Source organism: Cervus elaphus, chromosome 8 (genome assembly GCF_910594005.1).
Source record: "Cervus elaphus chromosome 8, mCerEla1.1, whole genome shotgun sequence".
In the NCBI taxonomy this organism is placed as follows: Eukaryota; Metazoa; Chordata; class Mammalia; order Artiodactyla; family Cervidae; genus Cervus; species Cervus elaphus.
The window spans coordinates 27608536-27733852 of NC_057822.1; the positions used below are offsets into that span (position 1 = coordinate 27608536).

Below are 125317 nucleotides of genomic sequence, written 5' to 3' on the forward strand. Positions count from 1 at the left end.
CAGCACTGTTTACAATAACCAAGACATGGAAGCAACCTAAATGTCCATTGACAGAGGAACGGATAGAGAAGAGGTGGTACATATATACAATGGACTATTAGTCATAAAAAAGAATGAAATAATGCCATTTGCAGCAACATGGATAGACCTAGAGGTTGTCATACTGAGTGAAGTAAGTCAGACAGAGAAGGAGAAATATCCTATGACCTCTCTTATGTGTGGAATCTAAAAAAAAAAAAAAGATACAAATGAACTTACTTAGAAAAAGACTCACAGACTTGGAAGACAAACATGGTTGCCAGGGGGAAGGGTTGGGGTGGAGGGATAGTTAGGGAGTTTGGGGTGGACATATACACACCGCTATATTTAAAATGAATAACCAGCAAGGATCTACTGTATAATACATGGAACTCTGCTTAATGTTATGTGGCACCTGAACAGGAGGGGAGTTTGGGGGAGAATGGATACATGTGTATGTATCGCTGAGTCCTTTCTCTGTTCACCTGAAACTGTCACAACGTTGTTAATTGGCTATACCTTAATACAAAATTTAAAGAATAAAATAATTTGTATCCAGATCATGTCATCTGTCAATAAAGATAGTTTTAATTTTTTCTTTAAAAAAAATAATATCAAAACTCTTTCAGAGCATAACAAAAGAGAGAATGCTTTCTGATTGATTTTATGTGGTCTGCCAAACACTTAGAAGAAAATCTTTGTGAGTTTGGGGTAGGCAAACGTTTTCAAGAACAAAAAAAAGCTTTAGCCATAAAAGATAAACTTAATAAATTGGATTTCCTCAAAATTAAACATTTTGCTCTTCAAAAAAAAGCACTATTAAAAAATTAAAATGAAATGCTCAGAGTTGTAGAAAATATTCACGAAACATTAATCTGTTGAAGGAGTTGTATCTGGAAGTATTGGGGCTCCCCAGTTGGCTCTCTGATAAAGAATATGCCTGCCAGTGCAGGATGATGCAGGAGACATGGGTTCGATCCCTGGGTTGGGAAGATGTCCCTGGAGAAAGAAATGGCAACACACTCCAATATTCTTGCCTGAAAAATTCCATGGACAGAGGAGCCTAGTGGGCTCACAGTCCATGGGGTTGCAGAGTTAGATGTGACTGAGCACACATGCATCTGAAAGTATTAGAGAATTGTGTTAATTAGGGAATAGTAAATATTTTTAGACATTGTGTTGATTTCCAAATGCTGGTGTAACAAATCACAGCAAATCAAACTTAGTGCCCCAAAACAATTTTGTTATCTTATAGGTCTGGAAGTCAGAAGTCTAAAATTAAAATGTCTGGACTTCCTGGTGGTCCAGTTGTTAAGATTCTGCCTGCCAATTCAGGGGACACCAGTTTGATCCTTGGTCTGGGAAGATTCCACATGCCACGGGGCAATGAAGCCCATGTGCCACAACTACTGAAGTCCATATGCCTAGAGCCAATGCTCCACAACAAGAGAGGCTACCATTATGAGAAAACTGAGCACTGCAACGAGACAGTAACCCCCACTCTCTGCAGCTAGGGAAAGTCCACGAGAAGTAATCAAGACCCAGCAGAGCCAAAAATAAGTAAAATATAAAATAAATGTCAGCGGATCTCTGCTCCTTCTGGAGGTTTAAAGGGAGAAAACACAATCTTACCTTTTCAGCTTCCAGAGGCTGTTTGCGTTCCTTGGCTTGTGGCCCCTTTCTTGAATCACTCCAACCTCTAGCTCCCAATGTTATATCCTCCATTACTGACTCTAACCCTCCTGCTTCTCTCTGCGAAGACCTTTGCGATGATGTTGCACACACTCAGAAAATCCAGGATATTCTCCCCATTTGAAGTGAACCATCTTCTAATGCTAATCACACCTGCAAAGTCCCGCTTTCTACGTAAAGAAACATGTTCACCGTTTTAGGGATTCAGACGTGGACATCTTTGGGGTTCATTATTCAGCCTATCATAGGTATCATAATGGTATTGTGGTTACATAGAAAAATATCATTAATTCTAAAAGATGTATATTAAATTATTTAGGAGTGAAATGTCATGGTGTCTGTAAATTACTCTTAAATACTTCAGCAAGGAAAAGAAGCAACTGTGACAAAATCTTAATAACTGTTAAGTCTGGGTGATAAGAATATTCATGTTTTAAGTTTATTCATTTGAGTCTTCTCATGCTTAATATTTGAAAACTTTCATAATAAAATTTTAAACTTAATGAAAAAGATATTCAAATGTCTAGAGCTTAGGAAGCTCACATATTAGCCTGTAACTAAGAAAGTGTGGAAGCTATGGATCAGTTAGTTACCTCAGTAGTTAGTTATTGCAATAGCTCTGTTAAAATGGGTACAGTGGTTTGAGCCAGGATGATGGCAGTGGATGTGGAGAAGATAGTTGTGCGTATGTTTAGCAGGTTAAACCCATGATGGTTGGAGTTTTTTTTTCTTTTTTTTTTTTTTGAGGCAACGAAGAGACTTTAATCACGGAACCAGCTGACTGAGAAGATGGCAGGCTAGTGCCTCACAATTACCAAAATTACCATCTTGTTGAGGTCTGGATGCCAGGTTCTTTGTGTGTGTGTGTGTGTGTGTGTGTGTGTGTGTGTAATAAAGTTTTATTAAAGTATAAAGGAGATAGAGAAAGCTTCTGACATAGGCATCAGAAGGGGGCAAAAGAGTACCCTGGTTGGAGATTTTAAGGTAGGTAAGGGTGAAGTAAGTATCAGGAAAATCAAAATAGACTAGTTTCATTGAATGCCAGCTATCCAGTTGCTGTACATATTTAATCCTCACAACAAACCTATGAGGCAGGTACATTTCACACCTGCATTTTACACGCAAGCCCTCTCTCCAACCTTGGGATTGGAAGTAGAGGCAGTAGTCCTTGGGATCTGTTTTTATTAAGAGAGGAGTGGGCTCCCAGGAGTAGGTTTGGGTCGCTGTGGGGCCCGTAGGAGAAGTAGGGGCTGGATAGGAGTAGGCAGCGGCAGGGCCCGCCAGCGATTGGCCCAGCTGCCAAGGGAGGGTTGTGTAGATTCAGTCTGGCTAGCCAGCGGGTGGGAATCAACAGCCCTGCGCAGTCCCTCTGGCAGCTGTCTGCCATCTCTTCGACTTAGGTGGTGAACCAGCGCAGCGAGCCCTGGAGGATGCAGCGCCCGCTGTGGTCCGGGAGCTTCCGGGGGCTCTGGCTGTTCGTCTGCTTCCTGCTGCTCAACAGCCGCCTGGGGGGCTGCAGCGACGTTGGTGGTCACGGTCAGGAGGAAACCTGGCGGGGGGTGCGGGCAGGGCCAGAGAGCGGTTCTGAGAGAAGTGGGTCTGGGGACCTCAAGGTTAGGAACTTCGGAGGAAAACAATGTGTTTGGGGAGTAAGAAAAGAAAAGTGCGCAGAAGGACGCGCAGGCTTGGAGTGGGTCTCGGTGTATGGGATATGGACCTAAGAGAAGCTGACTCAGGGAAAGATTGGGGATTAAGAAGAAGGACGGAAAAACACAGGGGCACAGGGAAGTAAAACTGGCCTGTGCGGCCACAAGAGAAGCAAGACTTGCCGAGGAGCGGAGGAAGAGATTCCTATGGCTCAGGCATAGTCAAGGGCCGGGATCTCTGGACAGCAGGAGCAGGGACCGCGGGTATCCGGACCAGGGAGAAGACTGGGCCGAGGGATGAGCCAAGGCTTCTTTGTAAGCCCCTGGAGCCTGGTGTTTGCGATCCAGTTTCCGGGAAGAATGGGAGGGTTAGACTGGGGCAAAAGAGGATGAGGCAGAAAAGGTCCATCTTCCTCCCCCTTCACTGCGCCATCCGGGTAGACCATCGCTGACTCACATTTAGCAGCCAGAGACCGACTGCGCAGACTCGAGGATTCCAGCACCCGGAGCTTCGGGCAGACGCCGCAAACTCCTAGGCTGGCGCCAGCTCTCCTCGCCCGATTCTTGGGTTTAGAGGCCGGTGCAGAGGACTCGGGAAAACCTGTAGGAGGAGGCCAGGGGAGTGGGGGTGGGGAGAGGGTAGGACCCGCAAGCTTCTTAGGGATGCCTACCTCCCTTTACAGTTCAGAGCCTCCTCCATGCCAGGCTTTGGCCACCGCTCAGCACCGCGGACAGAGCCAGGTGCCCCTGTAGGTCTGACTGAGGGTGTCCGGGTCACCATTTTTCCTGCCGGTTCTGGGAAAGCAGCCCCAGAGAACGATCTCTCCTTCCAGAAGCTATTTTCCTTCTCAGTATGACGTTTTCCTCCTTCCCAGGGCCAGGGAAATGATAATAGTATCCATTTAAATGGGGAAGAGAATTTCTTTTCCATAATGAATCGCGGTAATTCCACCATCGGAAACAAACAACCCCCCCCCCCCCAAAGAAACAAAGAAACAAGCAAACAAGAACAAGAACAACAACAACAAAAAAAACAGGCTCCAACCCTACTCCATCTACTTGGAATGAAAAAAGTGTGTATAGCATTAGGGATTATGCTCCCCTCACATTCTCTTATGCCCAGTTGGGCAAATTTTAGCTTTCAGGACAAGGGTTTAGATGCTCAAAACCTATGCATACCAATACTTTCTTCCTCTAAAGATTTCAGGACTCCTCTCCAATCCTCATGTGTGTGTGCTCATGCGTGCTCACATACTCAGTTCTGTCCAACTCTTTGCGACCTCATGGATTATAGCCCACCAGGCTCCTCTGTCCATGGAATTATGCAGGCAAGAATACAGGAGTGGGTTGCTATCTCCTCCTCCAGGGGGTCTTCCTGACCCAGGGATGGAACAATTCTTTACCACTGAGTCATCCTCCAGTCCCCTTCGATCCCCTCCAGGCTTTAAAGCCTTCCCTGAATGCAATTCCCCTGCTTTCCTTGCCCTACCTATTCACCTGATTATCCATTTCTATGTGTGTGGCTTTCTGAGTGTCTGCTTACCTCACCCTCCATGGACTGCTCTTTGCCTGTAAACTTGGCTCTTATTTGGTACCAAAAGTGAATGAAGTGCAGAGGTTAACAAACAGGGAAGGTTGTGATGGGTGGAGGGAAAAATAAAAAGAAGGAGGACCTGGAAGGAGGAGGGAGTCAGGTGAAGAGGACAGGGACCATTGAACCTGAATCACAGGGGTGATAATGGAAGGAAGCTGCTTTTCTTCAACTGGAATTTGGAAGGCTTCTGTCAAGCCCGTCTCACACCACTTTTTTGCCCTCAGATGGTCAGAGCCAAGTAGGAGTGGGGCAGCTCTGGCCCCTCCCAAGATTTACCACCCCGGTCTTCAAGCACTTGCAAGTTTTACTCCAGCAGATTGTGCCGCATGGTGAGTAAGAGCTGGAGAAGAAAGGCTGGGGCTTGTCATATACGGGGGTATAGTGAGGGGCTTTTGATCAGAGAACCAGCTTTCTTCCCCTAATGTCTCTACTTGACTCTTTCTGTCATGTTCATTTCATGGAGAATGGGGAGAGACCAGAATGGGAATGGACCTGGAAGGGCAGGCTGTTTGCCCTCAAACACCCTGGAAGGGCCCAACAGAGGTTTCTAGAAGAAGCGCCTGGAAGAGGACAGCATCTAACTCCTTCGGACTAGCCCCAACCCCAAGCACTAGCAGATTTTTTCCAGAACCAGGAATCTTTAAGTTCTCAGCCAGGAAAACACACACACGCACACACTTGAGCCTCTGAGTAGGAAGCATAACAAATTGTATGACAAATACAAAAGAGGGAGGAAGGGAGTGGGGAGTCCTTTGAAGACAGATGGTTGACCCTTTCTTAGAGGAGAGTTTCATGAATGAGGGAAGAGTCAGATAGGAAATCTGGCCAGAATTCATATTACTACTCCCACTACTGATGCCTAGCATGTGTTTAATGCCTTAGCATGTTCTAAAAGTGCATCCTCAGACCAGTAGTATGAGCATCACCAGGAAACTTGTTAAAAATGCTAATTCATGACCTTCACCCCAGACCTCCTGAATCAGGAACTCTAAGATGGAAGAACAGCAATCTGTGTTTTAACAAGCCTTGCAGAAGATTCCGATGTACCCTGAAGTTTGGGAATCACTCACTGACTTAGAGTTTTCACAGTACTCTTCACATCTGTAATCTCATTCAATCCTCACAATAGTATCAAGTGAGTCAGCGAAAAGAGTACAGTCCCAATCCTAGCAGAATATTTATTACATGCCAGGCACTGTGCTAAGCAACTTTTATGTGACATCTCATTTAATTCTCTCCACAAATTGTGATCCTTTGTCTTACTTTGAGGGAAAGGGGGAGTGTTTACTTTACCCTGATCCCTGGAGTGGGCCAGTCAGAGCATCCCAGGTATTAATTCGCCACATCCTTTCACCCTGCAGGTTTGTTCTGGAAGGATGATATGACCCAGGATGTGATGACCCAGAAGATGGGTCACACCAGCAAACTCCATCCTGAGGATCCATGTGTGAGGAGTGGGCCAGCAGCCTTCCCCACCAAAACCACGGGGGTGAGGTGTGTGAAGCTTATGGTCAGCCCATGCTGTCCAGTGGAGAGATGGAGCAGGGAGGGAATGGGTGTTCACACTGCAGGAAAGAGCTGCCAGGAGCACTCTGTGAATGATTCAGAGGTCCTGTCTGGGATCTGCAGGAGAAAATTCCATGAGCCATTAGTGACACCTGCAAAGGCAGAGGAGAGGGGTTCTAGCAAGCCTAGGTCCCATTTGTCATCCTCATCTCTTCTAGGGGCAAGCAAGAGGAGAAACTTCGACTCCTGTTCCCCAAGGTGAGACTCATGTGTCTTCTTAAGACTTCTAAAGCCCTGACTTTGAGTCCTATCTCTTTTTCTCTGCGGCCCTGACACCCTTTTCTGCCTCCTTCTTGACTCCTGGCTTCCCTCCTCACAGAGCCCAGTGGTCAAGGTGAACAAAGATCAATGCTTCACCTCCAAAGTGGTTTCAAAGGCTCTGAAACGTGAGGTGGCCAACCCAGTCAAGGTGAGGGGCTCTTGCTTTTTCAGGGGAGGGTGGAATTGCCAAGGACATGTTTAAAGGAGGGAGACAAGTGCAAAAGAGAGAATGGGTATTGGGCTGTGAACAGAGAAGCTGAAGAAAAGATCTCTCCCAATTGAAGGGTACCCCCACTTTCCTGCCTTTCTCAGACTACTTGTGAGCATCCATGTAAGAGACTGGGGCATGATTCAAGTTCCAGGCATCTCTAAGGATGTGATGATCTATACAATCATGCTTCGGCATTGAGTTTACAGTAGACATGGGAAACTGCAGAGTTTTCAATATTGAGTAAAAGGTCCTCCTTTTCTCCACATACTCCCTGGTATACAGGAAGTGATAGCAAAGCTTCTTTGGATGAACAGGAGAGAGAGTCCAGAAGCCTTCAGCAATTCCTGACTTTGCTCTACTTTGTACCCTGGGCAAGTCACCTGGGCAAGGCTCTGGGTTACCTCCTTAGGAGACTTGAACTCTTCAGAATCCAGGTTGAAAACACCTGTCTAGCCCTCCCATCTATCTTTACGTTTGAGACTTTGGGGCCTAGGCTGGCCCAGTGACTTACTCAGGGCTGCATAGGAGGTTATTGGCAGACCCAAGACTGGACCCAGGTCTCCTGATTCTTAATCCTTTCCATTGCACAACTCTTATCCTTCCTTCTGCTCAGACACTGCAGTGGGCATGGGTCTGCCCTAGACATCAGACTTCTCCACGTTGACAAAAGTCTTTTTTTTTTTTTTTTTTTTGGACTAAGACCTAAATTACAAGTAGGTGGTAACCAACAGAAGATATGAAGGAAGGGCCTCCCAGGAGGAGAACAAACAATGAAAATGTCTGGAGACAAGGATACCATGGCATGTCTGATGGGAAAGTCAGTGGTAGAAGATTAGGTTAGAGAAATAGGTCCAGGGTTGACCACACAGTGGCTCGTAGATCTTGGTGAAAGTTTGGGTTTGATTCCAAGTATAGTGGCAAGTTGACTGGGAGATTCTGAGGAGGGGGATATTATGATGTGGTCTGATATTAAGAAGCCACTCCAGTGATATCGGGGATGGATTATAAGGAGAGTGACAGTGAACACTGAGAGGCCTGCAAGGAGCTGATCAACCCGGTCTAGGGGAGACGAGGATGCTGGCTATGGAGCTGGCTCTCCAGAGGCAGTCTGCACCTCTGGGGGCTTTTAGCCCCTCATGCTCTCCTAGGAAACCACTTCCCACTCATAGGATGGCAGCTGGGCTTCCAAAGCCTGGATTGGTTGGTGGGTCCACACAGCCAGAGCTGAGTGACAGATCCACCTTGAAGAACAAGTTGTTGGAGAGCTTTTGTGAAAGCAAATAAGGCACTGCCATTTTTCTCTAGCCCAAGCCCAAGGGAAAATCACGGGACAAGAGCTCTATGAATTCTGTGTGGGAGTAAAGGTGACAGGCCCTCAATCAATGGGCTGAGTCACTGCGGGCTGACTCAAATCAGGCTGTTATAGAGGCATCTGGAGGAGGAGTAGGTGAGAGAAGGGCCACCTCCCCACGTACTGATTCCGATCCTTTGTTTCTGGTTTCAGGGCTTCTTTGAGTCACCCCCAACTGTGGGCCACAACCTTGTCGCCGACTGAGACCTCATGTGAAGCCTCTTTGCCCCAGTGCCCTCCCCATTGCCCTTCAGAGGGGCAGTTCCAGGATGATCAAAACCTGGATCAATAAAGTGACTTTAATGTGAACCCTCTGTGACTTTCCTTGAGGCAGGATGGGTCAGGTTTGGATGTGAGAGGTGGGACCAGAACAGTGACTGGGGTGAGGAGAGCACAGCTCCCCAGTGCTGCTGGAGAGTGCTTCTGTCTTGTTTTCCTTCCAGCGACCATTCCTCAAGTGAGGACAGTCAGGGTGGGACCACAGCTGGAATGGCAGCCTTCTTTACACATATCCAGCCAGGCTCTCTGGTCCAGTTGCCCACCCTTCCGTGTCGTTGGAAAAGACCCTGATGCTAGGAAAGATTGAAGGCAGGAGGAGAAGGGGACGACAGAGGTTGAGACGGTTGGATGGCATCACCAACCAGGACGGGCCTGGACTCTGCTGTTTTATGAGGGTCTCTACCTCCAGTATTATAGCCCCTGCCAGGGCTGCCCTACTCTTCATGCTCTGAAAAATCAACACACAGGTGCTACAATCAAAGTGTACACACGTTAAATGATATTTTGCTGACTCTTTCCAGTTTCTCCTGGTAGCTTGTTGTTCTTCAGTTGCTCAGTCATGTCTGACTCTTTTCAACCCTGTGGACTGCAGCACCCCAGTCTTCCCTGCCCATCACCAACTCCCAGAGCTTGCTCAAACTCATGTCTATTGAGTTGGTGATGCCATCCAACCATCTCAACCTCTGTCAGCTCCTTCTCCTCCTGCCTTCAATCTTTCCCAGCATCAGGGTCTTTTCCAATGAGTCGGCTCTTTACATCAGGTAGTCAAAGTTTTGGAGCTTCAGCCTCAACATCAGTCCCTCCAAGGAATATTCAGGATTGATTTCCTTTAGGATTGACTGGTTGGATCTCCTTGCAGTCCAAGGGAGTCTCAAGAGTCTTCTCCAACACCACAGTTCAAAAGTATCAGTTCTTCAGTGCTCAGCTTTCTTTATGGTCCAACTTTCACATCCATACATGACTACTGGAAAAACCATAGCTTTGACTAGACGGACCTTTGTCTGCAAAGTAATGGTAGCTTAAAAATCTTACAGGGGAGTGAGTGATCTGATCATTCATAGTCAGCCCAGTCAAACACCAGAATGTCCTATTTGCAAAGCTTTATACTTTCAAGGTACTCTCAAACTCATTTGACATTCCCAGATGTAAGCACGTGGGCAGATAACAAGATTTTGTTTCTCTGAAGAACTGGAATTTGGCCACACATCTCACCCAATTAAGCAACCCAGAGAAGTTAAGTGACTAGTTCTTGATGGCACAGAGTCGTGGTCATGCTGCTATTTTTTCCCTCTCCGCCTCTATTTGGTGTGTTCAGGAAATGTTTCTAAACCCAACACTAGACCAGTCACATTCATTTGTACCTAATTCTCATTAAACTGGGCAACTCCTGCCATTCACCTATATATCCCCCTTATTCATTCCCTTTTTCTTTCTAAGAAGGAAAATGGGGAGAAAAAGATGGGTATTTTTTTTTTAAAGGAAGGTAAGTTTAGTTCTTATTTCAGAGGAGCAGGTTATATGATTTGGATGATATAATTTGATAGAAAATGGGAAGCCATTGAAAGTCTGTTGAGCAAAGGACTGACACCATGCAAGCTGAGCTTAAGAAGAACAATCTCACGTTTCTGTGTAAGGATGGACTAGAGACTGGGAAAAGGGTGGAAACTGCTGAAATAGTGTGGCATGCCACACAAGGACCTGAACTTGAGTCAAAAAGGACATGTCAGAGAGAGATTTTGAAGGATAGATTAATAAGCCTTGACAACTCTTATGGGTTGAATCCTGTCCTCTCTAAAATTCATATGCTGAAGTCTTAATCTCCCGTACCTCAAAACATGACATTATTTGGAAATAAGAATGTTATAGATGTAAGTAATTTAAAATGAGATCATTAGGGTGGCCCCTAGTCCAGGATGATTAGCTTCCTTATAAAAAGAGGAAATCGGAGACAGACATGCATAGAGGGGAGATAACAAGAAGAGATACAGGGAGAAGATGGCCACCAACAAGCCAAAGAGAGGGGCCCTGAATAGATCCTTATGGCCCAAGAAGGAACCAAATCTTGTAACATGTTGAATCTAGACTTCTAGCCTCCAGAATTGTGAGACAATAAATTTCTATCATTTAAGTCCCCAGTTTGTGGTACTTTGTTTCACCAGCCATAGGAAACTAATTCCAATAACTTTTGTTTTTGTTAAAGATGTTCTGTCTCAGTGAATAATGGACATCTGGATGGTTGGTCAGGGAAGAAAAATGGATGTTCTTTTAAAGCTTAAAGCTAAATGCCTACTCAAGGACATAAAAAAGGCAATTCTCTCCTAAGTCATTACTTATCACCTGCATGCCTGATTATTTTCATCAACATATAAGTATACTACAATATCTCCTTTGTTCAGTTCAGTTTAGTTGCTCAGTGGTGTCCAACTCTTTGCGACCCCATGGACTGCAGCACACCAGGCTTTCCTGTCCTTCACAAACTCCTAGAGCTTGCTCAAACTCATGTCCATCGATTTGGTGATGCCACCCAATCATCTCATCCTCTGTCATCCCCTTCTCCTCCTGCCTTCAATGTTTCCCAGCATCAGAGTCTTTTCCAATATTTCGGTTCTTCACATCAGGTGGCCAAAATATTACAGCTTTAGCATCAGTCCTCCCGATGAATATTCACAACTGATTTCCTTTAGGATTGATTAGTTTGATCTCCTTGCAGTCCAAGGGGCTCTCAAGAGTCTTCTCCAACTCCACAGTTCAAAAGCATCAGTTCTTCAGTGCTCAGCTTTCTTTAGAGTCCAACCCTCACATCCATACATGACTACTGGAAAAACCATAACTTTGACTAGATGGACCTTGGTTGGCAAAATAATGTCTCTGCTTTTTTTTTTTTTGTCTCTGTTTTTTTAATATGCTGTCTAGATTGGTCATAGCTTTTCTTCCAAGGAGCAAGTGTCTTTTAATTTCATGGCTGCAGTCACTATCTGCAATGATTTTGGAGCCCAAGAAGATAAAGTCTGTCACTGTTTCCTTGTATCCCCATCTATTTGCCATGAAGTGATGAGACCAGATGCTGTGATCTTAGTTTTTTGAATGTTGAGATTTAAGCCAGCTTTTACACTGTCTTCTTTCACTTTTATCAAGAGGCTCTTTAGTTCCTCTTCACTTTCTGCCATAAGGATGGTGTCAGCTGCATATCTGAGGTTATTGATATTTTTCCCCACAATCTTGATTCCAGCTTGTGCTTCATCCAGTCTGGCATTTTGCATGATGTACTTGGCATATAAATTAAATAAGCAAGGTGACAATATACAACCTTGATGAACTCCTTTCCCAATTTGGAGCCAGTCCATTGTTCCATGTCTGGTTCTAACTGTTGCTTCTTGATCTGCATACAGATTTATCAGAAGGCAGGTAAGGTGGTCTGGTATTCTTATCTCTTTAAGAATATTCCATAGTTTGTTGTGATCCACACAGTCAAAGACTTTAGCATAGTCAGTGGAGCAGAAGTAGATATTTTTCTGGAATTCTCTTGCTTTTTCTATGATCCAACAGATGTTGGCAATATCTCCTAAATTTAATTTTTTTTCTCAATTTCTGCTTCTCCTGGTAATAGTTCACTAGGTAATTCACACTATCCGACCTGCTGACAATTTGTCTTAATCTGGTTCCTCCTCAAATCAAAGCCTGAAGTAAGGGCTTACCTGGGGATCATGTAAATTAGGATTAGATTTCAAGATGAAGACTGAGAGAATGCTAAGGTTGAAATGTGGGGACTCTCTTAGGCATCAAGTACAGTGCACCTCAGAACTGTCCTCTGAGATAGAGAAAAGGAGAGTATTCTATAGGCCCAACCTCCATTAGACCAAACGTTGCACTGTAAGATGCTAAACTCCTCATACATTCAGGTTTTTCTTGCATGAGACTGTCTAAGCAGATTCCCATGGATACTTAAAGCTGTGGTAACAGAGAGGACCCAGGCCAAAAACAAAAGATCTGCACTGTTTTTGCCAGTGGGTCAAGTGGTATCAGCTTACATCTGTATGTAGGTGGTGACTGCAGTGATGGCTAAAGTTAAAAGGTAACCCAGGAGGACGCCAAATGGAGCAATAAGTGGTGTCTGATATACCTTAAAAGTTGGCTGGAAAAATATCCAAGATCTTCTTAAAAGCATTAAGAAACTAGCAAGAGACTGAAAAGTGATAAACTCAGGTCAAGATCCAGGAAAGGAACAGAATCCAGAGGTGGTAAACCCAGTGTTCACAGTTGCTTTGGCCTGGGGGAATTCTGCATTTTAAGAAGCAGACAAAAAGCTGATTTAGATAGCCCATGGAGCTAGAGAAGCAGGTATTAGTGTCCAAGCCCTTGAAAGGAAGAACTGTTCTCTGTTTTGATCTGGGACCAAGAAGCAAACTTTAGGAATAAGGGGAAAATGAAGTCAATCGACCCTTACTCAGACTGCAGCACGTATTAAGGTTAAGGTTATACCAGATCAGTAGTGCTTTTAGGCACCTGTAGAAGTAAATTAAAATCCTCTAAGACTTTAAGTTATTTCTACAAATAATTTTTCAAATACCATACTCAGTACGATAGATAGGGCTTCCCTGGTGGCTCAGTGCTAAAGAATCCACCTGCAATGCAAGAGGTCTGAGTTCATCCCTGGGTTGGGAAGATCCCCTGGAGGAGGGCATGACAACAGACTCCAGTGTTCTTACCTGGAAAATCCCAAGGACAGAGGAACCTGGCGGGCTACAATCCATGGGGTCACAAAGAGTTGGACACATGAAATGACTTAGCATGGCCCAACACAACAGATAAGAGAAATAGACCCACTGCGATCCAATGATTCCAAAGCAAAGCAACTGTGCTTTACCAAGTTTAAGCATATAAATGCCAAATTGTAATTTTTGACAAGGATCTAGAAATCACAGAAAGTAAGATTGGAAGTTTTTGTTTTTTTTTAAATCAAACATGTCAAAATACATGAGGCAAAAACTGATATAACTGAAAGGAGAAATAGAAAAATTAACTTTTATAATTGAAGACCTCAACACTCCTCTGTCAGAAATTGATAGATCAAGCAAGCAGAAGATCAGTAAGGATATAGATGACCTGAACAGAACAGTTATTTGATTTGATCTTATCAAGATTTTGGCAAAGGAAATGGCAATCCACTCCAGTATTCTTGCCTGGGAAATTCCATGTCCATGGGGTCAAAAAGAGTTGGACATCGCTGAGTGACTATCACTTTCACTCTAACATTTAGAATATACCATCCAACAGCAGCAGAATACGCATTTTTCTCAAGCTCATGTGGACTGTTCACCAATACAGACCACCATGAAACACACCTTAACAAATTTATAAGACTAGAAATCATAAGATACATTCTTCAACCACAATGGACTTAAACTAGAAATCAGTAACAGGAAGATAGCTAGAAAATCCCCCAAAATCTGGAAAACACCTTTCTAGGCAATCCATGGGCCAAAGAAGAAATCTCAAGAAAAATTTTAAAATGTTTTGAAATAAACAAAAAGGAAAATGCAATTTGTCACAATTTGTGGCATGAAGTGAAAGCAGTACTTAGAAGGAAATTTATAGCATTGCATGCATACATTAGAAAATAAGAATGATCTAAAATCAATAAATCAAGTTCACACTTTAAGAAACCAGGGAAAGAAGAGCAATTGAAGTTTAAAGCAAGCAGAAGAAAACACATAACAGAAATGAGAGCAGAAATCAAAAAAATTGAAAACAAGAAAATAATAAACAGAAATCAATAAAACTCAAAATTGGTTCTTTGAAAACAAAGAGAATCAAATAAAAATTCTAAAACTTAAAAATGTGAGAACACAAATTTTAAATTAATTGAATAGATAAAATAACAGATTAGAGACAGCTGAAACAGAACTGGTGTACCAGAAGATAGGTCACAAGAAACTTGGTCCTTCCCTCCAAAAACTACAAAGAGGCAAAGGGTGGAAAATGCAGAAAGAAAGGGTAAGAAACCAAGAGAATTCAGTGAAGAGGTCCACTGTTCATTTACTTGAAATCCCAGAAACAGAAGAGAGAGAATAGGACATAAGCAATATTTTAAAAGATTATGGCTGAAAAATTTCCAGAACTGTTAAAAGATGTCAACCCACTGATTGAAGATTGCCAACAAATCTCAAGCAAACTATTTAAAAAACTAAAACTAAAGCAAAAAATATGATGAAACTGCAGGAAAGCAAAGGAAAAGGAAAAAAATTTTTAAAGCAGCTGTGAATTTGGTGGAGGAGAGGATTACTTTCAAAAGAGCAACATTTAGTCTGATAATTGACTCTAAGACAGCAGCAATAAAAGCCAGAAGACAGAGAAATAATATCTTAAGTGTGTTGAAAGAAAATAACAGTCATCCTAGAATTCTATAACTAGCAAAATTATCCTTCAAAAGGAAAGAGTTCCACTTCTGTCTGGGTTGCAGGAAACTTGAAAGATAAAGACTCTCATTCTAACAACAAGATGATAGCTGGTTTAACCACAGAATCATTTTTTTTTTTTTTTTTGAGCACATCACAGGAAATGTCTGGTGTACGCAATAAGACTTCTAGGGTGCTGGAAATGTTCAGTTTCTTGACCTGGATTACATGGGTGTTCACTTCATAATGATTTATTGAGCTGTTCCTTTTTGCTTTATGCATTTTTCTGTTTTTTTATGTTTCACAATTTACAAAGTTTTAAAAAAGGAAATAAATGGAGTGAAGTGATAAAGATGGCAGGGGCAATTGTGGATGGTGTAGAGAAGACTCTCCTGAGTATATTTTATTATGTGAGTTTGATCTTTAAGCAATGCAAATATTTTACATATTCAAAAAATAAAAGTATGTAAAAATAAAAAGCAAATCCTAATACTGAAAACAAACAAACCAAATTATATATCAGATTGGTAAAAAAAAATGACTAAACAAACAAAAGAATTATTTCAAATGACTTTAAAACACAGTATTTTGATGGCATAACCCTAGAGGTTATAAGGACAAAATAAACTACCTGAAGTCTTAGGTATATTCACTGTTTTATTAAGAGAATAATATTTATATTCTTTGCAAATTATTGTGTGCATATTGTAGGATCAAACATATAAATGATTGTGTTAGTGTTATTAGAAACCAAATTTTTCAGTATAATAAAGAGATACAGATATAAAATTAAGAGTTCAGTAAAAATCACAGCTAAATTTTAACTGGAAATATTAGTGTGTGAGAGGTGTGTGTGTATGTGTGAGTGTATCTTTATGTCTTAAGTCTATGCAATGAAATGGCCTAGAAGCAACATCAATCATCTCAGCAGTCATTATGACCCCTAGGACCCAGATTGTGGTCCCTAAAATCAGTTTTTACTAAAAGCTACAGAGTCTCTGGAGGAATGGCTGCTTCCATGTCTAGGGCAAGGAATAAAAAAGACTAACACATCTTGGAATAATACAAAGCAAGGAAAGAAGCTTTAAGTGATTAATAGGATGTTTCAAAAGGAAACAAGAGCCAGTTTAAAAAGGCTTTCACTTACTTACTTCAGGACAACTTTTATATTACTGTGATTGACTGATACACATTGAATATATAAAAATCCATATTTCCATAGTAATGCTCAAACAAGAAAAGTGATAAATATGTTTAGAAACTTATTTGCCACCCTTGACAGTAACTGTTATACCAACTCATTACTCTGCAAATGAATAGTTAAAGAGAAGAAACTACCTTCTGAATTCTTCTTTATGAAATAAGGTCAGCTAAAGGAAATACGATCAGTTAAAAGAATGATAGAAAATCACCATTTTAGTCAAGGATCATCAATGAATGGCAAAACCATTAGGTGGAAAGTCAATGGGGGACTAGATATTCTCACAGTGCCAAAATATCTTTCGATGGATTGCATCCATACTGGTCACAGGAGGAAAATGTAACTTTACCATAGAGATCTGGCTGTCTCTACCTTAAAACAGTGATCAGTTTTAGCATCACTAATAGTGAGACAGCCAGACACTATGCACTTCCTGAAATAATGCAATTGGAATCATATAGCACCACCTGTGAATTTTTTGTTTAAAAATATTTTTACCTGATCCAATCAAGGCTTAACTCCTATTTTTCAAGAAATACAAGGGATGCACAGTATATATACAGGGGAAATACAGGGAAACATATCATGAGGAAGCAGTCAGACAAATCCAGAAGGTGAGGAGTTAGAAAACCTGACCTGATCTCTTCCACAAGAAACTGTCAAAAATGGGGGGAAGGGGGTGGCGAGGAAAGCACTGTTTATGCTAATTTAAAGAGAATTAAGAAATATAACCAAATGCAATGGTGGTCTTTGATTGACTGCTATTTTGAACAAAACAGCGGAAAAAAGGGCATTTTTGGAAACAGTTTGAGACATTTGAATATGAACTGAGTATGAAATGCTATTCAGAGATTATTGTCAATTTTGTTAGGTCATAATAGCAATTTGATGGTATAGGAAAATATCCTTATTTCTTGGAGATGCATGTTGAAACATTTAGAAGGGAACTTGGGCTTCCCTGGTAGCTCAGCTGGTAAAGAATTCACCTGCAATGCAGGAGACTCCAGTTTGATTCCTGGGTTAGGAAGATCCCCTGGAAGAAAGATAGGCTACCCACTCCAGTATTGTTGGGCTTCCCTGGTGGGTCAGGTGGTAAAGAATCCGCATGCAAAGTGGGAGACCTGGGTTCAATCCCTGGGTCAAGAAGATCCCCTGGAGGAGGGCATGAAAACCCACTCCAGTATTTTTGCCTGGAGAATCCCATGGTAAGAAGAGCCTGGCAGGCTACAGTCAATGAGGTCACAAAGAGTCCGACACAACTGCTAGGTGATGAGTATATGAGTATTTTCTATGCACCACTATCTTTTTTATCTTTTTATTTATTTTTTTGTAATTTGGAAAAGTTTTACTGAAAAGCAAGAGAGTAAAGTGATCAATTTTGAACTTTAGAAAGCTCACTCCCAAGCTTATTGGGTGGCAAGAATGGAAGCAAAAGTCTTGTTAGATGATTACTGCAATAGTCATGAAAGAGCACAATGGTTGGGGTAGGACCGTGAGCATGAAGAGAAGTGGGCTGATGGGAGATATATTTTTCAGGCAGAAACCACAAGGTTTTGATAGACCAGCCATGGAAGGGGGTGAAAGAAAGGTGAGTCAAGGCTAACAAAAAAAGCCAGTACCTACCCAGTGTTTAGTACAATGACTGTTTTAAGTGAGCCACATGAGTGTAATTCTCTCCGTCTTCACAGCCCCCTGGTACTGCTGGCACCTTCATTTCACAGATCAGGAAACTTGGGAGCAGAGAGGTTAAACGTCTTGCCCAAACGTATACCCCTAGTAGGTGGCATTTCTAAAATTGGAGTCCAAGCACATATGTGTAAGCATTCCTGCTCTTAAGGATGACAGTCAGTCAGTCAGTTCAGTCACTCAGTCGTGTCCCACTCTTTGCGACCCCATGGACTGCAGCACGCCAGGCTTCCCTGTCCATCACCAACTCCCGGAGCATACTCAAACTCATGTCCATCACGTCGGTGATGCCATCCAACCATCTCATCCTCTGTCATCCCCTTCTCTTCCCACCTTCAATCTTTCCCAGCATCAGGGTCTTTTCTGGTGAGTCAGTTCTTCTAATCAGGTGGCCAAAGTACTGGAGTTTCAGCTTCAGCATCAGTCCTTCCAATGAATATTCACAACTGATTTCCTTTAAGATTGACTGGTTGGATCTCCTTGCAGTCCAAGGGACTTTCAAGAGTCTTATCCAACACCACAGTTGAAAAGCATCAATTCTTCGGTGCTCAGCTTTCTTTATAGTCCAACTCTCACATCCATACATGACTACTGGAAAAACCATGGCTTTGACTAGACGGACCTTTGTTGGTCAAGTAATGTCTCTGCCTTTTAATATGCTGTCTAGGTTGGTCATAGCTTTTCTTCCAAGGAGCAAGTGTCTTAATTTCATGGCTGCAGTCACCACCATCTGCAGTGATTTTGGAGCCCCCCAAAATAAAGTCTCTTGCTGTTTCCATTTCCCCCCATCCGTTTGCCATGAAGTCATGGGAGAGGAACTGTTCATTGAGATGCGAAAGAGGACACATTCTGTTCATTTTTATGCTCCACATCTTAAGGTTTATACTACCCGACTCACTCATCCTTCCTGGCCCCCACCCAACGGGAACCCTTCTCGCCAACCCTGAGACTGGGTGATAGAGGCGGTGGCCCTTGGGGAGAAGAATATGTCAAGTTGAGGCCAAGTGAGAATTCTAGAGAGGAACCTACTGTTGGGTGTAGGAGGGCTGGGGTGAGTAGGAGCCCCACGAAGACTGAGCTTTTACGCCACGAATGACGCAAATCGACGCCAGAGCCGGGGGTGGGGATGTCGTCACCAGCCGCCTGGGGTTGGCAGAGTTGCGGCGAGAGGGGCGTGTAGACCCCGCCTCGGTGGGTGGGGAGTGGCAGGCCCCGCCTCGGCCCCGCTGGCAGGCTCTGGCCGGCGTAGCTGCGGCTCTGGCTGCTGGGCTGGAGAGCCGAGCCGGGAAGGATGCGGCTCCCAGGGCGGCCTGGGGGTCCCGGGGGATCGGGGGGTCTCCGGGTGCTCCTCTGTCTGCTGTTGCTGGGCAGCCGCCCGGGAGGCTGCAACGCCATTAGTGCCCACGGTCAGGAGGAAACGGGGGGTGGGGGAGGGTGCCGAGAGCAGAACTCGGTGGGGTGTGCTGGGGGTGTGGAGGGGAGGGAGTGGGAAGTATCACGAAGGTGGGAACCTCGGCTGGAAGGTGTGTGTGGAGTGGGGTCGGGGGATGCCCGGTGAGCGGAGAGAGAAGAGAGGGCATCTGCGAGGAAAGGGGCGTAGGCCTGGAGGTGGGGCTGGGAACCCGGGGGCGGGACCTAAGAGAAGAGGGCTCAGGGCAAGTTTAGGGAGAAGGAATGGGGGTGCGTGTGGGCAGAGGGACCTAGAGACGGGACGCAAGAGAAGGAAGTGTCCCCGAGGCGCCAAAAAGTGGCGGCGCTGAGGGGTGGAGGAGGCGAGGGAAAGAGAGAGAACCGCGATTTCCAGGCAGTAGAAGTCGGGCCCACGAGCTCCGGGGCCAGATTTCCTGGCCAAGCGAAGGGCCAGGGTTTCTCTTCTTTAATGGAGAGGCCAATCGCTGTAATCTGATCTCCGATACGAAGCGGACGGCGGGGGAAGGGGGCCAAAGAGGGTGAAGAGGGAGGGGTCGTCTCCCGCCCCCTCCCCACAGCCAGGCCTGGTGCTGACTCACATCTGAGCGGACGGAGACAGTCAGCGCTGACTCATGGGCAGGGGGAGGGTGGGGGCCGGGGGCGCGTGGGGGAAGGGGCGCAAGCTCGCAGTCTGACGCCCTCCTTCCCCATCCGGCTTGGAGGCCAGGGCAAGGTACTTCCTGTGGCGCTGCGGGTTGGTTAGGGTGGAAGATGAAGGCTGGAATGGCGGAGAGGTCAGGTCCTTTGAAGGCTCCTCACCCTGTCGCCCTTCCCTCCCCCATAACTGCTTCCAGGCAAACCCTCAGAGGCGCAGGGCTCTGAGCTTCAGCACCGCGAACAGCGCCAACAGGGCTAGGGACACGGACTGTAGGGACAGTGTGGAGCCATCCCACCCTTTCCCATGCTAAGCAGAAGTATGCTGGGGTTCCCATCTCTTCTGAGTCCCAGGCCATCATAAGATACTTTTGGAGATATGGGAAGGAAAGTCTCTTTTCCCTCTGAATTTGGACATAAACTACCCCGCAGTAATTCTATCAGAGTAGAAATCTATGATTCTCCACCATCACCACCCCCATGCACCTGAAAGGCTTCTTTTCCCCATTACTCAGTTAAACAAACTGAGGCTTTTAGGGAAAGAATCCAAACTTGCAGATCTTTGAAACCCAAAGCCAGATCCTCCTCTTAAGAAGAGGAGGCCTCTGCCCTCCTCTCCTCCCAGCTTAAAGCCTTCCTTAGAATGAAAGACTGGATCCCACCTGCTTCCCCCTTCCCTAGCCTGTTCATCCATCTGACCACTATGTGCATGGGGGAGTCTGAGCCTCTCTGCTCACCTGTTCTTTACAGGCTGTCTGTTTGATCGCAGACTCTGCTCTCACCTTGAAGTCTGTATTCAGGGTGAGTGAAACCAAACATAGGATTTACAAGTGGGCGGGGGGGGGGGGGAGGGTACACAATGAGAAAGTAGTGTGAGTGTGGGCGGGTGCCTGGAAGTCAGAAGGGGAAATGCACTTGGAGAGAAGAAGGGGGGATGGCCTGGAGGAGCAAAGCTCTCTGAAGCCAAGAGAGGAGATAGAGACAGAGCTGTCTATTTGCAACCTGGACTTTGGAAGGCCTTTTGCCCAAACCCCCTGCTGACACCACTTTTTTGCTCTTAGATGGCTTGTTTGGACAGTGCCAGGTGGGAGTGGGGCAGGCCCGGCCCCTTTTGCAAGTCACATCCCCAGTTCTTCAGCGCTTACAAGGCGTGCTCCGGCAGCTCATGTCCCAAGGTGAGGTCTAGATGCATTGGAGGAGAGAGGCTGTAACTTGGTTGGATGAGATGGGGAAGGGAGGGACCACCTGACTCCAGGTTTTCTCTCATGGAACATTCCTATCACACTCACTGTGCAGCCTCACCTTCCCAGACCTTCCTGGAGACAGGAGTGGGGGTGGAACTCTAGAGATAGGCTGTTCACACTTAGACTCTCTGGAGGAATCCAGAGGAGGCTTCTAGAAGAAGCCACTGGAAGAGGCCAGCATTCATCTCTCTGAGATCAGCCCACTCTCTGGAACTGACTGAGTACTCCAGAGCTGTGAATCCTGGGGTCTTCAGCCAGGAGAACACCCCACTCACTCCATTCATTCAACCATACTTATTGGGTACTTCTATGTGGCAAACATAGTTTTAGGTGCTTGAGATTTATTAAGGGGTGAAATGAAGATCTCTGCCTACTGGAGTTTATATTCAGGAGATGAAGGGAGGGACTACATTATATAAATTAGAAAACATTAGTATGTTAGAAGGGGATAAGAGCCATGGAAAAAAACAATTACAGCAGGATAAAGGGATCAGAAATGGTGAGGTAGGAGGCCATAGTATTAAAATGAGTGGTCAAGATAGATCTTATTGAGGCTATGAAATTTGAATAAATACATCAGGGAAGTGGGGATGTTTTCCAGAAGGTTATCTTAGGAAACAGTGTTTTGGTTGGCCAATGATCTAGAACAAAAGCCCTAAGATAGGAGCATGAGTTTGAGGAACACCATGGAAAACATCTCTACAGAAGGCTGTAGAGGAGTGATGGAGATGCAGAGCAGAAGATGCAGTCAGGTAGGTAATGATATTCTAAGATTTTATAGGAGAATGTGTGGACATTGACTGTACTCTGAGTAAAAGAGGAAAGTATCACAAGGTTTCAGCATAGGGGTGCCTGATATCACTTCTACTTTAAAAGGATCTCTCTTGCTGCTGTGTTGAGAATAGAATGTAGGGAATCAATGGTACACACCAAAACACTAAACATTAAAATATTAACTATGCAGAAGTATCAACTTGGGGAAGGGGGGGAGCTCAGTTTTGATTATACTGAGTTCAAGATATCCACTCAATTAGAATGGAAAGTTGAGTATATAATATTGGGTTTTGAAAGAGAGAGAGAAGTCTGAAGCAGAGATATAAATTTGGAATTCTTTGGCATACAGAGGTAATTAAACCTATGAGGTGGATGAAATAGTCAAAGGATTGAGTCAATATGAAGAAAAGCCCTAAAGAATTCTATTAAGAGGACCAGGAGAAGGAGTGGAATCAACAAGGGAGGCTGAGAAGGGGGAGCCAATGGGGTAGAAGGAGAAACAAGAGTGTTTGGTGTCCTAGAAGCTAAGTGAGAGTGTATCAAGGGGGAAGGAGTGATCAACAGTGTCAAATGATGGTGGTAGCTTAAGTAAGATGAGATTTGAGAACTAACCTTAGATTTAGATATGCAGAAGCCACTGGTGATCTTGATGATAGCAGTTTTAGTAGAATAGTTGTGGGGGTGGGGGGAGGATCCTGAATAGAGGGGGTATGAGGGAATGGGAGGAAAGGAAGTGGATACAGCCAGCAGAAATAACACTTTCAGAGTCTTGCTACAAATAAATGGGGTGACAGTTGGAGGGGAATGTGGGATTCAAGCAGTATTTTTATTATAAGATGGGAGAAATTGCATTGTGTTTGTATGTGAATGGGAATAATTCAGTAGACAACAGGTGAAAATGATGATATAGGAGAAAGGGGAGAATTGTGGGGAAGATGTTCTTGAATAGGTAGCAGGGGATGAAATCTAGTGCCCAAGTGGAGGATTGGCCTTTTATAGAAACACAGATAGTTCATCTAATGTTAATAGGGAAAAAGGTGGTATAGATCCCATGATATGAGTTAAGAGCAGTATGAGTATTAATCCAGAAGCAAGGAAAAAGGAATGGGAGTAGGTGGGACTATAAAGTGGGAGGTTTTCCTTTTAGAATAGATGACTGACTTTTCCTGCAAGCAGCGTTCATGGAGGGAAATGGTCAAATAGGAGATCTGCCCTCAGGATAAGATGATGTTGATGAAGGCTTAAAACAGGTGTATAATGCTTTGGAAGTTTCCAAGCATTTTCAAGTCCCTAATTGCATTTAATCTTTACTACAGACCCATAAAGTATATGTTATTCCCACTTAAACCACCACCACCACCACAAATAAAGAAAACTAAGGTTCAGGATCAATAAAAATAAGATTAATAATAATATTGATGATGATGATGATGATGATAACATTTATTGAATACTCATGATGTGTCAGGTACTATTCTAACCATTTTATATTGTATTTTAATTATCACAACAATTTTAGGAGGTATAACCCCCCATTTTCCAGATGAGAGCACTAAGGCTCAGAGAGGCTCAGCTAAGAACATACAGTTAGTAAGTGGCAGAGGATTTAAACCCAGTCTCACCAGAGGCAGTCTCACTTCTAGATCTGCACCTGGGGGCGGGATTGGGGGGGATGCGGAAAGGACAGCTCAGATCACACACCAGGTCTCTGGACCCCCTCCACTGCCCCTTGGCTCTGCCCAGTTCAGTACACTGCAGGGTAGAGGGTACAGTTTTGATCTGCACTGGCCCCTGTTACTAAGCCCTCAAACTGTTCTAAGCCTGAGGGACAATCTCCATCTCACTCTTTTCTCTCCCTGGAAGGACTATCCTGGCATGATGACCTTACCCAGTATGTGATTTCCCAGGAGATGGAGCGTATCCCCAGGCTTCGCCCCCCAGAGCCTCATCCAAGGGACAGGTAGGCATCATTTGTCATCAGCTCTAGCGTGGCAAGGCTGGTGCATCTGTGGTCCTCCTGAGGGAGAGAGGAAAGTATGTACAGAGAGCAGCAGGCTGAGGCTCTGGAGTGGTCATTTGATATGCTCACATGCCCAACATGAGCTGAGCTCATCCCTGGGCATCTAGCAAAACAAGGGGATTCAAAATTGGGTTTTGGTTTTTTTTTGCTGGATAAAGTATTTTCTTAAAATTTTTATCATAGCATAGTTGATTCACAATGTTAAAGACTGTTTTGAAACATTTGGACATTTGGCATTTTAAAAGAAGCATCAAAGCAGTCATCATGGAACAGATTAGAATTTTGTCAGACTGAGACTGTTTAATGTTCAGTTTTATTATTACGTGGTAGGAGGTACCATCTTCTTATTGTGGCTAGGGGCTCTGAAGGCATCAATCAGGCCCTGTAAAGCAAAGGAAAGTAAATGAGGGGTTGGGGCTCAGAGGATGATACCAGGTGAAGAAGGCAGAGTGGGGTAGGGGGGGACACGGCATTGAATGTTTGGATGTGTACTTGGGGACATGCACACAGGGGAAACGGAGCAAGTTTCAGCCACAGTTCATCTAGAGCAGGTCCCAGCTCCCTTCCCCTGCTCCCCACTGTCCCCTTTTCTGTCCTTAGCCTCATGCTTCATCAGCTCTGCTGCTGTGTTTCAGGGACCCAGGCACGCTTACCAGGGAGGTGATGACCTCTACCCAGGCGTAGACCTCTGGCCCTTCTCCATGCTATTCTCTCCTCTACTGAGGCTACCTCATCTCTTGAGAGATCAGGTTTACTTTAGGCTAAGCCTGCCTGGCCCCCAGCATCTCTGCCTCCTAGATTCTGTACACTCTTGCCCCACACAGCCAACACGCACACGCATACACACACACACACTTTGCTTTCCTCCTCAGATCTGGCTTGGTGCCCAGGAGACCTGGTCCCGCTGGGGAGCTGCTTTTACAGGGCATCCCCACTGGCTCCGCCCCAGCTCCGCAGCACCGGCTTCCTCGACCTTCCGCAGGCGGGGGTGGAGCTGGGGCGGGCTCCCCCCTGTCCCCTTTGCAGGCTGAGCTGCTGCCCCCTCTCTTGGAGCATCTGCTGCTGCCCGCACAGCCCCCGCATCCTGCCCTGAGTTATGAACCTGCCCTGCTGCAGCCCTACCTGTTCCATCAGGTGAGCCCTAGACACCGCCCCCTCCCAACCCCAATCCCCATGCTGACATCTGCTCTTATCCCAATCTCTGGTTTCCCACAGTTTGGCTCCCGCGACGGCTCCCGGGGCTCAGAGAGCTCCCCAGGAATGGTCAATGTGGACCCCCTGCCCAAGGCTGAAGCCCCTGCCTTCCTCAGCCGAACTGCCTCCAAGGCCATGTTTGGGGCTCACCCTGGCCACTCCTATGGGGACCCCCCAGGGCCTCCACCTGCTCAGCTTTTCCAGGAGTCAGAGCTGTTCTACCTGGCCCAGGAGTCACAAGTGCCCAGCAGGGCCAGGGCACCAAGGCTGCCAGAGCCAGGGGGCAGCAGCCGGGCAGGGGACTCCTCGGAGGGCTATGAGGAGGAAGGACTAGAGGGTCATGGGGAGAAGCCTCCCACCCCAGCAGAGCAGCCAGGTAACTGCGGCCTCAGCATCCACTCCATGCCTATGGGGCTGCTTCCTAGGAGGGGAGTGTTGAGGGGGGGGTCTGTCCTGACTATGCATGCACTTGTTAATTTGTCCTTAAAGTCATCTGTACACTCAACTAATGCCTACTGACTACCTGCTCTCTGCCAGGCATAAGTAGGCACTGGGGATACAGTAGCGGGTGGAGCTGACATGCCTTCTCCAGCTAGGGAATCAAGGAGTCCCTACTGGGCCTGAAGTTTGGTCTTGGCACCCGAAGGGCTTTCCCCCAAAGTGTGGACATGGATGGGAAGGGGAAGGCATCAGTGTCCTGGAGTTTGAGAAGTTGCTAAATGTGGGGGTCCCCACCCACCTGCAAACTCATCCCATAAGTTCATCCCGGCACCAGTCCCGAGCCCTGTGTCTGGCTCCCAGCAGATGTGACTCTGCAGAGAGTGGCCGCTGTGCTGGCGGGCTACGGCGTGGAGCTGCATCAGCTGACCCCGGAGCAGCTCTCTACCCTCTCAACCCTGCTGCAGCTGCTGCCCAAGGGTGCCGGACGAAATCCGGGTGAGTGTCAGGGCAGAGAGACTGCCGGCCCCACAGAGGCCTCTTGCCCCACTTCTCAAGGCCACAAGAAACAGTCTAGAGGGGAAGGGCCAAGCTTAGGGGAGAGAGTTGGTTTGAGACCCGGAGTCATTGACAGCCACGGTCAGGAAGCAAGGGGTGAGGTGGTGAGCTGAGGAGTTAAAGCAGGAAAGGACTGGGAGATGGAAGTAATGGGAAAAGAAGCCAATGAGAGTGTGAGCTGGGGATCTGGAGGCACCGGGAAGGCTAGGCAGAAGATGCTGAGGACCTAAGGCAGGCATGGCCATTGCCAAGAAGCCAATGATTGACAGGTAAGAGAGGACTGCGCAAAGAGTAGCTTTGAGGGATGTGGCCAAAAACAGGGAGGAGTTGATCAAGCAATGGTTGCTCAGAAGGTAAAGAGTCTGCCTGCAATGTGGGAGACCCGGGTTCCATCCCTGGGTTGGGAAGATCCCCTGGAGAAGGAAATGGCAACCCCCACTCCAAAATTCTTGCCTGGAAAATCCCGCGGGTGGAGGAGCCTGGTGGGCTACGGTCTGTGGGGGTCACAAAGAATCGAATACAACTGAAGCGACTAAGCATGCATGCATGAAGCAGAAGGGACTTACCAGGTGGCGCTAGTGGTAAAGAACCTGCCTGCCAATGCAGGAGACATGAGACGTGGGTTTGATCTCTGGGTTGGGAAGATCTCCTAGAGGAGGGCACGGCATCCCGCTCCAGAATCCCATGGCTAGAGGATCCTGGCAGGATACAGTTCATTGGGTCACAAAGAGGTGAATACAACTGAAGTAATTGAGCCCATGATGCAGAAGTCCAGAAGCATGGGGCTTCCCAGGTGGTACCATGGTAAAGAATCCACCTGCCAATGCAGGAGAAACAAGAGAAGTGGGTTCAATCCCTGGGTCAGGAAGATATCCTGGAGAAGGGCATGGAAACCCAGTCCAGTATTCTTGCTTGGAGAATCCCATGGACAGAGGAGCCTGGTAGGCTACAGTCCCTGTGGTCACAAGGAGTCAGACACGACTGAGGGACTAACATACCCAGAGGCATACGGCCATGCTTAGGATGAACCCAACAACAGCCTTGGTTACTAACTGCGGGGAGAGCCCATGGCAGATGTCACAGACTCCGAGCTACCAGCCTTTTCTCCTACCTGCATTGTGTGGACCTTGGCCTTGGCCCTTTGCCCAGAGTCTTCTTTTTCCTGTCTCTACAGGAGGGGTTGTAAACGTTGGAGCTGACATCAAGAAAGTGAGTTTGCAACACCTCCCTGACCCATAAGGCAGCAAACGCCCTTAGCTGAAATCTAAATCTCAGGTTCAGGACCCAGAATCTGTATTCTCTGACCCTTCAACAGAGGTCCAGAGGCTGCAAGACATTGTTTAAAGTCTCACCTCAGGCTGAAGGCAGAGCTGGGACTGGAAGCAAGAATTCTTGATTCACTGCTTTTTTCACTGGTGTCAGACCACGCTGAAATAAGATCCTTAGGCGAAGGGAGGGACGGGGGCAGGCAGGCTCCTGACCGCCCTATAGCTTGAGGCACTCTGTCTGTTTCAGACGTTGGATTTCTAAGATTGTGTGGCTAAACAAAGTCGAAAAAGCACTGCCTGCCTGTTCATCTCCTCCTATAACTCTAGCTTTCCTCACTCTGGAGTTTTTCCCCAGTCCAGCCCCATCCTGTCGATTATTCCTTATCATGAATAGTCACTCATTCAGCCCTTTATTCATTCATTCATTCATCCACTTGGTTCACTTTCCTGGATGCCCTCTCGGTATCCAATGCTGACCTGGGCCTGGGGATAGAAAGAGAAACAAGTCATAAGCACCCCTATGGGAGCTCAGGATCCAGATTGTAGACCCCCTCTCCCTAATCCTTTCACTGTTAGAGACCCTACCTCTATCCTCTCTTCTAAACAGACAATGGAGAAGCAGGTTCAGGGCGTAGACCCAGCGGAGCCTCCGCCCCCGACGCCTTCCCTGCCTGGATCCCCCACTGGCAGTTCCACCTCCCACAAAGCCCAGAAGGAGCTGAGCGCCGGATCCTCTGAGTCCACCAAAGCTGCTGGCCCCCCCGCCACGCCAGTCCTGGTAGAGAAGAAAAGCCCACTGGGCCAGAGCCAGCCCACCGCGGCGGGGCAGCCCTCCGCTCGGCCATCAGCAGAGGAATACGGCTACATTGTCACCGACCAGAAGTAAGGGCTCCTACGTGGGGCAGCCTCTTGGTCCCTTGGGGGTTGGGCTGGCCTGCCTGGCCAGAAGCAAAGAGCAGAAGTGCAGATGTGAAGTAGATGGGGCAGGGGGTACTGCTCTGCACCCCTGGATGTCTCGGCACCCTTGGAGGGTGTTTCAAGAAAGTGGCCAAGAGGGTCCCCACTTTCCTTCCTCTACCGGCTCCACAACTCCAGGCCCCTGAGTCTGGCTGCAGGAGTGAGGCTGCTGGAGATCCTGGCTGAGCACGCGCACATGTCGTCGGGCAGCTTCATCAACATCAGGTGGGGCTCTATCTGGCTGGGGCAGCAGGTAGCTTGAAGAGGGTGAGGCCTGGGGGGCTCAGGGGAGGAGGGAAAGACAAACTCCGGGTAAGAGGCAGAGGTTAGGTCACAGATGTTTCCAGCTGCATTGAAGGTACAGCCACACTTGGCCTTGCTGCTGGCCTGTCCAGTATCTTCCCTCCTGAAACACCCCTGTATGGCAAGGGTTTCAGCCCCATCCTCTAATAGGGAGAGGGCCAGAGAGGATCTCTCATTTTGAATCTGGGGTCTGTGATGGGTGAGGCAGTAATATACCTCCTATTCGGCAGTGTCGTAGGACCAGCCCTCACCTTCCGCATCCGGCACAATGAACAGAACCTGTCTTTGGCCGATGTGACCCAGCAAGCCGGTAAATACTTCTTGGCCCCAGCCTTGGTTGTATAGACCCAGGCCGGTGGCTGATGCTCTCCTTGAAATATTCCCAGACTCGGGAATATTCCCAGACCCAGACCATATGGGCCCGGCCTGCCACGGGGCATTGCATGGCATGGGGTGGAGACCGTATGGGGGCTGGAGAAGATCTGACCTCCGTCCTCTCTGCAGAGTTGGTGAAGTCTGAACTGGAAGCACAGACAGGGCTCCAGATCTTGCAGACAGGAGTGGGACAGGTATGAGATAACCGAAGAATCAGTCACAGTCCCCTTTGGCTGATGCTGCCCACCAGAAATGAAGGCAGTCTTGGCAGAACAAGAGCTGAAATACTCCACCTTTGCTGAAGCAGCCCTCCTCCATGCAGTTTTCTTTCTGACCAGCAGATGGCCCCAGTGGCTCCAGCTCCCCGCAGGATCAGCCTTCTGTAGGCAGCCAGCTCACCTGGAAGAACAACCTGAGATGGCCCTAGCCGTCCATAGATGTGCTAGAGCAAAGTCTCAAATTTCAAGGGAAAACATTACACAGAAAGGACTTTGAACTCAAAATATGCTTCTGTTACGCATCCAACACTGATGCCTCATGTTCTACTATTTGACTTCCTGGGTCTCTATACTTCTCTACATCCATTTTTAAATGCAAAAACTCCTAGGGAGAGTCACCCCCTAAGTCTCTGGCAGTACAATGTGGTTGAGTTGGTCCCATGGGGATTGAGAAAGAAGGATCTTGGGTCTATATGAGTCCCTCTGCCTGTACCACCATGCCACTGCCTCTCAGCTTTTCCCCAGGAGACATCCTAGCAGGGAGTGGGGTGTGGGACAGGGGTGAGGAGCAGCTCCTAAGTCTCCCCCCACCACCACTGCCCCCCTTGATTCTAACCTTGTTCCCACAGAGGGAGGAGGCAGCCGCCGTCCTTCCCCGACCGGCCCACAGCGCTTCTCCCATGCGGTCCGTGCTCCTTACTCTGGTGGCCCTGGCGGGGGTGGCTGGGCTGCTCGTGGCCCTGGCAGTGGCTCTGTGTGTGCGGCAGCATGGGCGACAGCGGGACAAGGAGCGCCTGGCCGCCCTGGGGCCCGAGGGGGCCCATGGTGACACCACCTTTGAGTACCAGGTGTGCATCCCCAGAAGCTCGTTGATGCAAGGGGATGGAAGGGGCTCAGGAGTCTGGGTCTCCTGTAAGATGAGGGCAGGGAGTTGGATATCCAGGCAGGGGCTGGAGAAGCCCCAGCAGGGGTGTCGTGGGGGCATTTTGAATGGATGGGAATTGAGAACAGGTGGTTCCTGAAGTTCTCCCCAATACCACCATTCAGGGGGTTCTGGATTCTGCTCTGTAATATCTGAGGTTGTCATGGGCCACACCCAAGCAGAACAGCCCTGGCAAGGATGAGACCCAGGGCAGAAGACCCCACCCCAGAGGAGACAGGTTTCATTCAAAAGCAATCCAGGACCATCCTAAGGACTCTGTTGAACTGAGTCCAGGACTCTGCTGAAAAGGCTTCAGGAGAACATGGATCCCACCCTGTCCTTCTGCAGGATCTATGCCGCCAGCACATGGCCACAAAGTCCCTGTTCAACCGCGCGGAGGGTCCGCCCGAGCCTTCTCGGGTGAGCAGCGTGTCCTCACAGTTCAGCGATGCCGCCCAGGCCAGCCCCAGCTCCCACAGCAGCACCCCGTCCTGGTGTGAGGAGCCCGCCCAAGCCAACATGGACATCTCCACAGGACACATGATTCTGGTCAGGATGGGGCGTGGGCCCAGAGGCGGGGAGGGGACCGGGTGGTGGGAGGGGCAGGGCTGGCAGCGGGGGCCGGCGCCAGGCTGTGGTGTCCCTGCAGGCCTACATGGAGGACCACCTCCGGAACAGGGACCGCCTGGCCAAGGAGTGGCAGGCCCTGTGTGCCTACCAGGCGGAGCCCAACACCTGTGCCACCGCCCAGGGCGAGGGCAACATCAAAAAGAACCGCCACCCTGACTTCCTACCCTGTGAGTGAGTCCTGCTGGCCCAGCTTTCCGTCTGCTGGGAGTCTGGAGGGCTTGGGGTAGGGGCTGGGCTCCTGGTTCAGGCTGAGTGGCAGAAGTGCCAGGACCCCAGTGACCAGAGGGGTTTCTGGGGTGGGGTGTGGGGTCTGTGCAGATGACCATGCTCGCATCAAGCTGAAGGTGGAGAGCAGCCCTTCTCGGAGCGATTACATCAATGCCAGCCCCATTGTGAGTGGCTCCCATCTCCTCCCCCATTTTCATCCTGCCCCCACAGACTCCATTTCCCGCTCCCCAGTGCCCTGGAATTGTGGGCCTGATATCCGGCATGGAAACGGGAGTTCTGAGGCTCCCCCAGACCCTGGCCTGTTCTCTTTGACCAGACCTCTCCATAATGGCATTTCCTATTCTGGTTCACACCATGATGTATTTTCCCTGCCCCCAGATTGAGCACGACCCTCGGATGCCAGCCTACATAGCCACACAGGGCCCGCTGTCGCATACCATTGCAGACTTCTGGCAGGTGGGCTTTTGGAGGGAGGGTGTCTCCAGGGACCGGGGGCCCTTGTGGGCAGCCAGGGCCAACCAGGTCCCAGGGAGGTTAGAATGGAGCTTACCTGGGTGCTGGACATCATCTGTCCCTAGATGGTGTGGGAGAGCGGCTGCACTGTCATCGTCATGCTGACCCCGCTGGTGGAGGATGGTGTCAAGCAGTGTGATCGCTACTGGCCGGACGAGGGTTCCTCCCTCTACCACGTATATGAGGTCAGCAGAACCCCACGGCCAGGAGACAATGGGGGTGGGGAAAGTGGACGGTGCACCATTCATACACGTGCAACTATATGTGTATATGAACATCCAGGTACTACACATATTCACACATGCTGTGCTGTGCTGTGCTTACTCACTCAGTTGTGTCCAACTCTTTGAGACCCCATGGACTGTAGCCCGCCAGGCTCCTCTGTCCATGGGATCCTCCAGGCAAGAATACTGGAGTGAGTTGCCATGCCCTTCTCCAGGGGATCTTCCCAACCCAGGAATTGAACCCAGGTCTCCCACATTGCAGGTGGATTCTTTACCGTCTGAGCCACCAGGAAAGCATTCACATACATATACATATGCATATACATGTGTGTATGTTTGTGTCCAGTCTAGGGCTGAAAAGCACTTGTAGGGACCTATGATGAAAGGTACAGATATAAAACTGTAAAACCACCGAAACTAAGGTAAAAAGCTAGGAGCCAGGAGTACAGTTTTGAGACAGGGAAGATAAGTATACTCAAAGACCAAGACTTAGTCCTACTTTTATTGAGTCTAGTTTAGATCTGAGTTTCCTGGAGGCCAAAGCAAAGAAGGAAATGCTGCCAATCACATATGTTGCTTATGAAAAATAGAAAAAAACTGGGGTGTCTGGGAAGAGACAAAGTAGAGGAAGGAGAAACATTCCTGACCAATGGGAAGTGACCCCCCCTCCCATAAAACAAGAGATGTTATTTGCACAACAGAAGCTTCTTATCTCTAAATGAGCTCTTGGATAACAAATTTTCAGCATTAGATGAGCACGCAATACTTTTTCTTTTTCTTTTAAGTTTCAAAAATTGGTCCTGCTTGGGGTTAAAGAAAAAAAAATCAAATGAAAATACAGAATTTTATCAAGGTTTATGGTGTGTGTGTAGCACAGACACTTTGCTAGTCTCTGCGCAAAAGAGGAAGGAGAAACTGATTTCAGGAAGCACACAGGACCTCCTGGAGGGTCCAGTGGTTAAGAATCTGAGCTGCCACTGCAGGGAGTGTGGGTTCGAACCCTAGTCGGGGAGCTAAGAGCCCGCTATGCGGCCAAAAAGACTAGTTGTGTCTAGATGGAAAAGCCACCAGTTGTCCTGAGCAGACCATAAGTGATACAGACGGCTAGGGTTCTTGGGGATAGTTGGGTGAGCTTCCCAACTGGCCTGGGAGGCCGGGAGGATTTGGAGAGGCCCTGCCACGCTCAGGCCTGCGCCCCCACCCTCGCAGGTGAACCTGGTGTCGGAGCACATTTGGTGTGAGGACTTCCTGGTGCGGAGCTTCTACCTGAAGAACGTGCAGACCCAGGAGACGCGCACGCTCACGCAGTTCCACTTCCTCAGCTGGCCGGCAGAGGGCACCCCGGCCTCCACCCGGCCCCTCCTGGACTTCCGCAGGTGAGCGAGCGCCCCTGGGCGGTGGGGCAGCCCGAGGAAGGCTCCGGGAAGCCCGGGAGAGAGCAACCCAGGAGCAAGGGGGCCGGGAGCCGGGCTCTGGCGTCTCCCCGCAGCCCATCAGCTCCTCCTGGGGCCCCAGGTCAGGAGAGGCAGGCCCTCTCGCCCGACCTGGAGCCTCAGCTTCTGGTCCGCTGGTGCCCCCTTATAGACACCCCCAAACCAGGACTGACTCTGACCTCCTGGCGTCCCCTTCCGGACACCCCCCTCCCCCCAAAACCAGGACTGACGTTCTGTCTCGCTGTGCCCATCCGTCCACTGCTGTGGTCCAGCTCCTGACTGCTCGCTCTCTCTGCTGGCTGGCTGCCTCTTCCCTCTCTCTTGCCCTCTTTTTCTATCTCCCATTCTTTCTCCATAACCTTCTTCTCCCCACCCCCTATACCATGAAAGGCTCATCTTATTTCTAACCCCCTCCTCTCCCCTCTCCTTCTCCTTGATCCTTGCTGTCTATTTCCTCCTGTCCTGCGTTTCCTGGTGTCCTCTACGTCTGCTGTCCCCTTGCTTTCTCTCACTCCCCCCTGCCTCCCCTCTTCTTTACCCTGTGTCTCTTTGCCTCTGTTTTTATTTCTTTCCCTCTTTCCCTCCCTTCCTTCCCGCTTTTTCTCCCCCACCCTCCCTCTCGCCCTCAGCTCTCTCTCCATCATTCTGTCTCACAGTCTGTCTCACTCCCCCACTCCAGCCACATTTCCCCGCTCTGTACCTCTCCCTGTTCCATCTCTTAGCTGTTTCCTCCACCTCCCTCCCATCTCTGCCTATTTACTCTGTCTCTCTCTGTCTCTGTCTCCCCCCTCCTCTCTTTCTCTACATGTCTCTGTCTCTGTTGCTCTGTCTGTCTCCCCTCTCTGTCTCCTCCCTCTTCTCTCTCTCTCTCTCACGGCTGCCAGCGTCATTTTTGTGATCTGCAGCTAGTATTCTCACTCCAGTTGCATAGTCACAAAAGTGATCACTGGCAGGTGTGGCCGCTGCACGGATGGGACATGAGGACCTGTGGCCCAGGGACCAGCCGGAAGGGCGCTGGGAGAGCTGGGGGGCTGCGGAGACTCAGGGAAGGGACAAATACTATCAATGGGGGGGGGGTGTGGGGAATCTCTAGACTCCTGGGGACTCACAGAACCAGGTGGGGGCTGGGACAGGAAACCGACAGGGGGACTTGCCCTCTTCAGATGCTGAAACCATGTCCAGGCCTCCAGAGCACCCTGCCTTCCCTCCACAGATAGGTGGTGAGAAGCCTGCTGCCGTGGCAGGGACCTCACCCACACTGCAGCTTCCTCCTGCTTCTCTGCCCCTTGCCAGGCCGGTCTGAGGTCTCTAGGTGCTGGGCAGAAAGCAGAGGAGCAGAACTGGGGTGGGAACCTGGGGGTAGTTTCTGAGCCTCAGACAATGGTTTCTAACTGGGGTCCATGCAAGCTGAAGTACAGGCTTCTCGAAGGCACCATCAAGGGTATCAGGGGTATTTTTTGTTTTCCATATTTAAAAATATTTATAAAATGAGTGCATGGACCTATTTTAAGGCTGCACAGGTAAGTGAAAAGGTTATATTTCTTTGCTTCAGGCTGGAATTATGTAAACTCAATTGGCATTAGACACCCAGAACAAATTAATTGCTGCTTAATAAATACTGTTTTGGTGAAGGTCCATCAGAGGGAAGGCAAAATAAATTTTTAATCTTAGAAAATGACTCTGATCAAGTTCCTTGACCTGCATCTGTTTCTTACCTGTGAAATGAGATTGATGACCCATACCTTAAGGGATTGTTACAAAAGCCAACAGCATGAAATCTATAAAATCTACTTTAAGTGCCAGGCACATAGCAAAGGTAAAAGTGAAAGTCGCTCAGTCGTGTCCAACTCTTTGTGACCCCCTGGACTATGCAGTCCATAGAATTCTCCAGGCCAGAATACTGGAGTGGGTAGCCTTTCCCTTCTCCAAGGGATCTTCCCATCTCAGGGATAGAATCCAGGTCTCCTGCATTGCAGGTGGATTCTTTACCAGCTGAGCTACCCGGGAAGCCTCAACACATAGCAAAGGCTCTGTTAATTCTAAGTACTATTTGTTGTCATTATTTTTAACTGACTGGGGGCCACCGTGACAACTTCTGTTCAACCCCAGCCCTGATCTACCAGCCGATATGCTGAGGAATCATGTGGACTCCTAGAAAACCATTCAAAGTCACCTGGCCCCAGCAAGCCTGGGGGTACCAGACTAGGGAACCACTAAGTTCCAAGCTCCTCTGAAATGCTCTAATAACCCCTCAGAAGGTTCTCCCTCGCCCTTGTCCTTTGGGAGTATCAGGAGTCTGCAAGTGACTCTCAAATCAGGAATGTCGTAAGGAACAAGAGCAGGTTAGACTGGGCCACGAAAGAGGGAGAGCCCACCTGCTCCTTGCTGAGCTGCTGTCCAAGAAGCAGAGTCTGAGGTCCAGGTGGACCCACAGTCTGAATATGACCCAGTCACAGAGCACCTGTGCTGGGGTAAGACTTATCCAGGGAGACAGTGGGCAGCAGCATTTTCAGAGCTGAGGGGTTGTCATCCCCTTGATAGCAGAACTCTGCACCCAGGGCTACAACCAGATCTCACTGCTGGTGAGGACCACAAGGAGCCTGGGTGGGGAGGGGAACACCCAGGGGCAGAGCAATGGTGTGCTCTGACACCCTTGAAGTCACCAGAACACCTATCCTCCCTGAACTTCAGGCAGGGGAGACTGTTAATATTATGGCGTATTATCTTTAATAGTGCCAACATTTAATGAGCACCTACTGTGTGCTGGATTTAGCACTTAGTCCTTTACATGGATTATCTCATAATGCACATAATAAGAACTCTAAGAAGGAGGTTACTATTACTATCATCCCCATTTTACAGGTAAGAAAACTGAGGCTTGAAAGGTTTTTATTGGTTGATCTGATTTATCAGGTTTTATCTGATAAATCAGAACAACTGATTTATCAGTTGTTCCAGGTGTAGAGCCTAGGCCCGTAGTGACAAGGCAAGCCCAGTCCCCCCACACCATCTCTGGTTCTTGGCCTCCAGCCCCGATTCCTCCGTCCAGCCCTCTTCCCTCCTCGGCCCTGAGCAGGTGGGGAGAAAAGGAAGACAGGCCCACAGGTGTGTTTCTCAGTTCCCCTTTCCCTCTGCGGGTGCCCCCTGGCCTCATGACCATTTCTTGTTGCAGGAAGGTGAACAAGTGCTACCGGGGCCGCTCCTGCCCCATCATTGTGCACTGCAGGTGCGTACAGGGTTGGAGGGGGGTGGGGGGGATGGATGGGGGCAGGCCAGGCCCAAGCCAGAGGGCCCTGAAGGGGGCACATTCCTGGTTCCCGCCCCCTCTCTGGTCCTGCTCTCTGTGAGCATCTCCCAAGCACGCTGCTTGCCTATCCCCTTGATACCAGCAAACAACAGCCCATGGGCCAAATTCAGCACACCATCTATTTTCTTAATGGCCCATGAGCTAAGAATGACGTTCCCATTTTTAAATAGTTGAAGGAAAAAAAAAAAGAACACATGACAGAGGCTATATGTGGCCCACAAAGTTGGAAATATTTACCATCTTGCCATTTACATAAGACGTTGGCTGAAGGAAAGCCTGGCCAGTGACTGGAAATGGCTATTGCCATTCCCTCTCACTGCCTCCACCTCGGGGTGGAGCCAGGGCTCTCCTTTTCAGTTGACTCACTGCCCAAGAGACACCCCAGGAGTCACAGGCTCCCCACTCAAGGCCCAATTCCCAGGACCCAGGAGCTATGACCCCATCCCTCATCCTTGGCTCACTCATGCCCTCCAACCCCGCAGCTAACCCTCACGGCTCCACCCCAAGCCTCCATGTCCCCGCCCCTCCCCCTTCCTGCTGGGTCCCCAGCTCAGCCTGTCACCATCTCCTCCTGCAGCGACGGTGCCGGGAGGACGGGCACCTACATCCTCATCGACATGGTCCTGAACCGCATGGCCAAAGGTGAGGCCCCCTCCCGGCCACGGCCCCAGCCCAGCCCCAGATTAGAGTCTCCCCAGCCCCTGGGGTCACAGGAGTTCGTGGAGGGCAGGTCGCCACACCCCCAGGCTTTATCCAGTCCTCTGAGCCTCCCATCCCAAGATGCCCCAGGTTTTCTGGGACCTACCCTCCTCTGGACACCCTCTGAGCATCTCTGTGTCCCCACACCCCTCCCCGCCAGGAGTGAAGGAGATTGACATCGCTGCCACCCTGGAGCATGTCCGTGACCAGCGGCCTGGCCTTGTTCGCTCGAAGGTGACTGTTTCACTCTACACCCACCCTAGCCACGACCTTTCCCCAGGGAAAGTGGCAGCGGCCTGCCTCTCCTGCCTGCCTCCAAATCTCCCCCAGGAGGGCTCCCTTCTTCTCCCCCAAGTGGCCGCCCCAAAGCCGCCCCCATCCCAGGGCAGGAGCAGAGGCCGGGCCTCCCCATGACCCTCCTCCCTCTGCCCTTCCCCAGGACCAGTTTGAGTTTGCCCTGACAGCTGTGGCGGAGGAGGTAAATGCCATCCTCAAGGCCTTGCCCCAGTGAGACCCCTGGGGCCCCTCGGCGGGCAGCCCGGCCTCCACTCCCTCCTTGCCTGTGTGAGCATCTATCTGCGCACTCGCTCTCACCACCACACCCGCCACCTCGGCCCCTCCTGGGCGTGTGCAGCCCTTCCAAGAGGAGTGTGTAAGGAAGGGGAAGCCAGAGGGGGCATACAGGAACCCCGGGTGTCCCCTGGGGGAGCTGGCAGCCGGTCAGGAGAGGAAAGTCATGGGTACCAAATTCTACCCACAGTCTCCTCCTGTCCAAGTTCCCTGACCCCCATTTCCCGCCACTCTGGATGCTCCTAATATGTCTGTGTGGACACCCTCCGCCCTCCAGTGGGGCTAGAATGGGACAGAGGGGCCACCATGCCCAGACTGTCCTGCTCTCCTAGCCCCTGCTGCCCGCTGTCCTGCCTCCACAACTCACACTGTGGCCCTTGCCCCTCCTGCCCCCTCCCCTCACCCTTCCGCCACGTGCCACTCAACTCGCTCCCCCGGCACAAGAGAACATTTCTGGAAAAATCTACTTTTGTATCAAAAATGTGAATAAAGTTAGTGTGTCGTGTGTGCAGCTGCAACCAGACCTCCTACGCGTTTCTCTGCTCTGCTTCCAGGCTTCAGCCCCAGCCTCAGCCTGGAGCGGGCCCCGCTGCTTTCTCAGATGTGGACAATTATGGGAGAGCCGAGCTGTGGGGTCAGGCTCTCCAAGGCGTCCATGGGAGCAAATGACAATCGGGCAGTGGTTTTTCATGCTGCACTTCCTATGAGTCTGATAGTCTCCAAGGTGCTTGACAACCATTAACTGGTTTAATCTTCAGGACTCGCTTCCAGTTATTAGCCCCATTTTACAGACAGAGAGACTGCACAGAACTTGCCTGAGGTACCACAACTAGTTAAGTGGTGGAGTTGGGATTCCAACACAGACATGCTTGGCCTCTTTGCTGCATCTCCTCTTAGTTCTCGGGCAGCAGCTTCGCACCCTTCAGCCTCAAGAATAATATACGTCACGCAGGATGGAAGTTAGGACTAAACGAGGTGATACAGGCCAAGTGCTCGCCACACCTTCAGCAGAAGTAGCTAAACTCTGGTAATGACTCACAGACCAGGCCTGTGAGACGTCACAACATTCATTCACCTGGGGGCAAAGGGCACTTTCTCCCCACTCCCCCAGAATGCCCCCACCCTGTGTGGCCTCAGAGGAGACTCCATCCACACGTCATGTGGCGTCCTGGGACAACAGTGGTACACATAGAAATGAGGCAGAAAGAGCCTTGAGCCTGGAGCTACTCAGGAATTAATTAGGGTCACCTTGCGAAACTCCAATACTTTGGCCACCTGATGCGAAGAATTGACTCATTGGAAAAGACCCTGATGCTGGGAGGGATTGGGGGCGGGAGGAGAAGGGGACGACAGAGGATGAGATGGCTGGATGGCATCACTGACTCAATGGACATGAGTTTGAGTAAACTCCGGGAGTTTGTGATGGACAGGGAGGCCTGGCGTGCTGCGATTCATGGGGTCACGAAGAATCGGACACGACTGAGCGACTGAACTGAACTGCCAAGGCTCAGAAAGTGAAACTGTTGGTCACTCAGTCCTTTCCGACTCTTTGTGACCCCATGGACTGTAGCCCACCAGGCTCCTCTGTTAATGGAATTTTCCAGCCAAGAATACTGGAATGGGTTGCCATTTCCTTCTCCAGGGGATCTTCCTGACCCAGGGATCAAACCCGTGTCTCCTGTATTGCAGGCAAGATTCTTTACCATCTGAGCCTCCAGGGAAGCCCAAGGCTCAGGCCCCCACATAAAAGATGGGTGAGTACCACCTGTCCTGCTCAGAGAGCGAAAGGACAGTGAGTGGACCTCTAGCCCCCCACCCCTCACCTGTGCTCTGCTGCTGCTCAACACCACTGTTGGTCATCTCAAAGGCTGGAAGTGGGCAGAAACTTCCAACGGATTCTCTCTCAAGACGGAGGCTTGCAATTCCTTTCAGGGCATGCTGCTTCCTTGTTTTGAGGAAAAATACAAATAGGTCCTTTGGCCATTGAAGATGAAGCCCAGTGCTTACCCCCGAATGGAAGAGAGAGTCGGAGGCGAGCAACACTGACCTGCACGAGGATGAAAAAGTGCTTGTCCTGTGGCTGGGAGGGCATCTCTGCAGGTCTGGAGAGACAGGATGGGGGAGGTACCTAGTTTTCACCTCCCTGGGCCCTGGACCCTGTGTGGGGCAGACTTATGCCACTCCATGTGAGAGAGGCAGGCTTCTGCCACTGGATGCTAGCCATAAGCTAAGAGGACCTGTGGAGGGGGTGCTGAGTCTCTGGGCCTCGGGAGGAGGTTTTTAGAGGTGTTTCACCACGTGTTCCTGGCTTTCTGTTGGCCTCAGCTTTCAGTCCAGTCAGATCTGGTCCTAGCTGTGCTTGCAGACCCTGCAGTAGTTGGGTGGTGGGGTCCTGCATTCGGAGAACAATAGCTGCCTGTGAAAGCCCGCTGTGGGGCCCCCAGAGGTGAGGCATGTGCGCACGGCCTGGGATTCCACACCATATTAGGGGAGGGCCGCCTGGTCAAAGAAGGGGCTTCTGCTGTCAGCTGGGAAGGCGTGTGACCTCTGGATGCCTGAGAAATAAAGGGAGGTGTGTCACCCGCTGGCCCCACAGGGTTGGCCAGTGGGAAGGAAGCACAGAGGACACAGCACACCACCAAGCTCTCGAAACTCAGCTTTATTGACTTCCAGTGTTTCCCTCTTGGTCTGAGCTCAGCCCAGCTGGCTTTGATAGGTCACTGGGACTCAACGGCGCAGGGGCTGGCAACACCCCGGCTCCACCACTTCCCTCCCCGGCCACTGGGCTCCCCAGGGAGGGAGGAGGAGAGGCAGCTTCTGTGGTGTTGGAGAGAAGGAATGGGCAGCAGGGTCAGAGGCCAAAGGAGCCACACAAGCAGCAGCATGCCTGGAGCACCCATCACACGCTGATTCCAGTCACACACACACCCACACACACACCCCTGAGCACTAGAGTGGCCTTCCACCTTCCAAGCTCTCACCAACCCACGCCCATCAGCCCTCTTGAGACCACACCCTGCTCAGCCAATCTGCCCTGGATCATTCTCAGACCCTAGGACTGCCCACAGGAAAAGAACCTCTCCCAGATGCCTCAGGGCCTTGATTTGTACACTCTAACCCCAGCGCTAGCAAGAGGTATCAGAGGAAATGAAGCTCAGACCATTCCCCCTTCATCCACATTCTTGCCACCCCTGCCAGGGACAAATCAAATGACAAGATGTCCCCATCTCACGAGTTAACAGGCCGACCAGAGCTGGAACTACATATCCCAAGATGCACAGCTCCGTTAACTGCGCACCACTTCCCCCAAGCATGATCTAACAGAAAGGCGAGGTGCGTTGCATTCTGGGACTTGTAGTCCCCAGGAAACAACACCAAACACCCTGGGAAGCCTTTACAGGCTAAGCCTACCTCCCACCCGGCCCCCGCCCACCGCCCAGGCCCGGCTCTATGCTCAGCACAGGTGAGGGAGAGGGATGGAGGGTCCCCTCCCAGTGCACAGGGTTGGGCGCTGTCCTGTTGGAACTGTGCAGCAACTCTGGGTCCCGGACATCCAGCTCAGAACACATCTGGGGAGAGAGCGGGGGTGGGGTGACAGGAGAGAGGATCAGCCGCAAGCCGTGGAGGGCAGAGCTAAGCATGCAGCCCTGGGCTAGCCCTGTGGCCTCTCCCTGAGCCCTGATGCATGGTGCGGGAGGACGGGGTGTGGTCCCTCCTAGGCCTCCCTCCTGGGGCACCCTGGCCCTATCCCCCCTCTCCAGGGTTAGCCGGCCTCACCTCTGGCTAGTCCGGAGGCTGGGGGCAGGCTGAGGCAGCAAGAGGAAGGGAGGAGGAGTAGGCTCCGGTTCTGAATCTGGACGGGCCGAGAGGCTCCCGCCCCACCCAGCTAGCCTCCCCGGAAGACCTTATGGCCCTACGGGCCACAGCATCTTCCTCGCCACAAAGAGGCCTTCTGGGGAAAAGGAAGAAGGGAGTCCCAGCCAGGCAGCAGGCAGTGAAAGCAAGCGATGTAGCCCGCGGGGAATTGCAGAGAGAAGAATGCGAGGGAGGAGCAGCAGCACCAGGAGGGAAGCAACAGAGACGTCAGAGCTCAACACTGCGCGGAAACCGGGGTGGGGGTGTCTGCAGCCGACCAGGAGAGCTGTGGCTGCCCACTCTGGCTCAGAGAACCTCAGGCCAAGTCCTCCTTCCTTGACATCATTCAGCAACACAGGTGGCAGAAGGCCTGGGCGTGAAAGGCCGGACCCAAGCCACTAATGCCCCTTAGAAACTCCCCGTCTAATTAGAATTAAGTTCATCCTGGCTCCTCAGGCCCTCCCGCTGCCCTGAGGTCCCCCACCCTGGACTTCACCAGGGACCTATCAGCCGTGGGCTGAGCACAGCAAATCCACGCTGGAGGGAGGGGTGGACCTGGGAGGGAGCGCCGAGGTGGAGAGGGGCTCCTGCACCTCAGGCCATGCCCTTCTCTGACCAGGACTCCCGGTCCCCCTGAATCGGGTGGGCTGGGCCTGATGATCAGAGGATGAGGCAGCGAGCGGCCTTCTCCTCCGGAGAGGGGCTGGGTTTGGCTGTGTCACCCCTTGCACCCTCATGGGGCTCCCGCACTCCCGGATCGTGGTTCTGGGCCTTGGGCTGCCCCTGCCGTCGTCGCTGTGCCCCCCGCCCACCTGCCGGTTTCTTCCCAGCTGCCTCCATCTCTGACAGGCTGTAAGCCATGGCAAGCTGCAGGTCCTCGTCCTCCTCAGAGAGGCTGCCGTCGGGGGGTCGTGACACAGGGGTCTGCCGGACCTGCGTGGCCCCTGACCTGGAGGTGACAGACTGCTGCTGCTCACGGCGGCTCAGCTCCAAGCCCAGGGCCAGGTCGTCCGGGATACCTACAGGGGTCACGGCCACCATGAGGCCCTTTGATCCAGGCCTCGGGAAGTCTGCCAGGGAGACTCATGCATTCTGGCCACTCTCAGCCCCTCCTTTGGAAGTGGGGGTGCATGCATTTTGAAACCTAGCATGATGATGAGCATGGCCAGTTTTTCAGCTTCAGCAGATACAAGCTGTCTCTTTGGGCAAATTACTCAACCTCCCTAAGCCTCCCTTTCCTCATCCATAAAATGGGAATGACAAAGAGTGCCTACACTGTCAAATGGTTCCAGTGATTAAATAAGACAGCTTGCCAAGTGCCCTTATTAGCACACAGAGCTCCCAGAGTCAGCGGGCACCAAAGGGTGACCATCCTGTACCGCATGGCATTGTGGGAAGAAGAGGTCAGCCCCAGGAACCCTGCATCCTGTAGTTTCATTCCTGTCTTCACCCTTCACTAAGTAGGTCAAAGCCTCGGGCCTGGGGCTACCCGGGAGTTAGGACCATTTAGCTATGCTGAGGCTCCGTCTCTGCAAATGAAAAGTAGGGCAAGTGCAAACTGCCCTGCTTTCCCATGGTTCTTGTAAGAATATTGGGGATATGGTGGTGTGTGTGCAAGGGCTTTAAAAATAGTCACATGCTCTGCAAACTCCAGGCATCCCAACTCATGACAATGGTGACTAGCGGGCCCTCTGAGAGCCCACCATTCTGTGTCCCGGCCCCCTCCCCTTCCCCCGGATCACCATCTCCAATCCTGCCAGTCTGGCCTCCCTGGCCCAGGGGAGTTCAGAGAGGAGCAGGTTGGGGAGGGGGCTCTGGGGCCTCGGGCTTCCTGCCAGGGATCGGTGGCTGGGCCGTTCCTCACCATTGATTGTGACGGACTTCAGCTGTCCATCCTCCTCCACTTCTACCCGCTCCTGCCCGTTCTCCATGATCCTGTGGGAGACAGCACAGTTTACTGGGCGGGCAGGCCTGAATCCTGCGGGAGTCCGTCTGGGCTCCAGGCTGCATTGGACAGGACGGACTGGGCTCTGCCCTCAGGGAGCTGCCTCTCGAGTTGTCTGCAGCACCCCCACCGCCGCTTCACCCCCCAGCCCCGGCATGGTCCCAGAAGAAGCCCTCACCTGCGTGTGGTGATGCGGCGTCCTTGGACAAAGGTGGTGGATGTAGAGATGGAACGAAAAGCACCAGCCCCAGGACTGAAGGAGAAAGACGAGGAGGAGAAATCTGGCATCGGGACAAGGGGGTGGGGGAGGAGGGGGCATTAGACAGGCTGCACCCGGCAGGCAGGCTGTGCTCACAAAGGGCCGGGAACCTCTGTGAGGCAGGGCTCTGGAGACATGAGAGAGAAGGCGTGGGAGAACAACGAGCTGAGGTGAGGGGCTCCAGGACTCCAAACGCTTGCAGGCATGGGAAAGAATGGCACTTACCAGAGTGCCCAGGGAAGGAGGAAGAGAAGGTGAAGAAAGGGCCCGAGTGTCGGGAACCCCGGTTCTGAAGCTCTGAGAAGGGGCCCAGGTCATCTGCAATGAGTAAGCAGATGAACCATCATCTGGTGAAAAGATCCCCCCCTGCCCCCCAGAATGTGTGAACCCTGCTTTTTTTTTAAGATTTTATTTGTTTGTCTACACTGGGTGTAAGTTATGGCATGTGGGATCTAGTTCCCTGACCAGGGATTGAACCCTAGTCCCCTGCATTGGGACCATGGAGTCTTAGCCACTGGACCACCAAAGGAGACCCTGAACCCTGCTTAATCTTACATCTTGAAATACAAGCTGCTAAGCAACTGGGTACATTTTAGCTTGGACTGATGTATAAATCAAATTCCTCTTTAGTATTATACATGAAAAAGTTCCCTGGTCAATTGTGGCCACTGTAAATAAAGGAAGGGGCCGGGGAGGTGGGGAGCAAAGGAACATCTCCTTCAGTTTTAGGCATAAGCCTGGTGTGATGTCAGGCAGACACAAGTCTCTGCTCTGCCATCTGCTGTGTGACTCTAAGCAAGTTACTGGAATGTGCCTCAGTTCTCTCATCTCTAAGTGTGGATAAAGTTATCTATCTCCCAGGGGTCATTTAACCATTCAAATAGGTGGCGTCTGCTGTTGTCTGTAATGGCATTATCACTGTCCCATGATGTTCTGAGTCTTGCTTGCATGACTGTCACTGTGGAGGTTTAACAATGAATTACTGTTGTTATCATTTACGTAAGGCGAGTCTCTGAAGTGTCACTATAGGGTCACGCGGGTTCTGGCATGTGTGAGGTTTTGTCCAAGCGCTCACTTGGATCCACCCCCACAAAGTCTTCTGTCTGTGGAATTCTGTTTCCCTCTCAGCCTCCTGCCTAAGGCCTCCCGGCTGATGGAGGGTGGGCCTGGAGGGAGGAGTCCAGCTCGTCAGACGCCCACCAAGTCCACTCACCAAAGAGCTCTGCAAAAGGGTCTCCGCTCCCGAAGAACTCCCGGAAGACCTCCTCTGGGCTGCGGAAGGTGAAGGTGAAACCAGGCCCGCCACTACCAGCTTCTGCACGAGACGGGCCAGTTCCTAGAAGAAAGGCAGGATGGGGAGAGGGCTTAGGGCAGGCACCCTGCCCTGAGTGAGGAGACCCCACCCGAGGCTTGGAGACTGCAGGAGCCGGGAGTGAGAGCAAGAATCCACTGCAGGAGACTGGCCTCCCTGCTCCTCCCTGACCCACTTCTGTCCCGGGGTGTCCCCGCTCCACCTACCTGCCCCAGTCAGCCCTTCCCGGCCATAGAGGTCGTAGATCTCACGCTTATGCTCTGAAAAGAGAGACTGGATCATTTCTCCCTCCCTCTGGGATGACGACCCCCCCCCAACTTCCAGGCTAGGCCCCTCTGAAAACTGTCCAGAGACTGACACTTGGGGGGCAGGAGGGTGAACAGGGGACATGAACACGGTCATGGTTTTAGCAGCAGCTCAGCCCTTCACACAGGGGATCCTTCCCATCTGTAAAATGGACACAATAATAGCACCGACCTCATAGCTGCAAGGATTAAATGAGATAATCCACCTAAACTACCTAGCACAGTCCCTGATACTCAGTGCTTCATAAATGTTAACTAATGATTAATTACTGTGTTATCATTAATCAGGGCTTTAACTTAAATGTCACAGAGAGACCTTCCGTGACTACCTAACAAAAGTTGGTGCCTGTGATTCCCTGTTTCCTATCACATCACCCTATTATTCCTTTAGAATAACCTTGTCTCTGCATTTACTTGGTTAATGTCCATCTTTCCTGACCAGACTGTGATAAACCCATCAGGACAAGGACATAGCCTGTTTGTCCTTCATTGTTCCTCTGCCCAACAAGAGTCTGGTACCTTAAGCATTCAGTGACTATTTTTTGAATTAATGAATGAAAGACCTGGAGTCATATTCCTTGAGCAAGTTACCTCACTTCTCTCAGCCTCAGTTTTCTTGCCTGACAAATGGGATGATAAATCCTGTCTTGAAGAATGGCTATGAAGACTCATGGAGATTACACGCCCTAAGGCCCGGTTCAGAGGAGGCTCAGCACACCTTGGTTCCCTGCCTTGCTTCCTTCCCCTTGTTAGGACCAACTACCAGACCCTGGGGAACAGACACTGAGACGGAATCTGGGGAAGAATAAAAGGGTGCTTGGCACACAGTAGGTGCTCCTTTGAATTGAAACAAAGAATTCCAGAGTCCCTGTGAGAGAGGAGCACTTAATTGCCAGGTTGAAAGAGGCATGGAGGCGACGAGGGTGGTGGCAGCGTGGCTTTGGGAAGCAATGTGATGGGCATGAAGTGGGAGTGACAGGTGCTGGCCTGCCCTGACCCCTGACCCTGGCCCTTACTGTCGGACAGCACTTCATACGCCTCGGCCACCTCCTTGAATTTCTTCTCAGCAAACTCTTTATTATCTGGGTTCTTGTCTGGGTGCCACTGTAATGCCTTCTTCCTATACCTGCAGGAAGTGGGTTCAGAGGGGAGGGTCAGGGGACAAAGGCAGGCACTTCCCACCAGGGAACACAATGACCCATTTCCTGTTAGCCCACCATAGCCCGTCCACCACTCAGATCCGGGTCAGTCCCAGCTGCTAGGGCTGCCTCTGCAGCAGTGTTTTAATGGAGTCCCTCTCTCTCCCCTCCGCAGCCAGTGCTAGGACTACATACTTGTATCAGCAGATGATAACCGGAGGGTGAGAAAGTCCCAGCCCTAACCCCTCCCAGGGGCTAGCTTGGTCGGGTTGCAAAGGACAGTAGGTACATGTGTCCATGGAGGGTACAGGGGCCGCTGGTCCCTCCTGGTCTCAATGCTTGAGCATGTCTGCACTGCATGTTCAGAAAGCCCACACTTAAGAGGCTGGGGGATGCGGTAGGAGTGAAGACTGAGGGAAAGGATGGGAGGGTGCACTGGAAAAAGAGCCCACACTGCAGCTCGTAAACAGAACTCGCTACACATTTCCCCCACTCATCCAGGGGTTTCCTTCCTCCCTACAGGGGGTCACTCTCTGAGGAAGCCTCCCACCCCACCCCAGTCCTTTCTAAGGACCTGGGTCTCCCCGCACTGCCTCTGAAGGGCCCCAGGGTGGTGGTGGTGGGGTGGGGTGGGGTGAGTGGCTTTCTGATGCACGGCGGAGGCACTTACGCCTTTTTGATGTCATCAGCGGACGCACTTCGCGGTACGTCTAGGATCTCGTAGTAGGATGCCATGGCAACTCGTTAGTCGTCAGGCGGGCCTCCTTGGGGGCTGCGGGGTAGAGAAGGTAGAGTCAGACCCGAAAGAACCGAGAGCCAGCCCCTCCCTGGGGCTGGAGACCCCCGCAGGGGGCAGCAGAGCCCGCTGGCTCTCCTCGCGGCCGGTGACTAGACTCCCTCCGGCAGCCTTATCGGCCCTGGCAGGCGGGTGCCACCGGCTATCTCGGGACTCAGAGCCGTGGCGCCCTATCGCAGCCCGCAAACGCCAAGGGCCCCCCAGCCTGGCCGGGGCCCCCCGCCCGCACCTCCTCCGCCGGGAGTCCCTGGCCTCCTGCAGCGCCCCGCCCCTGCCCCCCTCCGGGAACCGTCTGGCACCGGCTGCCGGGCTCGCGGCTGCTGCGTAGGACGCGGCCGGCCCAGCTGTGCGCGCAAGCGTGCGTCAGCGGCACGGAAACTACTAGAGACCCAGAGGAGGCCGGCTCGGCCTGTCACCTGGGGGGTGGACTGGGGGGCGTGCTGCTGCAGGGGCTGCCGGGAGATGGAGGCGGAGCCGGCTATTTTGGGCTTGCACCAGGACAACGTCATCCCCAGATGGGACCTGGGAGACAGCGGCAGGTTCCATTCAGGCGTGACGCATTCGCCAACAAAAAGCCGCCCAGCCTCTGGCCCTTCTGTGGCCTTCCTACAGACAGGCTCGATGACCCGGGGAAAATCGCCATCTCAAGGGCTCACAAACTTCCCTCGGGGCCTAAATCCTCCCCTTTCTTCAGATCCCTGCTCCAGCCCCATCGTCAAAAGAGGCCGCCCGATTTCCCTGAGTAGGTCAGATCTGCCTCTCATAGCTGTTCTTGGCATCTTTCCTTACACTGGTCAGAGATACAGATTAGCATTTATTTGTTTACTTGACTGACATTCACCTCCCCCACTAGGATGTCAATTTCGGAGGGCAGAGATTATGTCCTTTTTTTTTTTTTTTTTTCCTCTCACTAGAGTATTAAGGACAGTTAGTGGGATTCAAAAATAATCCATTGGATGATTAAATAATGAACAGATGGGAACATGTTGTTAATTTTGACACTGGGGGCGGGGCGGAGAAGAAAGGAAATTCCCTAGATTCGAAGTTTTTCTTTCCAAACTGATCCTGAGTAGACCTCTTCCACTTTAAAGTGATTTCTAGCCCATGGCCTCATGGGAAATTGAGAGAACCTTCTAGAACTGGCTTCTGCTTGCTCTCCAGGCCAATCCACAAACATTAATTGAGCATCGTATATATTGTAGAACTGCCAGGATGTAAAAAGAAGACTGTGGTCCAGTCCCTAACTTCACAGAACTCCAACCTAAGATACCAGCCCAGCAGTATAGACCACTGGGAAACCCCAAGGCTTTGGAAACAGACAGACCTGGGTTTACAACCTGGTGCTACAGTGTGACAGGAAAACCTCTAAGGACTTGTTTTTTTTCTCCCTAAATACAGGTAATGCCTAGGGCTCTTTCAAAGTAACATGAGGTATAGTGAATAGGCGGTGCAAGTGGGAAAGAATCCGCCTTCAAATGCAGGAGACACAAGAGATGCAGGTTCGATCCCTGGGTTGGGAAGATCCTCTGGAGTAGGAAATGGCAACCCACTCCAGTATTCGTGCCTGGAAAATTCCATAGACAGAGGAGCTGGCAGGTTACAGTCCATGGGGTCGCAAAGAGTCAGACACAACTAAGCACACAGCACAGGCTCTTTAGTACAAAAACTCTGGCATCATGACAGGCTGAACAATAATGGTTATGTGAATCCAGTATTTTAGGCTGGGTGACCCAGAAATGCTTTCATCAAAGAGAAGGGCTTGAGCCAGACATGAAAGCAGAGCCTGGAGTGCATTTGTCCAGTTTTCCTGGCTGCTCACAGTCTCTGAGCCTCCTACCTACCTACACCTGGCGAATTCCCACTGTGTCGGCTTTGATGGGAAGCAGGCCACTACCTGCCACAAAACCCGACCCTTGCTCTCCCAGACTCCCTGGCTCCAAGGGTGCAGGCAAAAGCCAGACACTCTGCCAGTCGGGAGGGCCAGCTGGGACTCGAATCTGGAACAAGTCACAGAGAAGCAGGGGCAGTTGAGAATTCATTTCTCCAGCGGTAGCAGCAGAGCCAGCAGTGGCCTCTAGTGTCTGGAGGAGGGAATGTCAACCTCAATGCCTGGGTGGGAGGAGGCCTCTCTGCAGTGCATGGAGGGGACAGAGGTCTTTTAGGCAGCCTGTCCCGTGCCCTGACCTTGACTGTGGGAAGGACTGTCCAGCTTCCCTTGATGCCTACCTGTTTGCAGAGTCTTGTTTGACAGCCCTTGTATCGATTCTGTATGCTACCCAGTATCTCTCCAGTTATGTGTATGTGCGTGTGTGTGTGTGTGTGTGTGTGTGTGTGTGTTGGGTGGGGGTGGGATTGGGGGGATGATTTCCTGTTGTTGTTTTTTTTTATTTTTTCCAGAGTTTCTGCTGTTTCCAGTCTTGACTGACCTTGCTGTAAGAGGAATGAATCGATTAGTTTCAATCAGTTCAGTCACTCAGTCGTGTCTGACTCTTTGCGACCCCATGGACTGCAGCATGCCAGGCTTTCCTGTCCATCACCAACTCCTGGAGCTTGCTCAAACTCAAGTCCATGGAGTCGGTGATGCCATCCAACCATCTCATCCTCTGTCCTCCCCTTCTCGTCCTGCCTTCAATCTTTCCCAGCATCAGGGTCTTTTCCAATGAGTCAGTTCTTCGAATCAGGTGGCCGAAGTATTAGAGTGTCAGCTTCAGCATCAGTCCTTCCAGTGAATATTCAGGACTGATTTCCTTTAGGATTAACTGGTTTGATCTCCTTGCAGTCCAACAGACTCTCAAGAGTCTTCTCCACAGTTCAAAAGCATCAGTTCTTCGGTGCTCAGCTTTCTTTATAGTCCAACTTCGACTAGACAGACCTTTGTTGGCAAAGTAATGTCTCTGCTTTTTAACATGCTGTCTAGGTTTGTCATAGCTTTTCTTGGTTAGTTTAGGTCACTCCAAAGTCTTTCAAATCTCTTTCTTTTTACTTCTCTTATCTCAACAGACTTTTGTCTAGCACTTACCATGTGTGTGGTTTTATGTTAAGACTAGGAATATAAAGAGATTTAAGTTTCAGTCCCTGTACCGAGGAAGATGAAAACCTTGTTGGGGCACAGACAAATGACAGCTGAGGGAAATTATGTGGAACGCATTAGCAAGCAAAGGGTTAATTTCCTTTGTTCACAAAGGATTCCAACAAACTTATGAGCAAAGACAAGCAATGTAATTTTTAAATGGGCAAAGGGCACAGAAAAGACAGTTCACAGAAGAGAAACTAGTGGCTTTTAAATATGAAAAACTTCAATCTCATTCATAGTAAGAGAATTATAAAGGAAAGCTGCAAGAAAATACTTTCACTTCTCAGATGATTGATGCAGATCAAAAAGTGTATGTTATATGGGCAAGGCTGTGAGCCTTTGGTAGTGGGAGGGATAATTTGGATATAACTTTTATTTATTTATTTATTTTTCATTTAATCCTTTTGTTTTATTCAAATGCCAAAAAAGTTTCAAGATACAAATCGTAGTTGTGTTTAATTTAAAAACATCAACTATGCTTTGTTAACAACTTTCAAAACCAAACAGAAGTTGCTATGACTGAAACATCTCCCAGTCATTTCTGGAGGACTACCTATAATACATTTAGTAGCTACTCCAATTTCCACTCTACAAAGAGGAAAACGATGAGCCTCTTTGAGCGGAGATGAGCGATGAGCTAAAGATTCGCGCGCCCGCCGCACCTCAAGTACAAGCTCCGCAGCCAGACATCTCCGGGGGCCTAGGCCGGGGCTTCGCCCCCAGCTGCCCTCTGGATCTCAGCGGCCAACTCTTACTCGCAAAGTTTGCTACCTTAGCTTCGGAATCGCTTGCCCGCTCTAGGCCCAATGCAGCGTTGACCCGCTTGGCACCAGGACCTCCACTCTCTTCGTGCCCCACTGCCATCTACTCAATAGACACCTAACCCCTTCCCCCGACCCTCCCCTCCTCTTTCCCCCGCTCCCTCTACCCCGCCCCTGGATATAACTTTTATTTTTTTAATTTTGTTTTTTCAGACAAGAACGTCCTAAATTGTTTATTAGATAAGAACTTTACAAACATTAGATATATTAGCGGTAGCGGTGGAGCTGGAGAGTATTGCGCCTTCTCCAAGCCGCACGACGAGAGCCATCTATAGTGTGGTGGAACTTGTGGCCCTTGCCCAGGCCGCGGCTCCTTCTGCCTGCAGACGTCAGCCCCCCGCATCTCCCTGTGCTTGTGGACTGGTTTGGTGATCCACTGGGTGTCAGGGTTTCTTCTGATAGCTTTATGGAATGGATCAATGAGGATAACCTCAAAGAATTTGTATGTAGAATCTTCACCAACCCAGTAGGAATTCAGGACCCTCAGGGCCCCACAGTGGCGGCCAGCGCGGTCCTCCGCAACCGACTGCAGGCTTCGAGCAAACTTGAGCTGGTTGACACCATGGTGGACAGGCTTGCCGTAGGTGGCACCCTTAGGAACGGGGCGTTTGCGGCCCCCGCGGCGCACACGGATCCCTTATATTACATAGCTTTGCTTGGCCTTGTAGCCCAGCCTGCGCGCCTTGTCGGGCCTGGTGGGGCACGGGGCGCGGTGCAGCGCCGAGAGCTGGCGGTAGCGCCAGCAGCGCACCCGCAGGAGGAAGCGCATCACGTCCGACTGCTTCTTCCTCCACAGCTCCTGCATGTACTGGTGGGCGCCCATGTCGGCTCAGCCCGCGCCGCGCAGGAGCCAGGAGAAACTCCCAGGACGCAGGGCCCCCGAGCCTGGATGGCCGATGTGAAGGGAGATCGGTGGCGGATGAAGCGGTGAATATCCTGACACTGCCTGGATATAAGTTTTAAAGAGAGCAATATGAGGTATATATCAACATTAAAGGTGTGTGCCCTTTGACCCAGTAATGCCAATTATAGTAATCTGTAGTTGTACATATATGCAAAGAAGTATGTGCAAGTGTTGCAGCATTCTTTTCAATAGCAAAGAATTAGAAATAACCTAAATACTACATCATTAATAGCAGACTGGTTAAATAAGCAATGATACAGTGCACTATGGAGTACTATATTGTCACCAAAAAGAATGAGGCATATCTATATGTAATGCTATGTTATTAAGTGAAAAAACAACATGTAGAGCAAAGTATATTTAAATGTGTGCACACATTAGTATACATTAGTGTGCACACCTCAGCAGTCTGGAAGGAAATACTATAATAACAAAAACCACGAACAATGATGGCTGCCAAGAGGGGAATAAATGAAGGGGACTTATTTTTGCTATTTGTAAATCTCTTTGGTACCTTTTGAATTCTGAAGTGTGTGTACATAATAACTGGTCAAATACACATGTAATCTTTTAAAATCTAGTTAGGGAAATGGGATATCAGAAAGAAGCTGAGTGCTACGCTACAAGGCGGTCCAGGCCAAGTATCGAATGAGTGATAGAGATGGAAGAGAGAGACTCTAGAGGAAGGAGAGGTCTCAGAGCTGGACAGGTTCTGGGTGACTGTGACCTAAACTGGAAGGAATGGGAACAGTGAGGCAAGCAGGGGGCGGGAGGCTAGAAGGGAATGCAGCTTTGGAGGTAGGCATGTTCCTGACACATCAGAGGCGAGGGAGGAAATGTGTTGGGTGGAATCCAAAGTTGGGGCTCTGGCTCTTGTGTCTGCACGCAGGAGGTAATTGTACCCTGGCTTTAGAAGCCTCCGGGATGAAAGCATTCCCCAACACTGAGGAAGTCCTCAGGAGCCGGGCTGGATGGGCGCTTCCAGCTACCCCATGGAGATCTGGGTTGCCACCTCCCACACCCACACCCAGTCCAACCTAGGCCTGCCAGGGCTTGCCCACAGAATTACTAACTGGGAGGCCTCACCGGATCCGAAAGGAGGTGGTCCTCCAACTGCCCAGAGTGGGCTAGCTGGTACAACCATCAGGAGGGGAGCCTGGCCACCTCTGTGGATGCCCAGCCATGTTGGCAGGTGAAGACCTCACCTTTCTCAGGGCCTTCCCTCACCTATTGGAGGTCAGTTGTGGGGAACGTTTGAAGCTTGGCCCCAGAGACAAAGGCCTTGGCCCTTGTTCAGCCCCAGCAGCTGGGTCCCTGCACCGGCCCCCCCTACGCCCTCTCCCACAGTGCCTGGGCAGGGGTGTGTCAAGCGTCACCCTCTCCCTGCCTTTGAGGCAACTTAGTCACCGTCTGGGCACCGGGGACCCGGCAGGTCTAGACGAGGTGACGTCTGGAGGGGTACCCCAATCTACTGCAGGCTGGAGGAGAGAACACCGAGGAAGAGAAGGCAGCAGTTTGGGCCAGACTGACCCGGGTTTCAATCCCCACTCCACTTCCTCACTGAGTAGCCTTGTGCAAGTCACGTGACTTCTCCAAGCCTCTGTCACCACATCTATAAAAGAGGCATTCATTAAACAGATTTGAGAATCTAATATGTGTCAGGCAGCATTCTGGATGCTGAAGGAAGAATAGGCCTTGTTCCCAGGGACCTTCCAGTCCAGTGGGTAAATTACATTTACCTCAGGATTAAAGAAGGGAGTATGGGCGTTCCCTGGTGATCCCATGGTTAGAATTCCATGCTTCTACTGCAGGGGCACAGGTTTGATCCCTGGTCAGGGAACTAAGACCCCGTAAGCCTTGAGGGGCGGCCAATAAAAATTTATTAATTAAAAAAACAAGAGGGTAGTATGAATGTAGGGCTTAGTATATAGTAGGTGCTTAATAAACAACAGCAATTTTTCTGGGGTTTTAAAAGCTCCTCAAATAATCCCTCTTCCTTCCCCAAGTTTGAATCCAGTTGATAGAAAGACACAGGATAGAGACTTGAAATTCAGCCCTTTTAGAGGAGAAAAAAAATCAATAAAAACAGGTTGGAGGATATAGCTGAGCTAGCTATTCAGCCAAAATGGGTTTCAGAATAATTAAATGATTCTCCGAAGCCCGTCGCACAAGTATACACACAGTTGCAGGCCTCTGTCTTCCCAGGACAGAGCTTACCTGTCAGCTGAAATCCTCAGAGCGGCACTGAGAATCCTTTCTGTCTCTGAGCAAATCATTGCAAAATAGAGGGAGGAAGCTGTCGGCCTGGGTGTGCCTGTTTTCTCCTCTGAACTTCTCACCATCATGGTGCCGCCGCTCCATCCTCTAATTACAAAATAATTATCAAGACAAGAGACAAGAGTGACAGGGACAGGTGAGGGGAACCATATAGGGAAGGGGAGGAGTCACTCCCTTTCCAGTTTTACCTGAGTGGCCTCCTGGGCTAGGCCCAGATGCAAGTGTGTGGAGGTACGTGTTTTATTCACCTCGTTCTGAGAATCACCCACCTTTCCTGCCCTGCTTTGTATCTCACAGGCTGCACCCCCTTTTCCCTCGGTCCTCTCTTACCAACTAGTGTCTGTCTTGGTTCAGCCAGTGGTTCCCACTGGCTGGAGATTGAGGGTGTAAGGAAAGGCGAAGCCAGTTTATTTCTCCTTCTCTCAAAATCAGAAAGGGACTCAGGTGATGCTGTGTCTCCTGCATGGCTCTGGTATAGTATAGTGTTATTTGCTCAGTCATGCCCTACTCTTTGCAACCCCATGGATTGTAGCCTGCCAGGCTCTTCTGTCCATGGAACTCTCCAGGCAAGAATACTGGAGTGGGTAGTTATTCCCTTCTCCAGGGTATCTTCCTGACCCAGGGATCAAACCCGTGTCTCCTGCATTGCAGGTGGATTCTTTACCGTCTCAGTCCACCAGGAAGACCCCGACAAACACCCCTCCCCGCCCCCCTGCTCCCTCTGGGTAGCTCTGCTGTGGTTCCAGCTCTCACCTGGTGATCTCAGCTCCAAACTGGCATCACCATCTCATACCTTGACTCTTCCAGCCCTAAGGGTGATCGCAGCTTCCTGGCTTTGCTGATTTTGGGATTTCCTTGCCAGCATCCAGGCCTGGGAAAGGGAGGCTGCAGGGCGGACAGTGCCAAGGACAACACCAGGCACTGCGTCTCTGCGGCTGGAGTGGGGGTGGGGACTGCCCTAGTTCTAGACCTCCAGTGGTCAAACCATCCCTCTAGCCCAGAAGGCGTTACAGAAAATCTACCCACAAGGATTTTAGGGCAGCCGTCCAGTTGGAAGTTGTGCTTGTGGCATAGGTTTGAAGACAAGTAGTTTGTCTTTATCGAAAAGTGATGAATGTGATGGTGATTTCAGGGAAGTAGGCTCCCCCTTGACCCCCAGCCATTGCTCCTCGGTTGCTGCTGCTGTGCCATCATTCTGCGTTAATGCCAGCTTCTGGACTCTCTACCTCTCTTCACTCAAACCTCCTGCCTGAAGAGGACAGGAGGGGCGCTAGTGAGCACCAGCTCTATCAGACACCATGTCAAATCCCCTGGCCTCAACCAGGCTCTTGTTGCAGCCCTGAGTGGCTCAGACCAGCTTCACAACTTCACAGCGCCTCACCTCCTGCCCCCAGGGCTTCCCTGTTGACCCTGCAGCCAAAGTGTGTGCAACCTGGAAGTACAGGCAAGTTAATGCTTGATGCAGGAAAGGTTTAACCAAGGCGAGAAAGGAGCCAGTGTAGAAATTCCCCACCCTCACCTCATCTCCTGCCCAATCTCCCAAGGAATGTTTCTAAGATGCCATTTATCCCGCTACATCCTCTCCAGGATGAATTCTCCCTCCTTCTCTGCTTTACCCACCACAGCACTCATTCTGCTCCCTGGAATGAAATCTGAAGTCAGATCTGCTTTCTGGGGAACCCAGTCTAAGATACTAGCCTTCTTATCTCTTATGAAGGAACCCACCCCCAGTGGTTTTCCCAAGAGAAAAAGACATTTGGGAGACAATGAGGCCACAGCACTTTATTTAGGACAGACACAAAGGATTCTGTTAGTATTCGTCCCCCTCCTCCTCTTCTCCCTCCCCCTCCACACTATCCATGCCCACTTCCTCGTAATCCTTCTCCAGGGCAGCCATATCCTCCCGGGCCTCGGAGAACTCTCCCTCCTCCATGCCCTCGCCCACGTACCAGTGCACAAATGCCCTCTTGGCATACATCAGGTCGAACTTGTGGTCCAGGCGGGCCCAGGCCTCAGCGATGGCGGTCGTGTTGCTCAGCATGCACACGGCACGCTGCACCTTGGCCAGGTCACCCCCGGGCACCACAGTGGGGGGCTGGTAGTTGATACCAACCTTGAAGCCCGTGGGGCACCAGTCCACGAACTGGATGGTGCGCTTGGTCTTGATGGTAGCGATGGCAGCGTTGACGTCCTTGGGCACCACATCTCCACGGTACAGCAGGCAGCAGGCCATGTACTTGCCGTGGCGGGGATCACACTTCACCATCTGGTTGGCAGGCTCAAAGCAGGCGTTGGTGATCTCTGCCACCGACAGCTGCTCGTGGTAGGCCTTCTCTGCAGAGATGACTGGTGCATAGGTGGCCAGGGGGAAGTGGATGCGAGGGTAGGGCACCAGGTTGGTCTGGAACTCCGTCAGGTCCACGTTGAGGGCGCCGTCAAAGCGCAGGGAGGCTGTGATGGAGGAGACGATCTGGCCGATGAGGCGGTTGAGGTTGGTGTAAGTCGGGCGCTCGATGTCCAGGTTGCGGCGACAGATGTCATAGATGGCCTCGTTGTCCACCATGAAGGCACAATCTGAGTGCTCCAGGGTGGTGTGGGTGGTCAGGATGGAGTTGTAGGGCTCGACCACGGCCGTGGACACCTGAGGGGCTGGGTAGATGGAGAACTCCAGCTTGGATTTCTTGCCATAATCAACAGAGAGCCGCTCCATCAGCAGTGAGGTGAAGCCAGAGCCGGTGCCCCCTCCAAAGCTGTGGAAGATGAGGAACCCTTGGAGTCCTGTGCACTGGTCAGCCTAGAGCGAAGAGAAACATGGGATCTGAAGCACTGCTGACCAACAGCAAAGAACCAGCTTGTGCTGTTTGCGATTTCCCCAAAAGTTTCATAAAATCCTTGTAAGACTTTTCCAAGGGCAAAAAATAGGCTCTGATATGGTGGTCCCACTCTCCTCTCCTTGCCCCTCCTCCTCTCTCAAACCTCCCGAGACCTTCCACAGACATTTCTCTTGACTCCTGTGCCAACGGTCATTTATTATCACAACTTGCCAATTCCACCTGGTTTCCTACCCATGCCCCCCTCCCGATCTAACTTCTGTTGTCTCTGGAAGGCTTCTTTACTGAGATCAACAACCCAGAAACCTGGTCCACATCCTTGCTGGAGGCCCAAGTTGATCAGAGAGCCTTGGGCCAGTGTTGTTTGGATCCCTGTTTTTCACAGGGCCTTCTGTCCACATCCCTACAATACAGGTGGACAATCTGGGACTGCTTATGGGTGTTCATAGCTTGGCCAGGCAGCCTACTGATTGGTGGCCACTCTGCACAGCATCAGGCCAGTTACTGTAGGAGATAAAGAGGACACCCAGCTCTGGGCTGGAACCCACCCTCTGCCTCCCCTCCTCACTAGCCCTGATCCTGTGTGTTTAATTCTTGTCTGGGAGACTCTCCCAAGGATGGAAGCTGCCCTTCCTCATCTGGCCTCCAGATCACTTCACGACAGGAATGCAAATTCCCACTTCCCCAGTCCTCAACTCTTCTCTCACCAGCTTCCGAATCCGGTCCAGCACCAGGTCAATGAGCTCTTTTCCAATGGTGTAATGGCCTCGGGCATAGTTATTGGCAGCATCCTCTTTGCCAGTGATGAGCTGCTCTGGATGGAAGAGCTGGCGGTACGTGCCCGTCCGAACCTCATCTGCAATAGACAGAACTTTAGGTGCCCCTCCCCTTGCAGCCCGGCTCCCAGAGCCCCAGGGTACACAGAAGGGGTGGGGTCACCAGGCCCATTCAGGCAATTGCTATTGCTCTTGACTTTAAGGGTACGTCAATAAAAAGGAAAGGGATGTGCGGTGACCTTGAGACTCTGGAGCTGAGTGATAGCAGATCTGGAGTTCTGATTGGCTGCAGCAACTGGGAACTACAACTCCAGGGCTCTCCAGTTATGGAGAAGGACTTGCTGGGGTACCTGGGACAAGGCATGACAGGGCCTGATCATCACTCACCGATCACAGTGGGCTCCAGATCCACAAACACTGCCCGGGGCACATGTTTTCCAGCCCCAGTTTCACTAAAGAAGGTGTTGAAGGAGTCGTCCCCTCCCCCGATGGTCTTGTCACTGGGCATCTGCCCATCTGGTTGGATCCCATGTTCCAAGCAGTAGAGCTCCCAGCAGGCATTGCCAATCTGCACACCGGCCTGCCCCACGTGGACTGAGATGCACTCACGCTGAGTGGGCAAAGGGCAGAGAGAAGGGTATCATGCCTGGACACGATTCCTGCCTTCCTTCCTTGAGTGGTTCTCCAGCTGGGAGCAGAAGTTCCTAGACTTTGCCCCATCTCCCGGGGGGTGTGGGATGGGGATAAAACCCTCAGGGGAAGCAGAAGATGTGACCATTTCTAAGATTATAGAGTCCTGCTCAGTGACTAAGCATCTTGAGGAACACTGAAGGGCTCAGATGAGTCTGCCAGAGCATGATAGTCAACCCACTCACGTCCAGAAATAACGTAGCGTCCATTAATAAGGAAAGCAAGAAACAAGTGAGGTTTTAGGGCTCAGAGACTAGGAGGAAGTTTATAAGAGCAGAAAGAACTCTGGATTCACTTTATAGTTAGAAATGCCAGTGAAGAAGGGGAACATGGGCCTGGAATGGATGTGTGTGTGCTGTTCTTTCCCCTTGGGTGTGCGTTCTGGAGTGAAGAGAGTCTGGGAAGAAAGTTGTTCCTCACATGGTTCAAGGCTGGTGGTCAAAGAACTCTTGCCCCTGAAGCAGGACTGGCGTAACCTGCTTGGTCCTAGAAAAGAGAAAGGTCTCTGCTCTGGGGAGTCCCATGAGCATCAGAGAGACTTGACTCACTTGCTTCATCTTGTATTGAGCCTCCATTATGTGCCTGACATTTTGCAGGTACTGGAAATTCATAACACTTAACACCTGGTCCCTGTGCTTAAGAAGCTCACTGTCTAGGAAAGGGAGACTTTCACATGATAAGATATGTGACAGTGTGGGAAGTGGGATCCCAGAGTGTTTCTCCCTGCTCCCCTTGAGAAGTGTTTATGGCAGACCTTAACAACAAAACGAGGGAATTCCCTGGCCATCCGGTAATTAGGACTCTGTACTTTCACTGATGAGGGTCAGGGTTCAGTCCGTGTTGGGGAACTAAGATCCTGCCAGTTCCATTGTATGGCCATAAAAAAAAAAAAAAAAAAAAAAAACAGAAAACTCAAGCACATCCACCAAATTTCCCCAAGCTTTAAGGTTTAATCATGTGGCAGTTGTGGAGACATGAGAATTCTCACACTGCTGCTAGAAGCCCACAGTGATGCATCTGTCTTGGAAAGTGATTTGGCAATATCAGAAAAGCTGAAGATGCTCTTGCTCTAGAGAAATTCTCACACAGGTACACAAGAAAACAGGTGCAGGAACTGTCACAGCACCATAGCGACAGAAGCCAATTAGAAGGCCCACAACAGGAGAAAATGGATAAAGAATGATTCAGAAGTGGGTGTGGGTGAATACAAGGAAGAATCTTACCCCAAAAAATTCTTACCAGAAAAAAAGTAAATTAAGAGGAATGATACTATTTATGTAAATCTTCAACTTGTATGCATCATTTACAGATACATTTTTATGTTGGCTATATATTCTTGGAATGTGTTACAAAAATTAAAAAAAAAGCAAAGGAAATATTAACACCCAATTTGGAATAACGGTTTTGTTTGGTAGAGGAGGGAAGTGAATGCAGTCAGAGGATTCCATTGCTTAAGCTGGGTAGCAGGTGTTCATCATATTATCCTTTATACCTTTTTGCATATCTGAAATATTTCAGAGTTTTTTTTAAAGAGGATGCTTTCTCCACAAATTTAACACTTCTCTGACTTTGTAAATATGACGCAAGGGCCTTAACTTCTTGTGATTTTTTTGGATAACTGGGATTAATACAGTGACCATCTGTATCCCAGCCCCATTACTTCCCCACTTGCCTCAAGCAAGAGTCTTCAATATTCTGAGGGCATCTTCCCTGAGAAATGACAATAATAAGAGCCCCCTCCTAGAATTACTCTGCAGATGAAAGAATGTAAGTTGCCTGGCTCACTGCACAACAGAGACTAGGGCAGGCCATATTTCTATTGGATCCGCTTATCCATTCCTCCATCACCCAACCCCGGAAGTCATAGTAAGAGAAAGTCACAGGAACTTCCCTGGTGGCTTAGTGGTGAAGAATCTGCCTGCCAATGCAGGAGACACAGGTTCGATTCCTTATCCGGGAAGATCCCACATGCCGCAGAGCAACTCAGCCCATGTGCCACAACTACTGAGCCTATGCTCTAGAGCCTAGGAGCCGCAACTACTGAGCTCTCGACCTGCAACTACTGAAGCCTGCAACTCTAGGGCGCCCTAGAGCCTGTGCTCCACAACAAGAGAAGCTACCATGACAAGAAGCCCACACCCTGCAACTAGAGAGTAGCCCTCGCTTGCCACAACTAGAGAAAGCTTGCATAGCAACAAAGACCCAGCACAGACAGAAAGAAAGAAAGAAAAATTTAAAAAGAGAAAATAATGAATTAAGCTGGGAGGGGTTCAGGGACAAAGGACTCCAGAAATCCCCAGGTCCATGAGAGAGGGCTGACTCAGCTCACCAATCACCCAGCAAGGCCAATGCCTGCTGCTGTATCTCAGAGCCTGCCCAGGTCCCATGCACAGAGCCAGACACTGACCTGGCCCCCACAGCTGAGGTGGAGAATGCCTGAGACTCTGGAAACAATGCCCCTCACTCTGGGTGTGGGCACAGAACCCAGGCCCTGGAGTCACACAGACTTGGCCTCAAACCCCTATCCCTCTGGGACGTGGACAGAGTTGCTTCAAGGCGGCTGCTCCCATTGCCTTTCCTTGTCGGTGAAAATACTATAATTTCATACTCTGCAGGCTTTGTCATTCGGGTACTTAATTCCACATGTTAAGCACTGATTAGGTGCCAGGCACTGTGCTAAATGCTTCACACACTATCTCATTTAATCTTCATAACGGCCCCCTTAGGTAGGTATTTTTATTACCTTATTTTACTGACTCTCAGAGGAGTCAAACAACTTGCTCAAGGTCATGAGCAAAACCAGGAATATTCAGAGAAGGGACAGCCTGGCTCCAACCACACTTCTAACTGCTCTTCTGTCCTGCCTGGGGGGCAGGTTTGGGTAAAAGATACCAAATAAGCCCCACTCCCCCACACAGCACCCTCCCACCCCCTCTTACTCTCCCCCCTGGTACAGAGCTGAAATGAGGAGTCAGATCAAGGCTCAGGGAAAGGACAGCCTAGGAGGATGGGTCCTTACAGCTGGGAGCTGGAACCAGAGGCCAGCAGGAGCCCAGGTTTAGAGGAAATTGCCTGTACTTTCTACTTGTGTCCTACTCACCCCGCTCTCCCTACCTCTAAATTCAAAGCCCTTCAGCAACTGCTGACGCTCTTACCCAGGTCCTAGTTACCATCACCTGTCTCTCTCCACCCCCCGAACAGGCCCCCACATACTAGCACATTTGGGGGGGGCACACACCCATCTGCAAGTCTCTTTCCCTCTCCCCTACCTCACCTGCCTCCACACTGTAGCCCACCAACCCCTGGACACAAGGGACCCTCATTTGCATCCTCAGCCCCCACCTCTGCTTACCATGCTGCCTGCCTGGGACTAGCTGGGGTCGTCTGCTGCAAGACAGAAGGCGGGGACAGGTCTGTGTGGGACACAGAGCCTGCTGGCCTCCTTATACTCTCTGGCCTGCTCTCAGTGGGGGGGAATGTTGTTAGAAACGGCCCCAGGAGGGCAGGTCTGTTGACTTGGTTACCGGGCAGCAGGCAGGCGCTGGGCCTGGGCCCAGGCAGGGGAGGAGGTGCCTGCAGAGGAGGGGCCCACTGGTAGCCCCACACAGGTATCCAGGTCTCTGGGTACACGGTGTCCGTTGCTCAGTCACACAACCCCTGGTGCCGCAGCCTGGCCATCACAGGTGGGAGAGGATTCAGAAATTAAGCCGTCTGAGCTCCAGCACCACCCCCCACCCCTCCCAACCCCCCAGGACTGGTGAGGACTGGAAGAGGAGTGGGCGGGGCTAAGAAAAGTCTGCAGTGGACCAGAAATAATGAGTTACCTAGGGCAGGAGATCAACTTGGGGCTTTCTGGGTGGAAACTCAGAATATTAGAGAATAGCAGAAACTAGAGCTCAGGTTAGCCCCATCTCCAGGAGACGTAAGAGACATGAATTTGATCCCCAGGTCAGGAAGATCCCCTGGAGAAGGAAATGGCAACCCACTCCAGTATTCTTGCCTGGAAAATCCCATGGACAGAGGAGCCTGGTGGGCTATGGTCCATAGGGTCACAAAGAGTCAGACATGATTGAAGCAACTTAGCACACACTTAACTTCTTTTGCCTCACTTTTCTCATCTGTAGACTGGGGAGAGGTAGTATACTGTGAGATTAAACAAGATACATGTGCTCCAGAATTGGCTGTTGTCCACGGGCAAGGCAAGATACCGAGCAGGGTTTCAAGGCTATTCCTAACAGTCTCTCCCTGTTCTAATGCAAGTCTTTGCTTGTCTAGTCTGGCCTTATTTCCCCACAGAAGTAGTCACCATATGGCCTGGGACAAAATTATGAAATAAAAATGTTACTCTCTCCCATTTGCATCCTGCTTTGTTTTCTCAAGGCAGCCTCAACCTCCCACCCCCCACGCCCTTATCTCCTTTGAGTCCCTCAACAACTTTGTGTGAGGTAGGCAAGGGAAGGCCTCTACTCCCGGAGGGAAAAAAGGAAATTGCTGCCTCTTGGCATGAGGGAGTTAATTAGTGGCAGAATTACGGTTCCTCTGGGACTCAGGGTCTGTGCCTCTCCCATTTCCACATGGCAGAGTTTTCGATGTTCCTCATCCTCTCCTGTGTTTTTATTTTAAATTCCGTGGTCAGTGGTGATCATTCCCTTACATACCCCTCAACTCCCTTGTCTTCCTCTAGCTTCAGTTTCTTTGACTGACCAAACCACAACTCTGGTGAAATCTATTTGTTCACCAATTCTGCCTGCACTGACCTGCTAAACAGTGGCTGTAGAAAACCCCAGAACTATATTGACTGATCTGACTTCAAATGCATGACTACTAACCTCAAATGGTGCTTAATGCTGCCTGGAAACCACATTGCCTCTCTCCAGTCATACTTCCAGCCAGCGCCTTGACCAGGAATAGGAATGTCAGATTTAGCAAATAAAAGAATCTTGTCTATTAATAGCAACCCTCTCCAGGAAGTAGTTTCTAATGTGACTCTTCAGTCAGTATGGCAAATGGTGAAAGAATTATCTTGAGGGTGGGGCTTTTTCAGAGCCCTTTTCATCCTAGTATACCAGGGTGTGACCCAGAATATTAAGATGGTTAACCCTGGTTTGGGCCATGAACTGAGGTCTTCTCTCTCCTACCTGGAACTAAAAGGCCAGGATCCCTGGAGAGAAGACACAACCAACCAACACTTCAAAGGTGAGAAAGCCCAGTCTACACTGGGTTGATCCACGAAGCCATAGACCTCTGGAATTATTATCCATCAGGAAGGATTTGGGGCCCACTGGGCCCCAGAGTCTCCTGCTAGCACTCCAACTTCCCCCAACTGGTCTTTGAAGTTAGGCATCTCAAAGTCAACCTTGACAACACTAATTCTGCAAAGAAAATTCTCTTCAAGGCAGGCAGGGGGAGGGGCCTCATATAAAACAAGAGTAAAGAGACTTATTTTTTTTTTAAGTTTTTTTTTTTTTTAATATGGACCATTTTTAAAGTCTTATTTAATTTGTTACAATATTGCTTCTGTTTTATGTTTTGTTTCTTTGGCTATGAGGCATATGGGATCTTAGTTCCTGGATCAGGGATTGAACCCCCATCCCCTGCATTGGAAGCCAAAGCCTTAACCACTGGACCACCAGGGAAGTCCTGAGATTTTTTTTTAAGAGCATGTAATATATCTAAGTTATAAAATGAGAGGTAATCAATATTCTTCATTCCTTGAACAATGTTTATTGTCTGCTGTGTGCCAAGCACTGTTGCCAGAGATACAGTGGTAGTAGATAAAAGAGTCTATGCTTTCAAGGAATTTGTATTTTTATGGGAAGACATAATAACTAAACAAACAAGAAAATTTCAGATAGCAATGAACACTTGAAGAAAACAAAACAGATAATGGCACAGAGAGAGACAGGGTGAGGGGAGAGTAGGAGAGGGGGCTACTACTGAGAAGAAGCCACTCTCCAGGAAGGTGATGTTTGAAATTAATAAGGAGTGGGCCACACCAAGATCTGAATTGTAGTGCTCCAGGCAGAGAGAATAGCAAGTGCAAAGGAGCAAGCCTGGTGTATACAAGGAAATGGAGGGAGGGAGTTCACAGAGGTAAAGGGGCCTGGGAAGGAGAATGGCTTAAAAAAAAAATTATTTACTTATTTGGCTGCACTAGGTATTAGTTGAAGCCTGTGGGCTCTTTAACTGCAGCATGCAAACTCAGGTGTGGTGTGTGGGATCTAGTTCCCTGACCAGGGATGGAACCCGGGCCTCCCACATTAGGAGCTTGGAGTTTTAGCCAATGGACTACCAGGGAAGTCCTGAGAATGGCTTTTATTACAAGTGTGATGGGGGGTGGGGGGTTAAGCAAGCCTCACAGCTTACTTTGTGTTTTGTTTTAGAGGGAGTATTGCAGCTGCCATGTGGAGAGTACATTATAGAGGTTCAAAAATGGGAGCAGAAAGCTGTGAGGAGACCAAGCCTAATATCCAGAAATGAGGGGATGGTAGCTTGGACTAAACTGGGGGTGAGGGAAGTAACTGGGTTGAAGTGATAGGACATGCTAATCTGGGCTGTGCAGACCTACCCAACAGCCTTACCTAACCCCTACCTCCGTGTTGGCGTGGTCCTAATTGTGTATAATTTTTCACCCTTCCACCTGGTCAAGGAAGATGGCCTTTCTCTAGACCTAAAGGTAAGTACAGGTTAGTCCAAACCATTCATGGTAGTTCCAGTCCCCACTTCCAATGACTAGTTTAGGCCTGAGGTCAGTGAGATATAAGGGAAAGTCTGCTGGGGTGCTTTAATGAAAGGTTTTTGTTTCTGATAAAAAGAGATGTGGGAGGAAACCACCCCCCCTTTTCTGCCGTAGGATGGTGTCATATGAGGGCATGATACTTGGAGCTGTGGTAGTCATCCTGTGATCAGGAGAAAAGACGTCACCAGGCCATTGAGGATGCCAGAACAGAAAGCTGGAAATACTGGACTTATTGGTGACATCACTGAACCAATCCTGGAACCGCCCTCCATTCAGATTTCTTGTGGGATAATAATACACCCATTGTTTAAGCTGTTAGTAGCTAGGCTTTCCATGATTTGAAGCTAAAACATTCTCATTAATAAAAGAGGAGAGGAAGAAAATGAAAGAGGAATACAGGACAGTCCTCCGTTTTTACCTAAGGACTTGGTAGGAAGGCGGTATTATTCACTCAGACTCGGGTCTTCCCTTGTGGCTCAGCTGGTAAAGAATCTGCCTACAGTGTGGGACACCTGGGTTCAATCCCTGGGTTGGGAAGACCCCCCTGGAGAAGGGATAAGGCTACCCACTCCAGTATTCTGGCCTAGAGAATTCCATGGACTGGTATAAACGTGGCTGAATGACTTTCACTTTCAGGAGCCTAGGACAGAAGCAGGTTTAGCAGGGAGTGTGATGAGAGTTCTACTTTGAGTGTGTTGTTTTGAGATGTCTAAGGGGCTTTCAAGGTATGATATTAAGAAGGCAAACAGTCACGTGACTCTGAAGCTCAGAGGAGAGGTCCAAAATGGAGGAGTACCTTTGAGAGTCATCAACATATAGGTGATACAGCTTTCTTTTTATTCTATTCTTGCACTGCAGCTTGGGATGTTTATACTCTAGCTATTCTTTATATATATATACTCTAGCTATTCTTTTTTGAGTAACCCTAGATAAGGTACAATTGTTTTTAATTACGGACATTTAAAAATACACCCCACAGTAGAGATAACATAATAAAATCCCATATACTCATCACCCACTTTCAACTATTGCTCCTTCAGGGAGAAAGAGCACATGGAAAGCCTGGGAATGAGCTATGAGGAACACCCTTTAGAGGTAAGCCATCAAAGACCACCGAGAAGGAGTGGCTAGGACAAAAACCAGGAGTGGAAGTGTCATCAAAGCCAAGAAGGAAGTACTTCAACTATGAAACATTATAAAGGAAGGATCAGTTATGTCACATACTGCTGAGAGGCTGAGAAAGATGAAGAGAGAGGCATGATCTCTGGTTTGGCAAGATGGAGGTCACTGGCGACCTTAGCAAGAACATCTCAGTGGAACATGTGAACCAAGCCAGTGTGGACAGCAGGGAGGAGAGAAGACATGGAACTATCCCGTAGGAAAGATGGTGCTGTGAGGAGGAGGACAGCTAGTAGATGCTCCGACTGGGAAAAAAAAAAAATGGATGTGCGGTAAGGCTCAGCTCCACCTCTCTCAGATGGAATCCATGGAGATATTTTAAACCTTGATGGGGACTTTCCTGGTGGCTAAGACTTTGAGCTTCCACTGTAAGGAGCTCAGGTTTGATCCCTAGTCAGGGAACTAAGCTCCCACGTGCCATGTGGCACAGCCAAAAGCAAACAAAGAACTTTGATGACCTTGCCACACTGCTTCAAGATGGAGGTGAGACTCTGAGAAGGAGTTAGGAAAGATGGAGATAACAATAGGCATGGTGAAGAGGGAGAGCGATCCAAAGAGAGAGTTGACACCCACGTTGGGTGAGTGGACTAAACAATACCTCATCAGGAAGACTGAAAAAGTGTTTGGCATTGTCTTCTAGATTCTATGTGAATGTCCAAGAGTTTTCTGTTTGGCGATGTGGACTATTATCTGCACACCTACCAAAAGCTTATGGCCCTTATTCAGGGGATCTGTCTATATCCTGAGAAAATACATAGACACTCGGTCATGCCTGTATGTGCATGAGCATGCACGCTCAGACACACATGCCCAACCAGATGCGGACTCTATATTCCACCAACATGCCTTGGGCGTGTCTCCCTGCACCCTTGTCTTCTCCGTTTTCCCTACCAGGAAGCCTGCTTAGGGCTGTGAACTCATTGCTGCAGCAGCCAGGCTAACATAAATGTGTGATGTGGGTTGCGCATGTGATGTTAAATGGCAGTGGGCCCTGGTCTTCTGTGTCAGGGAGACACAGAGTAACAGGGCTGGGTGAACTGGAACAGCTTGTTGCCCATCCTAAGAAGGTAGCCATCACCCAGCTACATTTGTTGCTGCACTGGTTTCCTATCCAGGCTGTAACAAATTGCTACAAACTTAGTAGCTTAAAACAACACAAATGTATTTATTATCCCACATTCTGGAGATCAAAAGTCCAAAATAAATCTTATGGGGAATGCAATCTTATGATTTATAAGAAAAAAATGTGGCTGCTTAGATGACCAAAATGTATTTCTTATATGTTATTTGTTCTTTGTCCATTCTTGTTGGCTCACAGTTCCCAAAACCCTGAGAATTCCCTAAGTGTTGAGAGTGATTAAGGTGTCTTGCTATGTTAATGAGGTAACTTTTGGACCCACCGAAGGATGGGGCCTGCTTGCCAGTGGAGCCAACTGAGCAATTAGAGGTTTAGAAATTTCAGTCCCATCATGCCCTTCTGACCTTCTGAGAGGGGTGGGTATCTGGAGATCTGAGTTCAATCACCAAATCGTCAGTGATTTAATCAACCGTGTTTATGTAATGAAGCCTTCATCAAAGCTCAAAAGGATGGGGTTTGGAGACCTTCCAGGGTGGTGAACACATGGAGATGCTGAGAGAGTAGAGAACCTGGAGATGGTATGGAAGCTCATGTCCTTTTACCATACAGTACCCTCTGCATCCCTTCTATCTGACTGCTCCTGGCTTATATCCTTGTATAATAAACCAGTGACCTAGTAGGTAAAACGTTTCTCTGAACCCTACAAGCATCTTTAGCAAATTAGTTGAACCCAAGAAAGAGGTGATGGTAAACTCTAATCTGCAGCCCACCAGTCAGGACAAGTAACCACATGGACTTGCAACTGGTATCCAGAGTTGGAGGGGGTTGTTGGAACTTCCAGTTTGTAGCTGGAGGGTCAGAAGCTTAGGTAACAACTGGGATTTGTGACTGGCAGCTGAAGCAGGAAATGGGGGGACAGTTTTGTAGGATCAAACCTTTAACCTGTGGAACTTGATGCTATCTCCAGGCAGAAAGTGCAGAATCGAGCTGTATTCTCAAACCCCTTGCTGGTGTCTGAGAATTGCTTGGTGGTGTGTGGGGGAGCCCCCTCTCCCACCATTGGAATTGGAAACCTGTTTACAGATAAATTCAAGGCGTTGGCATGGTTGCCTTCCTTCTAAAGACTTTAGAGGAAAATACGTCCCTTGCCTTTTCCGTCTTCTAGAGGCTGTCCGCATTCCTTCACCATGGCCTCCTTCCATCTTGAGAGCCTTCACTCTGACCTCTCGCCTTGCCTGACTCTGACTCTCCTGCTTCCTTCTTCCATTTAGAAGGACCCTTCTATCTCTCTTGGTAAATGTCACATTCCACTTGAAAATAGGTGGGTTATTGTCAAATATCTTTTGATACTAATTTCTAACATGATTCTATAGTGATAAGAGGAGAGATTCTATATGATTTCAATACCTTTAGACGGTGAAAGTTTTGCACCTTGTTTTATGCCCCTGGATGTGTTCCAGTGTCTTCTAGTTTATAGTCTATGGGAACTTGAACAGAATTTGTATTCTACTGCTGAGTGAAAATTGTATAAATCTTAATTATGTTGAATTGGTTCATAGTGCTTTTCAGGTCTACTAGATCCTTCTACTCTGTAGAAGAGAATTGTTAATTTTTGAGAAAATGGTATTGTATTCACTGTATTAATTTTTGAGAGTTTGATATTGAAAGCCCAACTAAAAATCTTAATTTATCTATTTTTAAAAATAACTATAATGTATAGTGGAACTATATGTAACTTTGTTCTATATTTTCCAAGTCTCCTGTTAATGTGTTATCATACTTTCACAATTAAAAAAAAAACTGTTTTAATTAAAAAAAGGACTTGTGATTACACTGGGCCCAACCAGAAAATCCAAAATCTCCCCATCTCAAGACCTTTACCTTAATCACACTCACACCATCTTTAGCCATGGAAGGTAATGTAGTCACAGATTCCAGGGACTAGGATGTGGACATCTTGGGGGTAGTGCTATTCTGCCTATCACAGTTGCTAAATGGGAATGCAGGCCTAGAATAGCCATCTCTTCCAATTTGTTTCACAATAAGCTAGAATCTGGATTTTTTTACATGATTGAAACCGTTAACCTAGCAGGCCTGAGACAGCTATCCTTGGAAAGGCCTGCTCGCAAGGTTGGCCCTCAGCTAGCGTCTGAGAACTTGGCTCTTAGAGTGCTCCCAGTCAACAGCTGATTGATCAGGATAGTTAGTTGTGCCTGGACAGTGTGGGTAAACGATGTGATTTATGCTGAACACCCATTTTTCTTCTGAGTCTGGAATTTTGGCACGTGTAAGGCAGAGGTGCCTCTGTGAACAGACCCCACTAAAAACCTGGGGTGCTGAGTCTCTAGTGGGCTTTCTTGGGCAAAAACACTGCAGGGAAATACTGCTCCCTTTTCATTTAGGAAGAGTACATTGTGTAAGTCCTTATGGGAGGGAGAGGACATGGATTCCTTCTGACTCCTGTTGTGTCTTTTCCCCTTTTTATCCAGGTGCGTATTGTTCTTGCATTACTGTAATAAACCCTAGCTGTGAGTACAAGCTTATGCTGAGTCCTGTGAGTCTGTCTAGTAAGTCTCCTAACATAAGGGTGGTCTTTGGCGATGCCCCATACAGAAAAATTTCCTAATTTTTTTTTCATATTCTAAATGCAATGTGGGTTAACACTGTGGGTGCCAGATGAAACATTTCAGAGAGAGAATTTGTTTTCCAGGCTGCTAATTTGAAACTTCTGGCTGCTTAAGAGTTTCACCTTAATTTCAGTCCCATTTCTATAGTGAAACAATTCATCTGACACACACTTAGCAAATGTTACCATGTGCCAAGTGCCATACTAGGAACCGGGGAACACAAAAGTGAATAAGACACAGTCTTTTCCTTCAGCAAGATCACTGTCTAATAAGATGAACATATGCATGAATAACTGCAGCATGAGGTGCTACACACACTAAAATAAATGAACAAAATGCTCTAAGAGTCCAGGCAGCTGGACATATAGTTCTTTGCTGTGTACGTATGCATCCTCCAGTTCATCTGGTCCTCACAATCCAAAGTTATTATCCCAGTTTTACAGAAAAAGAAGCTGAACCTGAAGAACAAATAGGTTTTGGGTTTTGCCTAAGATAGCACAAGTCTCTTAAAATACTCATTCTGCAGGGTTGGGCTGCACAAGGAAAACAGAGGGCCAGGGAAGGTCTGAACGAGGCCACGTGTTCTGTAGTCACCAAGGCTCCTTGCTCTGTAGAGACCATGACCCCATTTCCCAAAGCAACCTCATTATGTGCCCTTGCCAGGTTTCTTTTCTATGAATGAGTCTTGTTCTCCCAACCATATGGTTAGTCTACTGGGAAAAGAGACCTTGTCATATTTCACAGTGTTTCTTTCCATGCCTTGCTAAAGTAAGGTATCAGTTAGCTATTTTGTTGGTAGAAAGTTGCCATTGCTAGTTATTTTATCCTACTGTGTTATATTGTCAGGCAGCCTTGGCCCTAGGAAACACTATGATAGGAGAGACAGGTGAATCTTTTCCCAGGAGACAGAATGCACCAATAGGCACGTAGGGCACTTCTGATGATTTCTGCAGTGAAGAGAGACAGGTAGAAAATGTAAGGCATGCAAGGGAAAGCAGAAGTAGGTTGAAAAGCCCATTCTTGCAAGACATGGGAATGAAAAGTAGAAAGAAGGAATAGCTTTAGCTGAGACCACTGCCTGAGCTCCGAGGGCTTTGAGATGCAGGTAGCAGATCCTGCCCATGGCTTAGGGACTGAAGAGGATGGGAAAGTCAAAACCATCCATGACATCAGAATCTCCGTTTTCTTTTTTCCTCTTCAGAGTCAACAAACGTTATAACACCTCACAATGCTTTCTGGGGGTGGGATCGTTATCTCCTTTCACCGGTGAAGATGAGGTTCAAGAACTCAGTGAGGTTAAGTCACTTGCCCAAGGTCACAGAGGGCAGTCAGGTTGCGAATCCCAGAAACTCCGGCGGTTCTGGCTGCAGGAAAGTGGGCAGGTGGCTATGGCGAGGGCCGGCTAATAGTGACGGTGCTGATGACGGGGCCACTGACCAGCGGGCAGCCTGCGAGACGCGACAGATTCCGGGGGTCGGCCCTCGCAGACAGACTGTGGGATTCGGCTCTGCGGAGCAACCTAAGGGATCGACAACCTGGGGCTCAGACTGTGCAGCTCCCGGTCCTCGGCCGCCCGCGGGCGTTGGCGAAGGCCAGCCGTCCCGGCCACGGACCAGCAGGCCTCGAGCGACTGCAAGCCGTTCCTGGGGGACGGGCCAGAGCCAGGCAGTCGGCCGGAGCCTTCAGAGAGGCAGGGCGGGGAGGGCACCGGCGAAGGCTGGCTGCAGCCACTCCGGAAAAACAGCCTCTACAGCACCCGGCCTAAGTCAGAACACCTTAGAGACAGGCGCCCCCACGACGCAGGGGCAGGAGAGACACATCCTGGCACCGCGCCTTGCGTCCCAACAGCGGAGCTCGGGAGGTCCGAGTGTCGGCGCAAAGCCGGGAAAGAAGGGTTTAAGCTCGGGTCGCTACTGCTCACTCACGCGGGACAGGTGAGGGACTCTGGCACGCCCCGGGGAGGGGACTCGCCCTGGCCCCACCCCTTCGGGCCGCCTACCTTTCGGGGGCGGGGCGTCTGGGCCGCCCCGCTCCTAGTGGGCGGTCGGAGCGCGCGGGCCCGCCCCCCGCCTATAAGAGCGGTGCGGCACTGCAGCTAGCGCAGTTCTCACTGAGACCCGTCACCCGGACTCTACGTGAGACCCACCGCCCGGACTCACCATGGTGAGTGCGGCCCTGCCGGCATCGCGCCCGTCCCTAAGTTCTCCTCTTCTTCGGGGAACCTCCCGCTAGGTCCGCTCAGGGCCCTCTATCTGGAGTTTCAGGTCTCGAGGTGTTGGGGGGGGTTGCCTTCCCCCACCCCCTCCCGGTGACTTTGGCTGGGCCAAGTTGTCCACTTTCGGATGCTGGGGAGGGTAGTGGAGCGGGGTGGGAATCTTCAGTAGTGGAGAGAAGTCCTCCTGGTATCCCCTCCTGCTCCACCAAGAATTTGTGTCCTAACCCTCCTGAGGGGAGTCACGCGGTCCCGCGGCCCGTCCTTTCCGCGGTCTAGGGAGACCCCGCTTGGCTGCCCTCCGCCCTTAGCCTCCCGCTCACTCCCGGGTCCTTGGAACTGACCAAACACGCGCTTGGTGCTAGAAGGTGGGAAGGGGCAGATCACTTGGTTTAGCATCCCCCTTTCCTCCGACTGTGGGCGCATCCCTCCTACCCACAGCAACCCCCCCGTGACTCAGCACCCCTCTTTTGATCCTGGAGGGGTGACGAGAATGGGGTTCGGCCTAGTGAGGCGAGCCGGAATCTCTCCAGCCGGAGCCCGCGTGCACGGACGGGCAGAGACAGCTGGCGCTGAGCGAGAGCGCGGGCCGAGGCCAGGTTGGGGGGAGGGGAAAGAGGTGTGTGTAGGGGGTGGTATTTATAGCCTAGGGACGGGGGCCGAAATCCAATCCTCGCTTTCCACTGGGATGGACCTGGAAAGAATCTAGAAGGGGCGAATACGGGGCCAGAGCGCAGGATGGCGCTCACCCCGCCCAGGGCAAGGCAGGTTACCTTCGGGGCCTCACCGCAGGTTCCGCTTCCTTTTCTGGGTGTTTGCAAACCGTCACCCCGCCATTTCGGTGTCGAAAAGGGAGGCCGCACCGGCCCTGCTCTGCACCACTTTGGCTCTTCAGAGGTTAATTCCAGACTGGCAGGGATGAGCCTAGGGCAGCGAGTGCCCCAGTGCCCACAACCTTACTGGCGGCGCCTGCCGGTTTTTGCTCTCTGCAGTTTCCCTGAAGGTACAGCAGTGGTGAACGCGGTGAAAATACCCAGGGTGTGGGGGTAGAGGTGGGGAGAGCAGCCAGATGGGATTGATCCCCAGAGCCAGATGGGATTTAAAGGTGGTGAGGGCCAGGGCAACCTGCTGGTCAGTGTGGTCAGTTGATGCCCGACTGGAAGGCTGAGACACCTCTACAGTTCGCGAGAATGAAAGGGTGAGAGGGTTATATGATATTCTAGTTGTTCATCCTCAAAGCAAAGAATTAATCAAGGGCGGACCTCTAGCTATAAATTTGTAGCTCTGGAAAACCTTCTGTCCCTTCTCAGGCTCTTGAGAAGCTGATCTGTGGGAGTAAGGATTGGGAACAGCTGAAAAAATCGCTTGTCCTTGTCTCAGCAACTGCAGTGTCTGCCTGTCTCACATGCACTTGACCTCTCCGTCCTGCCTGAATGTCCTGTGAATGTGGCAGGGTCATATGGAGCCACAGCTCTTACTTGACAAGGTCCCCATGGAGTAGACTGAGGGATCTGGCCAGCCCTACTGGGTGCCTCTAGTTGGGAAGTCCTATGCAGGAGAGCCTGGGCAGGATGCCAGCCTCCTTGACCTCTGCTCAGGCCCTTTTGCCAACTGAGTCATCCTAACTGGTAGGTGATAGGGTGGGAGAGAGGCTCGTGAGGTAAGGACTTATGTATGTGGGGTTTATGCCATGTCCCCTCTCTTTACCCTTCAGCGTGAATGCATCTCAGTCCATGTGGGGCAGGCAGGTGTCCAGATGGGCAATGCCTGCTGGGAGCTCTACTGTCTGGAACATGGAATTCAGCCGGATGGACAGATGCCCAGTGACAAGACCATTGGTGGAGGGGACGACTCCTTCACCACCTTCTTCTGTGAAACTGGTGCTGGAAAGCATGTGCCCCGGGCAGTTTTTGTGGATTTGGAGCCTACTGTAATTGGTGAGCAGAGGAAGAGAGGGTGGAATTGAGGGGCTGGAAAGTGACTCTAAGTTTCTCTCTGGAGAGAGGATGTCTAGACCTGGCTTTCCTGGCCCTGAAAACCCCTTGCCCTGCTGGAAGCTAAAGAAGGGAGGCTGATCGCAGACTGGGCTGGGCAGCAGGTCTGGGTTTCTCTCACACACTGCTATCTCAGGCTGGCAGGAGGATGAATGCTTCCATATATCTGACCACAGCCACTAGGCTGAGGGAGGGAGGTCTGTGCTGAGCACAGCCTTGTGGTTTCTGCCCTAACGATGTGGTGTATGACTTTTCAGATGAGATCCGAAATGGCCCATACCGGCAACTCTTCCACCCTGAGCAGCTCATCACTGGGAAAGAGGATGCTGCTAACAACTATGCTCGTGGTCACTACACCATTGGCAAGGAAATCATTGACCCAGTACTGGACCGGATCCGCAAGCTGGTGAGAATTGGGGGTAGAAGGAAGGAAACTTTTGAAATGATGCTAATGGTCAGAAACATTTTTTTCCAAATCCATTTCATAGAGTCATCTCTAATTCTACATGTCTCAGAGCGTGCTGCGGCTGTGGGATACTCATTAGTCTGCCTTAACACCTGAGAAATTTTAGGCTTTTGTGAAGCTAGAACATATGAAGTCCTCAGGCCCTTTCCCCACCCACATTGCTCTTTTCCTTCTTGCCTTTCAGTCTGATCAGTGCACAGGACTTCAGGGCTTCCTGGTGTTCCACAGCTTTGGAGGGGGCACCGGCTCTGGCTTCACCTCACTGCTGATGGAGCGGCTCTCTGTTGATTATGGCAAGAAATCCAAGCTGGAGTTCTCCATCTACCCAGCCCCTCAGGTGTCCACGGCCGTGGTCGAGCCCTACAACTCCATCCTGACCACCCACACCACCCTGGAGCACTCAGATTGTGCCTTCATGGTGGACAACGAGGCCATCTATGACATCTGTCGCCGCAACCTGGACATCGAGCGCCCGACTTACACCAACCTCAACCGCCTCATCAGCCAGATCGTCTCCTCCATCACAGCCTCCCTGCGCTTTGACGGCGCCCTCAACGTGGACCTGACGGAGTTCCAGACCAACCTGGTGCCCTACCCTCGCATCCACTTCCCCCTGGCCACCTATGCACCAGTCATCTCTGCAGAGAAGGCCTACCACGAGCAGCTGTCGGTGGCAGAGATCACCAACGCCTGCTTTGAGCCTGCCAACCAGATGGTGAAGTGTGATCCCCGCCACGGCAAGTACATGGCCTGCTGCCTGCTGTACCGTGGAGATGTGGTGCCCAAGGACGTCAACGCTGCCATCGCTGCCATCAAGACCAAGCGCAGTATTCAGTTCGTGGACTGGTGCCCCACGGGCTTCAAGGTTGGTATCAACTACCAGCCCCCCACTGTGGTGCCCGGGGGTGACCTGGCCAAGGTGCAGCGTGCCGTGTGCATGCTGAGCAACACGACCGCCATCGCTGAGGCCTGGGCCCGCCTGGACCACAAGTTCGACCTGATGTATGCCAAGAGGGCGTTTGTGCACTGGTACGTGGGCGAGGGCATGGAGGAGGGTGAGTTCTCCGAGGCCCGGGAGGATATGGCTGCCCTGGAGAAGGATTACGAGGAAGTGGGCATCGACTCCTATGAGGACGAGGATGAGGGAGAAGAATAGAACCACTGCCTGGAGCCCACTCACTATGTTTATTGCAAAATCCTTTCGAAATAAACAGTCTCCTTGCACGGTTTCTCGTCCCCTCTGAGTGCTTGAGCTTTGCTGCCTTCCCCTTTTGTGCTGCTGCTGCTGCTGCTGTTTCTGCTGCTGCCCTCACTATGTGCTGCTCATGACTTTTTCCTTCCGTGGCTGAAGGTTAGACCTGCCAAGGGGCCCTTGTCAGGCCCAGGAAGCATGACCCCATGTATCATCCTAGCAGTGCCCAGGATAGGGGGGAGATGAAGACCGGATCTTGGACCTGTCCAACATGAGCCATTAAAGGATCTGAGGCTTCACTTCCTTTCCAAGTAGGAGTTTAAGCCCAGCAGTTTCTGTGTTTGAGTTAGACTGCTACCCTATTCTTCCCACTGCTCTGCATTCACTGACACTGGAAGCAAAGCTTGGCCCAGACACCTCTGCGTTTTAAGGGCTTGGGAGTGGGGCTGAGCAGGCCCAGAGTTCCTGGGCATGGAGCCTAGTCATAAGCTTGGGGGCTGGGAGGGAACAAGGGCGATCTCCTAGAGTTGTTTGTGTCAGTGCACCTCCCAGCAGCTTTGCAAAGCTTACTTTTGGGCTTGCTGTTTTGCTGGGACCTAGGGTTGTGCCATTAAAAGTCAGGTCATCTCCCCTCTGTTTGTGCTTTCTTTCTGGCCTCAGCTTCTGTGCTAGCTGGTGGGAGCCTCCTGCCAGGGCCCTGGGGAAAACTTCAAGGTTGCTAATAAGCACCCCAGGACCCACACTGACGTCAGCAGTTGGAGGGTGGGCACAGTTGGGGGGCGGGGAGGAGCATCACTCTCAGGAGCAGGAGATGCCAACCCTGCCCTTCCCTCCCCTCCCTGGTGATTTAGGGACGCGGTGCCCTTCCTGAGGGAACAGGTTTCCAGCCCAGCAAAGGCAGGGCCCCTGTTTACTCAGCAGAGGAGGCAGGAAGTGGCAGCTGGATACTGCCACACCACACAGGCCCCATTAATCATTAATCATGTGTGAACCAGAACCGTCTCTGAGAGATTCTGGGCTAAAATGTCCACCACTTCCCCTCCCCTTGCCCCAAGGCAAAGGCTGGAAACCAGTTGTGTGGTTGTCCCGAAGCTTCCTCAGGTGTCTCCACCCAGAACCCTTCCTGGAAAACCAGCTGGGCTGCTCTGACTAAGCTACCCACTACCCAGCCATGGGAATGAAGAAAGAATGAGATGAGGGTGCTTCAAGGGGGCCCTTGGCCCAGTTCTTGGCATAGAAACCAGCTCAGGCCAGAGCAGTTTGAAGTTTTTGACTAAGACAAGCTAGGAGAAGAAGTGCCCATTCCCCCACCAACCAGATCTAAGGTAGGGATACCTGCCTCTGAATGTGGAAGGATGGTTATGCCACTCCTGAGGCTTCACCAGTCCCTCTTCTCTCCAGGCTCTCCCCCAGAAAAGGCAGCCAGCCTTTGGGCGCCCTGCACCTCCTCTCACTCCAGGAACAATGAGACTGAGATCACACCAAGCTGCTTTCACTTTATTCTTGTTTTATACATTCTCCTGCCCCCAGATTTGGAGGCAGATCATGATGTATGCTCAGCAGTCCTGCTCAGAGCCTTGACTATATTCTATCAGTTCCCCTCTCCCCATCCCCCACCCTCCCCAACCCCCACCCAGGCAGGCCTCCAGTCCAGTTACTGCTCTTGGGGGTGAGAGCAGAATCAGAGACAGAAGGCCGAGCAAACTGTCCCAGCCCCCAGCTGCCCCCAGTGACAAGGGCGCGGTCCTGCACTGAATGGATGGAGATTCTACTGAGGGAGGGCAGCTCCTTGCCAAGGCACGGGGGCCACCTTCTCAACGTGGCCACAGGTTTGTTCAGATGTGGGTAGTGTGCTCGTCCCGAGCCGGGGTCTGCAGCACCTCCAACTGACTCAGGAGCAGAGGAATGTGAGGGCGCTGCTGGGGGTCCACAGTCATCATTGAGGTCAGCAGCTGCCGCAAGGCTGAAGAATGCCTGCAGAAGGAGGAGGGGAGGGTGAGGAAGGCGGCCACCCCCTGTGCTCTGACCCCTGCAAATGGAAGGGAGGAGCCTGGAGTGCCCCTGCTCCTTTCAGAGCTCACCTGGGGCTCTGTGGGATGCTGAGTTGGTTCTGTACTGCAAGGGCCACGCTGTCACCCTTCTGGAACACCATATCATAAGGGCCTTCCCCAAACATCATGGCATATAGCACACAGCCTAGGGACTGAGCATAACTTGGTTATTCCTTGGAAGGGGACCAATGGAGTCATCTCTGTTTCATTCTGTAGTGAAAGGAGACTACAATATGCCGACTTCAGTCACGTGACAGCACCAGGGCCCCAGAGAAACTGCCAGTTAGCTGGAGGCCTCTGTGTCTTGCGCTGAGCTGCTGCCTCCAGCCCTGACATTTAGTTATACTTATCCTGCTCAAAGGGCAAGATTATACCACTTCCTGAGCAACTGAGTAGTGTCAGTGACAGTTCCCAGGAAGGAAGTTGAGGGGGGATGGGGACATACATGCTTCCTGGGGCCCCATGCACTGGAAACCAAAGACTTGCTCCTCCAGTTCACAGCAGCCACAGAGCAGCACTCCTTCCCTCCCACATTCCCACCCACATGCTCCTCACCCAGACATCAGTCCGCTCATCGATGACACAGTGGCTCTGCACGGAAAAGAGCTCCGGGGCCCGGTAGGAGATGGTGCACCGCTGGGCTGCCCAGTCCTGGAACAGTGGCCCCAGAGCTCAGAAGCAGGGCACAGGTCTTAGTCATGTGACCAAACCAGGGCATGCACCAGAAGGGGTTGAGGATGGGGAAGAGGTGGGCAAAGGACTCTGGAAACTTTTACCTGGAGGGCCAGAGCCTGGCGGGAGCCCTCCACGTGGATGCATGCTTGATTCATGGACCCCAAGTCCATTAGAACCGGCTGCCCCTCATCGCCAAGCAAGATATTGGTGGGTTTCAGGTCCCTGCGGGGAAGTAGAAATGACCCATGAGCATCCCTGAACCAGAAGGCCAGGATCCTAGAGGGGTAAAAGAATCACAGGGACTGTTCCTGGAGAAGAGCACAGAGATCTCTCATTTCTCTTGATGAGGCTCTTCCTTTCTGTCCAGCAAGTACATGGAGCCTCCCACTGACCTGTGGGCATAACCCTTGGCGTGAATAGCCTCAAGGCCTCTGCAGATACCCAGCAGCAGCCGAATGATTTGCTCTTCAGTCAAAAAGTTGCCTTTGTCCTTCAGCTTTTCTATCTCATTCCACAGCGTACCTCTCTGCAAAACAAGTTTCCCCGAAGTTGATGTTTTTAGCCTCCACTCCCTGACCTGATTCTTTCCCTATGTCAGAGTCTATAGTAATTTCACCACACACCCTACACCCCAGGTGGGTTCCTTAAAACCCAAATCTGAAATGCTCAAACCAGAACATGACCTCTGCTTCCTAATGTGCATGACTGCTCATAATAGTCCTTGGCACACACGGCTCTGTTGCAACCCCCTCCATAGCCAGGAGACTTTCTGACCTTGAAGAAGGGTAGCAGCAGCCAGGCCTCATGTTTAGTGCCTCGCTCTCTCAGACAATAAGCCACGAGGCGAAGGATGTTGGGGTGATGGAAGAGGCGATGCATGTCTGCTTCTCGTTGGGCCTCCTCCCGGTCCTGCTGCTCATGACACAGGATTCGCTTCAGGGCGTAGAACTGTCCATCATGCAACCCCTCCACTAGGTCCACAAAGCTGAACCCACTGTGGGCCAAAGAGGTCAGTGAAGGACCAAGGTCATCTCCCATACTGCTGGGATCCAGAGGAATTCCCTGGGGAGAAGTGCAGGGGTGGGGTGGGGTGGGGGGTGTCTTTCCCATTTACTAGCCACACTCCCAAGGTGTGACACTAAAAAGAAGTCTGAAGATTATTAACATAGAGCAAGGACAGTTACTTTCTAGGTCCTATGGTCTTAATGCAGGGCTTCAATAAATATTAAATAAATAACAGTCAACCTTTATCAAGTGCTATGAATCAGGCAATAGGGGAGACACTTGATACGAATTATCTCATTTAGTCCTCACAGCCCCGCCATTGAAGCACAATTAGCTCTAATAAGCAGATAAGGCAACTAGGGCTTATCAAGGCTATACATGGTGAATCTAGGAAGACTGGTTCCACAATCCACTTTCTTGACCACCAAGGAGCTGGGCTCTGTCCGGTGAATTAGAGGCTCTGTGTCCCTATCCTGTGCTGACTGCTGTCCTTCAAAAAACCACAACTCTTGGGACTAAATGATTTCCAAAACACTCACCCCTCCCCCAGTTTATGGATGAAGAGGTAGCGCTTATGGTCAATGGTGACAGTTCCCCGAGAGCAGATGCAAAGCGCGTGGCCCATATTGTCTCAGTCATCCTCCTCAAGGACGGTCTGAAGCTGCCAAAGGGTTCGTCCAGGTCGAGTGGTCTTTTTCAGGCAAATTGCTGGGGCTCCAGCAGATCATGCTGGAAGGAAAAGAATAGCAGGTCATGGGCGGGGTACAATCCAGAAGACCCCCTAAAGGGCCAACGTGAGCGCTCAGGCCCAGGTCTTCGAACCTAGAGAAAATAAGCCCTGGCAACGCCCGCTCCAAGAAGGCTGGGGGTCAGGTGCCTTAAAAAGCCCCAGGCCCCCGCGGCGACTCCCAGGCCACTTCCTCCAACCCCGGCCCACCTTCAGGCGGCCCCTCACTCGCACACCCCATTGGGCTGCAGAGGCAGGGCACGGGGTAGTTCCGGGGAGAAGTGCGACGCCCGGACCAACCACTTGCAGAGCCCACTCTAGGTCTCGGTCTGGGTGGGCCAGCCAGGACACGGCACTCACCCGGCTTTAGCTGGAGGGAAGCGCCAGGGACCGGAAGCAGTAGTTACGTCATCAGCCCGCGCCGGTGTAACGGCCCGCAGTATCCTAGCAACCGCTGAGCACTAGGACGATGTGGGGGCGTGGAGCTGAGAGGCCGGGGGCGGGTTAGGCCTGGGGGAGGACGGGTCCCAGGACCCGGGTGAGGGTTCCACACCTGGCCTGCAGTGGGGGTCAAGACGCAGGCACCTACGTCAAAAGGGAGCAAAGCCGGGCTCGGCCCGAGGCCCCCAGGACCTGTATCTCCCAATGCCAGAGGTAGGAGGCGTCATACCTCCCGTGCACCGGGTGGCCGACTGGGGTCCAGCCCGGAGGTGGATGCTCAGAGGGGGCGAGTGCTGGCAGCCTGGACCCCTTTGCAGCTCTGATCAGTACAACCTTGGGGGCTCTGGCCTGTATCCTATTACCGTAGTCTCAGTAGTTAAGAGCTCAGGCTCTTGAACTAGACTAGGGTCTGAATCTTAATAGCCTGGACAAGTTACTTAGCCTGTAGGAACCTCACTTTCCCTAACTGTAAAATAGGTGTAAGAGTACCTAAAGTTAAATGCATGAACTCTGAGGCCAGACTGCCTCATTCAAATCCCAGCTCTACTAAACTAGTTATGTGACCTTGTTAACAGGCTAATATTTCTATCCTTCAATCCCCTCATCTGTAAAATGGAGATTATTATCTACTTCATGGAGTTGTTTGAAGATTAAATGAGAGGTGAATTGCTTACTATAGCGTTTGATGCATAGCCCTGAGTAGTGTCCATAAGCAGAAATAATAATAATAACTATTATTATTATCCTGGTCTTCACATCCCAGGCTTGGGACTGTGAAGGCAGTGAGTGATGGAAATTCACAAATTCCCAAACCTTGGAACCTTGATGTCTCTTGCCCAGGCAGGGGTAAATTGGAAAGGGGCACACATCCAAAGACGATAGGATGGCCTAGATGGTCTCTTTTGTTGAAACAGGACAGGATTCTCTAGGAAGAAGATTCCTCTTGTAACTTGATCCCCACCCCAACTCCCACTCCCCTTTCATATACTGAGAAGATATCCTCTGATTTCCCTTGGGTCTGAACCTGGATCTGACATTCATTTAGATTTAACCTGATGTGTACTGGACCCTGCGATAGCAGCAGAGGACTCAGGATAGACAAGGCTCTCCCCATCCTCAGGGGCTCCGTGTAGCAGAGAACTACTTCTCAGTCCTGAATGTGCTCAGAGCACCCGGAAATCTTGTTAAAATACAATTTCTGACTCTACAGGTCTGAGGTAGGGTCTGAGACTCTGCATTTCTAACAAGCTCCCAGGTAATGTTGATGAAGCTGGTTCATGAACCAGTAGCAAGATGTAGAGGATTTTACGAACTAGCAGAGTAGCAGATAGCTGCAGGCTGGAGACAAAGTCCAGGCTAATCCCTGGCAACTTGCGGTGGTCTCCGCCCACTTGCTCGCTGAGGTTCTCTCCCAGGAATCCGCCACGTGACGGTCGGACCACTGTCTCTGACTGGAAGAGCCCCGAAAGCGCCATGGCTCCCGAGAAACCTCTCTGCCTTCCCTCCCTGCTGCTCCCACTCCTGACGCTGCTGCTGCCCCAGGTAGGATGGGAGAATCGAACCAGCCGCTGGGTGCGGTGAAACAGGGTCAGAGCTGGCGGAGGAGAGAGTGAAAGTGAAAACAACAAAATACTGGGAAGGGCTAGTTCCATCTCCTCTGCTCTTGGCAGACGCTCACCCCGGACTCAAGCCCACTGTGAGCACGGTCTCTCCCCTTACAGGCAGACACTCGGTCGTTCGTAGTGGATCGGGACCATAACAGATTCCTCCTGGACGGGGCCCCGTTCCGCTACGTATCTGGCAGCCTGCACTACTTTCGGGTACCGCGGGTACTTTGGGCAGACCGGCTTTTCAAGATGCGAATGAGTGGCCTCAACGTAGTACAGTTGTAAGAAGTGCTCATGAGAGCCATGGAAGGGTGGGATTCACTCCTCCTACCATGCCCTTAAGAAGGGGATCAGGACAGGAAGACCGGCTGGGTATGAGGATTGTAGCTCCAGCGCTTCCCTGCCAAGGGTGGGAAAGGGGAGGGCCAGGACCTCCTTCCCACAGCTTCCTGGAGATTCCTGCAGGCCTGAGCCCCTTGGCCTCCCTGGCTTCTCCCTGTCTTGGGCCCTGTTAACCTCTTCCTTTTTCAGTTATGTGCCCTGGAACTACCATGAGCCAGAGCCTGGGGTCTATAACTTTAATGGCAGCCGTGACCTCTTTGCATTTCTGAAAGAGGCAACTTTAGCCAACCTGTTGGTCATACTGAGACCAGGACCTTACATCTGTGCAGAGTGGGAGATGGTGAGTTAGTTGGAGAAGGGATAGAAGCAAAGCTTCCCATGTACCCCCACTCTAGGGCCACTTCCATCACTACCCTCAACTCCCTCCCTTCTTACCTACCCTATTCCAGTCTTAGACAACAAAGCCCACTCATTTTTTTGTTGTCTTTATGTTTGTCTCAGGGGGGTCTCCCAGCCTGGTTGCTTCGAAAACCTAAAATTCATCTGAGAACCTCAGATCCAGGTGGGTAGAGAAAATAGACTGGACTCAGAAAAAAAGCAAACAACAACAAAATGGGTCATTTGGGTACCCAAAACAGAGATCATTCATTCAAATTATTTACTGTTTTAATCATGCCCAGCAGCATGCAGGGAACTGGGGGACCAGACAGATTCAGTGTGGAAGACACATTAGTTTTAAAAAAAAAAACACACCCAAAACCTATATAAGATTATTTTTAAAATACTGCACAAGAAAATGGACAAGGAGTTGAGATAGTGAATAACAGGGCCTCTTTTAGGTAGGAAAGCCAGAAAAGGCTTTTCTGAGATGACATTTCAGTTACTCTAGGAAAGGGAAAGCACTGGTCATATGAAGAGTGAAGTCCGAATGACCAGGTAGACGGAATGGTGTACTTTTCTGGGGGGAGGGCTGTGCTGTGAGTCTTGTGGGATCATGGTTCGGATGAGGGATTGAACCTGGCCCCTTGGCAGTGAAAGCTCGGAGTCCTAACTACTAGACCACAGGGAATTCCCAGGTATGGTGTGTTTTAAGACCCAGAGGTAGGAGAGAATACTGGCATGAATGAGGCCAGCATGGATGGAGCACAGCGGGTAAACGAGAGTAGTATGAGAAATTGGAGCTATATAGTGAGTGTTAATGCAAGACCACTGTAAGGGGTTTGCCTTTTATTATAAGCACAGTAGAAAGTCATTGAAAGAGTTTAGCCAAAATTATCTGATTTGTTTTCAGATTACATTAGCCTGGATGTGGGAAATGGATTGAGGGAGAGCAAGGGTAGAGGTGGAGAAACTTAACTGGGAGACTGTGATCATAGTTGAGGAAAGAGATGGCTCCTGGTTGTGATAGTAGTGGAAATGCAAAGAAGAGGGCAGAAATGAGCTATAGGTTGGAGGTAAAGGTCAGCAGGATTCAACTGACAGATGTTGATGAGAAAGGGAGTGGTGGTGGAGGGGCGGGGGAACAGTGTGGGTAGGATGAGGAGAGAAAGGAATCAAGCGTCCAGCCAGTCAAGATGATGGTGCCACTCACTGACTTAGGGAAGACAGAGAAGACTAGGGGTGGCAAAAGATCAACATTTGGGGAAAAAACAATAGTTCTTGTCATGTTAAATTTTTATCATTCTAAGGGATGCGATTTAATGTATGCTTGGATTAAAGGAGGCAGTGCAACCTGGCCCTCCTTTATACAGAACACAAAATGTAAAGGAATTGAATGTTTTAAAAGTGTAAAGATAGCCTCTAAAATGTCTTTCATTGACTCCAACTTTGAGAGTCCGCTATCTGCTAGGCATTGTCCTCAATGACAGGGATGCAGCCAATGAGCCTGACAGACAAGGTTCCTGCTCACTAGTAGGGGAGACCGACAGGAAACAATTACAGACACACACACTTAATTTTAATTTCTTAAGCACTTGAAAAGGGAGTATGAGGTGATGTGAAAGAGTGTAACAGGGGGAATCTACCCTCATCTAGGATATCAGAGGTTTTCTTGGGGAAGTGAAATGTAAGTTGAGACCTGAAGCCTGAGTTGGAGTCGCCTAGGTAAGGAGGCAGAGGTCATGCATGAAGACCCTGAGGGTGAGTCAACAAAAATCACCAACAGGAGTTGAGAACTGAAGGCATGCCACCTCATATGATGATCTTTCATTTGCTGACTTAAATGTCCTGAACTGGCAGTTCCATCAGGGTGCAGGTCAGATATTCTACAATTTTGTGAAATCCCATGCTACTTCATACCTGAATCTGGTGGGAGCCTGTAACCCCTAGAGTCCATGGGGTCACAAAGAGTCAGATGCGACAGAGCACACACGCATGCACGCTACTTCATAGCGATATCAAGTATATATTATATATGGTTATGTAATAGCTCTATATGATGGGTTTTAACATTTTTTTTTCTGATATTTAAAAAATGAATTCTCTAGAAACACTGCTTTGTGTCCTGTGCTCAAATTTCATTGCCATGCAAATATTCAAGTGCTTAGGGTTCAGAGTTTCCTCTGACAAGTCACGGCTTCCCAGATGGAGTTATGGACAAGTGGGATGACACACAGTGCTTCCCCGAGTTGAGGTGGCACTCAGGATGCTGGCACTGATGCTAGGGGTGGGGGCCGAGGAGGTGGCAGTGCCCTAACGAGCAGAGCACTGCTCCTTCCTTTAGACTTCCTTGCCGCAGTGGACTCCTGGTTCAAGGTCTTGCTGCCCAGGATATATCCATGGCTCTACCACAATGGGGGCAACATCATTAGCATTCAGGTACCAGTGGAAAGTTGACTGGGCTCGGGGAAGGAGGTGCCAGTGCCCTTAATTTCTCCACCTCAGAGCTGACCTCCACTTTTCCTTTCCCCTGGCAGGTGGAGAATGAATATGGTAGCTACAGAGCCTGCGACGTGAGCTACATGAGGCACCTAGCTGGGCTCTTCCGAGCGCTGCTGGGAGACAAGATCTTGCTCTTCACCACAGATGGGCCTGAAGGACTCAAATGTGGCTCCCTCCAGGGACTCTATACCACTGTAGATTTTGGCCCAGGTCTCCCAAGCAAGGGTTCAGAATGAAGTCTGGGGAAGGGGCACCTGTTTCATGTTGCTTACCTTGCACCTTTGCCTCCTTTCTGCAGCTGACAACATGACCAAGATCTTTGGCCTGCTTCGGAAGTATGAACCCCGTGGGCCCCTGGTGAGGAGCCAGAGGGGAGGCCAATCAAAGCAAGAGGCAGTGTGGGGAATGAGTGGCGCTCAGGTCCCATCTTGCTCACAGCTTCTTTCACTTCATGCTGTAGGTGAACTCTGAGTACTACACAGGCTGGCTGGATTACTGGGGCCAGAATCACTCCACACGCTCTGTTCCAGCTGTAACCAAAGGACTAGAGAAAATGCTCAAGTTGGGAGCCAGTGTGAACATGTAACTGGAGGCACTGGGGCCAACATAAAATCTGTAACTGGGTGTTGGGGATGAAGGTTAAGATTCAATGGGTCAGCTTCTACCTTTCCCCCCACTCTTCCCCACTTCAGGTACATGTTCCATGGAGGTACCAACTTTGGATACTGGAATGGTGAGTCTAGACGGTCTCTGGGGTGGAGGCAGGGAGGCAGCAAGGAATTAAAGAGTCTGAGGAATGCATGGATTAGAATGTCTAGAAGCTGGATATGGCTACCACCGCCCCTTCTGAGAGCAAAATTCTCTGCATGAATTTCTTTGCTTAGTGCCTACCATCTGAAAGATGCATTGAATTAATTAAATTGGTTTGACTAGGTGCTGATGAGAAGGGACGCTTTCTTCCAATTACTACCAGCTATGACTACGACGCACCCATATCCGAAGCAGGGGACCCCACACCCAAGCTTTTTGCTATTCGAAATGTCATCAGCAAGGTGCCCTACCACTTCATTAAGTGCCAAAGGCTTTTACTAATTTAGGGGGAGGGGTGCCCATAAGGCAGTGATTATTGTCTGAACCACAAAACCCTCTGAGCAGCCTGTTGCAGCATTTCTCACTTATTCAGATGGGACTTCCTGGGGAGATACAAATACATACAATATTAGAGAATCTTCATGACCCCTGAAGCCCTTCCCTGGACCCCAGGTTAAGAACCCTGCACTAAGGTGTTGGAATAGGGTTTCTTTGTGTGCTTTTCCTATGGCTCCTGAGAGAATTTGGGCTCAGTTCCAGGAAGTTCCCTTGGGACCTTTACCTCCCCCCAGCCCCAAGATGAAGCTTGGACCTTTGACCCTACACCTGGTAAGCTCCTCCCCATTATTCTCCGATTCTGCCCAGCCTGTCCTGCCCTCTCTTCTGAAAGTTCCCTTGTATTCTGATACTTTCCCCTTATTCTAATAGGATGGGAATTTGCTGGATTTCTTAGACTTGCTATGCCCCCAAGGGCCCATTCATTCAATCTTGCCAATGACCTTTGAGGCTGTCAACCAGGTAAAGCGTAATCCACCAACAGCTCTACCAAGGGTCCCCTCAGTTCTGCATCTTCCCAACAGTATCCTTTCTTGTCTCTCAGTACATCTCATTTACTCGTTCTTCCACACCTAGGTCCATGGCTATATGTTGTATCGGACCTATCTGACCTATACTGTTTCTGAGCCAACACAACTCTGGGTGCCAAACAATGGAGTCCATGACCGTGCATACGTGATGGTGGATGGGGTGAGAACCTAATTCCAGGCTACCTTGTGAGCCCATTTCCTTTCCTCGCCAGCAGAGTTTCTGGTATCTACCTTTTCCCACTGCCTGCTCACATTTGCAAAGGATAAGCTGGGATGAGGAAGAGTTTGACAAAGGATACGGTTCTAGAAGGAACTGACAGAAGGGCTACGCTCTCTTTGCCCTCTCAATAATAGTGTCCTAATGTAGCTTCCTGGGTGGGGCCCACAGGCTAGATGCTGAGCCACTCCCTCTCACACATACTCTCATCCACAGGTGTTTCAGGGTGTTTTGGAACGAAACATGAAGCATAACGTATTTTTGACGGGGAAAGTAGGGGACAAACTGGATGTCCTGCTGGAGAACATGGGGAGGCTCAGTTTTGGGTCTAACAGCAGTGACTTCAAGGTGAGCTTGCTTTGCCCAGTCCCTCACCTCCATACTCTTCTTTACTGAACTCCCTAGAAAAGATAAGGGCCTAAAGGAAGAGCTACAGCCTTAGGGCTTAGAGAGCAAAGCAGCAGCTGGTGAGGGATCTGGACATGGACACTAGGTGCATCCCAGGGCTTGAGTAGCAGCAGTCTGGCCTTAGAACTTAGTGAATGATGAATTTTCATTTGCCTTCTTCACAGGGCCTGTTACAGCCACCAATTCTGGGGCAGACAATCCTTACCCAGTGGATGATGTTCCCCCTGAAAGTTGATAATCTTGTCAAATGGTGGTTTCCCATCCAGCCACTGAAAAGCTCACATCCTCAGGCCCCCTCTGGCCCCACCTTCTACTCTACCACCTTCCCAATTTCAAACTCAGGCGGGGACACATTTCTGTTTCTACCTGGATGGACGAAGGTATTGCTGATGGTGGGGGTGGGGTAAGGGGTAGGGTTATAAGAGGGGAAAACCATGGAAGAAGGGAGAGCACAAATTATTCCTCTGATTAGGAACCCCCCCAACCCCCCAGCAGGGGGATAATTCTACCCCTCTGAGAGCTGATCCTTTCTTTTCCTCTACCCCCCAGGGCCAAGTCTGGATCAATGGGTTTAACTTGGGCCGCTACTGGACAAAGCGGGGGCCGCAGCAGACCCTCTACGTGCCAAGACCCCTGCTGTTTCCCAGGGGAACCCACAACAGAATCACGTTGCTGGAGCTAGAAAACGTGCCTCCTCAGCCCCAAATCCAGTTCCTGGACAGGCCCATCCTCAATAGCACGAAACACAGGACCTACATCTATTTCCTCTCAGGTGCCTCTGAGCCAATGGAGTTAAGTGGGCACTGAAGGAAAGGTAATCCGTGGACCTGGGACGAGCGCAGTGAGCAGGATCCCTTCATGCTAGCCACGCTGACCGTAAGGAAACAAAGGCCACAGGCCTGAATGGAAGTACGAGAGCAGTTTCCTTGCCAAACTTTATTGTGATTAAAGTTCCAGAGACAGTACCAGCTCCACACACCTCTGTGGCCCTGTCTTTGCCCTGGTTCCTGAACGTCCTTCACCCTAATCTTCCAAACACTCTCTGGTTTTGTGGGGGAAGCAGCAGCCTAGGGCCAGTGGGGATGTGCCCTCTCAGGGCCTAGCACTGGCCCCAGGTGGAGCAGTAAGAGATCAGGAAGAGGGCTTCCCAGCCCGACAGCGGTGATCCTGGAGGCAGCGTGTGGAGCAGAAAGAGAAGTCAAGGTAGTGAAAAGGAACAAGGCCTTGGAGAGACATCCCACAACTCCAGCAGCGTCTGAATAAGAGGGAGAAAACGGCTGGAGAGGAATCCCAAAAACGTTCCAATGCAAGCCTTCCCCACCCACCCTCCTGTTACTTCTGTTTTTATTCCAGAGTTTCCCAAAACATCTCAAATCCCCTCAACAGCATTTCTGAACACAGAGCAGCACTTGCTCTACTTGTCCAGAATGGCCCCGCCCACATCACAGCCCACCCCCCACACCTGCCCCCTCCACATACGGAATATTGCTGACGGTGACAGCAGGGTCGGAGGTCTGAGGGTTGGGGGCTGCCAGCTGGGCAGCGAGTCGGCGCTCTGCAGCAAGAGCTCTCTGAGGGGAGGAGAAGCCGTGTTAAGCACAAGGCCTCAGTGGTGGAGAGTGTGTCCAGGAAGTGACGGCTGCACACGGGGGAAGCGATCAGACCTCTGGGGAAGTGTTGCTGTGGAAGGAAGAAGCCCCAGCCTCACCTTCTCCCGGTCACTGAGGGCAGCAAATCGCCGCTGCTCTTCTCGCTCCTGCTTCTCCTGCTCCTGCCGCTTCCTCTGCTGCTCCTCCCGGTGCCGCCGGGCTGCCTTCTGCTCCTTTCTCCGAGTGGCCTGCCGTGCCTCCATTTCTGCTGTTAGCGGCCCCGGCACCTGGAGGATTTCCAGGTAAGCATAAGGTAAAGATCTGTACAAACTATCCTTGATAAGACTGTAGGAGAATAGAAAAGATCTAGCCAGCATCTCTGATGCCTCCCCACTCTGCTGCTTCCTTCTTCAGCTGACCTGAGCTTTGCTGTAATCGTAAGCATCTGGATTCTTCTCCATGAACCTCCGGAACTCATTGCGTGTTGATCTGTCAGCTGCAACTGTATACGGTGGCCGAGCTCGGGAATCCCTAGGTGCGAAAACCCCCAAAGCAGGTTCCGTTTGCCTGCTGCACCTCCCAATGTTGCCCAAGCAGACCAAGGGAAATATTGTCAAGTAGGCAAGGCCAAGGTTAGCATCCAGATCATCCTCTGTACCCTAGCAGGGATCGGCATGAGGACCTCACTTACTGCACAGTGGGGTCCGCACCTGCCTCCAGCAGCAGGCGAACCACTGAGCCTCTCCCAGCTGCGGCTGCTGCGTGCAGGAGAGTGAAGCCACCGGAGCCCAAGGGGGCAGTGAGCAGAGGCAGAACTCCAGGGTCTAGGGGGCTGGCAGTGAGCCGGTCCTTCAGCATCCCCACATCTCCAGCTCGGCAAGCAGCTAGAAGCACATCCCAGAGCTCCAACTGACCGGGGGACATGGCCTCATCCCAGGGAAGCCCCAAATGGGCTGACCCTGAAAGGGCCTCATCTTCCTTTGGTTGCTGGGAAAGAGTCATTTGTACCCCAGACTCCAGGTCTTGCTTTCTCTCCCTCTTATTCCTTTTTCTCCTCCTTTGCTTGGGAAATACCTCAAACTCACGAAGATCCAGCGTTCCCAGTGTCACCTCTACTAGCTCCAGCTCTACCTGGGAGCCATCCTCTCCCTCTGACTCTAATCCTAGGGGAAAAAAGTTGCTATGTTAGATCCATCTAAGGAATAAGCAGAGGGTAGAAGGGTGTGGGCTACCCCAGATGCCTAAGAATGTACATAGCGAGATAATCCAGATCACTTGAAATAAAATTGTTTGTATTTTGTCACCCAAGATAAAATAGCATATCAAGAGCTGAAGCCATTAGTATCATGTGAAGAAATGAGGCTCACAGCCCCAATAAGGGCAGGCCTAGAAGAAGCTATTCAGGGACGAGAGTCCCTGGACATTCCCATGACAGCCTTAGGGTAGTCAGCAGAGGAGCCTGGAGCAGCTGACAACCATACAGGTGACAGCCTGCAGCAGGGGAAGCAAGCCCTAGCTCCAAACCAGTGCGTCCAAGGAGGCAAGTAAATTATGTTAAGATCCACACAACACATGTCCAAGCATCAACTTCATGCTAAGACTTTTCTAAGAACTAGAGATACGTCAGTGAACAAAAGAGATGATAGGAGATTTGGAAAAATCCCAAAACATATTTAAATAATTGCTACCACATACTGAACAGATGTGTCTGTTTGCGGGGCGGCGGGCGGTGGCAGTGGTGGGAGTATGTAAGGGCTTACTTATAAATAGGGAAGTGGATAAAGTTATGACAGTAGGGGATTTACCACTGCATTTCTAGGACAGACCCCCAGAGAGAGACCTGACAATTGCCAGATGGTGTACAAACCCTGTTTGGGAGCTTCCTCGTTCTGCCCGAATGCTTCATTTTCATCACTGGGGACCTTTCTTTCTTCCTCGATAGACTTCCTTTCTTTCACTCTCTTCCGGTGTGTCTGAGGTAAATCCAACCTGCCTGTCTCCCGGGGGTCTTCTCCTGCCATAAAACAAAAGATGGTTCTTAAATTTAGCTGAGGAGAAGCCAGCTCAGGTTTCTGTCAATGGAAATGTCATCAGACTGCAGTCCGAGTGGTAGAAAACCATCTGGATGCACGAATGAGAACCCAGGCTTGGGTGGAACATTTGGGGCGTATGGAGATCTAGAAAGAAAGCTCACCATAGACATATAACGTGGTCAGCTTATGGAGTACACGCTGTAGCTCTTGGAAGGTGGGTCTTTGGGTAGCGAGGGGGATATCCCAAAGTCGGGGATCACCCCGGCGCAGGGGGGCCTCATGGCCCCCGAAGAACAAGGACCGGCCAGAGCGGGGGGCACGCAGCAGTATCGTCCCAGCCTCCTCCAGTGCCTTGGCCCAGTCTGGCCCTGCCAGCAGGTCACGAACTTCCTAGAGAAGACAGTGACTCAGCTCTGTAATTCTTCACTTGCTACTTTTAAACTTCCAACCAAAAACTGACCCACAGATGATGTACAGATGACGTGCAGGGAATGGGGGGTGGAGAATGAGAGGATTAAGACTCCTGGGCATCCACCCCATTCTACCTTCATCTACCCAGAAAGAACAAAGACAGGACACAGGAGCCAGCCTCCCTGCTGTACCATTTAATCAGTCAAGAGGAGAGAAGTGGGGATTAGAGGCGCGCCAGACCTGGACACATAACTCACCTTATAGAGTGCGGCTTCATTGTAGCGCCTCAGACTGGCCCCAGCAGAGGGAGCAGCTGCACCCCGCGCATCCCGGAGCCCCTGCGCTGTGCCCCGCTTGGCCCGCACTGTGTAGCGGTGAAAGCTTTTGTGTGTCAACACTTCTCGTCTGTAGACAGCACAGACTCAGTACTGGAAATCAGATGGTGCTCCCAGACTAACAGGATCCATTCCATCCTTGCCCCATGCAGCACCCTCTCACCCTTGGAAAATGGCACCAGCAAAGTGCCCAGCAGCAGCCATGAGCACCACACAGTCCCTGGGACCTCCACTCCGCAGGTTCTGAAGCAGCAGTTCTGGTTTTTCAAGGGGCACCTGGAGACACAGGAGCAGCACAAGCATCTCTGTGGCACTTACTGGGAGTAAGAAACAAGTGCCAGTGCTACGTGATACACAGGCAGCATCTCTTTTGATACAACAGCTCCATTATTGTCTCCATTTTATAAATACGAAAATTGGAGGCTTGCAGAGGTAGTCAAGATCAAGTAGGAGAACCACAATTCCAACCTAGATCCGTCTATATCCAAATTGAATTCCACTCCACTTGACCCTTGTAAGATTCAGGCCAGTTCAAGACTGTGCCATCAAGTGTGACACCCACCCTGAACAGGAAGGAAGGGAAGAAGTAAGAAATAGACTGTGCTGAGGGGAAATCTAGGCTGAGTGTACAGAAGGCTGGGGCTGACCACACAACGTGTGCTGGCACTTGCCTGGCGAGGGCCTAGGACACAGCGATAGGCATAAAGAAACTGGCCCTGGGCATTTTGGAAAAGAACCCGATGGGGGTGGAAGCCTCGGGGTCGCGTAGGCTTCTCAAAGTCAGCCCTCTCCTCATCCAGTATCTGCAGGTCCTCCTCACTGTCTGAGTCTGAGTCTTCTGATCCTGAGATGCTGGAAAGATCGCCTGAGAACAGCAAAAGTTAAGAAAGCTTGGTACCCCATCTTTGACCTTTCTTCAAGCTCCTCAACTAGGGTCTTTCTCCATCCCCATGACTGATTCGCACATGCTCTCCCACTAGTCATCACCTGTGGAACTCTGCTTTTCAAAGTCCAGGGCAGACAGGAGAGGCTTGTCCTTGAGACGCTGCTTTAGGTTAAACCGATGCCAGTCAAGCTTATAATGTTCCCTCTGGTATGAGACAAAGAGGGAAGAACAATGTGGAAATATGCCTGACCCAGCCTTTTATGGTACCCAAGACCTAAAAAAGAACTCCATGAAGTATGACCAGGTAATACTAACTTCCTTAGTTAATGTAGACCTTCATTAAAAACAAATTTCTACCTCTTTTCCCCAACCATGACATTTTTGCTTCCACATTTAGCTCTGCACCTGGTCTTTTACCTGTTCCTGGTGGTTCTGGAAGACCTGGTCACAGGTTGAACAAAACAACTTCTCTGAAATATCCAGAGGACCCTGTAGTGGTCTTCTTTCTGGGCTTATTTGCTCCTCTGAACCTAAAGGGGAGGGTAAACAGAGGTAGAAAGGGGGCCCAAATCCACACTATCTAGGATTACATTCAGTGTCTGATATACAAAGCAGAAGATACAAATGAGAGAGATGGCATGTCATTGCCTTCAAGGAATTTAACAATCTAGTAATCATGAAATAAATGACACAGCAATCACTTTATAGAATATGCTTCTGAAAAGATATGTATAGGAAGAATATAAACACTGTATGTAAATTAACAACAGGGATTGTTTAGAGGAATCCTGAAAGTGAAAGTGTTAGTCGCTCAGTCATGTCTGACTGCAATCGCATGGACTGCAGCCCACCAGGATCCTCTGTCCATGAAATTCTCCAGGCAAGAACACTGGAGTGGGTTGCCATGCCCTTCTCCAGATCTTCCCGATCCAGGGATTGAACCTGGGTCTCCCACATTGCAGGCAGATTCTTTACTATCTGAGCCACCAGTGAATGGTTTCTGGTAAGGTTAAGATTATTTTTAAACTGTGCAAATAACTCTCCCCCACTACCATCTTTTTAGCTTGTATTTCCAATTACAGTGTGCAGTTGGTTTTATTTTATTTTTTTTAACTATAAGAAAACAGTCAAACTCAAGTAGGATGAAACCAACAGTAAGTTGTTCTATATTCAGCAAGAAGGAATGATTTGATTGGAATAGTTAAATTTGGGTGATATCAAGGAACAGTGAAGTGTTTTTGCAGGCAGTGGTGTTAATGTGATGAGGCATAAGCAATGGCAAGAGATTTGCTTGGAGACAATTCAGGAGCCTGTTCTAGAAATCCAGCGATCAAGTGAAACTTTTTTTTTTTAATCAGAAAACATGTACAAATGTTGCCTTAAATTCCTAACAGTTAAGAAAAATATACACAAACTTCAGCGTAAAAGTAAAAAACAAACACTCTGCAGTTGGGAGCTGATAAATTTTATCCAGTGGAAGGAGATGTCAACAAGAGCTCCCAAGCTGGGAAACACCAATAAGAATGTGTTCCCTGGAGGAGAACACAATAAGCTCCAAAGTGTCCTGTCATTTCTCTTACGGGTCCACCCCACACCTTCCCAGATACCTGGACAGGAAGTCTGAAGAGCCTGGGCCAAGGCCTCCTCGGGAAAGTGGCTCACCAGGCGCAGGCCCTGAAGGACCGGAGCATCCGTGCTGAGGTCAAACAGGGAGACCGACACAGGAGCCTGGGCTGCAGCTGGAGCCAGCGACATGGCTGAGCAGAAATTTACTTAGAAGCAGCTGCTGGAGCAGAAAGGTGGTTAAGAAACAGCTTCCCAAAGCAAGGTCCTATGCCGCCTCCCCAGCCAGCGTGACTTCGTTTCCCCTACTCCGCAAGGCACCACGGCCACCACCACCAGGGGTGGGCCCAAGGTTAATACGTGATCCCAGCCTGCTTTCTCAAATCCGCAGTCTCGGACCACACAAGAGTGAAATGGGCGTGAATTCAGCAACCAAATCGACTCCAGCAGAGTTAAAATCACAGAGGTCCCTTAACCAACCTCTCCTCGTTACCCATGCGGTGAGTTCCAGCAGTGACTACACCGCATGGACTCGCCACCGCCCGCAGAAGCTGCACTTAAGGTCAGAGGGAGCTGAGAGGTACGGGAAGTCTACAGTCCGAAAGCCGGATTTTTGCAATACCGTAACAAACTCCTCACTACGGAGTAGCGAAGAGGACAAAAGGTATTGGCTGCATCTGAGCCCCGCCCCACGTAGAGCGTGCAATTGGTTCCCTGACTTCCAGGGCCCGCCTCTAGCTTTTAGTCCCGCCTCGGACGCCGAGCATTGGCCATCGTGTCTCCACCCCCACGTTCATTGGTCAGGCTAACTGCGTCTGACAGTGAGTGGCAGACGCCGGGCCTAGCGCTCCCGGTCGGGCCGAGCCCAGTGAAGCCGACGGAGCCCCTGGAATCACCCGGGTGACCGTTCCTGTGGTGAAACGCGAGCCCGGTCACCGAAATCTCACGACCCGTGTCGGGCCTGGCCAGGTATGACCGCGGAGTCCTAAGCGGACTTGCGGTGCGTAACGGGGGAAGGGGCAACGCGGGCGGGGCGGAGGCGCGCAGCCGGAATGTTTTGATAGCGGGGGCGCGCGGACGGGGGCGCGCGTGAGCGGCGGGGCCGCGCGCAAGATTGTCCGCTGTTGGGAGCCGAGCCCTTGGCCTGGGGCCGGGCGATCTGGGGGCGCGCTGGGCTCGGGTCGTGGCAGCTGGGTGTAGAAAGGCAACCCAGCTCGGCTGGGTGTATCGGCTGTCGGACTGGCTCGATTCTTCCAACGTCCGCAGGAACCCCTGAGCCCGGGCCCGGCTGACAGGGGCTCTATGGGCCCTGGGTCTACACTGACCCAGTGAGTGGTGAGTTCCCTGAGGGCTTGGTCAGCTTCTTAGGATCCAGGGCTCTCACTAACCTGGGGAACCCCACTGGGGCCAGGCTGGGCAGTGCTCCACAGCTTCAAGGTCTGCACTGACTGGGTGAGTGCCACCTAGATCATGCCTGTCTCCAGGACCAAGGGAACCTACAGTTGAGCCAGGATCTGGGTCTACACTGACCCAGTCAGGATATCCCATCTAGGAACTTTGCCTGCCTGCTGGGTGTTTGCTAGGGAAGCAAGGGCAGCTCCTTTTTAGGAGAGACTCTCTTCTTGGGTTTTGGGTTTGGGACCTTGCGGACCGGGGAAGGCCCACCTAATTCCTCAGGCTGAGGTGGGGCATGGAGAACAGTCCAGCCCTGTACAGACAGTCTCCGCAGGTTCATTAAGCCACAGCATGGGACCCTAGAGTTGAATGAGTGGCCTCATATGGCACAACCAGAGGAAGTGTGCATAGCCTTAGGCTAGGAGGGGTGCCTCTTTCCCACTGCAGCCTCCCTGCCCCTTGCTTGGCTTCCCCTGAGTGGGGGTGGGGGGATTTGGGGGGTAGGGGGGAGTGGTAGCATTGGGTTTATTTCTATTCCCACTCCCCACTCTCTGGGGCCTGACACCTTCTCCTCCAGCAGCTGCAGAGCCAGGGCATCAAGGGCTGGAGCGGAGCTGACACTGTCCATGGAGCTGGTAGGGCCATGTGCTTATCTCAAACTTCTGTTTACAAAGTGCTTCCAAACTGCTAGTCTCTTGGGAGACCAGGGTTTCTCTAGGAGGGGAATGGGAGGGCCCCTTCTCTCCACTGAATAGAAGATGAAACAGACCCTGCTGCCCCACCCCATAAAGGGGCAGAGTCTGTCTTCAGGCCAGCAAGGCCTCAGTAGACACTCAGTAAAGACTACAGGAATGACTGACCTCATTGGTCAGTGAGGGTCTCCCAAGCCCTGAGCATATTGCTTTCCTTGGGTTACTACTCCCTCTGCCTTTGATCCAAGACGACTAGTAGTGGAGACCAAGCCTAAGGATTCTTTCTCATTCATTTCTGTTCTAGTAGGCAGGGAAGATGACAGCAGAAGGTCTGAACCTGGGTCTGTCTTTCCTCTGTGCCCACAGGTGGACAGGGTGGACAGGGGGCGGTGGTGATGGCGCAGTTTGACACTGAATACCAGCGCCTAGAGGCCTCCTACAGCGATTCACCCCCTGGAGAGGAGGACCTGTTGGTGCATGTCCCTGAGGGGAGCAAGTGTGAGTTCTTGGACATGACAGCCAGAACTGGGACTTGGGGGAGAATTGGTGGAGGGACACTGAGGGAGCAAGGGGCTTCCATTTCTTCAGGGCTCTGACATCTCTGCTCCTGTACCCACAGCACCTTGGCACCACATCGAAAACCTTGACCTCTTCTTCTCTCGAATATCCTTTGTGTCTCTGTGTTGGAGCTCTTGAACCTTCAGCCCCTCTCTAAGCCAGGCTCCTTGAGGGGAAGAACTTGGTGTGGGTTTGGCTCTAATCCCTCAAAGGGGAGTGGAGTGCACCTTGAGCCTAAGTAGAGGCTAGGGAAATAATGACAGTTATAAATAATGATATCCCACATCTATTAAGAGCCATGTGCATTGTACTTTGTAGTATTAATTTATAAGGAACCTCTCTGAGGGTGATTCTATTGATGGTATGCTAATAATCATAATAATTATTGTCTTTTGACTTTGTGTCAGTTCTGTGTTAAATACTTTACATGCACTATCTCAGACCTAATGATCCTATAAGACAAGTGCTATTATACTACTATAGACAGAAGCTTAGAGAGGTTAAGTAACTTGGCCAAAGTCACACAGCTTGAAAGTCAGAGAGCCAGGACTTCATCGCAGGTACATGACACCAAAGTCTGTGCTCTTAATTGCTGTCTCTACCGACCACTTTTTCTTAACAATTACACGTTTATAATCTACACCAGAAGAATGGTTTCACTTGTATGCTCATCGGGGAGATCTTTGAGCTCATGTAAGTACAAGGGACGGATGGTGCGGTGAAGGAACACATCACAGTGTTTCCTGTCTCTGAGCTCAACCCCTGGCCCAAACTGCCAGGGCAACTAGGTGCAAGGCTCAAAAGTGCGAACCTTTATAGTTTAAGGCTGGGTGTGGCACCAAGTTTTACAGACTTATCTTTTTTAATCACCCTTATAAGGAAGGCTTTCAAGTCCTGTCTCTTCCACAAAGAGAAGTCAGACTCATCAGAGCTCCAGTAGAATGAGCATGGTTCCATCAGGAGGTATCAGATGCCAGATGCTTACTTGAGAAAAATGCCTCTGTTCTGCCTTGGATGTACCTTAGACCTACTGCTGAGTAGAGGGCCTTCTTGGAGGAAGGAGCCATATGGCTTTGCCAAAGAGTAAAGGGGTGGAAACCTGCAAAGGGGTTCTACAATCTCAACAGGAAATCAGGGACTGGCGACCAGAGACCACAGTGTAAGACCTTTGAAAGAGTGAGTGGTGGCAGAGATTACCATGAGATAGAAAAGCAGGCTGATTCTGTGGTGCCTGAAGCTAAGAGCCAAAAATAGGTGCTGCCTTGGGTCTCCCGGGGCCAAGCAGTAGAGAAAGGCCCTCCATTTCCCCAGAGGCTGCTCCCTAGTCTTGGTCTGCCACTTCCAGACTCTCACTTTTTCCCGGTTATTTCACTGGTGTCTCTCTGACTCTCAGACCACACCCCCTCTGCCCAATTCCCCAGGCAGTTCCTCTTTGTGGTTGCCTTCACCACCTTCCTGGTCAGCTGTGTGGACTATGACATCCTATTCGCCAACAAGATGGTGAACCACAGTCTTCACCCAACCGAGCCTGTCAAGGTCACTCTGCCAGATGCCTTTCTGCCTGCCCAAGTCTGTAGTGCCAGGTAAGCACTGCAGGTCAGAGGGCACTAGAGCCTGTAGTTCAGCTAGCAGGTGGGAGATGGGGTGTGAGGCAGTAACATTCCCCAGAACACAGGCTCAGCCTCTCCAAATCCTTTAGGACAGCAGCATTTCTGCCCAGAGGCCTCAGGCCACTCTTCCTCCCCTTCCCTGTTGCCCCACCAGGATTCAGGAAAATGGCTCCCTTATCACCATCCTGGTCATCGCTGGTGTCTTCTGGGTCCACCGGCTCATCAAGTTTATCTATAACATTTGCTGCTACTGGGAGATCCACTCCTTCTACCTGCATGCTCTGCGCATCCCCATGGTGAGACTGGGAAGTTGGGCAATTAGCACCACAGTCCAGGATGTCTTCCACAGCCTGGGAAGGGTGGGGTATATTCCTGGGCATCAGGCAACTTCCTCCATCCTTGGTAGGTCAGGCAGGGTCTGCTTAAAGGCTCCCAAGGACCCCTGAGCCTCACAGCTCATGGAGGGCAAGGGGCTGAGGCAACCACCCCGCCTTCCATCCCCCGTCTCTTCCCCACCGCAGTCGGCACTTCCATACTGCACATGGCAAGAAGTGCAGGCCCGGATCGTGCAGACCCAGAAGGAGCACCAGATCTGCATCCACAAGCGTGAGTTGACAGAGCTGGACATCTACCACCGCATCCTCCGGTTCCAGAACTACATGGTGGCCCTGGTGAACAAGTCCCTCCTGCCCCTGCGCTTCCGCCTGCCGGGTCTTGGGGAGGTTGTCTTCTTCACCCGGGGCCTCAAGTACAACTTCGAGCTGATCCTCTTCTGGGGACCTGGCTCTCTCTTTCTCAACGAATGGAGCCTCAAGGCTGAGTATAAACGTGGGGGGCAACGGCTGGAGCTGGCCCAGCGCCTCAGCAACCGCATCCTGTGGATCGGCATTGCCAACTTCCTGCTGTGCCCCCTCATCCTCATCTGGCAGATCCTCTACGCCTTCTTCAGTTATGCCGAGGTGCTCAAGCGGGAGCCGGGCGCCCTGGGTGCGCGCTGCTGGTCGCTCTACGGTCGCTGCTACCTCCGCCACTTCAACGAGCTGGAGCATGAGCTGCAGTCCCGCCTCAACCGAGGCTACAAGCCTGCGTCCAAGTACATGAATTGCTTCTTGTCACCACTGCTGACACTGCTGGCCAAGAACTGCGCCTTCTTCGCTGGCTCCATCCTGGCCGTGCTTATTGCCCTCACCATCTATGATGAAGACGTGCTGGCTGTGGAACATGTCCTCACTACCGTCACACTCCTGGGGGTCACCGTGACCGTGTGCAGGTGGGCCAGGGCAGCAGGGGGGAGCAGGCTGCCTGTCATTTCCAGGAAGGACTTCCATCTCACCATGTCCCTGATCCTACCAGGTCCTTTATCCCGGACCAGCACATGGTGTTCTGCCCTGAGCAGCTGCTCCGCGTGATCCTCGCTCACATCCACTACATGCCTGACCACTGGCAGGGTAATGCCCACCGCTCGCAGACCCGGGACGAGTTTGCCCAGCTCTTCCAGTACAAGGCAGTGAGTGGAGTTGGAGTCAGGGCCTGCTAGAGACTGGCTGACAGCTCGGTGCCGAGGGCTGGTCTCCCTCCTGCTCTCTTGTGACCTCAGTCCCTTTCTTCCTCTCTAGGTGTTCATCCTGGAGGAGTTACTGAGCCCCATTGTCACACCTCTCATCCTCATTTTCTGCCTGCGCCCACGGGCCCTGGAGATTATAGACTTCTTCCGCAATTTCACTGTGGAGGTTGTCGGTGTTGGAGACACCTGCTCCTTCGCGCAAATGGATGTTCGCCAGCATGGGCATCCCCAGGTATTAGGAAAGGAGGGGGGCAGTTGGCCAGAGGCGATGCTGGCCTATACAGCATTTTGGGGCAAACTGCAAAAAGATACCCCTTCTGAGCCAATGAATCACAAAGTGGCAGCCCTGCACCACGGGCTTTATAAACAGGAGCCTAGACTGGATTATAGCCTTAAACTTGCATCCTTGGCCAAGCTCCCCTGAGAAAGGCACAAACCAAGCAGCTAGCACACCATGTGGCTACTTGTAGGGCGGCCACTAGGGCCCCCGGACGAGATACAGCAGTGCATTGTGGTCTCTGTCCTCCAGGGGCAAGGCCTCCCCCCTCCACTGCAGGAAGGGTACCAAAAGGGCTTCTGTAAGGGGCAGTCCTGCTCACTGCAGCCTCCCTTGTGCAGTGGCTGTCTGGTGGGCAGACGGAGGCCTCAGTGTACCAGCAGGCCGAGGATGGGAAGACAGAGTTGTCACTCATGCACTTTGCCATCACCAACCCTGGCTGGCAGCCACCACGTGAGAGCACGGCCTTCCTAGGTTTCCTCAAGGAGCAAGTTCAGCGGGACGGAGCAGCTGCTGGCCTTGCCCAAGGGGGCCTGCTCCCGGAAAATGCCCTCTTTACGTCCATCCAGTCCTTACAATCCGAGTCTGAGGTGCGTTCCTAGGGACTGGGAGATGATGGGCAGAGTGGACACCAGGAGCTGGGACTTGAGGGTGTGGGGCAGAAGGGTCCACCCTCCTGTTGGTTTCCTTCTCTCTGTTCATTCAGTCTATGCCACTGGGTCCTAATGTGCAGAGTCCTGGGGGACCCAGAGGCCTCCTTGTGCCCTGAGAATTCTACCACCCCTTTTATTCACAGCCACTGAGCCTTATTGCAAATGTGGTAGCCGGCTCATCCTGCCGGGGCCCCCCTCTGCCTAGAGACCTGCAGGGCTCCAGGCACAGGGCTGAAGTCGCCTCTGCTCTGCGCTCCTTCTCGCCTCTGCAGCCTGGTCAGGCTCCCACAGGCCGGGCTCCCAGCACCATGACAGGCTCTGGGTGAGTAGCAGTGGGCCGAGAGGGGCGGGCATGGCAGTAGCCCCCAGCAGTTTGTGCGGGTCTCAGAAATGTTGATGACTGCTGTCTGTGCTGGCGTGGGGGACAGGGTGGATGCCAGGACAGCCAGCTCCGGGAGCAGCGTGTGGGAAGGCCAGCTGCAGAGCCTGGTGCTGTCAGAATATGCATCCACTGAGATGAGCCTGCATGCCCTCTACATGCACCAGGTGAGTGGGCAGGAGGGGCAGGGCTGTAGAACCAAGGTGGCGGCTAAAAACAGAATAGAGGGTTTTAGACGTGGAAAAGCAAAACATGGGCTCGAATCCCTTCTCTGCCATTTACCTGCTCTGCAATTTCCATTCCCGCGTATTTCCTCTTCCTATCCTTTTCAGCCAAGCTTACTTTCACCCAGGGCTTTTCCACACTTGTGGTTTCCCCTGCTAAGAATCCACTTGCCTGACATATCCACATGGCTCCCTCTTTCTCATTCAGGTCTGCTCTTTCCCATGCTATGAGACCATCTCTGGCCACCCTGAGTAAAAGCCTCCCTTGCCTACCCTCCTGAATCTTCCAGTTCTGTTTTTCTCTCCATAGCATTTAGCATCATCTGACACTGGTATTTTTTCCTTATTTATTTGTTTATTGTCTATCTCCCCCCACTCCATCCAAGTATATAAGCCCCAGGGAGTTGGGGTTTTTGTCTATTTTGTTTACTGCTGTATCCCCAGCACCTAAAAGAGCTCCTGGCACTTAGATTCACAAACAATTTACTCTGGAATCAAATGACTGGGGAAAATGAGAGCTATTACAATCTATGCACAGGCTTGTTCCAGGAATCTGCTGAGAACTTAACTTGTAAAACATCACATGTATGTTACATGTTATTAACATAACAGGTACTCTGAGTGAGTGGTTCTAGATGAGGCGATATAAATCAGAACTGGCCAATACCATGGTGGAGGGTAACTATTTCAGATATCATTCTGTCCCCAACTGCTTCCTTTGTGGCTCAGCAGGTAAAGAATCCACCTGCAATGAGGGAGACCTGGGTTCGATCCCTGGGTTGGGAGATCCCCTGGAGAAGGAAAAGGCTACCCACTCCAGTATCCTGGCCTGGAGAATTCCACAGATTGTACAGTCCATGGGGTCGCAAAGAGTCAGACGCGACTGAGCGACTTTCACTTTCTGTCCCCAACTAACGAATCCCCCACTTCTCAGCTCCACAAGCAGCAGGCCCAGGCTGAACCTGAGCGGCATGTGTGGCACCGCCGGGAGAGTGATGAGAGTGGGGAGAGTGCCCCCGAAGAGGGGGGAGAGGGGGCCCGGGCCCAGCCTATCCCCCGCTCTGCAAGCTATCCCTGTGCTGCACCCCGGCCTGGAGCTCCTGAGACCACTGCCCTGCAGGGGGGCTTCCAGAGGCGCTACGGAGGCATCACAGGTATGCATTGGGGATGCAGAAGAGACAGAGCCTTCAGGGAAGAGTGGTCCTTCTGGGGCCTCTGGGGAGGAGAGAGGTCAGAGGGACCAGACCCAAGGAGACTAGTCCCTCCCCGGCGCCTCCAACTCCCCCAGCAGCCCCAGAGCCCATCTCTTCATTCCTGTCTGTGTGCACACTAAGAGTACTCACTTGTGTCTGTAGATCCTGGCACAGTGCCCCGGGCTCCCTCTCACTTCTCTCGGCTGCCCCTGGGAGGATGGGCTGAAGATGGGCAGTCAGCATCAAGGCACCCGGAGCCTGTGCCCGAAGAGGGCTCAGAGGATGAGCTCCCCCCTCAGGTGCATAAGGTAAGGGCTCCAAGACCCGAAACCGACAGCCAGAAGTAGTAACTTCAGGCTGAGGTCAAGCTTCTCATGTGAAGGGAGGTGGCCTCCTGTGCACAGATGCTGCAACTTCTCCTCCAAAGTAGACTGCCTTCTCTCCCCTCACCAACTGTGAAACCCAGGACTCGATTTTTCCTTTGCTTACCTGCCTCAGAATCAAATTTTCCTTTTCCTTTATCTCCAGGCTTCTGTTGTGGAAGCAGATTGCTGAAGACCAGCTCCATAACCAACCCATATCTCTCCACAGGTATAGACGAGGCAGAGGAGGGTCCTATGCCTCAGGATGGAGGCCATCGTTGCCCTGCCATCCCAGAGGAGGGTCCCTGTGCCCCAGGATGGAGGCCATTGCTGCCCTGCCACCCCATCCGTCCGTCATGGAGGGCTCCCGAGTGCTGCCTGGCTCCACGCGTGTATTGTTTGTGTGTCCGTGCCTGGCCAAGGGAGGTGCCAATGCTGCGCTCGCCACAGCCCCAGGAGAGAGACAGGGGGCCTAGGAAACAGGGCACATGGGACTCTAGCCTCATCCCCAGGACCCCCCTTGGCTCAGAGTGTGGTGCTAGAAACTGGTCCCCAGCCCAGCCCCAGTACTGCCACCTTTGCACCTACCCCTGCAAGTCTCCAGAGGACTGCCCACCCCAGAAGCTGCCAAGCAGGGAGAACGTGTGCCAACTGTGGAGTGGGGAGGTTGGGCCTGGACCCTCAACCTCTGCAGCCTCCCTCCCCACCCCCGAACAGATGAGCAGCTCAGGCTGTGGCCCTTACCTCACCCCCAGTTCTCTCCCAGTGCTGCAGCCTGCTCACCTCTCCCCTGCTTCCTGCACATACATCACTGGCATGTTTGCCACTTGCTCCCCTTCTGTTCCCTTGCTCCCCCCTTCTGTTCAGCTTTTGCTTTGTGTTGGTGTGGAGGCTTTAGCTCCCAGCTCCCCTAATGCTATCTTTTGACACTAAGAAGGAAGGTTTCTAAACTGTGGAGCAGGGATGGACAGCAGGGATTTGCTGTCCTCCAACTTTTTAGGATGGGCCCCGGGAGACTTGCGGCCTTCCTGGCCCCCATTGCTGCTTATTGTACCCTGTACCACCTGCACATGGGATGGAAAGGGCCAGAGTGTGACCTCGGCTGTCTGTCTCCCAGCAAGAGCGCTCTGGCCTGCATCCCGCTGTCCCAAGAGGGGGATGGAGGGGCGACAGGATGGCTTCGCCCTCGGCTTTGGGCTGCCGCACTGCATGCTGGGACCCAACTCCTTTCCCTGCCCCCCCACCCCCGCCCCTCTCCCCCAGCTCGGTCCGCTGCAGGTGAGCGGTTGAACTGTGCAGCCGAACTTACAGCGGAATGGGGTGGGGGACCGTGTACAGCTTGACAACCTTTAATAAAGAAGGGACTGACTGCGGCTTCTTGTCCGGAGCGGCTAGGGTTTTGGGGGGCAGGAGGGGTGGGGTGTCTGTGAACCACCCACGTGGCCGGGGACTGGGTGTCCGCCCCGTGATAAAGCTGGTCTATGCGATCTCGGATATACCGACCTAGCGGGCGAGCAGAAGGGCAGCTTCCCAAGCCACGGTTCCTCGGAGGTCAAGGACTCCGGCAGGACGTGCGGTCGGATTTCCCGCCCTGAGCACGTGACCGTGCCGGCTCCGCCCTTCTATTTTTCCCTTTTCTGCGTGCGCCATCCCCCTCCCCGCCCCTTCGGAGACTCTCGGCCAATGGGGACCTGGGTAGGGGCCAGGGGCGGCCCCGGTGGGCGGGGCTGCTGTGGAAGAGAGTCGCCGGAGTCGGACATTGAACACTCCCGTTGGCCCGGACCCGGCCGGAGGGTCACCTGCCGCGAGCAGAGGGCGAACGGCGGAGACCGCGTACGTGCCCGGCGTGAGTGCGTGGCGGCGGCGCGTGCGCGAAGCGAGTGGGTGGTGTGGCTGGGTCCACGTGCGACCCTGCCCGGCGACCCCTGCGGCTCAGTGCCCAGAGTATCCATGACCCGAGATACTCGGGATTCCGCACCCCGCCCTGAGCGGCCGCCTCTCCAGTTCTCTGGTCCCTTAGTCCCCGCAGTCTCTGTCGGTGGCCACGCATTGCCATGGTGACTGTGGGCAACTACTGTGAGGCCGAAGGACCCGCGGGTCCGGTCTGGGCGAAGGGTGGGCTCAGCCCCTGCTTCTTCTTCACGCTCGTGCCCTCGACGCTGTTAGCCCTGGGGGCTCTGGCCTTGGTGCCGGCTTTTCCCTGCAGACGTCCGGAGCGGCCTGGTGGCGCCGACAGGGTGTCTTGGGCGGACGGCCCTCGCGTCGCTCCCTACGTGCTGCAGCTGCTTCTGGCCACACTTCAGGTAGCGCTGCCCCTAGCCGGCCTCGTTGGCCGGGTGGGCACTGCCCAGGGTGCCCCACTACCAGGCTACCTTTTCCTGGCTTCTGTACTGGGGACTGTGGCCAGCGCCTGTGGTCTGGCGATGCTCGTAACAGAACGGAGCCAGGCACTGCAGAAGCTAGCAATGGGCGTCTGGATCAAATTCAGGCACAGCCCGGGTCTCCTGCTCCTCTGGACTGTGTCTTTTGCAGCCGAGAATTTGGCCCTGGTGTCTTGGAACAACCCACAATGGTGGTGGGCAAGGACGAACTTGAGCCAGCAGGTGAGGGACCTCGTGGGGGGAGGGGACGCGTGACGTGCCTGCTCACATTGCTTCCACGCTTTTCAAATGCCTTTAAGAAAGGGAAGAAAGGAGGGGCCAGTACTGCTGGGAGCTGATAGCCAGCTGGTGGGGAGTGGCAGTGCTGAGTCACTGTAGGTTTTTTTGAAGCCTATTAGATGCTGGGCCCCTGAAGAGGACTTGGTGTGTGTACTACCCGTGCCCAGCCATATTACAAGTAGTGAAAATGGGACTTTGGCCCTCAGTGATAGTCTCCCCGCCTATGTTTAATTCTAGGTTCAGTTTAGCCTGTGGGTGCTGCGGTATGTGGTCTCTGGAGGACTTTTTGTCCTGGGGCTCTGGGCCCCTGGACTCCGACCGCAGTCTTACACCTTGCGGGTCAATGAAGAGGATCAAGATGTAGAGAGGAGCCAGGTACACCTCAATTTCTAAAACTTAGGGTCTATCGTAATTCCATTCCCCGTCATCATTTCTACTCACCATAATAGCTCACTTTCCTAAATCTAAATCCCTGTTAGCCTTCCTGAGCCCATCAGGGGTCACATGTGGGTCCAAGTTACCTGGGAGCTATAATCCCATACATTTTCCTTAGGGGGTTTCTGGCTAATACCATTTTGATTTCTGAGCTCCCCTCCCCTACATGTTTCACCATCCTAGGTTCCATCAACAGAGGGGCCACCGAGGTCTACCTGGCGAGACCTAGGCAGGAAGCTCCGCCTACTGAGTGGCTACCTGTGGCCTCGGGGGAGTCCAGCTCTGCAGTTTGTTGTGCTCCTCTGCCTGGGGCTCATGGGGTTGGAGCGGGGACTGAACGTGTTGGTCCCCATCTTCTATAGGGACATAGGTGAGGGGGAGAAGGAGGGGGTCAGCTTAGCACTCTGGTCCTTCATTGGCCTGGATGGTGGCAGAGACTAGCCCAGGGAAGTGTGACAGAGTTGAGAACTGGGTGGTCAGTAGAGGCTGTGGCTGATGCCTAGGGCAGTTTCTCCCAAAGAGAGTGCTAGGGTCTCTGAGTGGGCTTGGACTCATTTTCTCCATAGTGAACTTGCTGACCCAGAAGGCACCTTGGAACTCCCTGGTCTGGACGGTCATCATCTATGTCTTCCTCAAGTTCCTCCAGGGGGGTGGCACTGGCAGTACAGGTATGAGGGACTCTGCTGTCACCCTGGTTGGCATTGGCCGCTGTCCCTCCTTCCATAGGCGTCCCTCCCCCGGGCCCCTTGGTGCTCTCAGACCTTTCACATCTTGCTGCTGGGCTGACGTCATTGGGCCGCTCAGCCCTACCAAGGCCTCCCCTGGCTCCCTGCAGGCTTCGTGACCAACTTTCGCACGTTCCTATGGATCCGAGTGCAGCAGTTCACCTCGAGGCAGGTGGAACTGCGCCTCTTCTCCCATCTGCACGAACTTTCACTGCGCTGGCACCTGGGGCGCCGCACGGGGGAGGTGCTGCGGATCGTGGACCGGGGCACGTCCAGTGTCACGGGGCTGCTCAGGTGCCATGCCAATGGAAAGGAACTGCGGGAGGGCAAGGCTGGGGAAACGGGTGGAGGGGCTGTCAGGACAACCCACCCAGCTGAAGGAGTTGCCTGTCTTCTTTGTTTTTTTTCTTAAATTATAAAATTAATATACACATGCCCTTATAATAATTCCAATAAAGCAGACAGAGCAAATCTCTTGAATTCCACTCACTAGAGGTTCCCACTCTGTTTAGCATGTAGAGTTCTGCTTTTTTGCATTTTTTTACATATATACATATAGAACTAGTAGGTATTGTGGAGGTGTTTCCTAAAACAGATGGTATCATGATGTAGGCGTCATTTCTCAGAATGGCTTTATTATCAAAATGTTATGGAGATGTATTCTTATCCGGGCTTCCCTGGTGGCTCAGTGGTAAAGAATCTGCCTTCCAAGCAGGAGATGCAGGTTCAATCTCTGGGTTGGGAAGATCCCCTGGAGAAGGAAATGGCAACCCACTCCAGTATTCTTGCCTGGAGAATTCTAGGGACAGAGGAGCCTGGCGTGCTACAGCCCACAGGGTTGCAAAGAGTCAGACACAACTTAGTGATTAAACAACAACAGTCTCATCCATACGTGAAGATCTTTCTCATGCATTATAATTGATCCAAAGCATTCTATAGTTTGGGCATGCTATGGTTTATTTAGCCATAATAAGGTAAGGGGCATCGATGTTTAAGGGGCATTTAGCTTGATTCTAGTCTGTTGCTATAGAAAACACAACACTATGTCGAAACCTCCTAGGTAGAGTTACTGACCCTGAGCCCTTAACCTATTCTTTGTTGCTTGACTTTGCCTCCTAGCTACCTGGTATTCAACATCATCCCCACGCTGGCTGACATCATCATTGGCATTGTCTACTTCAGCATGTTCTTCAATGCTTGGTTTGGCCTCATTGTGTTCCTGTGCATGGGTTTTTACCTTGGTGAGTGCTGCTTGGTGAAACCATCTCCCTGAACCATTTACGGAGTGCCTTGAACATGAGTCCTGCCCCGACTCAGATGGCCCAGCTTTGAGAAGCTGTAGATCAATGGGCTCCAATAGGCTCCTGCTGCTCCCCAGTGTGATGGGTGAGCATCCTCTGTCAAGGAAGCCCCAGCTTTCCATAGGGAAGGACATCCTGGTCACTTTAGATTCCCGCTGTGGAACCTCAAGTCAAGGAGGAACTTCACGTGATAGGATGCAGCTTGCCTCCATTGGTTCACCAAAACTGTTTTCACACAGGCTTTATGCAGACTTTGATGATGTCTTGGACACAGCCCCTTCCCTCAGGGAGCTTAGGACTCCCTCCCTTGGGAATCTGGGTCCCTGGGTTATAACACAGGGTTAGTGTACACGTGACCAGCAGCAGACATACACGTGGTCTCTGCTGCTGGGAGTGACTTGCTCTCTTCTCCTCCCTCTCGCTTCTCCTGTCACTCTCTAGCCCTGACCATCGTGGTCACTGAGTGGAGAACAAAGTTTCGACGGGCCATGAACATGCAGGAGAATGCTACCCGGGCCCGGGCTGTGGACTCTTTGCTAAACTTTGAGACGGTAACGGAGACCTCAGTGGCAGTGTTGTGAGGTTTGGAGATGTAGAGGAGTGTGCCTGGGGTTGTTGGGGCTGACAAGGACCAGGGAGGATGCAAAGTGTGCTGCTTACAATCAGGGAGGAGGGATGGGGAATGGAGCCGAAAGCTGTGGCCATGTGAAACAGCACTGGTTTGAAATTCATCAGGTGAAGTATTACAACGCAGAGAGTTATGAAGTGGAACGCTATCGCGAGGCCATCATCAAATATCAGGTCAGGATGCTGGTTTGCGGCCTACTGAGAGCAACAGCCAGGACTTGTGGAATCACCAGGCCTGAGAGGAGTAAAATTTGGGCTGTGAGGTTGATGTGCCTGGGCCCAGGTTGGGATTTGGTGACTGTCAACATGTGTATGACATTCCTTCCTTATTTGTCCTTGCCCAAGAGTTTAGAGTGGAAGTCAAATGCTTCACTGGTTCTACTAAATCAGACCCAGAACCTGGTGATTGGACTTGGGCTCCTTGCCGGCTCCCTGCTTTGTGCCTACTTTGTCACTGAGCAGAAGCTACAGGTGAGGGAATTGTCCTGGGCCTGGGGACTTTGTCTAGGCCATCAGGTTCATGGGTGGGAAGTAGGTAGGGGGTAGCTAGTTGGCAGGGTGACAGCCCACCAGCCTCCTGTGACTCTGTCCTCATCCCTGGATGTCCACAGGTCGGGGACTTTGTGCTGTTTGGCACCTACATCATCCAGTTATACATGCCTCTCAACTGGTTTGGCACCTACTACAGGTAACCTGATGCCAGCCCTCACCTGTCCAGGGTGCACTGTTATCTCCCCAGCTCCCGGGAGGCGCTCCAACCAGACCTCTTCTTGCAGGATGATTCAGACCAACTTCATCGACATGGAGAACATGTTTGACCTGCTGAAAGAGAAGACAGAAGTGAGTGAGGAGAGAGGAGTGGGTTTGTAGGGAGTGGGAGCTGGCATGGTGTTCCTCGTGTCTGGAGGATACCAGGCCTGTAATGGCACACAATGGTGGCACTCTCCCAGGTGAAGGACCTTCCTGGCGCAGGGCCCCTTCGCTTTCAGAGGGGTCAGATTGAGTTTGAAAACGTGCACTTCAGTTACACTGATGGGTGAGCCCCTCCCCTTCCACTGTCCCACAGGCCCCTTCTCCCGTGTCCATTTACACACTGCTCCTCCCCTTGCCCCTCCCCCCTGCTTCTCAGCCCACCACCATCTGGGAAGACAGACTGAGCGAGAGGCGGCAGGGCCCAGTACTAGCTCTAGTGGTGGGAGGGGCCCCTGGCAGTATAGCCGGCCTGCCGACCATGCTCACCCTTCCTTGCAGGCGGGAGACCTTGCAGGACGTGTCCTTCACCGTGATGCCTGGACAGACACTGGCCCTGGTGAGAGGAGACCCAGCCCTCTGACCAAGACTCCTTGAGCTTCCCTTATTCCAGTGCCCGTGGTAGCTGAGGATCCAGGTTGTAGAGTCAGAGAGCCCTCTCATATTGGGTCACAGGACTGAATGTGGCTCCTCCGTGGACATTGGTGGCCTCTTGGAGAGAAAGCTTTAAAAGCCAACGGGCCTGAGAATGTTTTTCTTTCCTTAAATTTCTTTTTTTTTTTTTTGGTTGTGGTGGGTCTTAACTGCTGTGTGGAAGCTTTCTCTAGTTGCAGCGAGCAGGAGCTACTCTGTTGCCGCGCACAGGCTTCTTGTTGTGGTTGGTGGCTTCTCCTGTTACAGAGCACAGGCTTCAGGCACATGGGCTTCAGGAGTTGTAGCATGCAGGCTCAGTAGTTATGGCTCTCGGGCTCTAGAGTACAAGCTCAGTAGTTGTGGTGCATGGGCTGAGGTGCTCCGAGACATGTGGAATCTTCCCAGACCAGGGAGCAAACCCATGTGCCCAGGTGGGCAGATTCTTACCCACTGCACCACCAGGGAAGTCCTTTCTCCCTCTGTTTTTCATGCAACAGGTGGGCCCATCGGGAGCAGGGAAGAGCACAGTTTTGCGTCTGCTATTTCGCTTCTATGACATCAGTTCCGGCTGCATCCGAATAGATGGGCAGGATATTTCACAGGTAAGGATGCTCAGGGGAAGAGTATAATTTAGGGGCCCGTATGTGAAAGAACGGTACGTGCTGGGCATCCAGGGAGTAGAGAAAGAGCTGTCACCCCTACAAAAAGCTGGGTCAGGATACCTCAGCCTTTCTAGCGGCATATGGTTTGTATAAGGAAAGTAGTCACGGGAGCGATTCCTAGGATGCCGTATGAGACACAAAGATCTGTAGCCATCGAGGGCAGCAGGGAGAGAAAATGAATTTTCTCTCTATCAATGGGGAAACAGAGTTAGATTAAGCGATTTGCCCACACAGCTGGGATCTGGGGAGGTGAAGGCAGGACTCTCACGCAGAGCCTCTCATCCCATGTGCTTCCCACCAGCCCATCCTACCTTCCAGGCCTGGAGGGATCTCACAGGCCAGAGTATATGCTCTTTTGGCCCCAGGTGACCCAGACTTCTCTCCGGTCTCACATTGGAGTCGTGCCCCAGGACACTGTCCTCTTCAATGACACCATTGCCAACAATATCCGCTACGGCCGCATCACAGCTGGGAACGACGAGGTGAAGGCTGCGGCTCAGGCTGCAGGCATCCATGACACCATCATGGCTTTCCCTGAAGGTGAGCCTCCCCTTCAGGGTCTCCCCCCGCCCAGTTCAGGCCCGTTACTGCCTCTGACCTCCATTCTACCCCGTCCTTGCCCATCTGGTCACAGAAACCAAGTGTAGTACATGTGACTTGAGAGAGGTGGGCAATTTCCACAGGGTATGATACGCAGGTGGGCGAGCGGGGACTGAAGCTGAGTGGTGGGGAGAAACAGCGTGTCGCCATCGCTCGCACCATTCTCAAGGCTCCAGACATTGTTCTGCTGGATGAGGTGAGGGCCCTGAGACGCCTTCCCCACCTCCTTCCTCCCCGAGCCTGTGCCCAACCATTCCTGCTGAGCACCGTTCTTCATGTAGGAAAGCTAGCACGAATGCATGTTTCACAAAAACACTTTACAGTTTTCAAGTGCAAAACAAGGTCCTTGTTGATTCCTGAGGCCTCGGCTAGCCACTTGCATCCTCCTCCCACCAGGGATCTGGTGGGAGGGACAGTTTTACCTAAGTTCCTCTCTGTAGGCAACATCTGCGTTGGATACCCACAACGAGCGGGCCATCCAGGCTTCTCTGGCCAAAGTCTGCGCCAACCGCACCACCATCGTGGTGGCACACAGGTATGGGACAGGCAGCAGGTGGGGTCCCCCTCAGGTGTTGTGGTGGGTGACTGACCTCTGACCTCTCAGGCTCTCCACGGTGGTCAGTGCTGACCAGATCCTCGTCATCAAGGATGGCCGCATCGTGGAGCGAGGACGGTAAGGGACACAGCATGATAAACAGGGAAGGGCCTCTGAAGTGGGGGCCCCAAGGTAAGGTCGTGGAATCCCAGGAGTTTCTGGAAGGATCTCCTTCACCAGTTCCTTGTCATCGCACAGACTGGTGGCAAGGACTCTTGGGGTACAAATAACAGTTGGTTGGGACTTACGTTTTTCTCCTTGCCCCAGGCACGAGGCTCTGTTGTCCCGAGGTGGGGTGTATGCTGACATGTGGCAGCTACAGCAGCAGGGACAAGAAGAAGTCTCTGAAGACACCAAGCCCCAGACTAAGGCATGATGACAAAAGTTGTGGCCACTTCCTTCCTGAAGGATAACTTTGAGCGGAATACACTGTATCCCTCTTCCCTGCCATGTTTCATCCTGGTCTTGGTGCTAGCTACAGTGATGGAACAGGGATTTTCAGAAGAGCATTGTGGGGGAAATAAAAGTGTGGACTGTGTTAGGATCACTATGACTTTGTGGTGTGGGGAACTACAGCAGGCCTCCACTGCAGGTCAGATGAGCATTCTTGACGGGACTCTTGTGTTTTTGATTGGAAAAGAGAAACACACCACTTTGGTGTCTTATAGACTGCCCATCCTTTATTGTTTCTAGTGCCCCTCCCTGCCCCCTATACATGGAGGGGAACCCCAGTATTTAGGGGATGACAAGATGCAGGGGGGCCAAGTGGCACCTGGCCAGGGAGCAGTTCAGAGCGGCTCACTCCCATGCAGCTGGAGCGGCCAGCAGAGCCCTCTGTAGGCTCAGCTCCACATGCTGTTTCTCCAGATGCTCCCTGGAGGTGGCCTCCACGTCACTCCTCCTCGTCTTCACTCCGGCTGCTCCGGGCCTCCTCTCCCTGTGGACCCTAGAGGTGCGAGGGCCACAGTCTTCCTCAGCTGAGCCTCCCTCCCCAAGCCCAGGGCCCTAGCACAGGTTGCAGTTGGACGGCTTCAAGCTGCGGCTTTGAGCCTGGAGCAAGGGGAGGGGAAGGAGAGGAAGACAGGGTGCCACGTCAAGGAAATGAGGGACAGTCCTTGAGTGGAGTCATAGGAAAACAAAAGGATAAACACCCCTGTATACTCTACCACTTGGAAGAACACCCTCCCTGCCTTTCCCCCTACCCCGCAAACTCCTTACTTACTCCTGGCACAGGGCCCATCTCTACGCCGTCCTCATACCTGTTGCTGTCGGTATTCTGCCTCACTGGCTGATAGTGCTTGTGCTAAAGCTAAGTCTTCTTCCTCCTGAGAACTGGGAGGAAGGAACAGCTTAACTTAGTATCTAAAATGTGAGCATCTCATCTGTTAGGCATCACTGTGCTGAGCCCTTCTAAGTATTGTTTAAATTTTCACATGTAGGTTTTTACAGGGTGTTGGTATTGTCCTCATTTTGTTGAACATATTAAGACCGTAAGGGGCCAAAGAACTTGTCCAAGGTCATATAGTTCAAAAACTTAATTTTGAGCCCAAGTTCCTATTATCCTGCGTTGGATGAAAGCAGTCCCTCTGCCCTCCCTCCCTCCAAACTGAGCCTTCACCCACGCCCCACCCTTTACCAGTGAGTTAGGTACCTTGGGACCTGGGGTTTGGTCTCTGCCAGGGACAGTTCCAGGGCTCGTTGCAGAGCCTCATCCTCACTCTGCAAAAGGGAAAATAAGACCAGGTGCCTTGGACTTCACTCTCTGCGGGTCTGCTTCTGTCCATCCAACCTCTGCCCCACTCACCAAGCCATTCTGCAAAGTAATCTCTGGAGGAGCCGTCCGGGTTGGAGACTGAGTTGTGGCTCTATGGCAGACATTCAAGAGGCTCAGGTCAGAGATGTGAAGGGGGAAAAGGGAGAAGGGAAACAGGCAGGCCTACCTGCTGGCAGAGGAAGACGAAGGCAAGGTCTGGTTCGGGCTAGGGACGGTCTTTGTAGAAGAAGCCAAGCTTTGTGCTCTGGAGACGGCAGCCAGTCTGTAGGAAGAGACACTCTGGGCATGCCTCCAGGCACCTTCGGCTTAACAGGTTCCTCTCACCCCCGACCCAGGAAGTCAGAAGGGGAGCTCCTCCAAAAGATCTGGAAAACATGCACTTGAAAAAGAAAGAAAAGACTCCCTAGCCAAAGGAGACGGGGTGAAGCTTCCCAACTGTTATGACAAAGGTTCATTCAGGTCCCAAAAGCAAGTAGAGAACTTGGTTGCAATTACCCTGCCCTACTGGTGGGGTGCCCCTCCCCAGAGCAATCATGGTCCAGTGGGTGACGGTGCTTGATGCAGAAATTTCGGCCACAGCGGTCGCAGGTCAGTTTCATCATTTCCCGCTGCCGGCAGCCAGCGCGTTCACACTTATTGGTGAAGATCTGAGGTGGAGTAGGAAGGATTGTCTCTGCTGAGATCTCTGCTCCCTTTTCAACCCTGTCCTAACAGCTGTGCAGAGTTCCAGGCGTTTGTAGTCCCAGGTGACCATGGTTGATCCCTCTAACAGTTACCTTACGTTTTTGTTGAGCTGGATCTGAGCGACAGTCTCGGTCAATGTGCTCCCCAACAGCACGGTCAGGGGACTCCCCTCTGGCCACAGGAACAGGCACGTTACAGAGCGGGCATACAGGCACCTGGATATCCTATAGTTAGGGAGCAGGGGTCGGTCTGTGGCCTACTCCCAGTCCAGTCAGATCTCTGATCCTGAGAGAATCCCCCTGAAAGAACCTGGACATGCCCTCCATAAACGCAAAAGGAAATAATGTTCCCAGCACTGAGCCTCAAGAAGACAATAAAGAAGGGAAAATGTGAGGCAGAGGGGTTCCGGAGATTTTGCACGCATCCTCCACCCGCCCCCTTTCACCTTCAGACCGCCCCCTCACCTTTTGGTAAGCAGATCCACAGTGATGCTGGGCGTAGGCCACATGGTCTGCGCAGAAGATGCCCGAGCAGGCATCGCACTTGAGCGGCAGAAAATCTGCAGGAAGTGGGTCAGACTGCAGGTCCAGTGGGACCTCGACGTTCCCGCTCACTCAAGCTTTCCAGTCAGGCGCAGGAAAACGCTGCCGCACTAGGAACCAACTGGACCCTGGCCCTACTCCACTATCTCCTAAGCCGCGCCCCAAGCTCGAGCCCCGCCCTCCTCGGGCACTCCCAGCCCAGGAGCCCTCCGCTCCGCCCGGCCCCGCCTCCCGCGTGCTCCGCCCCTCACCCCTTTACCCGCTTACCCAATCGCTTACAGCTCGGCTCCGAACAGTGAGCCCCAAGGTCCGGAAACTCCATCGCCGGGCCGGACGGGGACCTGCTGGGAGAGGACGCGATGCTGAGCTCCCCAAGGGCTCCAGCTCTGGATCCAAATCGCGACCCCGTACTCTGGGGGGAACTCCTCGTCCCGCCCCTTCCTCCCCTCGACTCAGGCCGCTTTACCGGAGCGTCAGCGCCTCCCGGACCGCAGTTCTCACTCCTCCCTTGGCGCGCGCGGGCGCGCTGACGTCGTCGCGCAGGGCGGGCACGTCCCGCTCAGTCTGCGGGGGCGGGGCGCATCCCGGAAGAGCCGAGGCCCGCCCCTCCTGTTTTGCCAGGCGTCGGGGAGCTGGATGGTGTCTCCTGGGCTACCGAGTGGCCGCGGGTGGGTTTGGAGACCCTGGGAGCGGGCCTAGGTCCACGAAGGCGTTAGGGCGGGCGAAGACAAGGAGAGATTACATCTTCGAGGCTGGGGTGGTTTGGGGTCTTTCACAATTGGGTCCTTCGCCTGCTTCTCACTCTGCACCCTCCCCCAGCCATTTCGTTTACAGCCGCTGCTATACCTACTCTACGAACTGAAAACAGCCATGTTTCTGTGAGATACACATTTCTCTTCAGAGCCGTAGCTCCTCCAAGTTTGGTTTCGCTGTCCTTTGGTAAGACTTCTCTGACCCTCCTCAGTTTGAGCCCAGTGCATCTCTTGTGGTTTCCCGTCGTTCTTTTCTAGCACCCTATCACCTTGTTGTAATCATCTCTTATCTCACTCCCTCACTGCCCCCTTCCCACATAAATATAGTGGTAAGACGAACCACGTCTGCCTTCCCTTGAGTTGGACCCAGCATCCAGTGCAGTGCCTGGAACTGTGTGGTTTTCAGACCTTAGTGTGAATCACCTGCTTTAAAATGCGGATTCCTGAGCTCCCACCCCCTCCCCACCCAAGGAAGCACAGGAGAGAATTCGGACAGATTATCCATCTACTACAATTTGAAAAACATATGCCTGGAATATTCTGAATGCTTACTTAATGTTTCTTGAGTGAAGCTAGAGAGTCGCTGGATTGGTGTCCTGCTTGACCCTAGGGAGCCCCAGGTTGAGACTTCCATTTCAACACGTTTTCTCACATGCCTCTCTGGCCCTTCATGCATGGGCTTGGTTGCCCTAGCTTCCCATAAATTTGGGCATGGAGATAAGTAAACAGATGAAATACTTAGAGTTGAACATGTCCTCCAAAATGGAGAGAGAACCAGCTACAACTGGGAATGAGACAGCTTTCTTCTGTTCTCCCTCTCTCCCTCCAGCTTTTGGTTTTGCTTCCCTCTGTGTCTGCTTCTTACATTCTTACAGCTCTAACGCTACTGGAAATTAAAACCACTTTTCCCTGGTTTCTCAAGCAGAAGGCCTAATTTCAGCTCCGGCTGTGCCCATTTGCCTTGACTTGGATGGTCTGCCAAGCACTGACCTGTGGCCCAGGGTGTGTGGTCAGGGTATGTGATGTTCTGATGGGCCAGGCCTGAGTCTCATGTTTGGGGGAAGGAAGTCAGCACCACTAAAGTGAAAATTACCAAACTGGCTTGGACAATCCTAGAAAACCCAAGAGAGTCCATTCAATTCCTTCCTTCATTCAGCAGTATACTGAGTGTCCTCCCATGTGCTTGCCACTGGATGACATGTGCAAAGACCAGGAAGTACTAGGCAAGACGGCAGTGCATTTCAGGTACACCCATTCTGGAGTTGACAAGGCAAAACCTGAAGGGTGAGTAGATGTTGGCTAGGTGAAGGCCAAGGGAGAAAGGAAGGAGGTGGAAGTAGGTGCTATTTCAAGCAGAGGAATCAGCAGGGACAAAGACCTGGAGATAAGAGAAAACAAGATTCTTCAGATGAGCTTTTAAAAAGCTGATAGCATCGGGATCTTAGAGTGTAAGAAACAGCTTGGCAGGAGATAAAGCTGGAGAGTTCAGTTCAGTTCAGTCGCTCAGTCGTGTCTCTTTGCGACCCCATGAATCACAGCACGCCAGGCCTCCCTGTCTGTCACCTACTCCTGGAGTTTACTTAAACTCATGTCCGTCGAGTCGGTGATGCCATCAGCAACCCGCAGAGCATTTTCTTTAGGAAAAACCCTGAGGAGGAAGTGCATGCCTGCCTTGCTTGGATTGCGACTGTTGTCTCATACCCATGTTTACGACTGTTTCATTGTTTGCTCTAAACCTGGCCTGCTTTTCATGGGTCCTTCTTATCTTTGGTCCCATCATTCCTTTATGACTGTTCACTCTAAAAGGAGGTAATTGGATTGGAGGGAGACTCAGGTTCTCTTGGCGCACACTGCAGTCAATTCAGCTATTAAGTCCATCGTAAATCCCAGCAGACAGCAGTGTAGCAGCAATGTGGTTCCATACACTGAATGTGTGTTCACAGTAACAGCACCTGGAGGCCTACTCATGCTATGGTTCAGCAAACGAAGGAGACAGGAAAGAGACTGGAGAGTTAGCAGGGGTAAAATCTCAGATCATTGAGGCCACATTAGTTATTGAGAATTTTAACATAAACATAATATCAGCTTCCCTTGTGACTCAGTGGTAAAAAAATCCGCCTGCAATATGGCAGACTCAGGTTCGATCCCTGGGTCAGGAATATCCCCTGGAGAAGGAAATTGCAACCCACTCCAGTATTCTTGCCTGGAAAATCCCATGGACAGAGGAGCCTGGCGGGCTACAGTCCTTGGGGTCACAAGAACTGAACAACAACAAATGAGGAACTATAGATAGCTTTAAGAAGGAGAGTAATATGATCAGATTTGTATTTTGGGAAAGTCACTCTGGCTTCAGAATGGAGGACAGATTGGTAGAAGGGAGGCTAGGCTGAAGGCTGTTGCTATAATAGAAGCAAGAGAAAATGATGGCCTGAACTAGGTGGGGATGATGCTTAGAATTAATGAAAGCTCAGTATAGAACGTAGATGTGAGATAGATATTTTAAAATAAGTAACTTTCAGGACTTCCCTGGTGGTCCAGTGGTTAAGGCTTTGTCTTCCAATGTAGAGCGTGTGGGTTCAATCCCTGGTCGGGAAGCTAAGCTCCCACATGTCTTGGGGCCATAAAAGTTGAAACTTAAAACAGAAGCAATATTGTAACAAATTCAATAAAGACTTTAAAAATGGTCCACATCAAAAATCTTTAAGTAGCTATCCAATGTATCACTGAGAGGATAAAATGGTTAAAAAAAAGAAAAGAAAAGAACTCCTTGGACTTTCCTGGTGGCATACTAGATAAGAATCTGCCAGTCAGTGCAGGGGACATGGGTTCAATCCCTCCTCTTGGAAGATTCCACATGCCACAGGGCAACTAATTCTGAGCGCAATAATTACTGAGCCCATGCTCTAGAGCCCTTGAGCCGCAACTACTGAGCCCTTGGCTAGAGCCAGTGCTCCACAAGAGAAGCCACCACAAGGAGAAGCCTGCGCAGCACAGCAAAGAATAGCCTCCACTCGCCGCAACTAGAGAAAGCCTGTGCAAAGCAACAAAGACCCACCACAACCAAAAATAAAAATAAATAAATGATTATAAAAAAGAAAAAAGAATTTTTGGCCACACCACACGGATTATAGGATTTTAGTGCCCCAACCAGGGATTGAACCCCAGCCCTTGACAGTAAGAGCAAGTCTTTCAGGGAAATTCTGGCCGCTTCCTCCTTCATCCATCCTCACCCCTGGGGTAGGCTCTGGGGAGCAGTGTTTCTGCCAAAGATGATTGATCTGGGAGTGGACATCTGACCCACACTGGGTATCTGAGTTTGTGTTCCCCAAAAGCATAACCTGAAACAAGGATTTCGATGCAGATGATTCATGTAGGAGGTAATCCTAGCCAGAGTAAGAGAGTAAAGAAGAGGGAGATAGGGAAGGAAGGAAAACCAGTGAAGAGTTATTGAACTGGTTACTACTGTGGTTCCTAGTTCCACTGGGAACCCTTGGAGAAGGCATATAAAATATGCCTCAGAATCATCCTTCTAAAGGACAGAAGGCTGGGCTGACTCCTGTCTTCAAGTTGAAGGTTTCTCCTAGGAGGTGATAACTGCCCCATGTCCTCCTGGCACAGTGAGCCTGTACCTGTGTGCAAGCTGATTCAAGCTGATTGAGGTACGAGGGATTTGAGGAAAATTCTGGAGGCAGAAATACTGAATCTGGCTTGGCTTAGAAGTGGGACGCCATCAGGACTCAGGAGCTGTCCACAGTGACATCTGAAGTCCAATGCACCAAGCAGGCAAGGCATCAGGAGCATCTGCTATATTTGGCCAATCAGATTCCTTCCTGGGAATTTGGAATCAAGGCCAGAAGAATCAGTATTCATAAAGTATTCTGTAGCATATAAGCTATGGGCTTGCCATCTGCCATGCTACCATACTGTCATACTGAGGGACAGGGAGGGATTGTTATCTACCATCCTCTGACTGATGGGACACAGTCCCATAAAAAGAGACTGATCTTGTAGCTTACACACAGGGTTTTAAGTCATATCACTACCTGACTCTTGCCTCCTCCCAAAGTCTACACTGCCCAACAAAACTATGGCTAACTGCCATTATTGAATTAGTTTCACATTGTCCCTTTTAAGGATAGTTATAAGTTATCTCCTTAGATTCAGGATATTTCTCAAGGCACTATCACACTCTCTGGTCATACCATGAAGTCAGGCTGTTGATATGTGGGAGATTCTTGATCTGGGTATGCACCTGTCATGGGGATTCAACTTTCAGCCTAGGCTCTTTAGAAGGACAGTTTTTGAAGAGCTTGTTGTTTGTAAGTTCCAAGACTCCAAATCTGTGAAATCCAGTAACAGTTCTGATAGGTACAAGCATATGAAATTGCTAAGACTTGACTATTGGTTTTATTTACCAAAACAACAATCACATATAGTTTATTAATAAGCAGCACATGTCACAGGCAAGAATTATTTTTTCTCTGACTTCCTATCTAATCCTCATCCTGCTGGGTTTTGGAGCCCAGATAAGACAAACAAGCACTGTGAGAGTATGATGTACAGTCTAGAGACTTCCTGGTGGTTCAGCAATTAAGTCACTGTGCTTCCAGTGCCGTGGGTGCAGTTTTGATCCTTGGTCAGAAAACTAAGATTCCACATGCTGCCCAGTGCAGTAAATAATAATAATAATAAGTCCACACACCTTAAAATCAGATGTGTCAAATGTCTGTGTACCTTCAGTTCAGTCACTCAGTCGTGTCCAACTCTTTGCGACCCCATGGACTGCAGCACGCCACGCTTCCCTGTCCATCACCAACTCCCGGAGCTTGCTCAAACTCATGTCCATCGAGTTGGCAATGCCATCCAACCATCTCATCCTCTGTCGTCCCCTTTTCTTCCTGCCTTCTATCTTTCCCAACATCAGGGTCTTTTCCAATGAGTCAGCTCTTCGCATCAGGTAGCCAAAGTATTGGAGCTTCAGCTTCAGCATCAGTCCCTCCAACGAATGTTCAGGACTGATTTCCTTTAGGATTGATTGATTTGATCTCCTTGTAGTCCAAGGGACTCTCAAGCGTCTTCTCCAACACCACAGTTCAAAAGCATCAGTTCTTTGGCAGTCAGCTTTATGGTCCATATGTGACTACTGGAAAAACCATAGCTTTGACTAGATGGACCTTTGTTAGCAAAGTAATGTCTCTGCTTTTTAATAAGTCTGTGTACCTTAGCACTTCAAACTTGCACTGTTTTCTGCTAACAGTGTATAAAGAGAGCATATTGTTTATGATATAGGTTAAGCTGCCATAACAGGGACTCAAAAATAGTGGCATAAACAAGAAAGAAGTTTAATTTCTTCCTTATGTAATTAGACAGGGCTGGCTGGTATGACAGCACCTGTCAGGGACTTGGACACCTCCTATTTTGTTGCATCACCATCCCTAAGGTGTTGCCTTTGTCTGCGTGGTCCCAAATGAGTCCTTGTTCTAGGCAGCAGAATGAGAGAGAAGAAAAACAAGGCATCTCCTCCATCCTTTCCCTGCCCCCTCCCCCCATCACCCGCCATTTAAAGTTATGACCCTGATTTTGCCTACATCATTTCTCTGATCCTGGTATAGCCCAGCACTTAGTCACGTGATCGTACTTAGCTCCAGAGAGACTGGGAAAGGTAGTCTTTAGCTGAGTGGCCATGTTCCCAAATAAAATTTCAATTATGTCAGTGAAGGAGAACAGATATTTGGGGGACAACTAGTGTCAAAAGGTGGGGGGGAGAGTGACTTTTATGATATTTGAGCCATCCTGAGCTTGAAGTAATGAAGCAGATAGTGAAACGCGGGTATACAATAGCCAGAAGGCATTTCTCTCAGCTCAGGGGGTTTGAGGAGGAGAACAACAAGACCAAGCACTGCTTGGTCAGTCTTCAGTTGTAGGCTACTCAACCAAAAAGCCATTCCCCAGATCCCTCCTTGAGGACAAAACTCTGATTTTAATCATCCTTTTCCAAACAGTTGTGTTTCACATGGGTCCCTTTCCTGCTCCCATGAGGAGTCTTAAATGGTCTAAGTCAATATTTTTCAAACTTTTAAACCATTGCTCACAATAAGAATTACATTTTATAACCTAACACACACACACACACACCCCTAATACTTGATCTTATTGTGCTTGATATACTTTGATATTCTGTTATATTTCATTTTTAAAAAATTTTAGTTGCCAAATACTACATTGATTTCCATCTACCATCCCATTAAAGGGCTGTATAACCTTCAGTTTGGGGGAAAAAAAAAGCACGCAACTTTTCTAAATCAGCAAAACTTCTCCTTTGTTGAGGCATGTAAAACAATTTGTGTCTGGAAGAAAAATTTATCCCAAACTTTAGAGAAGAATAGAATTGATCATTCTTTTTAAAATATACTTCTAGAGTTTTCCTAATAAGCCAACTTAACCTTTACCTGATACTCTTGGGATTATAACTGTTGTCACAATATATTTGATTAAGAATCCACCACTGATAAAAGCACAGAGTTTATACTTCTGTAACATTAACCTGTAGAAACTGATAAGGTGTTGTTCTTGTATAGCCTTGAAGAAACATTAACCTGAAAGGTGTTATTTTTTAGCCCTGTGGAATGTTAATCAGTTTTGTACCTAACCTAATAATTTTGTTCATTTATTGATATGTATACATTTCTTACCTGAAAACACTCAGAGAATTAACTTTTTGTATTCTTTATCAGCTCCCTCATTAATGATTTAAATGAAACCTTTCTATGTGCATACAATCTATTTGGATGAAAATTTGTTTCTGCTCTGGACATTACCTGTGACATCTAGCACTCAGGTTTTGTGACCATGAGTGGTGCCAAGCAGAGAGGACAAGCCAACATGTTGAAGATGGACAAGAAGAAAGATGGGAAAGTTCCAGAGTCACTGATAAATTAACCATCCTGGGGATATTACATGTGGCCTCTTGTTATATAAGAGAGTAAATGTCCTTATTAGCAACATTTTCTACATTTTGCAACCCAAAGCTCCCTTGGTGATACACCTGTTGTGGCAGCTCATCTTAATACAAATGAACATTTGATTCACCCAGTTGGAATTTTTGCCATGTATTGGCAACATATATTGGTAGCTGTGATGGTAGCAGTGGAATGATCATTGAACTTCCCAATCAACTTTAGAGAGCCTCCCCTCACAGCTCTGGAAAGACTCCTGATACAGTGACATCATATTCTGTGGATTCATATTCTGTTTACTTGTTTTTATTTTTATTGATTTATTTTTGTTTACTTGTTTTTAATTTTAAATTACTGCCAGGGCTTTATAAATACTTTTAGTATATAGCTGTCTGATTTTTATTTAAAATATTTATTTATTTATTTTTGGCTACGTTGTGCAGGTTTTTCTCTAGTTGTGGCGAAAGGGTAGCAGCCCTCTAGTTGTAGTGCAGGGGCTTCTCACTGTTGTGACTTCTCTTGTTGCAGAGCACAGGCTCTCGGTGTCGAGGCTTCAGTAGTTGCGGCTCCTCCAGGATCGAGAGCACAGGCTCAATAGTAGAGGTATATGGGCTTTAATTGTTCTGTGACATGTGGGATCTTCCCAGATCAGGGATTGAACCCGTGTTTCCTGCATTGACAAGCAGATTCTTTACTACTGAGCCACCAGAGAAGCCCTAGCTATCTGATTTTAAATACTTCTAAAATTTATTTATCTATTTATTTTATTATTTTTGGCTGTGCTGGGTCTTCATTTGTGTGTGTGGGCTTTCTCTAGTTGCAGAGAGCAGGCTCTAGAACTGGGCTTAGTAGTTGTAGTACACAGGCTTAGTTGCTCCATGGCATGTGGGAGCCTCCCAGACCAGGGATTGAACAAATGTCCCCTGCATTGGCAGGCGAATTCTTAACCACTGGACCACCAAAAGCAAAAGTATTTAGTTGCTCAGTCGAGTGTGACTCTTTGCAACTCCATGGACTATAGCCCACTAGGCTCATCTGTCCATGGAATTCTCCAGGCAAGAAAATGTAGTGGGTAGCCATTTCCTTCTCCAGGGGATTTTTCTGACCTAGAGAGCAAACCTGGGTCTCCTGCATTACAGGCAGATTCTTTACCATCAGAACCACCAGGGAAGGCCTAATTTTTTTTTCATGTTAAAATATAATCATTTGACTTTAAGAATTTTATTTATTCATTTTTTCCCCCTCTACACTCATGACTTTAGAGTTGTCGGCTTTCAATTTTTGAAACCTTATTGGGAACAGACCTCATCTGGTAAAGAATCCGCCTGCAATGCAGGAGACCTGGGTTCAATCCCTGGGTTGGTAAGATCCCCTGGAAGGGAATGGCTATTCACTCCAATATTCTGACCTGGAGAATTCCATGGACTGTATAGTCCATGGGGTCACAAAGAGTCAGACACGACTGAGCAACTTTCACTTCACTTCACAAAGAGAAACACTGCCTCTCTCCCTTCTACTCCATGAATGCTCAGATAGTCAAAAGCTTAGAGAACCCTAAA

At 50.6% G+C, this 125317-nt stretch overlaps 11 protein-coding genes, 1 long non-coding RNA gene and 1 pseudogene across 43 annotated transcripts; 7 read left to right on the top strand and 6 right to left on the bottom strand.

Annotated features, from left to right (window-relative positions):
• Positions 1–3025: 3025 nt before the first annotated feature.
• RESP18 (regulated endocrine specific protein 18) lies at positions 3026–8648 on the top strand. The gene is made up of 6 exons (XM_043910606.1): positions 3026–3246; positions 5175–5279; positions 6312–6444; positions 6675–6714; positions 6836–6925; positions 8493–8648. The coding sequence occupies exons 1-6, from the start codon at positions 3141–3143 to the stop codon at positions 8541–8543; spliced, it is 525 nt and encodes a 174-aa protein (XP_043766541.1). The 5' UTR covers positions 3026–3140; the 3' UTR covers positions 8544–8648.
• A 10464-nt stretch (positions 8649–19112) lies between these two features.
• PTPRN (protein tyrosine phosphatase receptor type N) lies at positions 19113–38357 on the top strand. Of its 3 annotated transcripts, none has more exons than XM_043909950.1 (23): positions 19113–19306; positions 20715–20765; positions 21026–21139; positions 23846–23942; positions 24875–25136; positions 25218–25572; positions 26001–26132; positions 27367–27401; positions 28068–28342; positions 28556–28642; positions 28951–29030; positions 29225–29289; positions 29943–30161; positions 30584–30784; positions 30885–31032; positions 31184–31257; positions 31472–31549; positions 31672–31791; positions 33040–33206; positions 36436–36489; positions 37148–37212; positions 37430–37503; positions 37709–38357. In XM_043909950.1, exons 1-23 carry the CDS (start codon positions 19192–19194, stop codon positions 37778–37780), a joined length of 2940 nt encoding a protein of 979 aa, XP_043765885.1. In that variant the 5' UTR covers positions 19113–19191; the 3' UTR covers positions 37781–38357. The 3 variants fall into 3 exon arrangements, with proteins under 3 accessions (XP_043765885.1, XP_043765886.1, XP_043765888.1); XM_043909953.1 differs by having other exon boundaries at positions 19168–19306; positions 20734–20765; XM_043909951.1 differs by lacking the exons at positions 20715–20765; positions 21026–21139.
• Positions 38358–40483: 2126 nt separating this feature from the next.
• Positions 40484–47867, bottom strand: DNAJB2 (DnaJ heat shock protein family (Hsp40) member B2). Of its 4 annotated transcripts, XM_043909956.1 has the most exons (10): positions 47680–47867; positions 47325–47426; positions 46532–46641; positions 45417–45470; positions 45112–45234; positions 44124–44216; positions 43818–43920; positions 43559–43629; positions 42507–42713; positions 40484–41408 (listed from the first exon to the last, which is right to left on the bottom strand). In XM_043909956.1, the coding sequence occupies exons 2-10, from the start codon at positions 47387–47389 to the stop codon at positions 41398–41400; spliced, it is 837 nt and encodes a 278-aa protein (XP_043765891.1). In that variant the 5' UTR covers positions 47390–47426; positions 47680–47867; the 3' UTR covers positions 40484–41397. The 4 variants fall into 4 exon arrangements, with proteins under 4 accessions (XP_043765891.1, XP_043765889.1, XP_043765892.1 ...); XM_043909954.1 differs by having other exon boundaries at positions 40484–42713; XM_043909957.1 differs by lacking the exon at positions 44124–44216 and having other exon boundaries at positions 47680–47849.
• Positions 47868–51469: 3602 nt separating this feature from the next.
• LOC122698654 lies at positions 51470–52276 on the bottom strand (annotated as a pseudogene).
• Positions 52277–56284: 4008 nt separating this feature from the next.
• Positions 56285–62292, bottom strand: LOC122698655 (tubulin alpha-1D chain). Its single transcript, XM_043909958.1, has 4 exons — positions 62175–62292; positions 58520–58742; positions 58064–58212; positions 56285–57319 (listed from the first exon to the last, which is right to left on the bottom strand). Exons 1-4 carry the CDS (start codon positions 62175–62177, stop codon positions 56336–56338), a joined length of 1359 nt encoding a protein of 452 aa, XP_043765893.1. The 5' UTR covers positions 62178–62292; the 3' UTR covers positions 56285–56335.
• Positions 62293–72512: 10220 nt separating this feature from the next.
• LOC122698662 (tubulin alpha-4A chain) lies at positions 72513–76346 on the top strand. Its single transcript, XM_043909976.1, has 4 exons — positions 72513–72608; positions 74372–74594; positions 74909–75057; positions 75302–76346. The coding sequence occupies exons 1-4, from the start codon at positions 72606–72608 to the stop codon at positions 76271–76273; spliced, it is 1347 nt and encodes a 448-aa protein (XP_043765911.1). The 5' UTR covers positions 72513–72605; the 3' UTR covers positions 76274–76346.
• Positions 76347–77785: 1439 nt separating this feature from the next.
• On the bottom strand, positions 77786–81227 carry STK16 (serine/threonine kinase 16). Of its 6 annotated transcripts, XM_043909981.1 has the most exons (8): positions 81128–81227; positions 80580–80769; positions 79810–80029; positions 79428–79561; positions 79137–79257; positions 78916–79011; positions 78391–78512; positions 77786–78283 (listed from the first exon to the last, which is right to left on the bottom strand). In XM_043909981.1, exons 2-8 carry the CDS (start codon positions 80663–80665, stop codon positions 78145–78147), a joined length of 918 nt encoding a protein of 305 aa, XP_043765916.1. In that variant the 5' UTR covers positions 80666–80769; positions 81128–81227; the 3' UTR covers positions 77786–78144. The 6 variants fall into 6 exon arrangements, with proteins under 6 accessions (XP_043765916.1, XP_043765917.1, XP_043765912.1 ...); XM_043909982.1 differs by lacking the exon at positions 78916–79011; XM_043909977.1 differs by lacking the exon at positions 78391–78512.
• An 18-nt stretch (positions 81228–81245) lies between these two features.
• GLB1L (galactosidase beta 1 like) lies at positions 81246–89314 on the top strand. 3 transcript variants are annotated; one of them, XM_043909974.1, is made up of 17 exons: positions 81246–81421; positions 82624–82750; positions 82930–83096; positions 83347–83497; positions 83659–83719; positions 85880–85974; positions 86073–86247; positions 86336–86394; positions 86498–86619; positions 86730–86770; positions 86971–87089; positions 87382–87456; positions 87556–87645; positions 87760–87873; positions 88147–88278; positions 88503–88718; positions 88888–89314. In XM_043909974.1, the coding sequence occupies exons 2-17, from the start codon at positions 82682–82684 to the stop codon at positions 89143–89145; spliced, it is 1944 nt and encodes a 647-aa protein (XP_043765909.1). In that variant the 5' UTR covers positions 81246–81421; positions 82624–82681; the 3' UTR covers positions 89146–89314. The 3 variants fall into 3 exon arrangements, with proteins under 3 accessions (XP_043765909.1, XP_043765908.1, XP_043765910.1); XM_043909973.1 differs by having other exon boundaries at positions 81257–81421; positions 87301–87456; XM_043909975.1 differs by lacking the exons at positions 82930–83096; positions 83347–83497 and having other exon boundaries at positions 81282–81421; positions 87301–87456.
• On the bottom strand, positions 89256–95790 carry ANKZF1 (ankyrin repeat and zinc finger peptidyl tRNA hydrolase 1). Of its 3 annotated transcripts, none has more exons than XM_043909971.1 (14): positions 95480–95790; positions 95200–95378; positions 94010–94122; positions 93694–93796; positions 93378–93571; positions 92870–92982; positions 92629–92776; positions 92122–92350; positions 91795–91941; positions 90619–91090; positions 90347–90458; positions 90047–90214; positions 89818–89909; positions 89256–89593 (listed from the first exon to the last, which is right to left on the bottom strand). In XM_043909971.1, the coding sequence occupies exons 2-14, from the start codon at positions 95345–95347 to the stop codon at positions 89470–89472; spliced, it is 2163 nt and encodes a 720-aa protein (XP_043765906.1). In that variant the 5' UTR covers positions 95348–95378; positions 95480–95790; the 3' UTR covers positions 89256–89469. The 3 variants fall into 3 exon arrangements, with proteins under 3 accessions (XP_043765906.1, XP_043765904.1, XP_043765907.1); XM_043909969.1 differs by having other exon boundaries at positions 95489–95765; XM_043909972.1 differs by lacking the exons at positions 89256–89593; positions 89818–89909 and having other exon boundaries at positions 90055–90214; positions 90638–91090; positions 95480–95764.
• Positions 90106–91235, top strand: LOC122698665. Its single transcript, XR_006342389.1, has 2 exons — positions 90106–90240; positions 90342–91235. It is a non-coding gene; the product is annotated as an uncharacterized LOC122698665 (long non-coding RNA).
• A 177-nt stretch (positions 95791–95967) lies between the features above and the next one.
• ATG9A (autophagy related 9A) lies at positions 95968–105435 on the top strand. Of its 8 annotated transcripts, XM_043909965.1 has the most exons (17): positions 95986–96124; positions 96422–96490; positions 97128–97185; positions 97609–97740; positions 97862–97905; positions 98429–98493; positions 99222–99383; positions 99565–99706; positions 99932–100680; positions 100764–100917; positions 101027–101206; positions 101593–101841; positions 102048–102226; positions 102333–102450; positions 103442–103661; positions 103863–104008; positions 104292–105435. In XM_043909965.1, exons 4-17 carry the CDS (start codon positions 97638–97640, stop codon positions 104295–104297), a joined length of 2517 nt encoding a protein of 838 aa, XP_043765900.1. In that variant the 5' UTR covers positions 95986–96124; positions 96422–96490; positions 97128–97185; positions 97609–97637; the 3' UTR covers positions 104298–105435. The 8 variants fall into 8 exon arrangements, with proteins under 8 accessions (XP_043765895.1, XP_043765897.1, XP_043765896.1 ...); XM_043909960.1 differs by lacking the exon at positions 96422–96490 and having other exon boundaries at positions 95968–96124; XM_043909962.1 differs by lacking the exon at positions 96422–96490 and having other exon boundaries at positions 95971–96124; positions 97131–97185.
• A 341-nt stretch (positions 105436–105776) lies between these two features.
• ABCB6 (ATP binding cassette subfamily B member 6 (Langereis blood group)) lies at positions 105777–113594 on the top strand. Its single transcript, XM_043909959.1, has 19 exons — positions 105777–106665; positions 106960–107097; positions 107341–107527; positions 107724–107825; positions 107993–108176; positions 109002–109123; positions 109625–109734; positions 109919–109984; positions 110156–110281; positions 110422–110498; positions 110587–110650; positions 110761–110846; positions 111062–111119; positions 111691–111795; positions 112221–112395; positions 112539–112651; positions 112896–112990; positions 113060–113128; positions 113318–113594. The coding sequence occupies exons 1-19, from the start codon at positions 106117–106119 to the stop codon at positions 113424–113426; spliced, it is 2535 nt and encodes an 844-aa protein (XP_043765894.1). The 5' UTR covers positions 105777–106116; the 3' UTR covers positions 113427–113594.
• Positions 113595–113705: 111 nt separating this feature from the next.
• ZFAND2B (zinc finger AN1-type containing 2B) lies at positions 113706–116623 on the bottom strand. 11 transcript variants are annotated; one of them, XM_043909988.1, is made up of 10 exons: positions 116517–116623; positions 116330–116391; positions 115973–116067; positions 115601–115732; positions 115320–115471; positions 114991–115086; positions 114855–114915; positions 114702–114769; positions 114310–114382; positions 113706–113996 (listed from the first exon to the last, which is right to left on the bottom strand). In XM_043909988.1, exons 2-10 carry the CDS (start codon positions 116370–116372, stop codon positions 113943–113945), a joined length of 774 nt encoding a protein of 257 aa, XP_043765923.1. In that variant the 5' UTR covers positions 116373–116391; positions 116517–116623; the 3' UTR covers positions 113706–113942. The 11 variants fall into 11 exon arrangements, with proteins under 11 accessions (XP_043765923.1, XP_043765919.1, XP_043765926.1 ...); XM_043909984.1 differs by having other exon boundaries at positions 116318–116391; positions 116517–116619; XM_043909991.1 differs by having other exon boundaries at positions 113706–114100; positions 114273–114382; positions 116318–116391; positions 116517–116618.
• Between the last annotated feature and the right edge of the window lie 8694 nt (positions 116624–125317).

Bases quoted from the DNA above. Each gene is read 5' to 3' on its own strand.
- RESP18 (XM_043910606.1), top strand. From the start codon at position 3,141: ATGCAGCGCCCGCTGTGGTCCGGGAGCTTCCGGGGGCTCTGGCTGTTC. The intron at 6,445-6,674 runs GTGTGTGAAGCT...CATCTCTTCTAG, and splicing joins ACCAAAACCACGGGGGTGAG to GGGCAAGCAAGAGGAGAAAC. The intron at 6,926-8,492 runs GTGAGGGGCTCT...TTCTGGTTTCAG, and splicing joins AGGTGGCCAACCCAGTCAAG to GGCTTCTTTGAGTCACCCCC.
- PTPRN (XM_043909950.1), top strand. From the start codon at position 19,192: ATGCGGCTCCCAGGGCGGCCTGGGGGTCCCGGGGGATCGGGGGGTCTC. The intron at 25,573-26,000 runs GTAACTGCGGCC...GGCTCCCAGCAG, and splicing joins CACCCCAGCAGAGCAGCCAG to ATGTGACTCTGCAGAGAGTG. The intron at 28,343-28,555 runs GTAAGGGCTCCT...CCACAACTCCAG, and splicing joins TACATTGTCACCGACCAGAA to GCCCCTGAGTCTGGCTGCAG.
- DNAJB2 (XM_043909954.1), bottom strand. From the start codon at position 47,389: ATGGCATCCTACTACGAGATCCTAGACGTACCGCGAAGTGCGTCCGCT. The intron at 43,921-44,123 runs GTAAGTGCCATT...TCCCGATGCCAG, and splicing joins CTCCTTCCCTGGGCACTCTG to ATTTCTCCTCCTCGTCTTTC. The intron at 43,630-43,817 runs GTGAGGGCTTCT...TGTCTCCCACAG, and splicing joins CGCCGCATCACCACACGCAG to GATCATGGAGAACGGGCAGG.
- LOC122698655 (XM_043909958.1), bottom strand. The intron at 58,213-58,519 runs GTGAGTGATGAT...TGTCTATTGCAG, and splicing joins TCTGGAGCCCACTGTGATCG to ATGAGGTTCGGACGGGCACG. The intron at 57,320-58,063 runs GTGAGAGAAGAG...TCTTCGCTCTAG, and splicing joins TGGACCGGATTCGGAAGCTG to GCTGACCAGTGCACAGGACT.
- LOC122698662 (XM_043909976.1), top strand. The intron at 74,595-74,908 runs GTGAGCAGAGGA...ATGACTTTTCAG, and splicing joins TTTGGAGCCTACTGTAATTG to ATGAGATCCGAAATGGCCCA. The intron at 75,058-75,301 runs GTGAGAATTGGG...CTTGCCTTTCAG, and splicing joins TGGACCGGATCCGCAAGCTG to TCTGATCAGTGCACAGGACT.
- STK16 (XM_043909977.1), bottom strand. From the start codon at position 80,665: ATGGGCCACGCGCTTTGCATCTGCTCTCGGGGAACTGTCACCATTGAC. The intron at 79,562-79,809 runs GTCAGAAAGTCT...CTTGTTTTGCAG, and splicing joins TGCTGCTACCCTTCTTCAAG to AGAGGTACGCTGTGGAATGA. The intron at 79,258-79,427 runs GTCAGTGGGAGG...ACTTCCCCGCAG, and splicing joins GCCAAGGGTTATGCCCACAG to GGACCTGAAACCCACCAATA.
- GLB1L (XM_043909973.1), top strand. From the start codon at position 82,682: ATGGCTCCCGAGAAACCTCTCTGCCTTCCCTCCCTGCTGCTCCCACTC. The intron at 88,279-88,502 runs GTGAGCTTGCTT...CCTTCTTCACAG, and splicing joins CTAACAGCAGTGACTTCAAG to GGCCTGTTACAGCCACCAAT. The intron at 88,719-88,887 runs GTATTGCTGATG...TCTACCCCCCAG, and splicing joins TTCTACCTGGATGGACGAAG to GGCCAAGTCTGGATCAATGG.
- ANKZF1 (XM_043909971.1), bottom strand. From the start codon at position 95,347: ATGTCGCTGGCTCCAGCTGCAGCCCAGGCTCCTGTGTCGGTCTCCCTG. The intron at 92,777-92,869 runs GTGAGAGGGTGC...TGCTGTCTACAG, and splicing joins GCTGGTGCCATTTTCCAAGG to ACGAGAAGTGTTGACACACA. The intron at 92,351-92,628 runs GTGAGTTATGTG...TGTCTTCTCTAG, and splicing joins ATGAAGCCGCACTCTATAAG to GAAGTTCGTGACCTGCTGGC.
- ATG9A (XM_043909960.1), top strand. From the start codon at position 97,638: ATGGCGCAGTTTGACACTGAATACCAGCGCCTAGAGGCCTCCTACAGC. The intron at 97,906-98,428 runs ATATCCTTTGTG...TAACAATTACAC, and splicing joins TTGACCTCTTCTTCTCTCGA to GTTTATAATCTACACCAGAA. The intron at 101,207-101,592 runs GTATTAGGAAAG...TCCCTTGTGCAG, and splicing joins GCCAGCATGGGCATCCCCAG to TGGCTGTCTGGTGGGCAGAC.
- ABCB6 (XM_043909959.1), top strand. From the start codon at position 106,117: ATGGTGACTGTGGGCAACTACTGTGAGGCCGAAGGACCCGCGGGTCCG. The intron at 109,985-110,155 runs GTCAGGATGCTG...TCCTTGCCCAAG, and splicing joins AGGCCATCATCAAATATCAG to AGTTTAGAGTGGAAGTCAAA. The intron at 112,991-113,059 runs GTATGGGACAGG...CTGACCTCTCAG, and splicing joins ACCATCGTGGTGGCACACAG to GCTCTCCACGGTGGTCAGTG.
- ZFAND2B (XM_043909984.1), bottom strand. From the start codon at position 116,372: ATGGAGTTTCCGGACCTTGGGGCTCACTGTTCGGAGCCGAGCTGTAAG. The intron at 115,733-115,972 runs GTGAGGGGGCGG...CCCTAACTATAG, and splicing joins GTGGATCTGCTTACCAAAAG to GATATCCAGGTGCCTGTATG. The intron at 114,383-114,701 runs GTACCTAACTCA...CCTTCCTCCCAG, and splicing joins ACCAAACCCCAGGTCCCAAG to TTCTCAGGAGGAAGAAGACT.